Consider the following 144,179-nt stretch of genomic DNA (forward strand, 5'->3'; position numbering starts at 1 on the left):
CCCTTCTTCAGGATCACCCATTGGAATTGCTTTGCAGTGCATTGCTGGCAGCCAGGGGGGTAACTTGTTTTGTGGCATGAGGCACCTCTATTCCTGTATTACCTGCATCTTCTTATTTACAAATCTACTTTAATAATAATAATATATTTATATATAGACAAAACAGACAAATTGAGTTGCACCTCCCCCCACATCACCACAATTTCCTACAGAAAGGTTTAATGCTTTGCCTGTAAACTGAGAAATTCAACTTCCTGGTTAATGACACTCATGGCTGCAGCGTTCCACTTCACATGCATGCACATAGGACACAAGGCTTGCATTGGGGATGCCCTTCACTAATAATGGGACATTGAACTTGTAAAATCAAAGGTACAAACAAACAAGAGCCAGCACCACCTAGGCAGAAACACTCTACAGTGGCGGCTAAACTAACTCTCAGGCGGCCTGCACCGCGGGTAATTTAAAACCCTATGCAGACGCGGCAATTCTTTTTTCTGGCGCCGCAGGCGCTTCCCATTGTTCAGCGCATTAGCGATGAATGGGGAAATGGGCCGCGCGCGGCCAAGTATGGCAGCTGCCAAAAACCCCCCAGAAAAAGTGCGGGTAAATGGCAGAATAAAGCTGGCCGCAGCAGTATCAGACACTGAATTAGGTGAGGGTAACACCAAGGGTCCCTGTACACCCTAAATATAGTCACAGTATTTAAATAAAGGTGACCCGCACACAAACAAGAAGTTGACAAACAATTACACGGAAATACAAGGTGACAATAAATCACAAACACACATAAAAGAGAGATATACTGTATACATGAAAAAAAGCACCATAGATTAATGAGTGAATAGGATACACATCACCTAATACCTAATATCAGGGTAATTGCAAAAAGGAGCAATACTTATAAAAAGGGTGGCTTATAAGAAGGGGCAACGTTTCAGTACCTATTGTCCTTTCTTCTGGCCCATTCCCACGCATCTAAACATAGTACTTCCCTTGTGTGTCCCTCCTTTTTGCAATTACCCTTTTTTTCAATGAGGCTTTTTATTGGCACTTTTTGCACACCTTTTTGCATGATATTAAGTATTAGGTGATGTGTATCGCATTCACTCATTACTCCATGGTGCTTTTATTCATGTATATACTGTATCTCTCTTTTATGTGTGTTAGTGATTTATTGTCACCTTGTATTTCCATGTATTTGTTTGTTACCTTTCATGACTGTGACAGTAGTTTTTTTTTTTTAACCTTATATACAGTTTTGTACTGATACTAAATACTAAAAATGGATTTATAGACAGTGATTTGTCAGTAGTTTTCTTGTTTTTGTGCAGGTCACATTAATTTAAATACTGTGACTATTTAAATTTTGTAAAATAAAAGGGTTTTATTTATTTTTATTATTTTTTTGTATTATGGAGAGAATACATGGCGGGGCTTAGAGAAAACATAATATGATGAATATTTGTCATATTTAACCACATTTAAAATTGTAAAACGTTGTCGATAAAATTGCATACCTTTATTACTGTCTACTGTGTCTTTGCATTTGCAATTTATGCAGGACAATTTAATAATAACCCCCCATTTTTTTTAATACTTGATTTTTTGGTTTTCTATTCAATAGTAACTTTATTAACCTTAGGTATGTTTGGTTTACATACTGTATACAAAAATATTCAACACACACACGGTCTCAGGCAGTTATAACTTTATGAACTTTTCAGACAGATTTAACAGATGACAACAAGACTACATTTCTCGCTTATTAAATGCTTGTTAAATACTGTACACTTTTAATTCCATGGGACTTTGCTGAATTACAGTGTGCCAACGACCTTGTGTGCAGGTCACATTAATTTAATTATTGTGACTTTATTTATATATTGTAAAATAAAAGGGTCTTATTTATTTTTATTATTTTTTTGTAATATGGAGAGAATACATTCCGGGGCTTAGAGAAAACATAATGTGATGAATATTTGTCATATTTAACAACATTTAAAATTGTAAAACTTTATCAATAAAATTGCATACCTTTATTGCAGTCTACTACAATACAATATAATATAATAGCAATGCTAGATACAGAATAGTCACTCCGCGCTGGTGCTGCCAATTGGAAAAGACCCTCTTGCTGCCGTCTGACCAAGGGACTCCACACCCCCTACAAACGTGAACTCCTGAATGGGAGCTCGCAGACAAGAAAAGAAAATAGGCAGATAGGCGCACTGAGGGACACAAACTAGTTTATTAACAACCCCAATAATAGGATCAATGTAAAACACATGCACAATTAAAACACTCAAAGATACGTTAAAAACTAAATCAATGGGCTAGGAGGGGGACAGGACAGCAACGTATCAACACTGTGCAGCCAAAAGAAGGGGTCTGGACCCAATCTGTTAACGTACCAGGCAGCAGAGAGACATGAGTAATCCTGCACAGCCTCCGCTGGAAAAACTCCACGGGAACAGTCTCACGTGACCTCTACGCGTTTTGCACGTAGTGCTTCGTGAGGAGGTCACGTGATGACGCTGCCCCTGGAGTAAATATCATGTTTTTAAGTATCTGTTTTACAATAATAGCAATGCTGTTCAAGTGTACTGTCTTTTTCCTTTTAACAATTGAGCATGCATTGTGTCTTTATTCTAGTAGTGATCTTATATGTGATTCAATATTGGGCACTTTCTGTGACATCCTCCCATCATAATTTGAAACAATAACTTCTATCACGATTAGTGTTAGTGATTTGCCAGCCTACTAAAACCTGTTAGTTTTAAGAACATTGAATTATTTTAGTGTTAGTATTAATGTTAGTGTCACCATCCATTTACTTTAGAGATTTATTGTATTATGTATGCTTATTATTTATTAATAAATTAATAATAATTATTAATTATGCAGTGGATGACGTCGCCGTCGAGAGCTTCCTGATACGCCAGGATTCGGAGGGGGAAGACTTCTAAAGTTAAGATAAATATTGAATGTATGTAGATGCCTTTTTTCAGGGTTTTTTTAAATTGCATTTATTTATTTATTTTTTATGTTTATGATTGCCCATTAACTGCTAATGTATTAATCTGTGCCCCTGGAACAGATAAATACAGTGACAGGCAATGCATTTTTTGGCAAATGATTGTTTTGTATTGATTGTTATTTTTTCTATTTCTGTTTATTGTTTTGATTAAATTGTTTGGAATTTGGATGGCTTGTTTTTAGCACATTTGTGGATTGACTAGCGGTTATATTTCTTGATTTGTTTTGTTGGTTAGGTGTTTCTTTATTTGCATTCTAGTATTTTGGTAAAATATAATTTTTATTCTTTAGCGGTTTTGGTGTTAGAATAATTTTATTGATGTGTAGTTGAGGATTTCTAGTTCTATTATTTTTGTGGTGTTTAGGTGCTTGTTTATGTCTTTAATTATTGTGTATTGTTGTCCTTGATTGTTTTAAAAGGTTGGCCATTGACTGCTATAGTGGCTTATCATACCCATATTATATTCCCCTCCCTTCTCCACCAGCAGGTATTTTGCACCCAGCAGGTACCTTACAGAAAGTGCACCAACCATAACTACACTCAAATTAGTGGGCCGTGTGGTCACACACATTGGGTTTGGCTGTTGGACACTGTGGGACATTGTGGGATTAGGCCCCTGTGAGCCAACAGGTAAAGGGCAGCACCAGTAGCCATCTTGTTTAGGGCTACATTTGTAGATGTTGCTGAGATTGAGACCTGGGGTGCCTGAACTCAGAGTTATCATGTCACTCACTCTCTCATTACCCTCACACCAGGAGGTGTATGAGTGGGTGGTAAAAAGGCAAGCCTCGCCCCTATAAACGCTTGCTGTTGGACAAGTCCCAGCTAATACCTCCTCTTATGACATATGTTTGCTGTTGGGTCAGTACCCAGGCTTACGGGAGGCCAAAATCCTAGCCTGCCGCACAGACACAGATGGGGCATGGTGTTCAATGTTAGTGAGTGGGGGACAAGATTTAACATAGGAAGGTGGTCACTCCAATTTATGGCTCCCTGGAGCGCTCACTCAAAGGTGCCCCATTATCTACCCCGAAAGGCCGGTATAGTTGGAACCCCGTAGTCCTGGCACGGATTTGCAGGAGGTTGCTATGTGACTGTCCTCATCGCCCCCAGAGAGTCTTTGCGGAGACGACACTAGTGTCATATCCTGCTACAACTGCGGTTCAAGTATAGGCAGCCCTAGCCCCCACCGGATGGGTGACATACAAATGAGTCAAAGAGTGAGGCGTCCACCCACCAGAGGGGCTTGCGATCAATTAGGGGCACCCCACTATGAGTCTCAGCTGCCAGATAAAGCTAAGCTGGCCTCCGTCATTAATATGTTTACCGAACTGTATCAAATTGTTTAGAGTCAATAATGCTAAGTTGTATTATCATGCTTGCTTTTTTATTATATAACTTATGCAGTTTAATGCTGTCCTCCAAGCGGGGTTGTTGATGTTTTCACCAGGGGGAGGATGTAGCCAGGTCCCCTATGGCTCCCCGGTTCCTCCGCGCTCTCTTCCCTAACTCTGCTGCTGCCGAGTGGTTACGGGTGGCGGTGGGCTCACCAGCGGCCCTTGCAGGGCGCCGCCATGTTGAAGGGGCGTATAGTGTATGTGCTAGGGCTCGCGCAGGTACGGTGAGTGTGTGGCAGCCATTGAAGGGTTGCGCTTGCGCAGTGTTGTAAGCGAATGCGGCGGCCCATAGGAATAGGTTCCGCGGGGACTGCAATCCACTTAGTGCTCAGGGGCAAGAATACCATGTGAAGCCAGGGATCCAATCGCGCTGCCAGATTTCCTGAAACAGGAGATAGATCTTTGCACGCTGGAAGAGGAGGAGTCAGTCAGAGCTGGGAGAGGATAGGGGTAAGAGATGTATGTGCAGGGGTCTGTGACTCTCTGCACTAGGCCAGATTTCCCCCTAGGCCCCAGCTAGGCCCCGACTCACGCTAAAGATTGTGGTTGCTACAGGGAAAGACCCTTAGGTAGGGACCCTGCTCCTTTAGATATATATAGTACAGGGAAACAGCTGCTACGCTGCACGAACCTGATACCAGTGGTCTGGGACCAGGCTACTGTGGCAGAATCATAGACTATCATCAAGGTGGGACACTCCACTGGGATATAACCCCACGCTGAGGTGGAGCACCCGGAAGGTACCTTACAGAAAGTGCACCAACTATAACTACACTCAAATTAGAGGGTCGCGCAGTTGCACACATTGGGTGTAGGTGTGGGATACTGTGGGACATTGTGGGACTGGGATTTTCAGTACACGGTGTGGGGTACACTGTGGTGGGGATACAGCCGTGCAAGGTGTGTGGGTAATTGTACATTTAGTCTTATAGAGTATAGACGTTATAGAGCATACGATATATGTGTTCCAGTAAAGGCCTTTCTTTTTTACATTGTGTGTGTTCATTGTTTGGGTCCTGTGAGGGGCTCCTCCCACTATGTTGGGATCCCCCTCAGGTGGAGGCACTGCATCAAAGTTGTAAGTATATCGCCCCAGGCTCTCCGTTTCGGAGGCTTATGCCCCTGTGAGCCAACAGGTAAAGGGCAGCACCAATAGCCATCTTGTTTAGGGGGAAACAGGGCTATATACATTTGAAAAAGTGTACAGCACAAATCAGACAGTACAGTAAATGGTTTAATAAGTTTATTTTAATATGTGTAACCAGACATTTTAAAAGAGTTTGTAATTGCTGATTTGTTAGGAATTAATGTAAAGAGAGTTAACAGAATGTTTAAACCTTTCAGTCAACACACTTGAGATGATTCTGATGTTTTACTTCTTGCCTCCACCTCCACCTCCGTGACCTCCACTGCTTTGACAGCCGTGACCTCCACTGCTTTGATCTCCACCTCCGTGACCTCCACCTCCGTGACCTCCACTGCTTTGACCTCCACCACCACCTCCGTGACCTCCACTGCTTTGACCTCCACCTCCGTGACCTCCCCCTCCACCTCCGTGACCTCCACTGCTTTGACAGCCATGACCTCCACTGCTTTGACCTCCACCACCACCACCACCTCCGTGACCTCCACTGCTTTGACCTCCACCTCCGTGACCTCCACCTCCACCTCCGTGACCTCCACTACTTTGACCTCCACCTCCACCTCCACCTCCGTGACCTCCACTGCTTTGACAGCCGTGACCTCCACTGCTTTGACCTCCACCTCCGTGACCGCCACCTCCACCTCCATGACCTCCACCGCCGCTACCCCCATGACCTTGATGGCAAGGTTCTGATGAGAAATAGAAGTATAATTTGAAAGAATGGCTGAGATACATTGACTACTTCTAAATGATGGAAATGTCAGTAAAAAAATCAGATCATACAAAGACAGCTTATTTAAAACAGAAACACCCCACATTGAGGTACTTTTATTAATTTTACACTAAAAGGAGGGACTCAGAAGCGCACAGAAAATATTCAACTCCGATGTACTGGAATTTTGGGAATCCATAAATGAAGATACATGTGACCCTACAGATCTGTCAGGTCTCATTTATTCAAAGTCGGTCTCATTTGAAGTCGGTCTCATTGATTTTTAGTATCAGGGGACCCATAAACTTCCATTGAGTTTCACCGATGTAAATCTGTATTATTCTTTTAAAATTCCCTTCTGAACCTAAACCCATATTTTAAAGCCCTCAGTCTATGGAATTTTACATCAATTGAGCATATTTTCCATGTATCACCATCTTAACAGTATGATAATAATCTAAGCCAATCTTTCATAGATCTTACCAAGTGGCAAACCTATTTGTCATAGATAAAGCCTAGTGGCAAACAGTCCAGCAAATTGAAATCGTATTCAGGACTGTATTATGATCACACTACTGACCTGGAGATAGTTAGAAGGTATGATGGCAATCAATCACAAAAGCTTAATTAAAAATTGGTTTTCAATGTGGTTTTGGTTTAAATACATGTTGTGTTTTGGTTCTGGTTTTGCCTACAATCTATTTGTTTTTGGTTTTATATTTTCACCAAATTATGAACAGAACACAAAATAAGCAGGAACATGTTTGAAAGCACAACAAAAAAATAAAATATGCTTAAATAATTATACAATTATACAAATTATTGCAAAACTTTCCCCATCTCTTTCTAACAAAAACATGAAAAAGTTTTAGAACAAAAACTAAAACACCAGTGAGGGTGCCCACCCTTATTGTATATAAGTTATTGTGCAATCTATTGCTATTTCAATCTTTTGTTTTAAAAAGACCCATTTTGGGAAAAGGCAAAACCCTCTCATACAATTACAGACAAGGTGAAGGCAGTGACGTGAAGGAGATTGCTGGTTCAAATGAGCAGTGTTTTCCTTAATCAACTTTATACATAACAAACATCATCATGGTCTCTACAGTCATTCTTTCCTTTCCATTTTATGCTCCAGTTTTAAATGACTGTTGTCCCCCCCGATAGTAATAAGTGTATTGATGCATTGTTTTATAATTTATTGGGAGTACTGTAAAGAGGAAAACCACAAACAGTGTGACTGTGCATATTGCTGCACAATGAATTACAGGCCCTCCCGTAAACAATAGGATTAAGATCTGATTGACCATGCAGATTTTCTTACCTGGGCATTTTGGGGCAGGGCATGCGTCCTTGCATGATTTAGCTGGTGCACATGCTGAAATGAGAGAGAATGAATATCACTGAGACAGATAAGTGCAAATCCTGTATGTTTTTTATGGACCTCGTAAATACAACTTGAATTTGTGATAGCTAATGGCCAATCAAACAAAAGCTTTGAAAACATACAGTAGATGAATAGGGTTCAACAAGTGCATTTTTTGCCAATAGGTTAACAATAGAAAAAGTGATGCATCCATGTATCAGGGTGAGTGCATATCGGTGAGGGAGTTGAGGAGAGTGAAAAAAGAAGCTACTTTTCACAATTTAGTGTTTTTTCCCCTCATGTTTTCCCCTTTTCCTTACTTCCAAACACCCTGCAGTTCTGAGTTGCATTAACATTTCAATATTTTAACAATCTGCTTCAAATGTAGGTACAATGCCTTGGTTTACATGTTTCATATACTGTGATGCACTTACATTTTCCATTTCAGGAAACAATATCTCTTTATGATGATACATTTGGAACAGTTTACTTGACTTTCAAATGATCTTGAAGTATCTCCCTGCTAAATAGAACAGCAGCGCCATAAAGAACAATGCACAGATTAAAACTATCCTCTTTCCACTGTTGTTTAAGTTCCAATAGAATACATATATTTGCAATAACTATATACAGCTAACAACATCTCTTTGTCATTCAGTCCAGCCTTTTGCATGTATAATAGAGGCACCAGCTAGTAAATTCCATGTAACCCTATTCACTATCATAAAGAACTACTTACGGTCAGAATCTTTGCATCCACCACCCTTTGATCCAGGCATGATTGCTCTTCTAGTTATAATATGCTGTAGGGATGGAGATCTAGGATGGTACAGGTCTACCAGCAATGCCCGATGGTGCTGCTTTTATACACGAAGTGAAACCATTCAATTATTGACATGTACTTTCAGGAACCAATGGGATCCAAACATCTATAATTAAGTATTTATTATTCAATGCATTTTTTTGTTAAATTGTTTGCTTTAATCAAGGGCAGGGTGTTTCTCAATTTTGTATTTTTTCTTTTACACCAATAAAATAATGGGTTTGCTGGTGTTTTTCTTTGCTACTCACTGTTGTGAGTAATTTCCAGCATAATACAAGCATTATTAGCTGACTGGGATACTAAGGAAATGTTCCCATACATGAGCTTGAATGACAGCATAACTCCCTTCTTCAGGATCACCCATTGGAATTGCTTTGCAGTGCATTGCTGGCAGCCAGGGGGGTAACTTGTTTTGTGGCATGAGGCACCTCTATTCCTGTATTACCTGCATCTTCTTATTTACAAATCTACTTTAATAATAATAATATATTTATATATAGACAAAACAGACAAATTGAGTTGCACCTCCCCCCACATCACCACAATTTCCTACAGAAAGGTTTAATGCTTTGCCTGTAAACTGAGAAATTCAACTTCCTGGTTAATGACACTCATGGCTGCAGCGTTCCACTTCACATGCATGCACATAGGACACAAGGCTTGCATTGGGGATGCCCTTCACTAATAATGGGACATTGAACTTGTAAAATCAAAGGTACAAACAAACAAGAGCCAGCACCACCTAGGCAGAAACACTCTACAGTGGCGGCTAAACTAACTCTCAGGCGGCCTGCACCGCGGGTAATTTAAAACCCTATGCAGACGCGGCAATTCTTTTTTCTGGCGCCGCAGGCGCTTCCCATTGTTCAGCGCATTAGCGATGAATGGGGAAATGGGCCGCGCGCGGCCAAGTATGGCAGCTGCCAAAAACCCCCCAGAAAAAGTGCGGGTAAATGGCAGAATAAAGCTGGCCGCAGCAGTATCAGACACTGAATTAGGTGAGGGTAACACCAAGGGTCCCTGTACACCCTAAATATAGTCACAGTATTTAAATAAAGGTGACCCGCACACAAACAAGAAGTTGACAAACAATTACACGGAAATACAAGGTGACAATAAATCACAAACACACATAAAAGAGAGATATACTGTATACATGAAAAAAAGCACCATAGATTAATGAGTGAATAGGATACACATCACCTAATACCTAATATCAGGGTAATTGCAAAAAGGAGCAATACTTATAAAAAGGGGTGGCTTATAAGAAGGGGCAACGTTTCAGTACCTATTGTCCTTTCTTCTGGCCCATTCCCACGCATCTAAACATAGTACTTCCCTTGTGTGTCCCTCCTTTTTGCAATTACCCTTTTTTTCAATGAGGCTTTTTATTGGCACTTTTTGCACACCTTTTTGCATGATATTAAGTATTAGGTGATGTGTATCGCATTCACTCATTACTCCATGGTGCTTTTATTCATGTATATACTGTATCTCTCTTTTATGTGTGTTAGTGATTTATTGTCACCTTGTATTTCCATGTATTTGTTTGTTACCTTTCATGACTGTGACAGTAGTTTTTTTTTTTTAACCTTATATACAGTTTTGTACTGATACTAAATACTAAAAATGGATTTATAGACAGTGATTTGTCAGTAGTTTTCTTGTTTTTGTGCAGGTCACATTAATTTAAATACTGTGACTATTTAAATTTTGTAAAATAAAAGGGTTTTATTTATTTTTATTATTTTTTTGTATTATGGAGAGAATACATGGCGGGGCTTAGAGAAAACATAATATGATGAATATTTGTCATATTTAACCACATTTAAAATTGTAAAACGTTGTCGATAAAATTGCATACCTTTATTACTGTCTACTGTGTCTTTGCATTTGCAATTTATGCAGGACAATTTAATAATAACCCCCCATTTTTTTTAATACTTGATTTTTTGGTTTTCTATTCAATAGTAACTTTATTAACCTTAGGTATGTTTGGTTTACATACTGTATACAAAAATATTCAACACACACACGGTCTCAGGCAGTTATAACTTTATGAACTTTTCAGACAGATTTAACAGATGACAACAAGACTACATTTCTCGCTTATTAAATGCTTGTTAAATACTGTACACTTTTAATTCCATGGGACTTTGCTGAATTACAGTGTGCCAACGACCTTGTGTGCAGGTCACATTAATTTAATTATTGTGACTTTATTTATATATTGTAAAATAAAAGGGTCTTATTTATTTTTATTATTTTTTTGTAATATGGAGAGAATACATTCCGGGGCTTAGAGAAAACATAATGTGATGAATATTTGTCATATTTAACAACATTTAAAATTGTAAAACTTTATCAATAAAATTGCATACCTTTATTGCAGTCTACTACAATACAATACAATATAATATAATAGCAATGCTAGATACAGAATAGTCACTCCGCGCTGGTGCTGCCAATTGGAAAAGACCCTCTTGCTGCCGTCTGACCAAGGGACTCCACACCCCCTACAAACGTGAACTCCTGAATGGGAGCTCGCAGACAAGAAAAGAAAATAGGCAGATAGGCGCACTGAGGGACACAAACTAGTTTATTAACAACCCCAATAATAGGATCAATGTAAAACACATGCACAATTAAAACACTCAAAGATACGTTAAAAACTAAATCAATGGGCTAGGAGGGGGACAGGACAGCAACGTATCAACACTGTGCAGCCAAAAGAAGGGGTCTGGACCCAATCTGTTAACGTACCAGGCAGCAGAGAGACATGAGTAATCCTGCACAGCCTCCGCTGGAAAAACTCCACGGGAACAGTCTCACGTGACCTCTACGCGTTTTGCACGTAGTGCTTCGTGAGGAGGTCACGTGATGACGCTGCCCCTGGAGTAAATATCATGTTTTTAAGTATCTGTTTTACAATAATAGCAATGCTGTTCAAGTGTACTGTCTTTTTCCTTTTAACAATTGAGCATGCATTGTGTCTTTATTCTAGTAGTGATCTTATATGTGATTCAATATTGGGCACTTTCTGTGACATCCTCCCATCATAATTTGAAACAATAACTTCTATCACGATTAGTGTTAGTGATTTGCCAGCCTACTAAAACCTGTTAGTTTTAAGAACATTGAATTATTTTAGTGTTAGTATTAATGTTAGTGTCACCATCCATTTACTTTAGAGATTTATTGTATTATGTATGCTTATTATTTATTAATAAATTAATAATAATTATTAATTATGCAGTGGATGACGTCGCCGTCGAGAGCTTCCTGATACGCCAGGATTCGGAGGGGGAAGACTTCTAAAGTTAAGATAAATATTGAATGTATGTAGATGCCTTTTTTCAGGGTTTTTTTAAATTGCATTTATTTATTTATTTTTTATGTTTATGATTGCCCATTAACTGCTAATGTATTAATCTGTGCCCCTGGAACAGATAAATACAGTGACAGGCAATGCATTTTTTGGCAAATGATTGTTTTGTATTGATTGTTATTTTTTCTATTTCTGTTTATTGTTTTGATTAAATTGTTTGGAATTTGGATGGCTTGTTTTTAGCACATTTGTGGATTGACTAGCGGTTATATTTCTTGATTTGTTTTGTTGGTTAGGTGTTTCTTTATTTGCATTCTAGTATTTTGGTAAAATATAATTTTTATTCTTTAGCGGTTTTGGTGTTAGAATAATTTTATTGATGTGTAGTTGAGGATTTCTAGTTCTATTATTTTTGTGGTGTTTAGGTGCTTGTTTATGTCTTTAATTATTGTGTATTGTTGTCCTTGATTGTTTTAAAAGGTTGGCCATTGACTGCTATAGTGGCTTATCATACCCATATTATATTCCCCTCCCTTCTCCACCAGCAGGTATTTTGCACCCAGCAGGTACCTTACAGAAAGTGCACCAACCATAACTACACTCAAATTAGTGGGCCGTGTGGTCACACACATTGGGTTTGGCTGTTGGACACTGTGGGACATTGTGGGATTAGGCCCCTGTGAGCCAACAGGTAAAGGGCAGCACCAGTAGCCATCTTGTTTAGGGCTACATTTGTAGATGTTGCTGAGATTGAGACCTGGGGTGCCTGAACTCAGAGTTATCATGTCACTCACTCTCTCATTACCCTCACACCAGGAGGTGTATGAGTGGGTGGTAAAAAGGCAAGCCTCGCCCCTATAAACGCTTGCTGTTGGACAAGTCCCAGCTAATACCTCCTCTTATGACATATGTTTGCTGTTGGGTCAGTACCCAGGCTTACGGGAGGCCAAAATCCTAGCCTGCCGCACAGACACAGATGGGGCATGGTGTTCAATGTTAGTGAGTGGGGGACAAGATTTAACATAGGAAGGTGGTCACTCCAATTTATGGCTCCCTGGAGCGCTCACTCAAAGGTGCCCCATTATCTACCCCGAAAGGCCGGTTTAGTTGGAACCCCGTAGTCCTGGCACGGATTTGCAGGAGGTTGCTATGTGACTGTCCTCATCGCCCCCAGAGAGTCTTTGCGGAGACGACACTAGTGTCATATCCTGCTACAACTGCGGTTCAAGTATAGGCAGCCCTAGCCCCCACCGGATGGGTGACATACAAATGAGTCAAAGAGTGAGGCGTCCACCCACCAGAGGGGCTTGCGATCAATTAGGGGCACCCCACTATGAGTCTCAGCTGCCAGATAAAGCTAAGCTGGCCTCCGTCATTAATATGTTTACCGAACTGTATCAAATTGTTTAGAGTCAATAATGCTAAGTTGTATTATCATGCTTGCTTTTTTATTATATAACTTATGCAGTTTAATGCTGTCCTCCAAGCGGGGTTGTTGATGTTTTCACCAGGGGGAGGATGTAGCCAGGTCCCCTATGGCTCCCCGGTTCCTCCGCGCTCTCTTCCCTAACTCTGCTGCTGCCGAGTGGTTACGGGTGGCGGTGGGCTCACCAGCGGCCCTTGCAGGGCGCCGCCATGTTGAAGGGGCGTATAGTGTATGTGCTAGGGCTCGCGCAGGTACGGTGAGTGTGTGGCAGCCATTGAAGGGTTGCGCTTGCGCAGTGTTGTAAGCGAATGCGGCGGCCCATAGGAATAGGTTCCGCGGGGACTGCAATCCACTTAGTGCTCAGGGGCAAGAATACCATGTGAAGCCAGGGATCCAATCGCGCTGCCAGATTTCCTGAAACAGGAGATAGATCTTTGCACGCTGGAAGAGGAGGAGTCAGTCAGAGCTGGGAGAGGATAGGGGTAAGAGATGTATGTGCAGGGGTCTGTGACTCTCTGCACTAGGCCAGATTTCCCCCTAGGCCCCAGCTAGGCCCCGACTCACGCTAAAGATTGTGGTTGCTACAGGGAAAGACCCTTAGGTAGGGACCCTGCTCCTTTAGATATATATAGTACAGGGAAACAGCTGCTACGCTGCACGAACCTGATACCAGTGGTCTGGGACCAGGCTACTGTGGCAGAATCATAGACTATCATCAAGGTGGGACACTCCACTGGGATATAACCCCACGCTGAGGTGGAGCACCCGGAAGGTACCTTACAGAAAGTGCACCAACTATAACTACACTCAAATTAGAGGGTCGCGCAGTTGCACACATTGGGTGTAGGTGTGGGATACTGTGGGACATTGTGGGACTGGGATTTTCAGTACACGGTGTGGGGTACACTGTGGTGGGGATACAGCCGTGCAAGGTGTGTGGGTAATTGTACATTTAGTCTTATAGAGTATAGACGTTATAGAGCATACGATATATGTGTTCCAGTAAAGGCCTTTCTTTTTTACATTGTGTGTGTTCATTGTTTGGGTCCTGTGAGGGGCTCCTCCCACTATGTTGGGATCCCCCTCAGGTGGAGGCACTGCATCAAAGTTGTAAGTATATCGCCCCAGGCTCTCCGTTTCGGAGGCTTATGCCCCTGTGAGCCAACAGGTAAAGGGCAGCACCAATAGCCATCTTGTTTAGGGGGAAACAGGGCTATATACATTTGAAAAAGTGTACAGCACAAATCAGACAGTACAGTAAATGGTTTAATAAGTTTATTTTAATATGTGTAACCAGACATTTTAAAAGAGTTTGTAATTGCTGATTTGTTAGGAATTAATGTAAAGAGAGTTAACAGAATGTTTAAACCTTTCAGTCAACACACTTGAGATGATTCTGATGTTTTACTTCTTGCCTCCACCTCCACCTCCGTGACCTCCACTGCTTTGACAGCCGTGACCTCCACTGCTTTGATCTCCACCTCCGTGACCTCCACCTCCGTGACCTCCACTGCTTTGACCTCCACCACCACCTCCGTGACCTCCACTGCTTTGACCTCCACCTCCGTGACCTCCCCCTCCACCTCCGTGACCTCCACTGCTTTGACAGCCATGACCTCCACTGCTTTGACCTCCACCACCACCACCACCTCCGTGACCTCCACTGCTTTGACCTCCACCTCCGTGACCTCCACCTCCACCTCCGTGACCTCCACTACTTTGACCTCCACCTCCACCTCCACCTCCGTGACCTCCACTGCTTTGACAGCCGTGACCTCCACTGCTTTGACCTCCACCTCCGTGACCGCCACCTCCACCTCCATGACCTCCACCGCCGCTACCCCCATGACCTTGATGGCAAGGTTCTGATGAGAAATAGAAGTATAATTTGAAAGAATGGCTGAGATACATTGACTACTTCTAAATGATGGAAATGTCAGTAAAAAAATCAGATCATACAAAGACAGCTTATTTAAAACAGAAACACCCCACATTGAGGTACTTTTATTAATTTTACACTAAAAGGAGGGACTCAGAAGCGCACAGAAAATATTCAACTCCGATGTACTGGAATTTTGGGAATCCATAAATGAAGATACATGTGACCCTACAGATCTGTCAGGTCTCATTTATTCAAAGTCGGTCTCATTTGAAGTCGGTCTCATTGATTTTTAGTATCAGGGGACCCATAAACTTCCATTGAGTTTCACCGATGTAAATCTGTATTATTCTTTTAAAATTCCCTTCTGAACCTAAACCCATATTTTAAAGCCCTCAGTCTATGGAATTTTACATCAATTGAGCATATTTTCCATGTATCACCATCTTAACAGTATGATAATAATCTAAGCCAATCTTTCATAGATCTTACCAAGTGGCAAACCTATTTGTCATAGATAAAGCCTAGTGGCAAACAGTCCAGCAAATTGAAATCGTATTCAGGACTGTATTATGATCACACTACTGACCTGGAGATAGTTAGAAGGTATGATGGCAATCAATCACAAAAGCTTAATTAAAAATTGGTTTTCAATGTGGTTTTGGTTTAAATACATGTTGTGTTTTGGTTCTGGTTTTGCCTACAATCTATTTGTTTTTGGTTTTATATTTTCACCAAATTATGAACAGAACACAAAATAAGCAGGAACATGTTTGAAAGCACAACAAAAAAATAAAATATGCTTAAATAATTATACAATTATACAAATTATTGCAAAACTTTCCCCATCTCTTTCTAACAAAAACATGAAAAAGTTTTAGAACAAAAACTAAAACACCAGTGAGGGTGCCCACCCTTATTGTATATAAGTTATTGTGCAATCTATTGCTATTTCAATCTTTTGTTTTAAAAAGACCCATTTTGGGAAAAGGCAAAACCCTCTCATACAATTACAGACAAGGTGAAGGCAGTGACGTGAAGGAGATTGCTGGTTCAAATGAGCAGTGTTTTCCTTAATCAACTTTATACATAACAAACATCATCATGGTCTCTACAGTCATTCTTTCCTTTCCATTTTATGCTCCAGTTTTAAATGACTGTTGTCCCCCCCGATAGTAATAAGTGTATTGATGCATTGTTTTATAATTTATTGGGAGTACTGTAAAGAGGAAAACCACAAACAGTGTGACTGTGCATATTGCTGCACAATGAATTACAGGCCCTCCCGTAAACAATAGGATTAAGATCTGATTGACCATGCAGATTTTCTTACCTGGGCATTTTGGGGCAGGGCATGCGTCCTTGCATGATTTAGCTGGTGCACATGCTGAAATGAGAGAGAATGAATATCACTGAGACAGATAAGTGCAAATCCTGTATGTTTTTTATGGACCTCGTAAATACAACTTGAATTTGTGATAGCTAATGGCCAATCAAACAAAAGCTTTGAAAACATACAGTAGATGAATAGGGTTCAACAAGTGCATTTTTTGCCAATAGGTTAACAATAGAAAAAGTGATGCATCCATGTATCAGGGTGAGTGCATATCGGTGAGGGAGTTGAGGAGAGTGAAAAAAGAAGCTACTTTTCACAATTTAGTGTTTTTTCCCCTCATGTTTTCCCCTTTTCCTTACTTCCAAACACCCTGCAGTTCTGAGTTGCATTAACATTTCAATATTTTAACAATCTGCTTCAAATGTAGGTACAATGCCTTGGTTTACATGTTTCATATACTGTGATGCACTTACATTTTCCATTTCAGGAAACAATATCTCTTTATGATGATACATTTGGAACAGTTTACTTGACTTTCAAATGATCTTGAAGTATCTCCCTGCTAAATAGAACAGCAGCGCCATAAAGAACAATGCACAGATTAAAACTATCCTCTTTCCACTGTTGTTTAAGTTCCAATAGAATACATATATTTGCAATAACTATATACAGCTAACAACATCTCTTTGTCATTCAGTCCAGCCTTTTGCATGTATAATAGAGGCACCAGCTAGTAAATTCCATGTAACCCTATTCACTATCATAAAGAACTACTTACGGTCAGAATCTTTGCATCCACCACCCTTTGATCCAGGCATGATTGCTCTTCTAGTTATAATATGCTGTAGGGATGGAGATCTAGGATGGTACAGGTCTACCAGCAATGCCCGATGGTGCTGCTTTTATACACGAAGTGAAACCATTCAATTATTGACATGTACTTTCAGGAACCAATGGGATCCAAACATCTATAATTAAGTATTTATTATTCAATGCATTTTTTTGTTAAATTGTTTGCTTTAATCAAGGGCAGGGTGTTTCTCAATTTTGTATTTTTTCTTTTACACCAATAAAATAATGGGTTTGCTGGTGTTTTTCTTTGCTACTCACTGTTGTGAGTAATTTCCAGCATAATACAAGCATTATTAGCTGACTGGGATACTAAGGAAATGTTCCCATACATGAGCTTGAATGACAGCATAACTCCCTTCTTCAGGATCACCCATTGGAATTGCTTTGCAGTGCATTGCTGGCAGCCAGGGGGGTAACTTGTTTTGTGGCATGAGGCACCTCTATTCCTGTATTACCTGCATCTTCTTATTTACAAATCTACTTTAATAATAATAATATATTTATATATAGACAAAACAGACAAATTGAGTTGCACCTCCCCCCACATCACCACAATTTCCTACAGAAAGGTTTAATGCTTTGCCTGTAAACTGAGAAATTCAACTTCCTGGTTAATGACACTCATGGCTGCAGCGTTCCACTTCACATGCATGCACATAGGACACAAGGCTTGCATTGGGGATGCCCTTCACTAATAATGGGACATTGAACTTGTAAAATCAAAGGTACAAACAAACAAGAGCCAGCACCACCTAGGCAGAAACACTCTACAGTGGCGGCTAAACTAACTCTCAGGCGGCCTGCACCGCGGGTAATTTAAAACCCTATGCAGACGCGGCAATTCTTTTTTCTGGCGCCGCAGGCGCTTCCCATTGTTCAGCGCATTAGCGATGAATGGGGAAATGGGCCGCGCGCGGCCAAGTATGGCAGCTGCCAAAAACCCCCCAGAAAAAGTGCGGGTAAATGGCAGAATAAAGCTGGCCGCAGCAGTATCAGACACTGAATTAGGTGAGGGTAACACCAAGGGTCCCTGTACACCCTAAATATAGTCACAGTATTTAAATAAAGGTGACCCGCACACAAACAAGAAGTTGACAAACAATTACACGGAAATACAAGGTGACAATAAATCACAAACACACATAAAAGAGAGATATACTGTATACATGAAAAAAAGCACCATAGATTAATGAGTGAATAGGATACACATCACCTAATACCTAATATCAGGGTAATTGCAAAAAGGAGCAATACTTATAAAAAGGGGTGGCTTATAAGAAGGGGCAACGTTTCAGTACCTATTGTCCTTTCTTCTGGCCCATTCCCACGCATCTAAACATAGTACTTCCCTTGTGTGTCCCTCCTTTTTGCAATTACCCTTTTTTTCAATGAGGCTTTTTATTGGCACTTTTTGCACACCTTTTTGCATGATATTAAGTATTAGGTGATGTGTATCGCATTCACTCATTACTCCATGGTGCTTTTATTCATGTATATACTGTATCTCTCTTTTATGTGTGTTAGTGATTTATTGTCACCTTGTATTTCCATGTATTTGTTTGTTACCTTTCATGACTGTGACAGTAGTTTTTTTTTTTTAACCTTATATACAGTTTTGTACTGATACTAAATACTAAAAATGGATTTATAGACAGTGATTTGTCAGTAGTTTTCTTGTTTTTGTGCAGGTCACATTAATTTAAATACTGTGACTATTTAAATTTTGTAAAATAAAAGGGTTTTATTTATTTTTATTATTTTTTTGTATTATGGAGAGAATACATGGCGGGGCTTAGAGAAAACATAATATGATGAATATTTGTCATATTTAACCACATTTAAAATTGTAAAACGTTGTCGATAAAATTGCATACCTTTATTACTGTCTACTGTGTCTTTGCATTTGCAATTTATGCAGGACAATTTAATAATAACCCCCCATTTTTTTTAATACTTGATTTTTTGGTTTTCTATTCAATAGTAACTTTATTAACCTTAGGTATGTTTGGTTTACATACTGTATACAAAAATATTCAACACACACACGGTCTCAGGCAGTTATAACTTTATGAACTTTTCAGACAGATTTAACAGATGACAACAAGACTACATTTCTCGCTTATTAAATGCTTGTTAAATACTGTACACTTTTAATTCCATGGGACTTTGCTGAATTACAGTGTGCCAACGACCTTGTGTGCAGGTCACATTAATTTAATTATTGTGACTTTATTTATATATTGTAAAATAAAAGGGTCTTATTTATTTTTATTATTTTTTTGTAATATGGAGAGAATACATTCCGGGGCTTAGAGAAAACATAATGTGATGAATATTTGTCATATTTAACAACATTTAAAATTGTAAAACTTTATCAATAAAATTGCATACCTTTATTGCAGTCTACTACAATACAATACAATATAATATAATAGCAATGCTAGATACAGAATAGTCACTCCGCGCTGGTGCTGCCAATTGGAAAAGACCCTCTTGCTGCCGTCTGACCAAGGGACTCCACACCCCCTACAAACGTGAACTCCTGAATGGGAGCTCGCAGACAAGAAAAGAAAATAGGCAGATAGGCGCACTGAGGGACACAAACTAGTTTATTAACAACCCCAATAATAGGATCAATGTAAAACACATGCACAATTAAAACACTCAAAGATACGTTAAAAACTAAATCAATGGGCTAGGAGGGGGACAGGACAGCAACGTATCAACACTGTGCAGCCAAAAGAAGGGGTCTGGACCCAATCTGTTAACGTACCAGGCAGCAGAGAGACATGAGTAATCCTGCACAGCCTCCGCTGGAAAAACTCCACGGGAACAGTCTCACGTGACCTCTACGCGTTTTGCACGTAGTGCTTCGTGAGGAGGTCACGTGATGACGCTGCCCCTGGAGTAAATATCATGTTTTTAAGTATCTGTTTTACAATAATAGCAATGCTGTTCAAGTGTACTGTCTTTTTCCTTTTAACAATTGAGCATGCATTGTGTCTTTATTCTAGTAGTGATCTTATATGTGATTCAATATTGGGCACTTTCTGTGACATCCTCCCATCATAATTTGAAACAATAACTTCTATCACGATTAGTGTTAGTGATTTGCCAGCCTACTAAAACCTGTTAGTTTTAAGAACATTGAATTATTTTAGTGTTAGTATTAATGTTAGTGTCACCATCCATTTACTTTAGAGATTTATTGTATTATGTATGCTTATTATTTATTAATAAATTAATAATAATTATTAATTATGCAGTGGATGACGTCGCCGTCGAGAGCTTCCTGATACGCCAGGATTCGGAGGGGGAAGACTTCTAAAGTTAAGATAAATATTGAATGTATGTAGATGCCTTTTTTCAGGGTTTTTTTAAATTGCATTTATTTATTTATTTTTTATGTTTATGATTGCCCATTAACTGCTAATGTATTAATCTGTGCCCCTGGAACAGATAAATACAGTGACAGGCAATGCATTTTTTGGCAAATGATTGTTTTGTATTGATTGTTATTTTTTCTATTTCTGTTTATTGTTTTGATTAAATTGTTTGGAATTTGGATGGCTTGTTTTTAGCACATTTGTGGATTGACTAGCGGTTATATTTCTTGATTTGTTTTGTTGGTTAGGTGTTTCTTTATTTGCATTCTAGTATTTTGGTAAAATATAATTTTTATTCTTTAGCGGTTTTGGTGTTAGAATAATTTTATTGATGTGTAGTTGAGGATTTCTAGTTCTATTATTTTTGTGGTGTTTAGGTGCTTGTTTATGTCTTTAATTATTGTGTATTGTTGTCCTTGATTGTTTTAAAAGGTTGGCCATTGACTGCTATAGTGGCTTATCATACCCATATTATATTCCCCTCCCTTCTCCACCAGCAGGTATTTTGCACCCAGCAGGTACCTTACAGAAAGTGCACCAACCATAACTACACTCAAATTAGTGGGCCGTGTGGTCACACACATTGGGTTTGGCTGTTGGACACTGTGGGACATTGTGGGATTAGGCCCCTGTGAGCCAACAGGTAAAGGGCAGCACCAGTAGCCATCTTGTTTAGGGCTACATTTGTAGATGTTGCTGAGATTGAGACCTGGGGTGCCTGAACTCAGAGTTATCATGTCACTCACTCTCTCATTACCCTCACACCAGGAGGTGTATGAGTGGGTGGTAAAAAGGCAAGCCTCGCCCCTATAAACGCTTGCTGTTGGACAAGTCCCAGCTAATACCTCCTCTTATGACATATGTTTGCTGTTGGGTCAGTACCCAGGCTTACGGGAGGCCAAAATCCTAGCCTGCCGCACAGACACAGATGGGGCATGGTGTTCAATGTTAGTGAGTGGGGGACAAGATTTAACATAGGAAGGTGGTCACTCCAATTTATGGCTCCCTGGAGCGCTCACTCAAAGGTGCCCCATTATCTACCCCGAAAGGCCGGTTTAGTTGGAACCCCGTAGTCCTGGCACGGATTTGCAGGAGGTTGCTATGTGACTGTCCTCATCGCCCCCAGAGAGTCTTTGCGGAGACGACACTAGTGTCATATCCTGCTACAACTGCGGTTCAAGTATAGGCAGCCCTAGCCCCCACCGGATGGGTGACATACAAATGAGTCAAAGAGTGAGGCGTCCACCCACCAGAGGGGCTTGCGATCAATTAGGGGCACCCCACTATGAGTCTCAGCTGCCAGATAAAGCTAAGCTGGCCTCCGTCATTAATATGTTTACCGAACTGTATCAAATTGTTTAGAGTCAATAATGCTAAGTTGTATTATCATGCTTGCTTTTTTATTATATAACTTATGCAGTTTAATGCTGTCCTCCAAGCGGGGTTGTTGATGTTTTCACCAGGGGGAGGATGTAGCCAGGTCCCCTATGGCTCCCCGGTTCCTCCGCGCTCTCTTCCCTAACTCTGCTGCTGCCGAGTGGTTACGGGTGGCGGTGGGCTCACCAGCGGCCCTTGCAGGGCGCCGCCATGTTGAAGGGGCGTATAGTGTATGTGCTAGGGCTCGCGCAGGTACGGTGAGTGTGTGGCAGCCATTGAAGGGTTGCGCTTGCGCAGTGTTGTAAGCGAATGCGGCGGCCCATAGGAATAGGTTCCGCGGGGACTGCAATCCACTTAGTGCTCAGGGGCAAGAATACCATGTGAAGCCAGGGATCCAATCGCGCTGCCAGATTTCCTGAAACAGGAGATAGATCTTTGCACGCTGGAAGAGGAGGAGTCAGTCAGAGCTGGGAGAGGATAGGGGTAAGAGATGTATGTGCAGGGGTCTGTGACTCTCTGCACTAGGCCAGATTTCCCCCTAGGCCCCAGCTAGGCCCCGACTCACGCTAAAGATTGTGGTTGCTACAGGGAAAGACCCTTAGGTAGGGACCCTGCTCCTTTAGATATATATAGTACAGGGAAACAGCTGCTACGCTGCACGAACCTGATACCAGTGGTCTGGGACCAGGCTACTGTGGCAGAATCATAGACTATCATCAAGGTGGGACACTCCACTGGGATATAACCCCACGCTGAGGTGGAGCACCCGGAAGGTACCTTACAGAAAGTGCACCAACTATAACTACACTCAAATTAGAGGGTCGCGCAGTTGCACACATTGGGTGTAGGTGTGGGATACTGTGGGACATTGTGGGACTGGGATTTTCAGTACACGGTGTGGGGTACACTGTGGTGGGGATACAGCCGTGCAAGGTGTGTGGGTAATTGTACATTTAGTCTTATAGAGTATAGACGTTATAGAGCATACGATATATGTGTTCCAGTAAAGGCCTTTCTTTTTTACATTGTGTGTGTTCATTGTTTGGGTCCTGTGAGGGGCTCCTCCCACTATGTTGGGATCCCCCTCAGGTGGAGGCACTGCATCAAAGTTGTAAGTATATCGCCCCAGGCTCTCCGTTTCGGAGGCTTATGCCCCTGTGAGCCAACAGGTAAAGGGCAGCACCAATAGCCATCTTGTTTAGGGGGAAACAGGGCTATATACATTTGAAAAAGTGTACAGCACAAATCAGACAGTACAGTAAATGGTTTAATAAGTTTATTTTAATATGTGTAACCAGACATTTTAAAAGAGTTTGTAATTGCTGATTTGTTAGGAATTAATGTAAAGAGAGTTAACAGAATGTTTAAACCTTTCAGTCAACACACTTGAGATGATTCTGATGTTTTACTTCTTGCCTCCACCTCCACCTCCGTGACCTCCACTGCTTTGACAGCCGTGACCTCCACTGCTTTGATCTCCACCTCCGTGACCTCCACCTCCGTGACCTCCACTGCTTTGACCTCCACCACCACCTCCGTGACCTCCACTGCTTTGACCTCCACCTCCGTGACCTCCCCCTCCACCTCCGTGACCTCCACTGCTTTGACAGCCATGACCTCCACTGCTTTGACCTCCACCACCACCACCACCTCCGTGACCTCCACTGCTTTGACCTCCACCTCCGTGACCTCCACCTCCACCTCCGTGACCTCCACTACTTTGACCTCCACCTCCACCTCCACCTCCGTGACCTCCACTGCTTTGACAGCCGTGACCTCCACTGCTTTGACCTCCACCTCCGTGACCGCCACCTCCACCTCCATGACCTCCACCGCCGCTACCCCCATGACCTTGATGGCAAGGTTCTGATGAGAAATAGAAGTATAATTTGAAAGAATGGCTGAGATACATTGACTACTTCTAAATGATGGAAATGTCAGTAAAAAAATCAGATCATACAAAGACAGCTTATTTAAAACAGAAACACCCCACATTGAGGTACTTTTATTAATTTTACACTAAAAGGAGGGACTCAGAAGCGCACAGAAAATATTCAACTCCGATGTACTGGAATTTTGGGAATCCATAAATGAAGATACATGTGACCCTACAGATCTGTCAGGTCTCATTTATTCAAAGTCGGTCTCATTTGAAGTCGGTCTCATTGATTTTTAGTATCAGGGGACCCATAAACTTCCATTGAGTTTCACCGATGTAAATCTGTATTATTCTTTTAAAATTCCCTTCTGAACCTAAACCCATATTTTAAAGCCCTCAGTCTATGGAATTTTACATCAATTGAGCATATTTTCCATGTATCACCATCTTAACAGTATGATAATAATCTAAGCCAATCTTTCATAGATCTTACCAAGTGGCAAACCTATTTGTCATAGATAAAGCCTAGTGGCAAACAGTCCAGCAAATTGAAATCGTATTCAGGACTGTATTATGATCACACTACTGACCTGGAGATAGTTAGAAGGTATGATGGCAATCAATCACAAAAGCTTAATTAAAAATTGGTTTTCAATGTGGTTTTGGTTTAAATACATGTTGTGTTTTGGTTCTGGTTTTGCCTACAATCTATTTGTTTTTGGTTTTATATTTTCACCAAATTATGAACAGAACACAAAATAAGCAGGAACATGTTTGAAAGCACAACAAAAAAATAAAATATGCTTAAATAATTATACAATTATACAAATTATTGCAAAACTTTCCCCATCTCTTTCTAACAAAAACATGAAAAAGTTTTAGAACAAAAACTAAAACACCAGTGAGGGTGCCCACCCTTATTGTATATAAGTTATTGTGCAATCTATTGCTATTTCAATCTTTTGTTTTAAAAAGACCCATTTTGGGAAAAGGCAAAACCCTCTCATACAATTACAGACAAGGTGAAGGCAGTGACGTGAAGGAGATTGCTGGTTCAAATGAGCAGTGTTTTCCTTAATCAACTTTATACATAACAAACATCATCATGGTCTCTACAGTCATTCTTTCCTTTCCATTTTATGCTCCAGTTTTAAATGACTGTTGTCCCCCCCGATAGTAATAAGTGTATTGATGCATTGTTTTATAATTTATTGGGAGTACTGTAAAGAGGAAAACCACAAACAGTGTGACTGTGCATATTGCTGCACAATGAATTACAGGCCCTCCCGTAAACAATAGGATTAAGATCTGATTGACCATGCAGATTTTCTTACCTGGGCATTTTGGGGCAGGGCATGCGTCCTTGCATGATTTAGCTGGTGCACATGCTGAAATGAGAGAGAATGAATATCACTGAGACAGATAAGTGCAAATCCTGTATGTTTTTTATGGACCTCGTAAATACAACTTGAATTTGTGATAGCTAATGGCCAATCAAACAAAAGCTTTGAAAACATACAGTAGATGAATAGGGTTCAACAAGTGCATTTTTTGCCAATAGGTTAACAATAGAAAAAGTGATGCATCCATGTATCAGGGTGAGTGCATATCGGTGAGGGAGTTGAGGAGAGTGAAAAAAGAAGCTACTTTTCACAATTTAGTGTTTTTCCCCTCATGTTTTCCCCTTTTCCTTACTTCCAAACACCCTGCAGTTCTGAGTTGCATTAACATTTCAATATTTTAACAATCTGCTTCAAATGTAGGTACAATGCCTTGGTTTACATGTTTCATATACTGTGATGCACTTACATTTTCCATTTCAGGAAACAATATCTCTTTATGATGATACATTTGGAACAGTTTACTTGACTTTCAAATGATCTTGAAGTATCTCCCTGCTAAATAGAACAGCAGCGCCATAAAGAACAATGCACAGATTAAAACTATCCTCTTTCCACTGTTGTTTAAGTTCCAATAGAATACATATATTTGCAATAACTATATACAGCTAACAACATCTCTTTGTCATTCAGTCCAGCCTTTTGCATGTATAATAGAGGCACCAGCTAGTAAATTCCATGTAACCCTATTCACTATCATAAAGAACTACTTACGGTCAGAATCTTTGCATCCACCACCCTTTGATCCAGGCATGATTGCTCTTCTAGTTATAATATGCTGTAGGGATGGAGATCTAGGATGGTACAGGTCTACCAGCAATGCCCGATGGTGCTGCTTTTATACACGAAGTGAAACCATTCAATTATTGACAAGTACTTTCAGGAACCAATGGGATCCAAACATCTATAATTAAGTATTTATTATTCAATGCATTTTTTTGTTAAATTGTTTGCTTTAATCAAGGGCAGGGTGTTTCTCAATTTTGTATTTTTTCTTTTACACCAATAAAATAATGGGTTTGCTGGTGTTTTTCTTTGCTACTCACTGTTGTGAGTAATTTCCAGCATAATACAAGCATTATTAGCTGACTGGGATACTAAGGAAATGTTCCCATACATGAGCTTGAATGACAGCATAACTCCCTTCTTCAGGATCACCCATTGGAATTGCTTTGCAGTGCATTGCTGGCAGCCAGGGGGGTAACTTGTTTTGTGGCATGAGGCACCTCTATTCCTGTATTACCTGCATCTTCTTATTTACAAATCTACTTTAATAATAATAATATATTTATATACAGTATAGACAAAACAGACAAATTGAGTTGCACCTCCCCCCACATCACCACAATTTCCTACAGAAAGGTTTAATGCTTTGCCTGTAAACTGAGAAATTCAACTTCCTGGTTAATGACACTCATGGCTGCAGCGTTCCACTTCACATGCATGCACATAGGACACAAGGCTTGCATTGGGGATGCCCTTCACTAATAATGGGACATTGAACTTGTAAAATCAAAGGTACAAACAAACAAGAGCCAGCACCACCTAGGCAAAAACACTCTACAGTGGCGGCTAAACTAACTCTCAGGCGGCCTGCACCGTGGGTAATTTAAAACCCTATGCAGACGCGGCAATTCTTTTTTCTGGCGCCGCAGGCGCTTCCCATTGTTCAGCGCATTAGCGATGAATGGGGAAATGGGCCGCGCGCGGCCAAGTATGGCAGCTGCCAAAAAACCCCCAGAAAAAGTGCGGGTAAATGGCAGAATAAAGCTGGCCGCAGCAGTATCAGACACTGAATTAGGTGAGGGTAACACCAAGGGTCCCTGTACACCCTAAATATAGTCACAGTATTTAAATAAAGGTGACCCGCACACAAACAAGAAGTTGACAAACAATTACACGGAAATACAAGGTGACAATAAATCACAAACACACATAAAAGAGAGATATACTGTATACATGAAAAAAAGCACCATAGATTAATGAGTGAATAGGATACACATCACCTAATACCTAATATCAGGGTAATTGCAAAAAGGAGCAATACTTATAAAAAGGGGTGGCTTATAAGAAGGGGCAACGTTTCAGGACCTATTGTCCTTTCTTCTGGCCCATTCCCACGCATCTAAACATAGTACTTCCCTTGTGTGTCCCTCCTTTTTGCAATTACCCTTTTTTTCAATGAGGCTTTTTATTGGCACTTTTTGCACACCTTTTTGCATGATATTAAGTATTAGGTGATGTGTATCGCATTCACTCATTACTCCATGGTGCTTTTATTCATGTATATACTGTATCTCTCTTTTATGTGTGTTAGTGATTTATTGTCACCTTGTATTTCCATGTATTTGTTTGTTACCTTTCATGACTGTGACAGTAGTTTTTTTTTTTTAACCTTATATATAGTTTTGTACTGATACTAAATACTAAAAATGGATTTATAGACAGTGATTTGTCAGTAGTTTTCTTGTTTTTGTGCAGGTCACATTAATTTAAATACTGTGACTATTTAAATTTTGTAAAATAAAAGGGTTTTATTTATTTTTATTATTTTTTTGTATTATGGAGAGAATACATGGCGGGGCTTAGAGAAAACATAATATGATGAATATTTGTCATATTTAACCACATTTAAAATTGTAAAACGTTGTCGATAAAATTGCATACCTTTATTACTGTCTACTGTGTCTTTGCATTTGCAATTTATGCAGGACAATTTAATAATAACCCCCCATTTTTTTTAATACTTGATTTTTTGGTTTTCTATTCAATAGTAACTTTATTAACCTTAGGTATGTTTGGTTTACATACTGTATACAAAAATATTCAACACACACACGGTCTCAGGCAGTTATAACTTTATGAACTTTTCAGACAGATTTAACAGATGACAACAAGACTACATTTCTCGCTTATTAAATGCTTGTTAAATACTGTACACTTTTAATTCCATGGGACTTTGCTGAATTACAGTGTGCCAACGACCTTGTGTGCAGGTCACATTAATTTAATTACTGTGACTTTATTTATATATTGTAAAATAAAAGGGTCTTATTTATTTTTATTATTTTTTTGTAATATGGAGAGAATACATTCCGGGGCTTAGAGAAAACATAATGTGATGAATATTTGTCATATTTAACAACATTTAAAATTGTAAAACTTTATCAATAAAATTGCATACCTTTATTGCAGTCTACTACAATACAATATAATATAATAGCAATGCTAGATACAGAATAGTCACTCCGCGCTGGTGCTGCCAATTGGAAAAGACCCTCTTGCTGCCGTCTGACCAAGGGACTCCACACCCCCTACAAACGTGAACTCCTGAATGGGAGCTCGCAGACAAGAAAAGAAAATAGGCAGATAGGCGCACTGAGGGACACAAACTAGTTTATTAACAACCCCAATAATAGGATCAATGTAAAACACATGCACAATTAAAACACTCAAAGATACGTTAAAAACTAAATCAATGGGCTAGGAGGGGGACAGGACAGCAACGTATCAACACTGTGCAGCCAAAAGAAGGGGTCTGGACCCAATCTGTTAACGTACCAGGCAGCAGAGAGACATGAGTAATCCTGCACAGCCTCCGCTGGAAAAACTCCACGGGAACAGTCTCACGTGACCTCTACGCGTTTTGCACGTAGTGCTTCGTGAGGAGGTCACGTGATGACGCTGCCCCTGGAGTAAATATCATGTTTTTAAGTATCTGTTTTACAATAATAGCAATGCTGTTCAAGTGTACTGTCTTTTTCCTTTTAACAATTGAGCATGCATTGTGTCTTTATTCTAGTAGTGATCTTATATGTGATTCAATATTGGGCACTTTCTGTGACATCCTCCCATCATAATTTGAAACAATAACTTATATCACGATTAGTGTTAGTGATTTGCCAGCCTACTAAAACCTGTTAGTTTTAAGAACATTGAATTATTTTAGTGTTAGTATTAATGTTAGTGTCACCATCCATTTACTTTAGAGATTTATTGTATTATGTATGCTTATTATTTATTAATAAATTAATAATAATTATTAATTATGCAGTGGATGACGTCGCCGTCGAGAGCTTCCTGATACGCCAGGATTCGGAGGGGGAAGACTTCTAAAGTTAAGATAAATATTGAATGTATGTAGATGCCTTTTTTCAGGGTTTTTTTAAATTGCATTTATTTATTTATTTTTTATGTTTATGATTGCCCATTAACTGCTAATGTATTAATCTGTGCCCCTGGAACAGATAAATACAGTGACAGGCAATGCATTTTTTGGCAAATGATTGTTTTGTATTGATTGTTATTTTTTCTATTTCTGTTTATTGTTTTGATTAAATTGTTTGGAATTTGGATGGCTTGTTTTTAGCACATTTGTGGATTGACTAGCGGTTATATTTCTTGATTTGTTTTGTTGGTTAGGTGTTTCTTTATTTGCATTCTAGTATTTTGGTAAAATATAATTTTTATTCTTTAGCGGTTTTGGTGTTAGAATAATTTTATTGATGTGTAGTTGAGGATTTCTAGTTCTATTATTTTTGTGGTGTTTAGGTGCTTGTTTATGTCTTTAATTATTGTGTATTGTTGTCCTTGATTGTTTTAAAAGGTTGGCCATTGACTGCTATAGTGGCTTATCATACCCATATTATATTCCCCTCCCTTCTCCACCAGCAGGTATTTTGCACCCAGCAGGTACCTTACAGAAAGTGCACCAACCATAACTACACTCAAATTAGTGGGCCGTGTGGTCACACACATTGGGTTTGGGTGTTGGACACTGTGGGACATTGTGGGATTAGGCCCCTGTGAGCCAACAGGTAAAGGGCAGCACCAGTAGCCATCTTGTTTAGGGCTACATTTGTAGATGTTGCTGAGATTGAGACCTGGGGTGCCTGAACTCAGAGTTATCATGTCACTCACTCTCTCATTACCCTCACACCAGGAGGTGTATGAGTGGGTGGTAAAAAGGCAAGCCTCGCCCCTATAAACGCTTGCTGTTGGACAAGTTCCAGCTAATACCTCCTCTTATGACATATGTTTGCTGTTGGGTCAGTACCCAGGCTTACGGGAGGCCAAAATCCTAGCCTGCCGCACAGACACAGATGGGGCATGGTGTTCAATGTTAGTGAGTGGGGGACAAGATTTAATATAGGAAGGTGGTCACTCCAATTTATGGCTCCCTGGAGCGCTCACTCAAAGGTGCCCCATTATCTACCCCGAAAGGCCGGTATAGTTGGAACCCCGTAGTCCTGGCATGGATTTGCAGGAGGTTGCTATGTGACTGTCCTCATCGCCCCCAGAGAGTCTTTGCGGAGACGACACTAGTGTCATATCCTGCTACAACTGCGGTTCAAGTATAGGCAGCCCTAGCCCCCACCGGATGGGTGACATACAAATGAGTCAAAGAGTGAGGCGTCCACCCACCAGAGGGGCTTGCGATCAATTAGGGGCACCCCACTATGAGTCTCAGCTGCCAGATAAAGCTAAGCTGGCCTCCGTCATTAATATGTTTACCGAACTGTATCAAATTGTTTAGAGTCAATAATGCTAAGTTGTATTATCATGCTTGCTTTTTTATTATATAACTTATGCAGTTTAATGCTGTCCTCCAAGCGGGGTTGTTGATGTTTTCACCAGGGGGAGGATGTAGCCAGGTCCCCTATGGCTCCCCGGTTCCTCCGTGCTCTCTTCCCTAACTCTGCTGCTGCCGAGTGGTTACGGGTGGCAGCAGGCTCACCAGCGGCCCTTGCAGGGCGCCGCCATGTTGAAGGGGTGTATAGTGTACGTGCTAGGGCTCGCGCAGGTACGGTGAGTTTGTGGCAGCCATTGAAGGTTTGCGCTTGCGCAGTGTTGTAAGCGAATGCGGCGGCCCATAGGAATAGGTTCCGCGGGGACTGCAATCCACTTAGTGCTCAGGGGCAAGAATACCATGTGAAGCCAGGGATCCAATCGCGCTGCCAGATTTCCTGAAACAGGAGATAGATCTTTGCACGCTGGAAGAGGAGGAGTCAGTCAGAGCTGGGAGAGGATAGGGGTAAGAGATGTATGTGCAGGGGTCTGTGACTCTCTGCACTAGGCCAGATTTCCCCCTAGGCCCCAGCTAGGCCCCGACTCACGCTAAAGATTGTGGTTGCTACAGGGAAAGACCCTTAGGTAGGGACCCTGCTCCTTTAGATATATATAGTACAGGGAAACAGCTGCTACGCTGCACGAACCTGATACCAGTGGTCTGGGACCAGGCTACTGTGGCAGAATCATAAACTATCATCAAGGTGGGACACTCCACTGGGATATAACCCCACGCTGAGGTGGACGCACCATGGAGGAGACCGCTGGAACAGTGGATCCCTATCCGGGTTATTGTCGGCGCGCCCGGGTTCTGGAGCACCCGGAAGGTACCTTACAGAAAGTGCACCAACTATAACTACACTCAAATTAGAGGGCCGTGCAGTTGCACACATTGGGTGTAGGTGTGGGATACTGTGGGACATTGTGGGACTGGGATTTTCAGTACACGGTGTGGGGTACACTATGGTGGGGATACAGCCGTGCAAGGTGTGTGGGTAATTGTACATTTAGTCTTATAGAGTATAGACGTTATAGAGCATACGATATATGTGTTCCAGTAAAGGCCTTTCTTTTTTACATTGTGTGTGTTCATTGTTTGGGTCCTGTGAGGGGCTCCTCCCACTATGTTGGGATCCCCCTCAGGTGGAGGCACTGCATCAAAGTTGTAAGTATATCGCCCCAGGCTCTCCGTTTCGGAGGCTTATGCCCTTGTGAGCCAACAGGTAAAGGGCAGCACCAATAGCCATCTTGTTTAGGGGGAAACAGGGCTATATACATTTGAAAAAGTGTACAGCACAAATCAGACAGTACAGTAAATGGTTTAATAAGTTTATTTTAATATGTGTAACCGGACATTTTAAAAGAGTTTGTAATTGCTGATCTGTTAAGAATTAATGTAAAGAGAAACAAGAAAAAACACAAAAGCGCACCAAGATGAGAGATAGATATTGTATTAGCAACAAATAATAAAATTAGTAACTTACATATAAAATTTCTTTAATAATCCCCGATCTGGTGTCTATCACAGGAGTAGGGCATCACATAGGATGTATGAAGGGTAATCTCAGTTCTGAGAGATCAGACCCGCGCGCTGGGGCTGTCTCTGTTCACTCTCCTGTCCTCCACGTGTGGTAGCGTGGTGCAGAGTGTAGCACACATGTGCAGGAACCGGGGCCTTCAATAGGTGTCCTTAGGATGCCTGTCCATTTTTGATAGCATAGAAACGATCGGAAATAAGCAGGAACGGTACACTTGAGTGTGTACTGGTGGTGGGTAGTAAAACCGCCAGCCACAACAGTCGCGATCAACAATCCAAGCTTAAAGAGCCAGAGCGCGGACTGAACTTTTCATTAATGTAAAGAGAGTTAACAGAATGTTTAAACCTTTCAGTCAACACACTTGAGATGATTCTGATGTTTTACTTCTTGCCTCCACCTCCACCTCCGTGACCTCCACTGCTTTGACAGCCGTGACCTCCACTGCTTTGACCTCCACCTCCGTGACCTCCACCTCCGTGACCTCCACTGCTTTGACCTCCACCACCACCTCCGTGACCTCCACTGCTTTGACCTCCACCTCCGTGACCTCCCCCTCCACCTCCGTGACCTCCACTGCTTTGACAGCCATGACCTCCACTGCTTTGACCTCCACCACCACCACCACCTCCGTGACCTCCACTGCTTTGACCTCCACCTCCGTGACCTCCACCTCCACCTCCGTGACCTCCACTACTTTGACCTCCACCTCCGTGACCTCCACTGCTTTGACAGCCGTGACCTCCACTGCTTTGACCTCCACCTCCGTGACCGCCACCTCCACCTCCATGACCTCCACCGCCGCTACCCCCATGACCTTGATGGCAAGGTTCTGATGAGAAATAGAAGTATAATTTGAAAGAATGGCTGAGATACATTGACTACTTCTAAATGATGGAAATGTCAGTAAAAAAATCAGATCATACAAAGACAGCTTATTTAAAACAGAAACACCCCACATTGAGGTACTTTTATTAATTTTACACTAAAAGGAGGGACTCAGAAGCGCACAGAAAATATTCAACTCCGATGTACTGGAATTTTGGGAATCCATAAATGAAGATACATGTGACCCTACAGATCTGTCAGGTCTCATTTAGTCAAAGTCGGTCTCATTTGAAGTCGGTCTCATTGATTTTTAGTATCAGGGGACCCATAAACTTCCATTGAGTTTCACCGATGTAAATCTGTATTATTCTTTTAAAATTCCCTTCTGAACCTAAACCCATATTTTAAAGCCCTCAGTCTATGGAATTTTACATCAAGTGAGCATATTTTCCATGTATCACCATCTTAACAGTATGATAATAATCTAAGCCAATCTTTCATAGATCTTACCAAGTGGCAAACCTATTTGTCATAGATAAAGCCTAGTGGCAAACAGTCCAGCAAATTGAAATCGTATTCAGGACTGTATTATGATCACACTACTGACCTGGAGATAGTTAGAAGGTATGATGGCAATCAATCACAAAAGCTTAATTAAAAATTTGTTTTCAATGTGGTTTTGGTTTAAATACATGTTGTGTTTTGGTTCTGGTTTTGCCTACACTCTATTTGTTTTTGGTTTTATATTTTCACCAAATTATGAACAGAACACAAAATAAGCAGGAACATGTTTGAAAGCACAACAAAAAAATAAAATATGCTTAAATAATTATACAATTATACAAATTATTGCAAAACTTTCCCCATCTCTTTCTAACAAAAACATGAAAAAGTTTTAGAACAAAAACTAAAACACCAGTGAGGGTGCCCACCCTTATTGTATACTGTATAAGTTATTGTGCAATCTATTGCTATTTCAATCTTTTGTTTTAAAAAGACCCATTTTGGGAAAAGGCAAAACCCTCTCATACAATTACAGACAAGGTGAAGGCAGTGATGTGAAGGAGATTGCTGGTTCAAATGAGCAGTGTTTTCCTTAATCAACTTTATACATAACAAACATCATCATGGTCTCTACAGTCATTCTTTCCTTTCCATTTTATGCTCCAGTTTTAAATGACTGTTGTCCCCCCCGATAGTAATAAGTGTATTGATGCATTGTTTTATAATTTATTGGGAGTACTGTAAAGAGGAAAAATGCAAACAGTGTGACTGTGCATATTGCTGCACAATGAATTACAGGCCCTCCCGTAAACAACAGGATTAAGATCTGATTGACCATGCAGATTTTCTTACCTGGGCATTTTGGGGCAGGGCATGCGTCCTTGCATGATTTAGCTGGTGCACATGCTGAAATGAGAGAGAATGAATATCACTGAGACAGATAAGTGCAAATCCTGTATGTTTTTTATGGACCTCGTAAATACAACTTGAATTTGTGATAGCTAATGGCCAATCAAACAAAAGCTTTGAAAACATACAGTAGATGAATAGGGTTCAACAAGTGCATTTTTTGCCAATAGGTTAACAATAGAAAAAGTGATGCATCCATGTACTAGGTTGAGTGCATATCGGTGAGGGAGTTGAGGAGAGTGAAAAAAGAAGCTACTTTTCATAATTTAGTGTTTTTTCCCCTCATGTTTTCCCCTTTTCCTTACTTCCAAACACCCTGCAGTTCTGAGTTGCATTAACATTTCAATATTTTAACAATCTGCTTCAAATGTAGGTACAATGCCTTGGTTTACATGTTTCATATACTGTGTTGCACTTACATTTTCCATTTCAGAAAACAATATCTCTTTATGATGATACATTTGGAACAGTTTACTTGACTTTCAAATGATCTTGAAGTATCTCCCTGCTAAATAGAACAGCAGCGCCATAAAGAACTATGCACAGATTAAAACTATCCTCTTTCCACTGTTGTTTAAGTTCCAATAGAATACATATATTTGCAATAACTATATACAGCTAACAACATCTCTTTGTCATTCAGTCCAGCCTTTTGCATGTATAATAGAGGCACCAGCTAGTAAATTCCATGTAACCCTATTCACTATCATAAAGAACTACTTACGGTCAGAATCTTTGCATCCACCACCCTTTGATCCAGGCATGATTGCTCTTCTAGTTATAATATGCTGTAGGGATGGAGATCTAGGATGGTACAGGTCTACCAGCAATGCCCGATGGTGCTGCTTTTATACACGAAGTGAAACCATTCAATTATTGACAAGTACTTTCAGGAACCAATGGGATCCAAACATCTATAATTAAGTATTTATTATTCAATGCATTTTTTGTTACATTGTTTGCTTTAATCAAGGGCAGGGTGTTTCTCAATTTTGTATTTTTTCTTTTACACCAATAAAATAATGGGTTTGCTGGTGTTTTTCTTTGCTACTCACTGTTGTGAGTAATTTCCAGCATAATACAAGCATTATTAGCTGACTGGGATACTAAGGAAATGTTCCCATACATGAGCTTGAATGACAGCATAACTCCCTTCTTCAGGATGACCCATTGGAATTGCTTTGCAGTGCATTGCTGGCAGCCAGGGGGGTAACTTGTTTTGTGGCATGAGGCACCTCTATTCCTGTATTACCTGCATCTTCTTATTTACAAATCTACTTTAATAATAATAATATATTTATATATAGACAAATTGAGTTGCACCTCCCCCCACATCACCACAAATTCCTACAGAAAGGTTTAATGCTTTGCCTGTAAACTGAGAAATTCAACTTCCTGGTTAATGACACTCATGGCTGCAGCGTTCCACTTCACACGCATGCACATAGGACACAAGGCTTGCATTGGGGATGCCCTTCACTAATAATGGGACATTGAACTTGTAAAATCAAAGGTACAAACAAACAAGAGCCAGCACCACCTAGGCAAAAACACTCTACAGTGGCGGCTAAACTAACTCTCAGGCGGCCTGCACCGCGGGTAATTTAAAACCCTGTGCAGACGCGGCCATTCTTTTTTCTGGCGTCGCAGGCGCTTCCCATTGTTCAGCGCATTAGCGATGAATGGGGAAATGGGCCGCGCGCGGCCTCAAGATGCGGCTGGCGCGCGGCCAAGTTTGGCGGCTGCCGAAAAAAGCCCAGAAAAATTGCGGGTAAATGGCAGAATAAAGCTGGCCGCAGCAGTATCAGACACTGAATTACTGTAGGTGAGGGTAACACCAAGGGTCCCTGTACACCCTAAATATAGTCACAGTATTTAAATAAAGGTGACCCGCACAAAAAAAGAAGTTGACAAACAATTACACGGAAATACAAGGTGACAATAAATCACAAACACACATAAAAGAGAGATATACTGTATACATGAAAAAAAAGCACCATAGATTAATGAGTGAATAGGATACACATCACCTAATACCTAATATCAGGGTAATTGCAAAAAGGAGCAATACTTATGTAGCCCTCTTACCCCCACCCTAAGTGAGATTGAGGTGGGTAGGTGTATCTGACTACTTATCAGTGTGGTGCGGTACCTGTTTGGCAACCAGGAGAGCTGAGCTTCCGCCACGGGGAACCTGGGGTATGTACTTACACTCGGTGCAGCGCCTCCACTGATGAGGGATCCCAACGGGGTGAGAGTGTGCCCTCACCAGAACCCACATACAGTAAATACACACTGTGTGAATAAACAGTATTTACTGAGCATAAACTGTAACTCCAATAACACCTCTTTGCATAACATCAAAACAATATATCAATAACAGTGCATCACTCTGAATGCATACCATCCCCCCACCCACATGTCCATCATCACATTCCCCGCAGTCTCTTGAGTGTCCCCAACAATAAAGACCAGTGTGAGTGTGAGGGATAGCGCTTCCCTGTGTTGGGGCCCGGTGGTGCACTTAATATATACTACCTCCCTGACCAGTCCTGGTCAGGAAAATCCTTGGAACTCAGCAGCACCGCACAGTGATCCCACGGCGTGCTGCGCTGCTCTCTGCAGGAGTGGGTGCACACTCTGCATCCACAGGAAAAGGATCTCCAGCCGGAGTGCTTCTTTAACACAGTCTCTGAACACGCTGTCAGACAGCAACCCTCTTGCTGCTCTGAATAGGGTGAAGGAGTCCCTGTCCTAAGGCCAACCCTATACCATACAGCTTCCTCTGGTGTCATAGGGGACTAACTGGGCCCTGGGGTATACCTCTACCCTAGTCACTGCACGCAGAAGAACTCTCCCTGTAACTTCTGTCTGATCCCAGACTCTGGCAGCTCACCACGTGCAACTGGCACTGGTGATATTACACACACTGAGCAACTAGAAAGCAACCCCCCTTCTTCCTATGAGGGGCCTCTCACTGACACAGCCAAAGCTAACTGCTGTGGCTGCACTTAAGGCCACACTGTGTCTTCTAGTCAGAGCACACAGCAAGGCAGCTGTGCCACTGACAAGATTACACACACCTCAGGGCAGGGTCCTATCTAAGGGGCCTTCCCTAAGAACTTACCCACTAACCTAGTGGGGAGTGGGGCCTACCTGGGCCTGGGGTTTCTCTGGCCTAGTACAGCAGAGCCCTGCTCTGTGTACACTACCTTCCCCAATCTCTTCCTGGATCCAACTGCCAAACGTGGTCCCCGCAACATTGTAGCCTTCCTCCACAGGAGAAGCTGCAAAACCCTATTTGCTGGCTGGCTGCACATGATGTGGGTGAAAGGGCAATCCCCAGAGGCTGCTGGGAATTGTAGTCCACTCAGGACCTCTGTAGCATTGGGACCGCGTGCGCTATCCTTACTACGCCTGTGCAAAGCTGTAATGGTCGCCGCTATGCTTAACTGCGCCTGTGCGACCTCTAGAGAGCTTTCCTGCCTCTCTGCCTTATCACAGGTGAACCGGGGAGCCAAAGGGGACCTGGCTACACATAAAAAGGGGTGGCTTATAAGAAGGGGCAACGTTTCAGGACCTATTGTCCTTTCTTCTGGCCCATTCCCACGCATCTAAACATAATACTTCCCTTGTGTGTCCCTCCTTTTTGCAATTACCCTTTTTTTCAATGAGGCTTTTTATTGGCACTTTTTGCACACCTTTTTGCATGATATTAAGTATTAGGTGATGTGTATCGCATTCACTCATTACTCCATGGTGCTTTTATTCATGTTGTGACAAACGCCCCACTTTTGTAGTGCTGACGTCTGTCTGGGTTCTTCCCGACACAGTCTTCTAGGGTTAATTATACAACAAACAGGATCATGCAAAGTATTATGCTGCTTAACTCAGGCTTCTGCCTGCTTTATTTTCATCCAAGTAAGGTACTGCAGCTTTAACATGTGAAGGTTAGAGGTACTCAGATACTTTCATTCAGCAGTTCACATATTTCAGTGTTACCATATTTCCCACACTGTTATTTCAAGAAATAAAACCAAAATCATATAAGCAAAATCCTATCCCTTTCAGGGATCTAACTACACATCAGAATCAGTCTCTCTAACAGCTGCTGGCCAACTAAACTGGTTCCCCAGCTTAAAACAATGCTCTCTCATTTAGGGTCACAAGATACAGTACAGTCTTTTAGCAACAGCAGTAACCATTTGTTTTGTCTTATCTGTTCGTGGAGTCCAGGCAAATCCTCTGGTACTGTGATACGTGGAGGGGCCATCAACCCCGATACTGGATGCAGGGGAGCAGCGACACCCCCAGCCCCCAGGCTCCAAGGAGAGAGAGAGAAATGCAAAACCTCTCTGCTCTAAATACCTGTGCATGTGATTAGAAGAGCAGGTGAGGGAGAACTAGAGCCATGGTAATCTGTGGTCTGGATTTTCCATCCAGCTGCCTGAGTTAATGGGAAGCTGTGGAACGGATCATTTGTAACTATTCCTGCACTTTCTGCTCTAAAATGGGGCAGAAAGCTGCCTAACATCTTTGGACTATGTCACATATCCCCCTCCCCAGCTCACACCATATGGGTGAGCGGCCATGGACCTCACTGGGGTGAGCGTCCTACCTGAAATACTTGAGCTAACTCCTCAGTACAACATTAAGTATTCACATGACACGAATATGAACTTTTTCCACGGCAATTATGGACAATAGGTTTCGTCATAAGAGACTATACTTGGCAAACATATTTTTTTTTTTGTTGCTTTCTATTAGGGAACTATTTTGAAAAATAAATGTCTAGCACACATTCTTACAACCCAGGATCTGCTAAATATATTCACAAAACCAGACAATTTCTATTACCTCCCTGGGTTTTTCTACTCTAGAATATGAACCTCATTATAAATTTATCAACCGCAAAAAACAATTTTTTTTTTTTTTCCATATTGTAAGCAACCAATATTTTTTTTTTTCTTATACTACAGCCTTGTAATCTTAAGGGCCATCAACCCTGTATATTAATTTGTAGTTTAGCTACATTTTCAACACAGAGAACCAATATAACATTGTAATATTGACAAAATGCTTATTTGCATAGTTAAGTGTCCGTGACATAGTCCACACGTGTAATAAAAAAATAAATCGGTCAGTTCCCCCAAACATATTTTTTTTTTTTTTTGACTTCCAGTCTATTGCATCCTTTGACTTTATTTCATAGCCCGCTGCAACCTGCAAATGACTGGACTGTTTCTTTAGCTTCTGATGAGACCCTTGGACCGGATTCTCCTTGGCTCCACAGTGTGGTCCAGATTGGTGAGATATGGAACTATTCAGGCGCCGTGTTAACCTTAGTTGTTTTTTCTTTTCAATCTTTGATTTCCCTTTTGTGGCCATTACCAGGCCTTTGGGTTTTGGAGACCTAGTTGCCTCTGTACAAACGTAGTCCATATTAACCACGTCATCAGGATCTGTCAACAAGTTTGTGTTTTCAGGAACTGCCACCCACTTGGCTAAAACATCTTCTTTGGTGTCCTGGGTGTGTCCACTAGTTTGATAATCTTCTGGACAACGTAAATGAAATTGAGGATCTGGATTTTTGAATCCCAGATCAGGGAGAATATTCTCAGGAGGGTGCCTATCTGTTTCTGGAATAACAGCAGCACAATCAAAGTCAATTCTTTCTCCTTCCTCTTTGTCATCAGTGAGGGCATTGAGTTTACGTTCCCTGGTCTCCTTTTGTGACCGTGTCTCTTTTAGCCTTGGAATCTCTTTCTCCAACTTCATCTTTATAGCAAATCGTAATATTGCAACAGCATTGAAGATACACGTATAGGAACGTACAGCTTGCTTGGTTAGGAGGTAGGATTGATAGCCCGACTGAACCACTTTAGCCGCTTCTCCCATGTCCGTCATCTGTTTCAGAGCGAGGTTTAACTCTGTTTCATTTTCTCTATTCTTGACATGCAGCTGCAGGTGCTCCTTCTGGGTCTTGTCCAGCTCCAGCTGCAGCCGGGCCCCCTCATTTGCCGTGTGGTCCAGCTGCTTGTAGATATCGGCCATCTCGCTTTCATAGCGCAATGTCAGGCAGACCACCTGACGGACGGAGATCTCCTCTCTCTTGGCGCACTGTATCTCGCGCTCAGCCATCTGCTTCTGCAGCTCTTCAACCTGATCGTGCCAGACCTCCCTCAGGGTCTTCACCTCTATCTGGTGCTTGCTCTGGGTTTGCATCAGCGCCTCCATTTTTTGGAGCTCTGCAGTTTGTGTCGCCTGGATCGCCGCTGATTCTGTATTCTGCAGTGCTTCCTGCATTTCTAACTTTTCCTGGATCAATTGCTTCTCCACTTTTTCTGCTTGGTGAAGCTTCTCATCACCTTCACTGATCTGGTCAGTCAAGGCTGAATTTTTCTGTGTCAGACTTACATTCTCTCTTTTTACAGTCTCTAAATTACTCAGGGTATTCTCATAGGTTTCCTTCAATGTACACAGCTCTGTGCTGCGAGCGTAGACCTCATGGCGTGAGAGTTCCAGCTCTGCTTTAAGCGCGCTAGCCTCTTGCCGAGAAACCCCTAACTCTGTGATGAAGTTTTGCACATCTTTCTGGGACATCTCATAGCATAGTTTCCAGTCAGTTCTTGTTTTCTTTGATTTGCTTGGCTCTCTGCCTATGATGGTAGCAGTAGCCTTTGTCATCTCTAGGCGTGTCGTCATTCCTGGGACGATTGCGCCAGGCCCTATGGGCTGTTGCTCATCTCGGCGCCTTTCTGACGCATGTCCTGACAGTGCAGGTTCAAGTGGCTCGTTCACTTCCCCTGTGACTTGAGGAACAGTTTTCTTTCTTTTTGCTTTATTAGCTCCAGAGATATCAGTGGTACTGGGAACACACTCACTGTTATCAGCTTCCACATCTTGCTTGCACTCACAGGGCGTTGCTTGCTTTTGCAGCTGTTTGTCTTTGAAAATTTTGGGGCACACATCTTCCATGTGACCTACTTCACGACAGGCCCCGCATACTAAATTCATCTGTGGGTACGGCTCTCCTCCAGGGTCGTGATCATAGTATGGCCTGAAGGGACACTGTTTTGTATGGTTACGTACATTACACAACAAACATTTCACGTCGGCCATTTTAGAAACCCGGCAGGGACAATTTGCTAGCTGCAATTTCACTCACTTCAGCAACTTGCATACAGCACTTGCTAGCTGCAAATTCACTCACTTCAGCAAAAGGCATTAGCTTTACAAACAGCATTTGCTAGATGCAAAATTTTTTTTTTTCAGCAAAACATTTTGGTTTTCTGTTTGGGTTCAGGGTGCTATTGCATCCACACTTCGCACATTCTCTGTGTATGCTAGAAGCACAACTGATATACACAGTGGGACAGACTTCACTCATAGCATCTGTACTTTAGTTCAGCTCGGCGGCCATTTTAAATCCCCGCATTTATTTGCAAACCCACAGACTTTTTAGTGTCTGCCCGCATTCTCCACCATATGTGACAAACGCCCCTCTTTTGTAGTGCTGACGTCTGTCTGGGTTCTTCCCGACACAGTCTTCTAGGGTTAATTATACAACAAACAGGATCATGCAAAGTATTATGCTGCTTAACTCAGGCTTCTGCCTGCTTTATTTTCATCCAAGTAAGGTACTGCAGCTTTAACATGTGAAGGTTAGAGGTACTCAGATACTTTCCTTCAGCAGTTCACATATTTCAGTGTTACCATATTTCCCACACTGTTATTTCAAGAAATAAAACCAAAATCATATAAGCAAAATCCTATCCCTTTCAGGGATCTAACTACACATCAGAATCAGTCTCTCTAACAGCTGCTGGCCAACTAAACTGGTTCCCCAGCTTAAAACAATGCTCTCTCATTTAGGGTCACAAGATACAGTACAGTCTTTTAGCAACAGCAGTAACCATTTGTTTTGTCTTATCTGTTCGTGGAGTCCAGGCAAATCCTCTGGTACTGTGATACGTGGAGGGGCCGTCAACCCCGATACTGGATGCAGGGGAGCAGAGACACCCCCAGCCCCCAGGCTCCAAGGAGAGAGAGAGAAATGCAAAACCTCTCTGCTCTAAATACCTGTGCATGTGATTAGAAGAGCAGGTGAGGGAGAACTAGAGCCATGGTAATCTGTGGTCTGGATTTTCCATCCAGCTGCCTGAGTTAATGGGAAGCTGTGGAACGGATCATTTGTAACTATTCCTGCACTTTCTGCTCTAAAATGGGGCAGAAAGCTGCCTAACATCTTTGGACTATGTCACAATGTATATACTGTATCTCTCTTTTATGTGTGTTAGTGATTTATTGTCACCTTGTATTTCCATGTATTTGTTTGTTACCTTTCATGACTGTGACAGTAGTTTTTTTTTTTAACCTTATATACAGTTTTCTACTGATACTAAATACTAAAAATGGATTTTGTAGACAGTGATTTGTCAGTAGTTTTCTTGTTTGTGTGCAGGTCACATTAATTTAAATACTGTGACTATTTAAATATTGTAAAATAAAAGGGTTTTATTTATTTTTATTATTTTTTTGTATTATGGAGAGAATACATGGCGGGGCTTAGAGAAAACATAATATGATGAATATTTGTCATATTTAACCACATTTAAAATTGTAAAACGTTGTCGATAAAATTGCATACCTTTATTACTGTCTACTGTGTCTTTGCATTTGCAATTTATGCAGGACAATTTAATAATAACCCCCCATTTTTTTTAATACTTGATTTTTTGGTTTTCTATTCAATAGTAACTTTATTAACCTTAGGTATGTTTGGTTTACATACTGTATACAAAAATATTCAACACACACACGGTCTCAGGCAGTTATAACTTTATGAACTTTTCAGACAGATTTAACAGATGACAACAAGACTACATTTCTCGCTTATTAAATGCTTGTTAAATACTGTACACTTTTAATTCCATGGGACTTTGCTGAATTACAGTGTGCCAACGACCTTGTGTGCAGGTCACATTAATTTAATTACTGTGACTTTATTTATATATTGTAAAATAAAAGGGTCTTATTTATTTTTATTATTTTTTTGTAATATGGAGAGAATACATTCCGGGGCTTAGAGAAAACATAATGTGATGAATATTTGTCATATTTAACAACATTTAAAATTGTAAAACTTTATCAATAAAATTGCATACCTTTATTGCAGTCTACTACAATACAATACAATATAATATAATAGCAATGCTAGATACAGAATAGTCACTCCGCGCTGGTGCTGCCAATTGGAAAAGACCCTCTTGCTGCCGTCTGACCAAGGGACTCCACACCCCCTACAAACGTGAACTCCTGAATGGGAGCTCGCAGACAAGAAAAGAAAATAGGCAGATAGGCGCACTGAGGGACACAAACTAGTTTATTAACAACCCCAATAATAGGATCAATGTAAAACACATGCACAATTAAAACACTCAAAGATACGTTAAAAACTAAATCAATGGGCTAGGAGGGGGACAGGACAGCAACGTATCAACACTGTGCAGCCAAAAGAAGGGGTCTGGACCCAATCTGTTAACGTACCAGGCAGCAGAGAGACATGAGTAATCCTGCACAGCCTCCGCTGGAAAAACTCCACGGGAACAGTCTCACGTGACCTCTACGCGTTTTGCACGTAGTGCTTCGTGAGGAGGTCACGTGATGACGCTGCCCCTGGAGTAAATATCATGTTTTTAAGTATCTGTTTTACAATAATAGCAATGCTGTTCAAGTGTACTGTCTTTTTCCTTTTAACAATTGAGCATGCATTGTGTCTTTATTCTAGTAGTGATCTTATATGTGATTCAATATTGGGCACTTTCTGTGACATCCTCCCATCATAATTTGAAACAATAACTTATATCACGATTAGTGTTAGTGATTTTCCAGCCTACTAAAACCTGTTAGTTTTAAGAACATTGAATTATTTTAGTGTTAGTATTAATGTTAGTGTCACCATCCATTTACTTTAGAGATTTATTGTATTATGTATGCTTATTATTTATTAATAAATTAATAATAATTATTAATTATGCAGTGGATGACGTCGCCGTCGAGAGCTTCCTGATACGCCAGGATTCGGAGGGGGAAGACTTCTAAAGTTAAGATAAATATTGAATGTATGTAGATGCCTTTTTTCAGGTTTTTTTTAAATTGCATTTATTTATTTATTTTTTATGTTTATGATTGCCCATTAACTGCTAATGTATTAATCTGTGCCCCTGGAACAGATAAATACAGTGACAGGCAATGCATTTTTTGGCAAATGATTGTGTTGTATTGATTGTTATTTTTTCTATTTCTGTTTATTGTTTTGATTAAATTGTTTGGAATTTGGATGGCCTGTTTTTAGCACATTTGTGGATTGACTAGCGGTTATATTTCTTGATTTGTTTTGTTGGTTAGGTGTTTCTTTATTTGCATTCTAGTATTTTGGTAAAACATAATTTTTATTCTTTAGCGGTTTTGGTGTTAGAATAATTTTATTGATGTGTAGTTGAGGATTTCTAGTTCTATTATTTTTGTGGTGTTTAGGTGCTTGTTTATGTCTTTAATTATTGTGTATTGTTGTCCTTGATTGTTTTAAAAGGTTGGCCATTGACTGCTATAGTGGCTTATCATACCCATATTATATTCCCCTCCCTTCTCCACCAGCAGGTATTTTGCACCCAGCAGGTACCTTACAGAAAGTGCACCAACCATAACTACACTCAAATTAGTGGTGCCGTGTGGTCACACACATTGGGTTTGGGTGTTGGACACTGTGGGACATTGTGGGATTAGGCCCCTGTGAGCCAACAGGTAAAGGGCAGCACCAGTAGCCATCTTGTTTAGGGCTACATTTGTAGATGTTGCTGAGATTGAGACCTGGGGTGCCTGAACTCAGAGTTATCATGTCACTCACTCTCTCATTACCCTCACACCAGGAGGTGTATGAGTGGGCGGTAAAAAGGCAAGCCTCGCCCCTATAAACGCTTGCTGTTGGACAAGTCCCAGCTAACACCTCCTCTTATGACATATGTTTGCTGCTGGGTCAGTACCCAGGCTTACGGGAGGCCAAAATCCTAGCCTGCCGCACAGACACAGATGGGGCATGGTGTTCAATGTTAGTGAGTGGGGGACAAGATTTAACATAGGAAGGTGGTCACTCCAATTTATGGCTCCCTGGAGCGCTCACTCAAAGTTGCCCCATTATCTACCCCGAAAGGCCGGTATAGTTAGAACCCCATAGTCCTGGCACGGATTTGCAGGAGGTTGCTATGTGACTGTCCTCATCGCCCCCAGAGAGTCTTTGCGGAGACGACACTAGTGTCATATCCTGCTACAACTGCGGTTCAAGTATAGGCAGCCCTAGCCCCCACCGGATGGGTGACATACAAATGAGTCAAAGAGTGAGGCGTCCACCCACCAGAGGGGCTTGCGATTAATTAGGGGCAACCCACTATGAGTCTCAGCCGCCAGATAAAGCTAAGCTGGCCTCTGTCATTAATATGTTTACCGAACTGTATCAAATTGTTTAGAGTCAATAATGCTAAGTTGTATTATCATGCTTGCTTTTTTATTATATAACTTATGCAGTTTAATGCTGTCCTCCAAGCGGGGTTGTTGATGTTTTCACCAGGGGGAGGATGTAGCCAGGTCCCCTATGGCTCCCCGGTTCCTCCGCACTCTCTTCCCTAACTCTGCTGCTGCCGAGTGGTTACGGGTGGCGGCGGGCTCACCAGCGGCCCTTGCAGGGCGCCGCCATGTTGAAGGGGTGTATAGTGTACGTGCTAGGGCTCGCGCAGGTACGGTGAGTGTGTGGCAGCCATTGAAGGGTTGCGCTTGCGCAGTGTTGTAAGCGAATGCGGCGGCCCATAGGAATAGGTTCCGCGGGGACTGCAATCCACTTAGTGCTCAGGGGCAAGAATACCATGTGAAGCCAGGGATCCAATCGCGCTGCCAGATTTCCTGAACCAGGAGATAGATCTTTGCACGCTGGAAGAGGAGGAGTCAGTCAGAGCTGGGAGAGGAAAGGGGTAAGAGATGTATGTGCAGGGGTCTGTGACTCTCTGCACTAGGCCAGATTTCCCCATAGGCCCCAGCTAGGCCCGACTCACACTAAAGATTGTGGTTGCTACAGGGAAAGACCCTTAGGTAGGGACCCTGCTCCTTTAGATATATATAGTACAGGGAAACAGCTGCTACGCTGCACAAACCTGATACCAGTGGTCTGGGACCAGGCTACTGTGGCAGAATCATAGACTATCATCAAGGTGGGACACTCCACTGGGATATAACCCCACGCTGAGGTGGACGCACCATGGAGGAGACCGCTGGAACAGTGGATCCCTATCTGGGTTATTGTCTGCGCGCCCGGGTTCTGGAGCACCCGGAAGGTACCTTACAGAAAGTGCACCAACTATAACTACACTCAAATTAGAGGGCCGCGCAGTTGCACACATTGGGTGTAGGTGTGGGATACTGTGGGACATTGTGGGACTGGGATTTTCAGTACACGGTGTGGGGTACAATGTGGTGGGGATACAGCCGTGCAAGGTGTGTGGGTAATTGTACATTTAGTCTTATAGAGTATAGACGTTATAGAGCATACAATATATATGTTCCAGTAAAGGCCTTTCTTTTATACATTGTGTGTGTTCATTTTTTGGGTCCTGTGAGGGGCTCCTCCCACTATGTTGGGATCCCCCTCAGGTGGAGGCACTGCATCAAAGTTGTAAGTATATCGCCCCAGGCTCTCCGTTTCGGAGGCTTATGCCCCTGTGAGCCAACAGGTAAAGGGCAGCACCAATAGCCATCTTGTTTAGGGGGAAACAGGGCTATATACATTTGAAAAAGTGTACAGCACAAATCAGACAGTACAGTAAATGGTTTAATAAGTTTATTTTAATATGTGTAACCAGACATTTTAAAAGAGTTTGTAATTGCTGATCTGTTAAGAATTAATGTAAAGAGAGTTAACAGAATGTTTAAACCTTTCAGTCAACACACTTGAGATGATTCTGATGTTTTACTTCTTGCCTCCACCTCCACCTCCGTGACCTCCACTGCTTTGACAGCCGTGACCTCCACTGCTTTGACCTCCACCTCCGTGACCGCCACCTCCACCTCCATGACCTCCACCGCCGCTACCCCCATGACCTTGATGGCAAGGTTCTGATGAGAAATAGAAGTATAATTTGAAAGAATGGCTGAGATACATTGACTACTTCTAAATGATGGAAATGTCAGTAAAAAAATCAGATCATACAAAGACAGCTTATTTAAAACAGAAACACCCCACATTGAGGTACTTTTATTAATTTTACACTAAAAGGAGGGACTCAGAAGCGCACAGAAAATATTCAACTCCGATGTACTGGAATTTTGGGAATCCATAAATGAAGATACATGTGACCCTACAGATCTGTCAGGTCTCATTTATTCAAAGTCGGTCTCATTTGAAGTCGGTCTCATTGATTTTTAGTATCAGGGGACCCATAAACTTCCATTGAGTTTCACCGATGTAAATCTGTATTATTCTTTTAAAATTCCCTTCTGAACCTAAACCCATATTTTAAAGCCCTCAGTCTATGGAATTTTACATCAATTGAGCATATTTTCCATGTATCACCATCTTAACAGTATGATAATAATCTAAGCCAATCTTTCATAGATCTTACCAAGTGGCAAACCTATTTGTCATAGATAAAGCCTAGTGGCAAACAGTCCAGCAAATTGAAATCGTATTCAGGACTGTATTATGATCACACTACTGACCTGGAGATAGTTAGAAGGTATGATGGCAATCAATCACAAAAGCTTAATTAAAAATTGGTTTTCAATGTGGTTTTGGTTTAAATACATGTTGTGTTTTGGTTCTGGTTTTGCCTACAATCTATTTGTTTTTGGTTTTATATTTTCACCAAATTATGAACAGAACACAAAATAAGCAGGAACATGTTTGAAAGCACAACAAAAAAATAAAATATGCTTAAATAATTATACAATTATACAAATTATTGCAAAACTTTCCCCATCTCTTTCTAACAAAAACATGAAAAAGTTTTAGAACAAAAACTAAAACACCAGTGAGGGTGCCCACCCTTATTGTATATAAGTTATTGTGCAATCTATTGCTATTTCAATCTTTTGTTTTAAAAAGACCCATTTTGGGAAAAGGCAAAACCCTCTCATACAATGACAGACAAGGTGAAGGCAGTGATGTGAAGGAGATTGCTGGTTCAAATGAGCAGTGTTTTCCTTAATCAACTTTATACATAACAAACATCATCATGGTCTCTACAGTCATTCTTTCCTTTCCTTTTATGCTCCAGTTTTAAATGACTGTTGTCCCCCCCGATAGTAATAAGTGTATTGATGCATTGTTTTATAATTTATTGGGAGTACTGTAAAGAGTAAAACCACAAACAGTGTGACTGTGCATATTGCTGCACAATGAATTACAAGCCCTCCCGTAAACAACAGGATTAAGATCTGATTGACCATGCAGATTTTCTTACCTGGGCATTTTGGGGCAGGGCATGCGTCCTTGCATGATTTAGCTGGTGCACATGCTGAAATGAGAGAGAAAGAATATCACTGAGACAGATAAGTGCAAATCCTGTATGTTTTTTATGGACCTCGTAAATACAACTTGAATTTGTGATAGCTAATGGCCAATCAAACAAAAGCTTTGAAAACATACAGTAGATGAATAGGGTTCAACAAGTGCATTTTTTGCCAATAGGTTAACAATAGAAAAAGTGATGCATCCATGTACTAGGTTGAGTGCATATCGGTGAGGGAGTTGAGGAGAGTGAAAAAAGAAGCTACTTTTCACAATTTAGTGTTTTTTCCCCTCATGTTTTCCCCTTTTCCTTACTTCCAAACACCCTGCAGTTCTGAGTTGCATTAACATTTCAATATTTTAACAATCTGCTTCAAATGTAGGTACAATGCCTTGGTTTACATGTTTCATATACTGTGATGCACTTACATTTTCCATTTCAGGAAACAATATCTCTTTATGATGATACATTTGGAACAGTTTACTTGACTTTCAAATGATCTTGAAGTATCTCCCTGCTAAATAGAACAGCAGCGCCATAAAGAACTATGCACAGATTAAAACTATCCTCTTTCCACTGTTGTTTAAGTTCCAAAAGAATACATATATTTGCAATAACTATATACAGCTAACAACATCTCTTTGTCATTCAGTCCAGCCTTTTGCATGTATAATAGAGGCACCAGTTAGTAAATTCCATGTAACCCTATTCACTATCATAAAGAACTACTTACGGTCAGAATCTTTGCATCCACCACCCTTTCATCCAGGCATGATTGCTCTTCTAGTTATAATATGCTGTAGGGGTGGAGATCTAGGATGGTACAGGTCTACCAGCAATGCCCGATGGTGCTGCTTTTATACACGAAGTGAAACCATTCAATTATTGACAAGTACTTTCAGGAACCAATGGGATCCAAACATCTATAATTAAGTATTTATTATTCAATGCATTTTTTGTTACATTGTTTGCTTTAATCAAGGGCAGGGTGTTTCTCAATTTTGTATTTTTTCTTTTACACCAATAAAATAATGGGTTTGCTGGTGTTTTTCTTTGCTACTCACTGTTGTTAGTAATTTCCAGCATAATACAAGCATTATTAGCTGACTGGGATACTAAGGAAATGTTCCCATACATGAGCTTGAATGACAGCATAACTCCCTTCTTCAGGATGACCCATTGGAATTGCTTTGCAGTGCATTGCTGGCACCCAGGGGGGTAACTTGATTTGTGGCATGAGGCACCTCTATTCCTGTATTACCTGCATCTTCTTATTTACAAATCTACTTTAATAATAATAATATATTTATATATAGACAAAACAGACAAATTGAGTTGCACCTCCCCCCACATCACCACAATTTCCTACAGAAAGGTTTAATGCTTTGCCTGTAAACTGAGAAATTCAACTTCCTGGTTAATGACACTCATGGCTGCAGCGTTACACTTCACACGCATGCACATAGGACACAAGGCTTGCATTGGGGATGCCCTTCACTAATAATGGGACATTGAACTTGTAAAATCAAAGGTACAAACAAACAAGAGCCAGCACCACCTAGGCAAAAACACTCTACAGTGGCGGCTAAACTAACTCTCAGGCGGCCTGCACCGCGGGTAATTTAAAACCCTGTGCAGACGCGGCCATTCTTTTTTCTGGCGCCGCAGGCGCTTCCCATTGTTCAGCGCATTAGCGATGAATGGGGAAATGGGCCGCGCGCGGCCGCAAGATGCGGCTGGCACGCGGCCAAGTTTTGCGGCTGCCGAAAAAAGCCCAGAAAAATTGCGGGTAAATGGCAGAATAAAGCTGGCCGCAGCAGTATCAGACACTGAATTAGGTGAGGGTAACACCAAGGGTCCCTGTACACCCTAAATATAGTCACAGTATTTAAATAAAGGTGACCCGCACACAAACAAGAAGTTGACAAACAATTACACGGAAATACAAGGTGACAATAAATCACAAACACACATAAAAGAGAGATATACTGTATACTGTACATGAAAAAAAAGCACCATAGATTAATGAGTGAATAGGATACACATCACCTAATACCTAATATCAGGGTAATTGCAAAAAGGAGCAATACTAATAAAAAGGGGTGGCTTATAAGAAGGGGCAACGTTTCAGGACCTATTGTCCTTTCTTCTGGCCCATTCCCACGCATCTAAACATAATACTTCCCTTGTGTGTCCCTCCTTTTTGCAATTACCCTTTTTTTCAATGAGGCTTTTTATTGGCACTTTTTGCACACCTTTTTGCATGATATTAAGTATTAGGTGATGTGTATCGCATTCACTCATTACTCCATGGTGCTTTTATTCATGTATATACTGTATCTCTCTTTTATGTGTGTTAGTGATTTATTGTCACCTTGTATTTCCATGTATTTGTTTGTTACCTTTCATGACTGTGACAGTAGTTTTTTTTTTTTAACCTTACAGTATATACAGTTTTCTACTGATACTAAATACTAAAAATGGATTTATAGACAGTGATTTGTCAGTAGTTTTCTTGTTTGTGTGCAGGTCACATTAATTTAAATACTGTGACTATTTAAATATTGTAAAATAAAAGGGTTTTATTTATTTTTATTATTTTTTTGTATTATGGAGAGAATACATGGCGGGGCTTAGAGAAAACATAATATGATGAATATTTGTCATATTTAACCACATTTAAAATTGTAAAACGTTGTCGATAAAATTGCATACCTTTATTACTGTCTACTGTGTCTTTGCATTTGCAATTTATGCAGGACAATTTAATAATAACCCCCCATTTTTTTTAATACTTGATTTTTTGGTTTTCTATTCAATAGTAACTTTATTAACCTTAGGTATGTTTGGTTTACATACTGTATACACAAATATTCAACACACACACGGTCTCAGGCAGTTATAACTTTATGAACTTTTCAGACAGATTTAACAGATGACAACAAGACTACATTTCTCGCTTATTAAATGCTTGTTAAATACTGTACACTTTTAATTCCATGGGACTTTGCTGAATTACAGTGTGCCAACGACCTTGTGTGCAGGTCACATTAATTTAATTACTGTGACTTTATTTATATATTGTAAAATAAAAGGGTCTTATTTATTTTTATTATTTTTTTGTAATATGGAGAGAATACATTCCGGGGCTTAGAGAAAACATAATGTGATGAATATTTGTCATATTTAACAACATTTAAAATTGTAAAACTTTATCAATAAAATTGCATACCTTTATTGCAGTCTACTACAATACAATACAATATAATATAATAGCAATGCTAGATACAGAATAGTCACTCCGCGCTGGTGCTGCCAATTGGAAAAGACCCTCTTGCTGCCGTCTGACCAAGGGACTCCACACCCCCTACAAACGTGAACTCCTGAATGGGAGCTCGCAGACAAGAAAAGAAAATAGGCAGATAGGCGCACTGAGGGACACAAACTAGTTTATTAACAACCCCAATAATAGGATCAATGTAAAACACATGCACAATTAAAACACTCAAAGATACGTTAAAAACTAAATCAATGGGCTAGGAGGGGGACAGGACAGCAACGTATCAACACTGTGCAGCCAAAAGAAGGGGTCTGGACCCAATCTGTTAACGTACCAGGCAGCAGAGAGACATGAGTAATCCTGCACAGCCTCCGCTGGAAAAACTCCACGGGAACAGTCTCACGTGACCTCTACACATTTTGCACGTAGTGCTTCGTGAGGAGGTCACGTGATGACGCTGCCCCTGGAGTAAATATCATGTTTTTAAGTATCTGTTTTACAATAATAGCAATGCTGTTCAAGTGTACTGTCTTTTTCCTTTTAACAATTGAGCATGCATTGTGTCTTTATTCTAGTAGTGATCTTATATGTGATTCAATATTGGGCACTTTCTATGACATCCTCCCATCATAATTTGAAACAATAACTTATATCACGATTAGTGTTAGTGATTTGCCAGCCTACTAAAACCTGTTAGTTTTAAGAACATTGAATTATTTTAGTGTTAGTATTAATGTTAGTGTCACCATCCATTTACTTTAGAGATTTATTGTATTATGTATGCTTATTATTTATTAATAAATTAATAATAATTATTAATTATGCAGTGGATGACGTCGCCGTCGAGAGCTTCCTGATACGCCAGGATTCGGAGGGGGAAGACTTCTAAAGTTAAGATAAATATTGAATGTATGTAGATGCCTTTTTTCAGGGTTTTTTTTAATTGCATTTATTTTTATTTTTTTTATGTTTATGATTGCCCATTAACTGCTAATGTATTAATCTGTGCCCCTGGAACAGATAAATACAGTGACAGGCAATGCATTTTTTGGCAAATGATTGTTTTGTATTGATTGTTATTTTTTCTATTTCTGTTTATTGTTTTGATTAAATTGTTTGGAATTTGGATGGCTTGTTTTTAGCACATTTGTGGATTGACTAGCGGTTATATTTCTTGATTTGTTTTGTTGGTTAGGTGTTTCTTTATTTGCATTCTAGTATTTTGGTAAAACATAATTTTTATTCTTTAGCGGTTTTGGTGTTAGAATAATTTTATTGATGTGTAGTTGAGGATTTCTAGTTCTATTATTTTTGTGGTGTTTAGGTGCTTGTTTATGTCTTTAATTATTGTGTATTGTTGTCCTTGATTGTTTTAAAAGGTTGGCCATTGACTGCTATAGTGGCTTATCATACCCATATTATATTCCCCTCCCTTCTCCACCAGCAGGTATTTTGCACCCAGCAGGTACCTTACAGAAAGTGCACTAACCATAACTACACTCAAATTAGTGGGCCGTGTAGTCACACACATTGGGTTTGGCTGTTGGACACTGTGGGACATTGTGGGATTAGGCCCCTGTGAGCCAACAGGTAAAGGGCAGCACCAGTAGCCATCTTGTTTAGGGCTACATTTGTAGATGTTGCTGAGATTGAGACCTGGGGTGCCTGAACTCAGAGTTATCATGTCACTCACTCTCTCATTACCCTCACACCAGGAGGTGTATGAGTGGGCGGTAAAAAGGCAAGCCTCGCCCCTATAAACGCTTGCTGTTGGACAAGTCCCAGCTAACACCTCCTCTTATGACATATGTTTGCTGCTGGGTCAGTACCCAGGCTTACGGGAGGCCAAAATCCTAGCCTGCCGCACAGACACAGATGGGGCATGGTGTTCAATGTTAGTGAGTGGGGGACAAGATTTAACATAGGAAGGTGGTCACTCCAATTTATGGCTCCCTGGAGCGCTCACTCAAAGGTGCCCCATTATCTACCCCGAAAGGCCGGTATAGTTGGAACCACGTAGTCCTGGCACGGATTTGCAGGAGGTTGCTATGTGACTGTCCTCATCGCCCCCAGAGAGTCTTTGCGGAGACGACACTAGTGTCATATCCTGCTACAACTGCGGTTCAAGTATTGGCAGCCCTAGCCCCCACCGGATGGGTGACATACAAATGAGTCAAAGAGTGAGGCGTCCACCCACCAGAGGGGCTTGCGATCAATTAGGGGCACCCCACTATGAGTCTCAGCCGCCAGATAAAGCTAAGCTGGCCTCCGTCATTAATATGTTTACCGAACTGTATCAAATTGTTTAGAGTCAATAATGCTAAGTTGTATTATCATGCTTGCTTTTTTATTATATAACTTATGCAGTTTAATGCTGTCCTCCAAGCGGGGTTGTTGATGTTTTCACCAGGGGGAGGATGTAGCCATGTCCCCTATGGCTCCCCGGTTAATCCGCGCTCTCTTCCCTAACTCTGCTGCTGCCGAGTGGTTACGGGTGGCGGCGGGCTCTCCAGCGGCCCTTGCAGGGCGCCGCCATGTTGAAGGGGTGTATAGTGTACGTGCTAGGGCTCGCGCAGGTACGGTGAGTGTGTGGCAGCCATTGAAGGGTTGCGCTTGCGCAGTGTTGTAAGCGAATGCGGCGGCCCATAGGAATAGGTTCCGCGGGGACTGCAATCCACTTAGTGCTCAGGGGCAAGAATACCATGTGAAGCCAGGGATCCAATCGCGCTGCCAGATTTCCTGAAACAGGAGATAGATCTTTGCACGTTGGAAGAGGAGGAGTCAGTCAGAGCTGGGAGAGGATAGGGGTAAGAGATGTATGTGCAGGGGTCTGTGACTCTCTGCACTAGGCCAGATTTCCCCATAGGCCCCAGCTAGGCCCCGACTCACGCTAAAGATTGTGGTTGCTACAGGGAAAGACCCTTAGGTAGGGACCCTGCTCCTTTAGATATATATAGTACAGGGAAACAGCTGCTACGCTGCACGAACCTGATACCAGTGGTCTGGGACCAGGCTACTGTGGCAGAATCATAGACTATCATCAAGGTGGGACACTCCACTGGGATATAACCCCACGCTGAGGTGGACGCACCATGGAGGATACCGCTGGCACAGTGGATCCCTCTCCGGGTTATTGTCGGCGCGCCCGGGTTCTGGAGCACCCGGAAGGTACCTTACAGAAAGTGCACCAACTATAACTACACTCAAATTAGAGGGCCGCGCAGTTGCACACATTGGGTGTAGGTGTGGGATACTGTGGGACATTGTGGGACTGGGATTTTCAGTACACGGTGTGGGGTACACTGTGGTGGGGATACAGCCGTGCAAGGTGTGTGGGTAATTGTACATTTAGTCTTATAGAGTATAGACGTTATAGAGCATACGATATATGTGTTCCAGTAAAGGCCTTTCTTTTTTACATTGTGTGTGTTCATTGTTTGGGTCCTGTGAGGGGCTCCTCCCACTATGTTGGGATCCCCCTCAGGTGGAGGCACTGCATCAAAGTTGTAAGTATATCGCCCCAGGCTCTCCGTTTTGGAGGCTTATGTCCCTGTGAGCCAACAGGTAAAGGGCAGCACCAATAGCCATCTTGTTTAGGGGGAAACAGGGCTATATACATTTGAAAAAGTGTACAGCACAAATCAGACAGTACAGTAAATGGTTTAATAAGTTTATTTTAATATGTGTAACCAGACATTTTAAAAGAGTTTGTAATTGCTGATCTGTTAAGAATTAATGTAAAGAGAGTTAACAGAATGTTTAAACCTTTCAGTCAACACACTTGAGATGATTCTGATGTTTTACTTCTTGCCTCCACCTCCACCTCCGTGACCTCCACTGCTTTGACAGCCGTGACCTCCACTGCTTTGACCTCCACCTCCGTGACCTCCACCTCCACCTCCGTGACCTCCACTGCTTTGACCTCCACCACCACCTCCGTGACCTCCACTGCTTTGACCTCCACCTCCGTGACCTCCCCCTCCACCTCCGTGACCTCCACTGCTTTGACAGCCATGACCTCCACTGCTTTGACCTCCACCACCACCACCACCTCCGTGACCTCCACTGCTTTGACCTCCACCTCCGTGACCTCCACCTCCACCTCCGTGACCTCCACTACTTTGACCTCCACCTCCACCTCCACCTCCGTGACCTCCACTGCTTTGACAGCCGTGACCTCCACTGCTTTGACCTCCACCTCCGTGACCGCCACCTCCACCTCCATGACCTCCACCGCCGCTACCCCCATGACCTTGATGGCAAGGTTCTGATGAGAAATAGAAGTATAATTTGAAAGAATGGCTGAGATACATTGACTACTTCTAAATGATGGAAATGTCAGTAAAAAAATCAGATCATACAAAGACAGCTTATTTAAAACAGAAACACCCCACATTGAGGTACTTTTATTAATTTTACACTAAAAGGAGGGACTCAGAAGCGCACAGAAAATATTCAACTCCGATGTACTGGAATTTTGGGAATCCATAAATGAAGATACATGTGACCCTACAGATCTGTCAGGTCTCATTTATTCAAAGTCGGTCTCATTTGAAGTCGGTCTCATTGATTTTTAGTATCAGGGGACCCATAAACTTCCATTGAGTTTCACCGATGTAAATCTGTATTATTCTTTTAAAATTCCCTTCTGAACCTAAACCCATATTTTAAAGCCCTCAGTCTATGGAATTTTACATCAATTGAGCATATTTTCCATGTATCACCATCTTAACAGTATGATAATAATCTAAGCCAATCTTTCATAGATCTTACCAAGTGGCAAACCTATTTGTCATAGATAAAGCCTAGTGGCAAACAGTCCAGCAAATTGAAATCGTATTCAGGACTGTATTATGATCACACTACAGACCTGGAGATAGTTAGAAGGTATGATGGCAATCAATCACAAAAGCTTAATTAAAAATTGGTTTTCAATGTGGTTTTGGTTTAAATACATGTTGTGTTTTGGTTCTGGTTTTGCCTACAATCTATTTGTTTTTGGTTTTATATTTTCACCAAATTATGAACAGAACACAAAATAAGCAGGAACATGTTTGAAAGCACAACAAAAAAATAAAATATGCTTAAATAATTATACAATTATACAAATGATTGCAAAACTTTCCCCATCTCTTTCTAACAAAAACATGAAAAAGTTTTAGAACAAAAACTAAAACACCAGTGAGGGTGCCCACCCTTATTGTATATAAGTTATTGTGCAATCTATTGCTATTTCAATCTTTTGTTTTAAAAAGACCCATTTTGGGAAAAGGCAAAACCCTCTCATACAATTACAGACAAGGTGAAGGCAGTGATGTGAAGGAGATTGCTGGTTCAAATGAGCAGTGTTTTCCTTAATCAACTTTATACATAACAAACATCATCAAAGTCTCTACAGTCATTCTTTCCTTTCCATTTTATGCTCCAGTTTTAAATGACTGTTGTCCCCCCCGATAGTAATAAGTGTATTGATGCATTGTTTTATAATTTATTGGGAGTACTGTAAAGAGGAAAACCACAAACAGTGTGACTGTGCATATTGCTGCACAATGAATTACAGGCCCTCCCGTAAACAACAGATTAAGATCTGATTGACCATGCAGATTTTCTTACCTGGGCATTTTGGGGCAGGGCATGCGTCCTTGCATGATTTAGCTGGTGCACATGCTGAAATGAGAGAGAATGAATATCACTGAGACAGATAAGTGCAAATCCTGTATGTTTTTTATGGACCTCGTAAATACAACTTGAATTTGTGATAGCTAATGGCCAATCAAACAAAAGCTTTGAAAACATACAGTAGATGAATAGGGTTCAACAAGTGCATTTTTTGCCAATAGGTTAACAATAGAAAAAGTGATGTATCCATGTATCAGGGTGAGTGCATATCGGTGAGGGAGTTGAGGAGAGTGAAAAAAGAAGCTACTTTTCACAATTTAGTGTTTTTTCCCCTCATGTTTTCCCCTTTTCCTTACTTCCAAACACCCTGCAGTTCTGAGTTGCATTAACATTTCAATATTTTAACAATCTGCTTCAAATGTAGGTACAATGCCTTGGTTTACATGTTTCATATACTGTGATGCACTTACATTTTCCATTTCAGGAAACAATATCTCTTTATGATGATACATTTGGAACAGTTTACTTGACTTTCAAATGATCTTTAAGTATCTCCCTGCTAAATAGAACAGCAGCGCCATAAAGAACTATGCACAGATTAAAACTATCCTCTTTCCACTGTTGTTTAAGTTCCAATAGAATACATATATTTGCAATAACTATATACAGCTAACAACAACTCTTTGTCATTCAGTCCAGCCTTTTGCATGTATAATAGAGGCACCAGCTAGTAAATTCCATGTAACCCTATTCACTATCATAAAGAACTACTTACGGTCAGAATCTTTGCATCCACCACCCTTTGATCCAGGCATGATTGCTCTTCTAGTTATAATATGCTGTAGGGATGGAGATCTAGGATGGTACAGGTCTACCAGCAATGCCCGATGGTGCTGCTTTTATACACGAAGTGAAACCATTCAATTATTGACAAGTACTTTCAGGAACCAATGGGATCCAAACATCTATAATGAAGTATTTATTATTCAATGCATTTTTTGTTAAATTGTTTGCTTTAATCAAGGGCAGGGTGTTTCTCAATTTTGTATTTTTTCTTTTACACCAATAAAATAATGGGTTTGCTGGTGTTTTTCTTTGCTACTCACTGTTGTGAGTAATTTCCAGCATAATACAAGCATTATTAGCTGACTGGGATACTAAGGAAATGTTCCCATACATGAGCTTGAATGACAGCATAACTCCCTTCTTCAGGATGACCCATTGGAATTGCTTTGCAGTGCATTGCTGGCAGCCAGGGGGGTAACTTGTTTTGTGGCATGAGGCACCTCTATTCCTGTATTACCTGCATCTTCTTATTTACAAATCTACTTTAATAATAATAATATATTTATATATAGACAAAACAGACAAATTGAGTTGCACCTCCCCCCACATCACCACAATTTCCTACAGAAAGGTTTAATGCTTTGCCTGTAAACTGAGAAATTCAACTTCCTGGTTAATGACACTCATGGCTGCAGCGTTCCACTTCACACGCATGCACATAGGACACAAGGCTTGCATTGGGGATGCCCTTCACTAATAATGGGACATTGAACTTGTAAAATCAAAGGTACAAACAAACAAGAGCCAGCACCACCTAGGCAAAAACACTCTACAGTGGCGGCTAAACTAACTCTCAGGCGGCCTGCACCGCGGGTAATTTAAAACCCTGTGCAGACGCGGCCATTCTTTTTTCTGGCGCCGCAGGCGCTTCCCATTGTTCAGCGCATTAGCGATGAATGGGGAAATGGGCCGCGCGCGGCCGCAAGATGCGGCTGGCGCGCGGCCAAGTTTGGTGGCTGCCGAAAAAAGCCCAGAAAAATTGCGGGTAAATGGCAGAATAAAGCTGGCCGCAGCAGTATCAGACACTGAATTAGGTGAGGATAACACCAAGGGTCCCTGTACACCCTAAATATAGTCACAGTATTTAAATAAAGGTGACCCGCACACAAACAAGAAGTTGACAAACAATTACACGGAAATACAAGGTGACAATAAATCACAAACACACATAAAAGAGAGATATACTGTATACATGAAAAAAAAGCACCATAGATTAATGAGTGAATAGGATACACATCACCTAATACCTAATATCAGGGTAATTGCAAAAAGGAGCAATACTTATAAAAAGGGGTGGCTTATAAGAAGGGGCAACGTTTCAGGACCTATTGTCCTTTCTTCTGGCCCATCCCCACGCATCTAAACATAGTACTTCCCTTGTGTGTCCCTCCTTTTTGCAATTACCCTTTTTTTCAATGAGGCTTTTTATTGGCACTTTTTGCACACCTTTTTGCATGATATTAAGTATTAGGTGATGTGTATCGCATTCACTCATTACTCCATGGTGCTTTTATTCATGTATATACTGTATCTCTCTTTTATGTGTGTTAGTGATTTATTGACACCTTGTATTTCCATGTATTTGTTTGTTACCTTTCATGACTGTGACAGTAGTTTTTTTTTTTAACCTTATATACAGTTTTCTACTGATACTAAATACTAAAAATGGATTATAGTCAGTGATTTGTCAGTAGTTTTCTTGTTTGTGTGCAGGTCACATTAAATTAAATACTGTGACTATTTAAATTTTGTAAAATAAAAGGATTTTATTTATTTTTATTATTTTTTTGTATTATGGAGAGAATACATGGCGGGGCTTAGAGAAAACATAATATGATGAATATTTGTCATATTTAACCACATTTAAAATTGTAAAACGTTGTCGATAAAATTGCATACCTTTATTACTGTCTACTGTGTCTTTGCATTTGCAATTTATGCAGGACAATTTAATAATAACCCCCCATTTTTTTTAATACTTGATTTTTTGGTTTTCTATTCAATAGTAACTTTATTAACCTTAGGTATGTTTGGTTTACATACTGTATACAAAAATATTCAACACACACACGGTCTCAGGCAGTTATAACTTTATGAACTTTTCAGACAGATTTAACAGATGACAACAAGACTACATTTCTCGCTTATTAAATGCTTGTTAAATACTGTACACTTTTAATTCCATGGGACTTTGCTGAATTACAGTGTGCCAACGACCTTGTGTGCAGGTCACATTAATTTAATTACTGTGACTTTATTTATATATTGTAAAATAAAAGGGTCTTATTTATTTTTATTATTTTTTTATAATATGGAGAGAATACATTCCGGGGCTTAGAGAAAACATAATGTGATGAATATTTATCATATTTAACAACATTTAAAATGGTAAAACTTTATCAATAAAATTGCATACCTTTATTGCAGTCTACTACAATACAATACAATATAATATAATAGCAATGCTAGATACAGAATAGTCACTCCGCGCTGGTGCTGCCAATTGGAAAAGACCCTCTTGCTGCCGTCTGACCAAGGGACTCCACACCCCCTACAAACGTGAACTCCTGAATGGGAGCTCGCAGACAAGAAAAGAAAATAGGCAGATAGGCGCACTGAGGGACACAAACTAGTTTATTAACAACCCCAATAATAGGATCAATGTAAAACACATGCACAATTAAAACACTCAAAGATACGTTAAAAACTAAATCAATGGGCTAGGAGGGGGACAGGACAGCAACGTATCAACACTGTGCAGCCAAAAGAAGGGGTCTGGACCCAATCTGTTAACGTACCAGGCAGCAGAGAGACATGCGTAATCCTGCACAGCCTCCGCTGGAAAAACTCCACGGGAACAGTCTCACGTGACCTCTACGCATTTTGCACGTAGTGCTTCATGAGGAGGTCACGTGATGACGCTGCCCCTGGAGTAAATATCATGTTTTTAAGTATCTGTTTTACAATAATAGCAATGCTGTTCAAGTGTACTGTCTTTTTCCTTTTAACAATTGAGCATGCATTGTGTCTTTATTCTAGTAGTGATCTTATATGTGATTCAATATTGGGCACTTTCTGTGACATCCTCCCATCATAATTTGAAACAATAACTTATATCACGATTAGTGTTAGTGATTTGCCAGCCTACTAAAACCTGTTAGTTTTAAGAACATTGAATTATTTTAGTGTTAGTATTAATGTTAGTGTCACCATCCATTTACTTTAGAGATTTATTGTATTATGTATGCTTATTATTTATTAATAAATTAATAATAATTATTATTTATGCAGTGGATGACGTCGCCGTCGAGAGCTTCCTGATACGCCAGGATTCAGGGTTTTTTTAAATTGCATTTATTTATTTATTTTTTATGTTTATGATTGCCCATTAACTGCTAATGTATTAATCTGTGCCCCTGGAACAGATAAATACAGTGACAGGCAATGCATTTTTTGGCAAATGATTGTTTTGTATTGATTGTTATTTTTTCTATTTCTGTTTATTGTTTTGATTAAATTGTTTGGAATTTGGATGGCTTGTTTTTAGCACATTTGTGGATTGACTAGCGGTTATATTTCTTGATTTGTTTTGTTGGTTAGGTGTTTCTTTATTTGCATTCTAGTATTTTGGTAAAACATAATTTTTATTCTTTAGCGGTTTTGGTGTTAGAATAATTTTATTGATGTGTAGTTGAGGATTTCTAGTTCTATTATTTTTGTGGTGTTTAGGTGCTTGTTTATGTCTTTAATTATTGTGTATTGTTGTCCTTGATTGTTTTAAAAGGTTGGCCATTGACTGCTATAGTGGCTTATCATACCCATATTATATTCCCCTCCCTTCTCCACCAGCAGGTATTTTGCACCCAGCAGGTACCTTACAGAAAGTGCACCAACCATAACTACACTCAAATTAGTGGGCCGTGTGGTCACACACATTGGGTTTGGGTGTTGGACACTGTGGGACATTGTGGGATTAGGCCCCTGTGAGCCAACAGGTAAAGGGCAGCAACAGTAGCCATCTTGTTTAGGGCTACATTTGTAGATGTTGCTGAGATTGAGACCTGGGGTGCCTGAACTCAGAGTTATCATGTCACTCACTCTCTCATTACCCTCACACCAGGAGGTGTATGAGTGGGCGGTAAAAAGGCAAGCCTCGCCCCTATAAACGCTTGCTGTTGGACAAGTCCCAGCTAACACCTCCTCTTATGACATATGTTTGCTGCTGGGTCAGTACCCAGGCTTACGGGAGGCCAAAATCCTAGCCTGCCGCACAGACACAGATGGGGCATGGTGTTCAATGTTAGTGAGTGGGGGACAAGATTTAACATAGGAAGGTGGTCACTCCAATTTATGGCTCCCTGGAGCGCTCACTCAAAGGTGCCCCATTATCTACCCCGAAAGGCCGGTATAGTTGGAACCCCGTAGTCCTGGCACGGATTTGCAGGAGGTTGCTATGTGACTGTCCTCATCGCCCCCAGAGAGTCTTTGCGGAGACGACACTAGTGTCATATCCTGCTACAACTGCGGTTCAAGTATAGGCAGCCCTAGCCCCCACCGGATGGGTGACATACAAATGAGTCAAAGAGTGAGGCGTCCACCCACCAGAGGGGCTTGCGATAAATTAGGGGCACCCCACTATGAGTCTCAGCCGCCAGATAAAGCTAAGCTGGCCTCCGTCATTAATATGTTTACCGAACTGTATCAAATTGTTTAGAGTCAATAATGCTAAGTTGTATTATCATGCTTGCTTTTTTATTATATAACTTATGCAGTTTAATGCTGTCCTCCAAGCGGGGTTGTTGATGTTTTCACCAGGGGGAGGATGTAGCCAGGTCCCCTATGGCTCCCCGGTTCCTCCGCGCTCTCTTCCCTAACTCTGCTGCTGCCGAGTGGTTACGGGTGGCGGCGGGCTCACCAGCGGCCCTTGCAGGGCGCCGCCATGTTGAAGGGGTGTATAGTGTACATGCTAGGGCTCGCGCAGGTACGGTGAGTGTGTGGCAGCCATTGAAGGGTTGCGCTTGCGCAGTGTTGTAAGCGAATGCGACGGCCCATAGGAATAGGTTCCGCGGGGACTGCAATCCACTTAGTGCTCAGAGGCAAGAATACCATGTGAAGCCAGGGATCCAATCGCGCTGCCAGATTTCCTGAAACAGGAGATAGATCTTTGCACGCTGGAAGAGGAGGAGTCAGTCAGAGCTGGGAGAGGATAGGGGTAAGAGATGTATGTGCAGGGGTCTGTGACTCTCTGCACTAGGCCAGATTTCCCCATAGGCCCCAGCTAGGCCCCGACTCACGCTAAAGATTGTGGTTGCTACAGGGAAAGACCCTTAGGTAGGGACCCTGCTCCTTTAGATATATATAGTACAGGGAAACAGCTGCTACGCTGCACGAACCTGATACCAGTGGTCTGGGACCAGGCTACTGTGGCAGAATCATAGACTATCATCAAGGTGGGACACTCCACTGGGATATAACCCCACGCTGAGGTGGACGCACCATGGAGGAGACCGCTGGAACAGTGGATCCCTATCCGGGTTATTGTCGGCGCGCCCGGGTTCTGGAGCACCCGGAAGGTACCTTACAGAAAGTGCACCAACTATAACTACACTCAAATTAGAGGGCCGCGCAGTTGCACACATTGGGTGTAGGTGTGGGATACTGTGGGACATTGTGGGACTGGGATTTTCAGTACACGGTGTGGGGTACACTGTGGTGGGGATACAGCCGTGCAAGGTGTGTGGGTAATTGTACATTTAGTCTTATAGAGTATAGACGTTATAGAGCATACGATATATGTGTTCCAGTAAAGGCCTTTCTTTTTTACATTGTGTGTGTTCATTGTTTGGGTCCTGTGAGGGGCTCCTCCCACTATGTTGGGATCCCCCTCAGGTGGAGGCACTGCATCAAAGTTGTAAGTATATCGCCCCAGGCTCTCCGTTTCGGAGGCTTATGCCCCTGTGAGCCAACAGGTAAAGGGCAGCACCAATAGCCATCTTGTTTAGGGGGAAACAGGGCTATATACATTTGAAAAAGTGTACAGCACAAATCAGACAGTACAGTAAATGGTTTAATAAGTTTATTTTAATATGTGTAACCAGACATTTTAAAAGAGTTTGTAATTGCTGATCTGTTAAGAATTAATGTAAAGAGAGTTAACAGAATGATTAAACCTTTCAGTCAATACACTTGAGATGATTCTGATGTTTTACTTCTTGCCTCCACCTCCACCTCCGTGACCTCCACTGCTTTGACAGCCGTGACCTCCACTGCTTTGACCTCCACCTCCGTGACCTCCACCTCCACCTCCGTGACCTCCATTGCTTTGACCTCCACCACCACCTCCGTGACCTCCACTGCTTTGACCTCCACCTCCGTGACCTCCCCCTCCACCTCCGTGACCTCCACTGCTTTGACAGCCATGACCTCCACTGCTTTGACCTCCACCACCATCACCACCTCCGTGACCTCCACTGCTTTGACCTCCACCTCCGTGACCTCCACCTCCACCTCCGTGACCTCCACTACTTTGACCTCCACCTCCACCTCCGTGACCTCCACTGCTTTGACAGCCGTGACCTCCACTGCTTTGACCTCCACCTCCGTGACCGCCACCTCCACCTCCATGACCTCCACCGCCGCTACCCCCATGACCTTGATGGCAAGGTTCTGATGAGAAATAGAAGTATAATTTGAAAGAATGGCTGAGATACATTGACTACTTCTAAATGATGGAAATGTCAGTAAAAAAATCAGATCATACAAAGACAGCTTATTTAAAACAGAAACACCCCACATTGAGGTACTTTTATTAATTTTACACTAAAAGGAGGGACTCAGAAGCGCACAGAAAATATTCAACTCCGATGTACTGGAATTTTGGGAATCCATAAATGAAGATACATGTGACCCTACAGATCTGTCAGGTCTCATTTATTCAAAGTCGGTCTCATTTGAAGTCGGTCTCATTGATTTTTAGTATCAGGGGACCCATAAACTTCCATTGAGTTTCACCGATGTAAATCTGTATTATTCTTTTAAAATTCCCTTCTGAACCTAAACCCATATTTTAAAGCCCTCAGTCTATGGAATTTTACATCAATTGAGCATATTTTCCATGTATCACCATCTTAACAGTATGATAATAATCTAAGCCAATCTTTCATAGATCTTTCCAAGTGGCAAACCTATTTGTCATAGATAAAGCCTTGTGGCAAACAGTCCAGCAAATTAAAATCGTATTCAGGACTGTATTATGATCACACTACTGACCTGGAGATAGTTAGAAGGTATGATGGCAATCAATCACAAAAGCTTAATTAAAAATTGGTTTTCAATGTGGTTTTGGTTTAAATACATGTTGTGTTTTGGTTCTGGTTTTGCCTACAATCTATTTGTTTTTGGTTTTATATTTTCACCAAATTATGAACAGAACACAAAATAAGCAGGAGCATGTTTGAAAGCACAACAAAAAAATAAAATATGCTTAAATAATTATACAATTATACAAATTATTGCAAAACTTTCCCCATCTCTTTCTAACAAAAACATGAAAAAGTTTTAGAACAAAAACTAAAACAGCAGTGAGGGTGCCCACCCTTATTGTATATAAGTTATTGTGCAATCTATTGCTATTTCAATCTTTTGTTTTAAAAAGACCCATTTTGGGAAAAGGCAAAGCCCTCTCATACAATTACAGACAAGGTGAAGGCAGTGATGTGAAGGAGATTGCTGGTTCAAATGAGCAGTGTTGTCCTTAATCAACTTTATACATAACAAACATCATCATGGTCTCTACAGTCATTCTTTCCTTTCCATTTTATGCTCCAGTTTTAAATGACTGTTGTCCCCCCCGATAGTAATAAGTGTATTGATGCATTGTTTTATAATTTATTGGGAGTACTGTAAAGAGGAAAACCACAAACAGTGTGACTGTGCATATTGCTGCACAATCAATTACAGGCCCTCCCGTAAACAACAGGATTAAGATCTGATTGACCATGCAGATTTTCTTACCTGGGCATTTTGGGGCAGGGCATGCGTCCTTGCATGATTTAGCTGGTGCACATGCTGAAATGAGAGAGAATGAATATCACTGAGACAGATAAGTGCAAATCCTGTATGTTTTTTATGGACCTCGTAAATACAACTTGAATTTGTGATACAGTAGCTAATGGCCAATCAAACAAAAGCTTTGAAAACATACAGTAGATGAATAGGGTTCAACAAGTGCATTTTTTGCCAATAGGTTAACAATAGAAAAAGTGATGCATCCATGTATCAGGGTGAGTGCATATCGGTGAGGGAGTTGAGGAGAGTGAAAAAAGAAGCTACTTTTCACAATTTAGTGTTTTTTCCCCTCATGTTTTCCCCTTTTTCTTACTTCCAAACACCCTGAAGTTCTGAGTTGCATTAACATTTCAATATTTTAACAATCTGCTTCAAATGTAGGTACAATGCCTTGGTTTACATGTTTCATATACTGTGTTGCACTTACATTTTCCATTTCAGGAAACAATATCTCTTTATGATGATACATTTGGAACAGTTTACTTGACTTTCAAATGATCTTGAAGTATCTCCCTGCTAAATAGAATAGCAGCGCCATAAAGAACTATGCACAGATTAAAACTATCTTTCCACTGTTGTTTAAGTTCCAATAGAATACATATATTTGCAATAACTATATACAGCTAACAACATCTCTTTGTCATTCAGTCCAGCCTTTTGCATGTATAATAGAGGCACCAGCTAGTAAATTCCATGTAACCCTATTCACTATCATAAAGAACTACTTACGGTCAGAATCTTTGCATCCACCACCCTTTGATCCAGGCATGATTGCTCTTCTAGTTATAATATGCTGTAGGGATGGAGATCTAGGATGGTACAGGTCTACCAGCAATGCCCGATGGTGCTGCTTTTATACACGAAGTGAAACCATTCAATTATTGACAAGTACTTTCAGGAACCAATGGGATCCAAACATCTATAATTAAGAATTTATTATTCAATGCATTTTTTGTTAAATTGTTTGCTTTAATCAAGGGCAGGGTGTTTCTCAATTTTGTATTTTTTCTTTTACACCAATAAAATAATGGGTTTGCTGGTGTTTTTCTTTGCTACTCACTGTTGTGAGTAATTTCCAGCATAATACAAGCATTATTAGCTGACTGGGATACTAAGGAAATGTTCCCATACATGAGCTTGAATGACAGCATAACTCCCTTCTTCAGGATTACCCATTGGAATTGCTTTGCAGTGCATTGCTGGCAGCCAGGGGGGTAACTTGTTTTGTGGCATGAGGCACCTCTATTCCTGTATTACCTGCATCTTCTTATTTACAAATCTACTTTAATAATAATAATATATTTATATATAGACAAAACAGACAAATTGAGTTGCACCTCCCCCCACATCACCACAATTTCCTACAGAAAGGTTTAATGCTTTGCCTGTAAACTGAGAAATTCAACTTCCTGGTTAATGACACTCATGGCTGCAGCGTTCCACTTCACACGCATGCACATAGGACACAAGGCTTGCATTGGGGATGCCCTTCACTAATAATGGGACATTGAACTTGTAAAATCAAAGGTACAAACAAACAAGAGCCAGCACCACCTAGGCAAAAACACTCTACAGTGGCGGCTAAACTAACTCTCAGGCGGCCTGCACCGCGGGTAATTTAAAACCCTGTGCAGACGCGGCCATTCTTTTTTCTGGCGCCGCAGGCGCTTCCCATTGTTCAGCGCATTAGCGATGAATGGGGAAATGGGCCGCGCGCGGCCGCAAGATGCGGCTGGCGCGCGGCCAAGTTTGGCGGCTGCCGAAAAAAGCCCAGAAAAATTGCGGGTAAATGGCAGAATAAAGCTGGCCGCAGCAGTATCAGACACTGAATTAGGTGAGGATAACACCAAGGGTCCCTGTACACCCTAAATAAAGTCACAGTATTTAAATAAAGGTGACCCGCACACAAACAAGAAGTTGACAAACAATTACACGGAAATACAAGGTGACAATAAATCACAAACACACATAAAAGAGAGATATACTGTATACATGAAAAAAAGCACCATAGATTAATGAGTGAATAGGATACACATCACCTAATACCTAATATCAGGGTAATTGCAAAAAGGAGCAATACTTATAAAAAGGGGTGGCTTATAAGAAGGGGCAACGTTTCAGGACCTATTGTCCTTTCTTCTGGCCCATTCCCACGCATCTAAACATAGTACTTCCCTTGTGTGTCCCTCCTTTTTGCAATTACCCTTTTTTTCAATGAGGCTTTTTATTGGCACTTTTTGCACACCTTTTTGCATGATATTAAGTATTAGGTGATGTGTATCGCATTCACTCATTACTCCATGGTGCTTTTATTCATGTATATACTGTATCTCTCTTTTATGTGTGTTAGTGATTTATTGTCACCTTGTATTTCCATGTATTTGTTTGTTACCTTTCATGACTGTGACAGTAGTTTTTTTTTTTTAACCTTATATACAGTTTTCTACTGATACTAAATACTAAAAATGGATTTATAGACAGTGATTTGTCAGTAGTTTTCTTGTTTGTGTGCAGGTCACATTAATTTAACTACTGTGACTATTTAAATATTGTAAAATAAAAGGGTTTTATTTATTTTTATTATTTTTTTGTATTATGGAGAGAATACATGGCGGGGCTTAGAGAAAACATAATATGATGAATATTTGTCATATTTAACCACATTTAAAATTGTAAAACGTTGTCGATAAAATTGCATACCTTTATTACTGTCTACTGTGTCTTTGCATTTGCAATTTATGCAGGACAATTTAATAATAACCCCCCTTTTTTTTTAATACTTGATTTTTTGGTTTTCTATTCAATAGTAACTTTATTAACCTTAGGTATGTTTGGTTTACATACTGTATACAAAAATATTCAACACACACACGGTCTCAGGCAGTTATAACTTTATGAACTTTTCAGACAGATTTAACAGATGACAACAAGACTACATTTTTCGCTTATTAAATGCTTGTTAAATACTGTACACTTTTAATTCCATGGGACTTTGCTGAATTACAGTGTGCCAACAACCTTGTGTGCAGGTCACATTAATTTAATTACTGTGACTTTATTTATATATTGTAAAATAAAAGGGTCTTATTTATTTTTATTATTTTTTTGTAATATGGAGAGAATACATTCCGGGGCTTAGAGAAAACATAATGTGATGAATATTTGTCATATTTAACAACATTTAAAATTGTAAAACTTTATCAATAAAATTGCATAACTTTATTGCAGTCTACTACAATACAATACAATATAATATAATAGCAATGCTAGATACAGAATAGTCACTCCGCGCTGGTGCTGCCAATTGGAAAAGACCCTCTTGCTGCCGTCTGACCAAGGGACTCCACACCCCCTACAAACGTGAACTCCTGAATGGGAGCTCGCAGACAAGAAAAGAAAATAGGCAGATAGGCGCACTGAGGGACACAAACTAGTTTATTAACAACCCCAATAATAGGATCAATGTAAAACACATGCACAATTAAAACACTCAAAGATACATTAAAAACTAAATCAATGGGCTAGGAGGGGGACAGGACAGCAACGTATCAACACTGTGCAGCCAAAAGAAGGGGTCTGGACCCAATCTGTTAACGTACCAGGCAGCAGAGAGACATGAGTAATCCTGCACAGCCTCCGCTGGAAAAACTCCACGGGAACAGTCTCACGTGACCTCTAAGCGTTTTGCACGTAGTGCTTCATGAGGAGGTCACGTGATGACGCTGCCCCTGGAGTAAATATCATGTTTTTAAGTATCTGTTTTACAATAATAGCAATGCTGTTCAAGTGTACTGTCTTTTTCCTTTTAACAATTGAGCATGCATTGTGTCTTTATTCTAGTAGTGATCTTATATGTGATTCAATATTGGGCACTTTCTGTGACATCCTCCCATCATAATTTGAAACAATAACTTATATCACGATTAGTGTTAGTGATTTGCCAGCCTACTAAAACCTGTTAGTTTTAAGAACATTGAATTATTTTAGTGTTAGTATTAATGTTAGTGTCACCATCCATTTACTTTAGAGATTTATTGTATTATGTATGCTTATTATTTATTAATAAATTAATAATAATTATTAATTATGCAGTGGATGACGTCGCCGTCGAGAGCTTCCTGATACGCCAGGATTCGGAGGGGGAAGACTTCTAAAGTTAAGATAAATATTGAATGTATGTAGATGCCTTTTTTCAGGGTTTTTTTAAATTGCATTTATTTATTTATTTTTTATGTTTATGATTGCCCATTAACTGCTAATGTATTAATCTGTGCCCCTGGAACAGATAAATACAGTGACAGGCAATGCATTTTTTGGCAAATGATTGTTTTGTATTGATTGTTATTTTTTCTATTTCTGTTTATTGTTTTGATTAAATTGTTTGGAATTTGGATGGCTTGTTTTTAGCACATTTGTGGATTGACTAGCGGTTATATTTCTTGATTTGTTTTGTTGGTTAGGTGTTTCTTTATTTGCATTCTAGTATTTTGGTAAAACATAATTTTTATTCTTTAGCGGTTTTGGTGTTAGAATAATTTTATTGATGTGTAGTTGAGGATTTCTAGTTCTATTATTTTTGTGGTGTTTAGGTGCTTGTTTATGTCTTTAATTATTGTGTATTGTTGTCCTTGATTGTTTTAAAAGGTTGGCCATTGACTGCTATAGTGGCTTATCATACCCATATTATATTCCCCTCCCTTCTCCACCAGCAGGTATTTTGCACCCAGCAGGTACCTTACAGAAAGTGCACCAACCATAACTACACTCAAATTAGTGGGCCGTGTGGTCACACACATTGGGTTTGGGTGTTGGACACTGTGGGACATTGTGGGATTAGGCCCCTGTGAGCCAACAGGTAAAGGGCAGCAACAGTAGCCATCTTGTTTAGGGCTACGTTTGTAGATGTTGCTGAGATTGAGACCTGGGGTGCCTGAACTCAGAGTTATCATGTGTGACAAACGGCTTACTCCGGGGCTCCGTCGTTTGTCCGGGACTGTTTAGAACACGGTCTTTTAGGGTAGGTTAAATGATGAGGCGTCACGTACTGTTCCTTTAAACAGGCTATGCCTGGTTTATTCAGTCCCAGGCACTGAGACTGCCACAGTGCATACAACAGAAAACAGATCAAAACAAAAGCTGCTCACCTGAGCGATAACTTAACTTAGATATCCCTGACTCAGGGTTGGAAGTGGCTTTTCCACTTCCAACATCAAAACATGGTACTTTTGCAGTCTTACACAAATGAACAGAAAGATTGAACCTGTTTGGGGAAGAGGCTTCTCCCCTCTGTAGTTCAGCAGCCTTCCAGCCTCCTGGCTCTTGTGGGGAGACCAGAGCAAACAGGAAATCAGTCTTTCATACCTGATTCCTAATTAGCATGACAGGAGACAGAAATCAGGCAGCAGACAAACTCTGGTCTGGATCTCTCATCCCTCAGTTCCAGCGCTTGCCAAACTGTGGGATGGAGTGTATGTATTATAAGGCTGCACTCCCAGGCCAAACAGGATAGAAACTGTCTAGTATCCTGGGAGCCCTATATACGGAATTTATTACCATCCCCTGGTTTCTGTCACATATCCTCCCCCCCAGCTCAGACCTCGAGGGATGAGCGACCATGGATATTAGGGAGTGCATCCTTGACAACCCGTCAGCATTGCCATGTTTGTGCCCTGACCTGTGTTCCACAGAAAATTTAAAGGGTTGTAGGCTTAGGAACCACCTGGTCACTCTAGCATTCTTTTCCCTGTTTTGACACATCCAGGTAAGGGGTGCATGATCTGTGACCAACCGGAATTTTCTCCCCAACAGGTAGTATTTGAGCGTCTCTACAGCCCACTTTATTGCGAGACACTCTTTCTCTACTATGGAGTAATTTTTCTCCTGGGGATTTAGTTTCCTACTTAAATAAAGGATGGGGTGCTCCTCACCTTGAGACTCCTGGGAGAGTACCGCCCCCAGCCCTACCTCAGATGCGTCGGTTTGGACTACGAACTCTTTGGAGAAGTCAGGTGTGACCAACACTGGTTGGGCACAGAGAGCTTCTTTCAGGCTTCTAAAGGCCTGTTCGGTTTCGGGGGACCACTTTACCATTAGCGGTCCTCTTGCTTTTGTGAGGTCAGTTAGTGGGGTTGCCTTAGTTGCAAAATTGGGAATAAACCTTCTATAGTACCCAATTAAGCCCAAAAAGGTCCTTACTTGTTTTTTTGTAACTGGCCTTGGCCAATTTTGTATCGCCTCCACTTTGAGTGTTTGGGGTTTGAGTAAACCTCTGCCAATAGAATATCCCAGATACTTGGCCTCCTCCAGACCAATAGTGCATTTAGCGGGGTTAGCAGTTAGTCCAGCAGACCGGACTGCGTCAAGCACAGCTTGGACCTTTGGAAGGTGGGATTGCCAATCTTCACTATGGATTACCACATCATCCAGGTAGGCGGCAGCATACCGAGCATGTGGTTTTAAAATTTTATCCATCATTCTTTGGAATGTGGCGGGAGCTCCATGTAAGCCAAAAGGCAACACCTTATACTGAAAGAGGCCGTCTGGGGTTGAGAAGGCTGTCTTTTCTTTTGCCCTTTCTGTGAGGGGAACCTGCCAGTACCCTTTTGTTAGGTCTAGGGTTGTGAGATATCGGGCTTTGCCCAGTCTCTCTACAAGTTCATCTACCCTGGGCATAGGATAAGTATCAAATTTTGACACCGCGTTTAGTTTCCGGTAGTCATTACAAAACCTTGTTGTACCATCTGGCTTTGGGACTAAGACTATAGGGCTGTTCCACCCACTTTGGGATTCCTCAATTACACCTAGTTTTAGCATTTTTTAACCTCTAAACTTATAGCCTTTCTTTTGGCCTCTGGGATTCGGTACGGTTTAAGGTTAACTCGGACCCCCGGTTCAGAGACTAGGTCATGTTCAATTACGCTAGTTCTACCTGGCCGTATAGAGAAGATTTCTTTGTTTCTTTTCACTAAATTCTGAACCTCTCGTTTCTGATGAACAGACAGTGTTTCAGCTATGCTAACCTCTGGGTCAGTTTCTTGATTCTCTGACGGACCTGGGGGTACTAGGGTTAACAAGACTTCTCTATCTTTCCAGGGCTTGAGTAGGTTTATATGGTAAATTTGCTCAGGTTTCCTCCTACCTGGCTGTCTTACCTTATAATTTACTTCTCCCACTCTTTCCAAGACCTCATATGGCCCATGCCATTTAGCAAGGAATTTACTCTCCACGGTGGGAACCAGAACTAGTACCCTATCACCTGGAGAAAAAATTCTGACCCTAGCACCCTTATTATATGTATTCCTCTGTGCTTCTTGAGCTTTCTCCATGTGTTCCCTCACTATGGGTAGGACTGCAGCAATGCGGTCCTGCATCTGGGCAACATGCTCTATTACACTTCTGTAAGGGGTAACCTCGTGTTCCCAAGTCTCTTTGGCTATATCCAGTAAGCCCCTTGGGTGTCGGCCATACAATAGTTCAAACGGGGAGAAGCCTGTGGATGATTGGGGAACTTCCCTAATGGCAAATAACAGGTACGGTAACAAACAATCCCAGTTTTTCCCATCTTTATCAACCGCCCGCCGTAACATGCTCTTTAAGGTTTTATTGAACCTTTCCACTAAACCATCTGTTTGTGGATGATAGACTGAGGTTCTGAGATGCTTGATTTTTAGGAGTTTACATAGCTCTTTCGTTACTTGGGACATAAATGGTGTTCCCTGGTCAGATAGAATCTCTTTAGGAATCCCGACCCGGGAAAACAGAACTACTAACTCTTTTGCTATGTTTTTAGCTGAGGTGCTACGTAGGGGAACTGCCTCCGGATATCGGGTGGCATAATCTAATATTACCAATATATGCTGATGTCCCCTAGCAGACTTTATTAGGGGTCCTACTAGATCCATAGCAATCCGGTCAAATGGTACCTCTATTATGGGAAGGGGTACCAATGGGCTGCGGTACGCCTTGAACGGGGCGGTGATCTGACATTCTGGGCATGAGGAACAATAATTCGTAATTTCTGCCAGAACCCCAGGCCAATAGAAGCTTCGGAGAACCTTTTCTTTGGTCTTTTCCACCCCTAGGTGTCCCCCCAATGGATGACTATGTGCGAGGTGTAATACTACGTTACGGAATGTCCGTGGTACCAACAATTGTTTAGTTGTAACTGATTTCCTTTCATCAACCCGATATACTAGGTCGTTCTCTACCTCGAAGTAGGGGTAAGCAAGTGACCTATCTGGTTGGCCAGGAGTACTATTCTGGTCCCGTATATTTCCCCTTGCTACCGCTAATGTGGGGTCCTCCCACTGGGCCTTCTTAAAACTCCCAGGACTGACCTCTAGGTCAGCGAGGGTCTTATCCGGTTCTGGGGTGGTAAGTGTCTGCTCAACATCTTGATTTGGGGTATTCCCTACCAAAGTAGTGATGGGGAAGGGAATTTTACAGCACTCCTCCTTTTCCCCCTTCTTATTTGGGCCCTCGTCAACCTCCATTTCTGAAAAAGGGAAAGGATTTGTTTCTTCTAATACTTCGTTATGGTCCGCTATTGAACTCTGGGCGCTATTCTGAGCGGGGGACCACATTTTTAGAAAATGGGGAAAGTCGGTCCCTATTAACACATCATGTGCCAGTTTGGGTACAATACCCACCTTGAAATCTAAAGAACCAAACTCTGTTTCAAAAAAAACATCAACAGTGGAATATTCATGATTATCCCCATGTATACAACAAATTGCCACTCTTTGTGAACTGTTTCCCTGTTTCTTCTTAATGGGCAAGAGGTATTCGGACACTAGTGTGACCATGCTCCCAGAGTCAAGAAGTGCCCGAACCCTCCTACCATTAACCTTTACAAATGCCCACAGATGGTTATTCAAGGGGTCCTCTGGGCTAGGGCCCATACATTGGGACAACAGCGAATAAGGTTCCACGCTGTTGCATTGCATGGGCTCATAATTTAGTGGGCAGATTTTTGCTGTGTGGCCCCTCTCATGACAATTTACACATTTAGGTACATAGTCTGTGTCCCACTTAGAGCCTTTTCCCGGCTCCCCATGTTGGCTATTGCCCTTAGTGTGCGAACCACTGTTGCTGGTGCTGCGTGAAGGTGGTCGCCGCTCTTCAGCGCCCCTTAACCCCGGTACCCTTTTACCGTCTCTGGAAGAGTCCTGGAACCTCGGGTAGTGGGGTTGCTCCACGACTGTGGGTTGCGGGTGCTCTTCTGCTGCATTGTACCTTTCTACGAGGGCCACAAGCTCATCCGCATTGTGGGGGTCACTCCGACTGACCCAACGGCGTAAGGCAGAGGGAAGTTTCCTCAAGAACTGGTCCATGACCAACCGTTCCACGATGTGGCTGGCTGAGTTGATCTCGGGTTGTAGCCACTTCCGGGCGAGGTGGATGAGGTCATACATCTGGCTTCGGGTGGCTTTATCCATCGTGAAGGACCATGCGTGAAACCTTTGGGCGCGAACAGCCGTGGTTACGCCGAGGCGGGCGAGGATCTCGAACTTCAATTTTGCATAGACGTTAGCTTCGGCTGGCTCTAGATCAAAGTAAGCCTTCTGGGGTTCGCCGCTTAGGAAGGGTGCGATTAGACCAGCCCACTCAGCTTCTGGCCATCCCTCTCTCTGTGCCGTGCGTTCAAACGTGAGAAGATAGGCTTCCACATCATCCGAGGGTCCCATCTTCTGAAGGTAGTGGCTTGCCCTGGTCATTTTCGGAACTGGGGCTGCCGCTGCCAGTGGAAGGTTACTGATAGTCCCCCTCAGGATCTCGAGTTCCTGCTGTAAGCCCTGAGCGAACCGCTGTTGCTCCTCTCTCAGCAAGCGGTTTGTCTCTTGCTGGTTTGCATTCGCGTTTTGCAGGGCTTCATTCGTCTGTTGCTGGTTTGCATTCGCCTGTTGCTGGTTGGCATTCGCCTGTTGCTGGTTGGCATTAATCTCTTGCTGGGCTATTAGCAGCTGTTGATGGGCTGCATTCGTCTGCTGCTGGTTTGCATTAGTTTCTTGCTGGGCTATTAACAGCTGTTGCTGGGTTTCATTCGCGTCTTTCTGGGCAGCGACATTGCGTACCAGCGCACCCACCACGTCTTCCATCTTGTTTGCAGAGGATGAAAAAAACTTTTTTTTTTTTCAAAGTTCTTCAACCCGCAGACCCCCTAGTGCTCTGCCCGCATTCTCCACCATATGTGACAAACGGCTTACTCCGGGGCTCCGTCGTTTGTCCGGGACTGTTTAGAACACGGTCTTTTAGGGTAGGTTAAATGATGAGGCGTCACGTACTGTTCCTTTAAACAGGCTATGCCTGGTTTATTCAGTCCCAGGCACTGAGACTGCCACAGTGCATACAACAGAAAACAGATCAAAACAAAAGCTGCTCACCTGAGCGATAACTTAACTTAGATATCCCTGACTCAGGGTTGGAAGTGGCTTTTCCACTTCCAACATCAAAACATGGTACTTTTGCAGTCTTACACAAATGAACAGAAAGATTGAACCTGTTTGGGGAAGAGGCTTCTCCCCTCTGTAGTTCAGCAGCCTTCCAGCCTCCTGGCTCTTGTGGGGAGACCAGAGCAAACAGGAAATCAGTCTTTCATACCTGATTCCTAATTAGCATGACAGGAGACAGAAATCAGGCAGCAGACAAACTCTGGTCTGGATCTCTCATCCCTCAGTTCCAGCGCTTGCCAAACTGTGGGATGGAGTGTATGTATTATAAGGCTGCACTCCCAGGCCAAACAGGATAGAAACTGTCTAGTATCCTGGGAGCCCTATATACGGAATTTATTACCATCCCCTGGTTTCTGTCACACATGTCACTCACTCTCTCATTACCCTCACACCAGGAGGTGTATGAGTGGGCGGTAAAAAGGCAAGCCTCGCCCCTATAAACGCTTGCTGTTGGACAAGTCCCAGCTAACACCTCCTCTTATGACATATGTTTGCTGCTGGGTCAGTACCCAGGCTTACGGGAGGCCAAAATCCTAGCCTGCCGCACAGACACAGATGGGGCATGGTGTTCAATGTTAGTGAGTGGGGGACAAGATTTAACATAGGAAGGTGGTCACTCCAATTTATGGCTCCCTGGAGCGCTCACTCAAAGGTGCCCCATTATCTACCCCGAAAGGCCGGTATAGTTGGAACCCCGTAGTCCTGGCACGGATTTGCAGGAGGTTGCTATGTGACTGTCCTCATCGCCCCCAGAGAGTCTTTGCGGAGACGACACTAGTGTCATATCCTGCTACAACTGCGGTTCAAGTATAGGCAGCCCTAGCCCCCACCGGATGGGTGACATACAAATGAGTCAAAGAGTGAGGCGTCCACCCACCAGAGGGGCTTGCGATAAATTAGGGGCACCCCACTATGAGTCTCAGCCGCCAGATAAAGCTAAGCTGGCCTCCGTCATTAATATGTTTATCGAACTGTATCAAATTGTTTAGAGTCAATAATGCTAAGTTGTATTATCATGCTTGCTTTTTTATTATATAACTTATGCAGTTTAATGCTGTCCTCCAAGCGGGGTTGTTGATGTTTTCACCAGGGGGAGGATGTAGCCAGGTCCCCTATGGCTCCCCGGTTCCTCCGTGCTCTCTTCCCTAACTCTGCTGCTGCCGAGTGGTTACGGGTGGCGGCGGGCTCACCAGCGGCCCTTGCAGGGCGCCGCCATGTTGAAGGGGTGTATAGTGTACATGCTAGGGCTCGCGCAGGTACGGTGAGTGTGTGGCAGCCATTGAAGGGTTGCGCTTGCGCAGTGTTGTAAGCGAATGCGACGGCCCATAGGAATAGGTTCCGCGGGGACTGCAATCCACTTAGTGCTCAGAGGCAAGAATACCATGTGAAGCCAGGGATCCAATCGCGCTGCCAGATTTCCTGAAACAGGAGATAGATCTTTGCACGCTGGAAGAGGAGGAGTCAGTCAGAGCTGGGAGAGGATAGGGGTAAGAGATGTATGTGCAGGGGTCTGTGACTCTCTGCACTAGGCCAGATTTCCCCATAGGCCCCAGCTAGGCCCCGACTCACGCTAAAGATTGTGGTTGCTACAGGGAAAGACCCTTAGGTAGGGACCCTGCTCCTTTAGATATATATAGTACAGGGAAACAGCTGCTACGCTGCACGAACCTGATACCAGTGGTCTGGGACCAGGCTACTGTGGCAGAATCATAGACTATCATCAAGGTGGGACACTCCACTGGGATATAACCCCACGCTGAGGTGGACGCACCATGGAGGAGACCGCTGGAACAGTGGATCCCTATCCGGGTTATTGTCGGCGCGCCCGGGTTCTGGAGCACCCGGAAGGTACCTTACAGAAAGTGCACCAACTATAACTACACTCAAATTAGAGGGCCGCGCAGTTGCACACATTGGGTGTAGGTGTGGGATACTGTGGGACATTGTGGGACTGGGATTTTCAGTACACGGTGTGGGGTACACTGTGGTGGGGATACAGCCGTGCAAGGTGTGTGGGTAATTGTACATTTAGTCTTATAGAGTATAGACGTTATAGAGCATACGATATATGTGTTCCAGTAAAGGCCTTTCTTTTTTACATTGTGTGTGTTCATTGTTTGGGTCCTGTGAGGGGCTCCTCCCACTATGTTGGGATCCCCCTCAGGTGGAGGCACTGCATCAAAGTTGTAAGTATATCGCCCCAGGCTCTCCGTTTCGGAGGCTTATGCCTCTGTGAGCCAACAGGTAAAGGGCAGCACCAATAGCCATCTTGTTTAGGGGGAAACAGGGCTATATACATTTGAAAAAGTGTACAGCACAAATCAGACAGTACAGTAAATGGTTTAATAAGTTTATTTTAATATGTGTAACCAGACATTTTAAAAGAGTTTGTAATTGCTGATCTGTTAAGAATTAATGTAGAGAGTTAACAGAATGTTTAAACCTTTCAGTCAACACACTTGAGATGATTCTGATGTTTTACTTCTTGCCTCCACCTCCACCTCCGTGACCTCCACTGCTTTGACAGCCGTGACCTCCACTGCTTTGACCTCCACCTCCGTGACCTCCACCTCCACCTCCGTGACCTCCACTGCTTTGACCTCCACCACCACCTCCGTGACCTCCACTGCTTTGACCTCCACCTCCGTGACCTCCCCCTCCACCTCCGTGACCTCCACTGCTTTGACAGCCATGACCTCCACTGCTTTGACCTCCACCACCACCACCACCTCCGTGACCTCCACTGCTTTGACCTCCACCTCCGTGACCTCCACCTCCACCTCCGTGACCTCCACTACTTTGACCTCCACCTCCACCTCCGTGACCTCCACTGCTTTGACAGCCGTGACCTCCACTGCTTTGACCTCCACCTCCGTGACCGCCACCTCCACCTCCATGACCTCCACCGCCGCTACCCCCATGACCTTGATGGCAAGGTTCTGATGAGAAATAGAAGTATAATTTGAAAGAATGGCTGAGATACATTGACTACTTCTAAATGATGGAAATGTCAGTAAAAAAATCAGATCATACAAAGACAGCTTATTTAAAACAGAAACACCCCACATTGAGGTACTTTTATTAATTTTACACTAAAAGGAGGGACTCAGAAGCGCACAGAAAATATTCAACTCCGATGTACTGGAATTTTGGGAATCCATAAATGAAGATACATGTGACCCTACAGATCTGTCAGGTCTCATTTATTCAAAGTCGGTCTCATTTGAAGTCGGTCTCATTGATATTTAGTATCAGGGGACCCATAAACTTCCATTGAGTTTCACCGATGTAAATCTGTATTATTCTTTTAAAATTCCCTTCTGAACCTAAACCCATATTTTAAAGCCCTCAGTCTATGGAATTTTACATCAATTGAGCATATTTTCCATGTATCACCATCTTAACAGTATGATAATAATCTAAGCCAATCTTTCATAGATCTTACCAAGTGGCAAACCTATTTGTCATAGATAAAGCCTAGTGGCAAACAGTCCAGCAAATTGAAATCGTATTCAGGACTGTATTATGATCACACTACTGACCTGGAGATAGTTAGAAGGTATGATGGCAATCAATCACAAAAGCTTAATTAAAAATTGGTTTTCAATGTGGTTTTGGTTTAAATACATGTTGTGTTTTGGTTCTGGTTTTGCCTACAATCTATTTGTTTTTGGTTTTATATTTTCACCAAATTATGAACAGAACACAAAATAAGCAGGAACATGTTTGAAAGCACAACAAAAAAATAAAATATGCTTAAATAATTATACAATTATACAAATGATTGCAAAACTTTCCCCATCTCTTTCTAACAAAAACATGAAAAAGTTTTAGAACAAAAACTAAAACACCAGTGAGGGTGCCCACCCTTATTGTATATAAGTTATTGTGCAATCTATTGCTATTTCAATCTTTTGTTTTAAAAAGACCCATTTTGGGAAAAGGCAAAACCCTCTCATACAATTACAGACAAGGTGAAGGCAGTGATGTGAAGGAGATTGCTGGTTCAAATGAGCAGTGTTTTCCTTAATCAACTTTATACATAACAAACATCATCATGGTCTCTACAGTCATTCTTTCCTTTCCATTTTATGCTCCAGTTTTAAATGACTGTTGTCCCCCCCGATAGTAATAAGTGTATTGATGCATTGTTTTATAATTTATTGGGAGTACTGTAAAGAGGAAAACCACAAACAGTGTGACTGTGCATATTGCTGCACAATGAATTACAGGCCCTCCCGTAAACAACAGGATTAAGATCTGATTGACCATGCAGATTTTCTTACCTGGGCATTTTGGGGCAGGGCATGCGTCTTTGCATGATTTAGCTGGTGCACATGCTGAAATGAGAGAGAATGAATATCACTGAGACAGATAAGTGCAAACCCTGTATGTTTTTTATGGACCTCGTAAATACAACTTGAATTTGTGATAACTACAATGGCCAATCAAACAAAAGCTTTGAAAACATACAGTAGATGAATAGGGTTCAACAAGTGCATTTTTTGCCAATAGGTTAACAATAGAAAAAGTGATGCATCCATGTATCAGGGTGAGTGCATATCGGTGAGGGAGTTGAGGAGAGTGAAAAAAGAAGCTACTTTTCACAATTTAGTGTTTTTTCCCCTCATGTTTTCCCCTTTTCCTTACTTCCAAACACCCTGCAGTTCTGAGTTGCATTAACATTTCAATATTTTAACAATCTGCTTCAAATGTAGGTACAATGCCTTGGTTTACATGTTTCATATACTGTGATGCACTTACATTTTCCATTTCAGGAAACAATATCTCTTTATGATGATACATTTGGAACAGTTTACTTGACTTTCAAATGATCTTGAAGTATCTCCCTGCTAAATAGAACAGCAGCGCCATAAAGAACTATGCACAGATTAAAACTATCCTCTTTCCACTGTTGTTTAAGTTCCAATAGAATACATATATTTGCAATAACTATATACAGCTAACAACATCTCTTTGTCATTCAGTCCAGCCTTTTGCATGTATAATAGAGGCACCAGCTAGTAAATTCCATGTAACCCTATTCACTATCATAAAGAACTACTTACGGTCAGAATCTTTGCATCCACCACCCTTTGATCCAGGCATGATTGCTCTTCTAGTTATAATATGCTGTAGGGATGGAGATCTAGGATGGTACAGGTCTACCAGCAATGCCCGATGGTGCTGCTTTTATACACGAAGTGAAACCATTCAATTATTGACAAGTACTTTCAGGAACCAATGGGATCCAAACATCTATAATTAAGTATTTATTATTCAATGCATTTTTTGTTAAATTGTTTGCTTTAATCAAGGGCAGGGTGTTTCTCAATTTTGTATTTTTTCTTTTACACCAATAAAATAATGGGGTTGCTGGTGTTTTTCTTTGCTACTCACTGTTGTGAGTAATTTCCAGCATAATACAAGCATTATTAGCTGACTGGGATACTAAGGAAATGTTCCCATACATGAGCTTGAATGACAGCATAACTCCCTTCTTCAGGATGACCCATTGGAATTGCTTTGCAGTGCATTGCTGGCAGCCAGGGGGGTAACTTGTTTTGTGGCATGAGGCACCTCTATTCCTGTATTACCTGCATCTTCTTATTTACAAATCTACTTTAATAATAATAATATATTTATATATAGACAAAACAGACAAATTGAGTTGCACCTCCCCCCACATCACCACAATTTCCTACAGAAAGGTTTAATGCTTTGCCTGTAAACTGAGAAATTCAACTTCCTGGTTAATGACACTCATGGCTGCAGCGTTCCACTTCACACGCATGCACATAGGACACAAGGCTTGCATTGGGGATGCCCTTCACTAATAATGGGACATTGAACTTGTAAAATCAAAGGTACAAACAAACAAGAGCCAGCACCACCTAGGCAAAAACACTCTACAGTGGCGGCTAAACTAACTCTCAGGCGGCCTGCACCGCGGGTAATTTAAAACCCTGTGCAGACGCGGCCATTCTTTTTTCTGGCGCCGCAGGCGCTTCCCATTGTTCAGCGCATTAGCGATGAATGGGGAAATGGGCCGCGTGCGGCCGCAAGATGCGGCTGGCGCGCGGCCAAGTTTGGCGGCTGCCGAAAAAAGCCCAGAAAAATTGCGGGTAAATGGCAGAATAAAGCTGGCCGCAGCAGTATCAGACACTGAATTAGGTGAGGGTAACACCAAGGGTCCCTGAACACCCTAAATATAGTCACAGTATTTAAATAAAGGTGACCCGCACACAAACAAGAAGTTGACAAACAATTACACGGAAATACAAGGTGACAATAAATCACAAACACACATAAAAGAGAGATATACTGTATACATGAAAAAAAAGCACCATAGATTAATGAGTGAATAGGATACACATCACCTAATACCTAATATCAGGGTAATTGCAAAAAGGAGCAATACTTATAAAAAGGGGTGGCTTATAAGAAGGGGCAACGTTTCAGGACCTATTGTCCTTTCTTCTGGCCCATTCCCACGCATCTAAACATAGTACTTCCCTTGTGTGTCCCTCCTTTTTGCAATTACCCTTTTTTTCAATGAGGCTTTTTATTGGCACTTTTTGCACACCTTTTTGCATGATATTAAGTATTAGGTGATGTGTATCGCATTCACTCATTACTCCATGGTGCTTTTATTCATGTATATACTGTATCTCTCTTTTATGTGTGTTAGTGATTTATTGTCACCTTGTATTTCCATGTATTTGTTTGTTACCTTTCATGACTGTGACAGTAGTTTTTTTTTTTAACCTTATATACAGTTTTCTACTGATACTAAATACTAAAAATGGATTTATAGACAGTGATTTGTCAGTAGTTTTCTTGTTTGTGTGCAGGTCATATTAATTTAAATACTGTGACTATTTATATATTGTAAAATAAAAGGGTTTTATTTATTTTTATTATTTTTTTGTATTATGGAGAGAAAACATGGCGGGGCTTAGAGAAAACATAATATGATGAATATTTGTCATATTTAACCACATTTAAAATTGTAAAACGTTGTCGATAAAATTGCATACCTTTATTACTGTCTACTGTGTCTTTGCATTTGCAATTTATGCAGGACAATTTAATAATAACCCCCCATTTTTTTTAATACTTGATTTTTTGGTTTTCTATTCAATAGTAACTTTATTAACCTTAGGTATGTTTGGTTTACATACTGTATACAAAAATATTCAACACACACACGGTCTCAGGCAGTTATAACTTTATGAACTTTTCAGACAGATTTAACAGATGACAACAAGACTACATTTCTCGCTTATTAAATGCTTGTTAAATACTGTACACTTTTAATTCCATGGGACTTTGCTGAATTACAGTGTGCCAACGACCTTGTGTGCAGGTCACATTAATTTAATTACTGTGACTTTATTTATATATTGTAAAATAAAAGGGTCTTATTTATTTTTATTATTTTTTTTATAATATGGAGAGAATACATTCCGGGGCTTAGAGAAAACATAATGTGATGAATATTTGTCATATTTAACAACATTTAAAATTGTAAAACTTTATCAATAAAATTGCATACCTTTATTGCAGTCTGCTCCAATACAATACAATATAATATAATAGCAATGCTAGATACAGAATAGTCACTCCGCGCTGGTGCTGCCAATTGGAAAAGACCCTCTTGCTGCCGTCTGACCAAGGGACTCCACACCCCCTACAAACGTGAACTCCTGAATGGGAGCTCGCAGACAAGAAAAGAAAATAGGCAGATAGGCGCACTGAGGGACACAAACTAGTTTATTAACAACCCCAATAATAGGATCAATGTAAAACACATGCACAATTAAAACACTCAAAGATACGTTAAAAACTAAATCAATGGGCTAGGAGGGGGACAGGACAGCAACGTATCAACACTGTGCAGCCAAAAGAAGGGGTCTGGACCCAATCTGTTAACGTACCAGGCAGCAGAGAGACATGAGTAATCCTGCACAGCCTCCGCTGGAAAATCTCCACGGGAGCAGTCTCACGTGACCTCTACGCGTTTTGCACGTAGTGCTTCGTGAGGAGGTCACGTGATGACGCTGCCCCTGGAGTAAATATCATGTTTTTAAGTATCTGTTTTACAATAATAGCAATGCTGTTCAAGTGTACTGTCTTTTTCCTTTTAACAATTGAGCATGCATTGTGTCTTTATTCTAGTAGTGATCTTATATGTGATTCAATATTGGGCACTTTCTGTGACATCCTCCCATCATAATTTGAAACAATAACTTATATCACGATTAGTGTTAGTGATTTGCCAGCCTACTAAAACCTGTTAGTTTTAAGAACATTGAATTATTTTAGTGTTAGTATTAATGTTAGTGTCACCATCCATTTACTTTAGAGATTTATTGTATTATGTATGCTTGTTATTTATTAATAAATTAATAATAATTATTAATTATGCAGTGGATGACGTCGCCGTCGAGAGCTTCCTGATACGCCAGGATTCGGAGGGGGAAGACTTCTAAAGTTAAGATAAATATTGAATGTATGTAGATGCCTTTTTTCAGGGTTTTTTTAAATTGCATTTATTTATTTATTTTTTATGTTTATGATTGCCCATTAACTGCTAATGTATTAATCTGTGCGCCTGGAACAGATAAATACAGTGACAGGCAATGCATTTTTTGGCAAATGATTGTTTTGTATTGATTGTTATTTTTTCTATTTCTGTTTATTGTTTTGATTAAATTGTTTGGAATTTGGATGGCTTGTTTTTAGCACATTTGTGGATTGACTAGCGGTTATATTTCTTGATTTGTTTTGTTGGTTAGGTATTTCTTTATTTGCATTCTAGTATTTAGGTAAAACATAATTTTTATTCTTTAGCGGTTTTGGTGTTAGAATAATTTTATTGATGTGTAGTTGAGGATTTCTAGTTCTATTATTTTTGTGGTGTTTAGGTGCTTGTTTATGTCTTTAATTATTGTGTATTGTTGTCATTGATTGTTTTAAAAGGTTGGCCATTGACTGCTATAGTGGCTTATCATACCCATATTATATTCCCCTCCCTTCTCCACCAGCAGGTATTTTGCACCCAGCAGGTACCTTACAGAAAGTGCACCAACCATAACTACACTCAAATTAGTGGGCCGTGTGGTCACACACATTGGGTTTGGGTGTTGGACACTGTGGGACATTGTGGGATTAGGCCCCTGTGAGCCAACAGGTAAAGGGCAGCACCAGTAGCCATCTTGTTTAGGGCTACATTTGTAGATGTTGCTGAGATTGAGACCTGGGGTGCCTGAACTCAGAGTTATCATGTCACTCACTCTCTCATTACCCTCACACCAGGAGGTGTATGAGTGGGCGGTAAAAAGGCAAGCCTCGCCCCTATAAACGCATGCTGTTGGACAAGTCCCAGCTAACACCTCCTCTTATGACATATGTTTGCTGCTGGGTCAGTACCCAGGCTTACGGGAGGCCAAAATCCTAGCCTGCCGCACAGACACAGATGGGGCATGGTGTTCAATGTTAGTGAGTGGGGGACAAGATTTAACATAGGAAGGTGGTCACTCCAATTTATGGCTCCCTGGAGCGCTCACTCAAAGGTGCCCCATTATCTACCCCGAAAGGCCGGTATAGTTGGAACCCCGTAGTCCTGGCACGGATTTGCAGGAGGTTGCTATGTGACTGTCCTCATCGCCCCCAGAGAGTCTTTGCGGAGACGACACTAGTGTCATATCCTGCTACAACTGCGGTTCAAGTATAGGCAGCCCTAGCCCCCACCTGATGGGTGACATACAAATGAGTCAAAGAGTGAGGCATCCACCCACCAGAGGGGCTTGCGATCAATTAGGGGCACCCCACTATGAGTCTCAGCCGCCAGATAAAGCTAAGCTGGCCTCTGTTATTAATATGTTTACCGAACTGTATCAAATTGTTTAGAGTCAATAATGCTAAGTTGTTATTATCATGCTTGCTTTTTTATTATATAACTTATGCAGTTTAATGCTGTCCTCCAAGCGGGGTTGTTGATGTTTTCACCAGGGGGAGGATGTAGCCAGGTCCCATATGGCTCCCCGGTTCCTCCGCGCTCTCTTCCCTAACTCTGCTGCTGCCGAGTGGTTACGGGTGGCGGCGGGCTCACCAGCGGCCCTTGCAGGGCGCCACCATGTTGAAGGGGTGTATAGTGTACGTGCTAGGGCTCGCGCAGGTACGGTGAGTGTGTGGCAGCCATTGAAGGGTTGCGCTTGCGCAGTGTTGTAAGCGAATGCGGCGGCCCATAGGAATAGGTTCCGCGGGGACTGCAATCCACTTAGTGCTCAGGGGCAAGAATACCATGTGAAGCCAGGGATCCAATCGCGCTGCCAGATTTCCTGAAACAGGAGATAGATCTTTGCACGCTGGAAGAGGAGGAGTCAGTCAGAGCTGGGAGAGGATAGGGGTAAGAGATGTATGTGCAGGGGTCTGTGACTCTCTGCACTAGGCCAGATTTCCCCCTAGGCCCCAGCTAGGCCCCGACTCACGCTAAAGATTGTGGTTGCTACAGGGAAAGACCCTTAGGTAGGGACCCTGCTCCTTTAGATATATATAGTACAGGGAAACAGCTGCTACGCTGCACAAACCTGATACCAGTGGTCTGGGACCAGGCTACTGTGGCAGAATCATAGACTATCATCAAGGTGGGACACTCCACTGGGATATAACCCCACGCTGAGGTGGACGCACCATGGAGGAGACCGCTGGAACAGTGGATCCCTATCCGGGTTATTGTCGGCGCGCCCGGGTTCTGGAGCACCCGGAAGGTACCTTACAGAAAGTGCACCAACTATAACTACACTCAAATTAGAGGGCCGCGCAGTTGCACACATTGGGTGTAGGTGTGGGATACTGTGGGACATTGTGGGACTGGGATTTTCAGTACACGGTGTGGGGTACACTGTGGTGGGGATACAGCCGTGCAAGGTGTGTGGGTAATTGTACATTTAGTCTTATAGAGTATAGACGTTATAGAGCATACGATATATGTGTTCCAGTAAAGGCCTTTCTTTTTTACATTGTGTGTGTTCATTGTTTGGGTCCTGTGAGGGGCTCCTCCCACTATGTTGGGATCCCCCTCAGGTGGAGGCACTGCATCAAAGTTGTAAGTATATCGCCCCAGGCTCTCCGTTTCGGAGGCTTATGCCCCTGTGAGCCAACAGGTAAAGGGCAGCACCAATAGCCATCTTGTTTAGGGGGAAACAGGGCTATATACATTTGAAAAAGTGTACAGCACAAATCAGACAGTACAGTAAATGGTTTAATAAGTTTATTTTAATATGTGTAACCAGACATTTTAAAAGAGTTTGTAATTGCTGATCTGTTAAGAATTAATGTAAAGAGAGTTAACAGAATGTTTAAACCTTTCAGTCAACACACTTGAGATGATTCTGATGTTTTACTTCTTGCCTCCACCTCCACCTCCGTGACCTCCACTGCTTTGACAGCCGTGACCTCCACTGCTTTGACCTCCACCACCACCTCCGTGACCTCCACTGCTTTGACCTCCACCTCCGTGACCTCCCCCTCCACCTCCGTGACCTCCACTGCTTTGACAGCCATGACCTCCACTGCTTTGACCTCCACCACCACCACCACCTCCGTGACCTCCACTGCTTTGACCTCCACCTCCACCTCCACCTCCGTGACCTCCACTGCTTTGACAGCCGTGACCTCCACTGCTTTGACCTCCACCTCCGTGACCGCCACCTCCACCTCCATGACCTCCACCGCCGCTACCCCCATGACCTTGATGGCAAGGTTCTGATGAGAAATAGAAGTATAATTTGAAAGAATGGCTGAGATACATTGACTATTTCTAAATGATGGAAATGTCAGTAAAAAAAATCAGATCATACAAAGACAGCTTATTTAAAACAGAAACACCCCACATTGAGGTACTTTTATTAATTTTACACTAAAAGGAGGGACTCAGAAGCGCACAGAAAATATTCAACTCCGATGTACTGGAATTTTGGGAATCCATAAATGAAGATACATGTGACCCTACAGATCTGTCAGGTCTCATTTATTCAAAGTCGGTCTCATTTGAAGTCGGTCTCATTGATTTTTAGTATCAGGGGACCCATAAACTTCCATTGAGTTTCACCGATGTAAATCTGTATTATTCTTTTAAAATTCCCTTCTGAACCTAAACCCATATTTTAAAGCCCTCAGTCTATGGAATTTTACATCAATTGAGCATATTTTCCATGTATCACCATCTTAACAGTATGATAATAATCTAAGCCAATCTTTCATAGATCTTACCAAGTGGCAAACCTATTTGTCATACAGTAGATAAAGCCTAGTGGCAAACAGTCCAGCAAATTGAAATCGTATTCAGGACTGTATTATGATCACACTACTGACCTGGAGATAGTTAGAAGGTATGATGGCAATCAATCACAAAAGCTTAATTAAAAATTGGTTTTCAATGTGGTTTTGGTTTAAATACATGTTGTGTTTTGGTTCTGGTTTTGCCTACAATCTATTTGTTTTTGGTTTTATATTTTCACCAAATTATGAACAGAACACAAAATAAGCAGGAACATGTTTGAAAGCACAACAAAAAAATAAAATATGCTTAAATAATTATACAATTATACAAATGATTGCAAAACTTTCCCCATCTCTTTCTAACAAAAACATGAAAAAGTTTTAGAACAAAAACTAAAACACCAGTGAGGGTGCCCACCCTTATTGTATATAAGTTATTGTGCAATCTATTGCTATTTCAATCTTTTGTTTTAAAAAGACCCATTTTGGGAAAAGGCAAAACCCTCTCATACAATTACAGACAAGGTGAAGGCAGTGATGTGAAGGAGATTGCTGGTTCAAATGAGCAGTGTTTTCCTTAATCAACTTTATACATAACAAACATCATCATGGTCTCTACAGTCATTCTTTCCTTTCCATTTTATGCTCCAGTTTTAAATGACTGTTGTCCCCCCCGATAGTAATAAGTGTATTGATGCATTGTTTTATAATTTATTGGGAGTACTGTAAAGAGGAAAACCACAAACAGTGTGACTGTGCATATTGCTGCACAATGAATTACAGGCCCTCCCGTAAACAACAGGATTAAGATCTGATTGACCATGCAGATTTTCTTACCTGGGCATTTTGGGGCAGGGCATGCGTCCTTGCATGATTTAGCTGGTGCACATGCTGAAATGAGAGAGAATGAATATCACTGAGACAGATAAGTGCAAATCCTGTATGTTTTTTATGGACCTCGTAAATACAACTTGAATTTGTGATAGCTAATGGCCAATCAAACAAAAGCTTTGAAAACATACAGTAGATGAATAGGGTTCAACAAGTGCATTTTTTGCCAATAGGTTAACAATAGAAAAAGTGATGCATCCATGTATCAGGGTGAGTGCATATCGGTGAGGGAGTTGAGGAGAGTGAAAAAATAAGCTACTTTTCACAATTTAGTGTTTTTTCCCCTCATGTTTTCCCCTTTTTCTTACTTCCAAACACCCTGCAGTTCTGAGTTGCATTAACATTTCAATATTTTAACAATCTGCTTCAAATGTAGGTACAATGCCTTGGTTTACATGTTTCATATACTGTGTTGCACTTACATTTTCCATTTCAGGAAACAATATCTCTTTATGATGATACATTTGGAACAGTTTACTTGACTTTCAAATGATCTTGAAGTATCTCCCTGCTAAATAGAACAGCAGCGCCATAAAGAACTATGCACAGATTAAAACTATCCTCTTTCCACTGTTGTTTAAGTTCCAATAGAATACATATATTTGCAATAACTATATACAGCTAACAACATCTCTTTGTCATTCAGTCCAGCCTTTTGCATGTATAATAGAGGCACCAGCTAGTAAATTCCATGTAACCCTATTCACTATCATAAAGAACTACTTACGGTCAGAATCTTTGCATCCACCACCCTTTGATCCAGGCATGATTGCTCTTCTAGTTATAATATGCTGTAGGGATGGAGATCTAGGATGGTACAGGTCTACCAGCAATGCCCGATGGTGCTGCTTTTATACACGAAGTGAAACCATTCAATTATTGACAAGTACTTTCAGGAACCAATGGGATCCAAACATCTATAATTAAGTATTTATTATTCAATGCATTTTTTGTTAAATTGTTTGCTTTAATCAAGGGCAGGGTGTTTCTCAATTTTGTATTTTTTCTTTTACACCAATAAAATAATGGGTTTGCTGGTGTTTTTCTTTGCTACTCACTGTTGTGAGTAATTTCCAGCATAATACAAGCATTATTAGCTGACTGGGATACTAAGGAAATGTTCCCATACATGAGCTTGAATGACAGCATAACTCCCTTCTTCAGGATGACCCATTGGAATTGCTTTGCAGTGCATTGCTGGCAGCCAGGGGGGTAACTTGTTTTGTGGCATGAGGCACCTCTATTCCTGTATTACCTGCATCTTCTTATTTACAAATCTACTTTAATAATAATAATATATTTATATATAGACAAAACAGACAAATTGAGTTGCACCTCCCCCCACATCACCACAATTTCCTACAGAAAGGTTTAATGCTTTGCCTGTAAACTGAGAAATTCAACTTCCTGGTTAATGACACTCATGGCTGCAGCGTTCCACTTCACACGCATGCACATAGGACACAAGGCTTGCATTGGGGATGCCCTTCACTAATAATGGGATATTGAACTTGTAAAATCAAAGGTACAAACAAACAAGAGCCAGCACCACCTAGGCAAAAACACTCTACAGTGGCGGCTAAACTAACTCTCAGGCGGCCTGCACCGCGGGTAATTTAAAACCCTGTGCAGACGCGGCCATTCTTTTTTCTGGCGCCGCAGGCGCTTCCCATTGTTCAGCGCATTAGCGATGAATGGGGAAATGGGCCGTGCGCGGCCGCAAGATGCGGCTGGCGCGCGGCCAAGTTTGGCGGCTGCCGAAAAAAGCCCAGAAAAATTGCGGGTAAATGGCAGAATAAAGCTGGCCGCAGCAGTATCAGACACTGAATTAGGTGAGGGTAACACCAAGGGTCCCTGTACACCCTAAATATAGTCACAGTATTTAAATAAAGGTGACCCGCACACAAACAAGAAGTTGACAAACAATTACACGGAAATACAAGGTGACAATAAATCACAAACACACATAAAAGAGAGATATACTGTATACATGAAAAAAAAACACCATAGATTAATGAGTGAATAGGATACACATCACCTAATACCTAATATCAGGGTAATTGCAAAAAGGAGCAATACTTATAAAAAGGGGTGGCTTATAAGAAGGGGCAACGTTTCAGGACCTATTGTCCTTTCTTCTGGCCCATTCCCACGCATCTAAACATAATACTTCCCTTGTGTGTCCCTCCTTTTTGCAATTACCCTTTTTTTCAATGAGGCTTTTTATTGGCACTTTTTGCACACCTTTTTGCATGATATTAAGTATTAGGTGATGTGTATCGCATTCACTCATTACTCCATGGTGCTTTTATTCATGTATATACTGTATCTCTCTTTTATGTGTGTTAGTGATTTATTGTCACCTTGTATTTCCATGTATTTGTTTGTTACCTTTCATGACTGTGACAGTAGTTTTTTTTTTTAACCTTATATACAGTTTTCTACTGATACAAAATACTAAAAATGGATTTATAGACAGTGATTTGTCAGTAGTTTTCTTGTTTGTGTGCAGGTCACATTAATTTAAATACTGTGACTATTTAAATATTGTAAAATAAAAGGGTTTTATTTATTTTTATTATTTTTTTGTATTATGGAGAGAATACATGGCGGGGCTTAGAGAAAACATAATATGATGAATATTTGTCATATTTAACCACATTTAAAATTGTAAAACCTTGTCGATAAAATTGCATACCTTTATTACTGTCTACTGTGTCTTTGCATTTGCAATTTATGCAGGACAATTTAATAATAACCCCCCATTTTTTTTAATACTTGATTTTTTGGTTTTCTATTCAATAGTAACTTTATTAACCTTAGGTATGTTTGGTTTACATACTGTATACAAAAATATTCAACACACACACGGTCTCAGGCAGTTATAACTTTATGAACTTTTCAGACAGATTTAACAGATGACAACAAGACTACATTTCTCGCTTATTAAATGCTTGTTAAATACTGTACACTTTTAATTCCATGGGACTTTGCTGAATTACAGTGTGCCAACGACCTTGGGTCAGGTCACATTAATTTAATTACTGTGACTTTATTTATATATTGTAAAATAAAAGGGTCTTATTTATTTTTATTATTTTTTTTATAATATGGAGAGAATACATTCCGGGGCTTAGAGAAAACATAATGTGATGAATATTTGTCATATTTAACAACATTTAAAATTGTAAAACTTTATCAATAAAATTGCATACCTTTATTGCAGTCTACTACAATACAATACAATATAATATAATAGCAATGCTAGATACAGAATAGTCACTCCGCGCTGGTGCTGCCAATTGGAAAAGACCCTCTTGCTGCCGTCTGACCAAGGGACTCCACACCCCCTACAAACGTGAACTCCTGAATGGGAGCTCGCAGACAAGAAAAGAAAATAGGCAGATAGGCGCACTGAGGGACACAAACTAGTTTATTAACAACCCCAATAATAGGATCAATGTAAAACACATGCACAATTAAAACACTCAAAGATACGTTAAAAACTAAATCAATGGGCTAGGAGGGGGACAGGACAGCAACGTATCAACACTGTGCAGCCAAAAGAAGGGGTCTGGACCCAATCTGTTAACGTACCAGGCAGCAGAGAGACATGAGTAATCCTGCACAGCCTCCGCTGGAAAAACTCCACGGGAACAGTCTCACGTGACCACTAAGCGTTTTGCACGTAGTGCTTCGTGAGGAGGTCACGTGATGACGCTGCCCCTGGAGTAAATATCATGTTTTTAAGTATCTGTTTTACAATAATAGCAATGCTGTTCAAGTGTACTGTCTTTTTCCTTTTAACAATTGAGCATGCATTGTGTCTTTATTCTAGTAGTGATCTTATATGTGATTCAATATTGGGCACTTTCTGTGACATCCTCCCATCATAATTTGAAACAATAACTTATATCACGATTAGTGTTAGTGATTTGCCAGCCTACTAAAACCTGTTAGTTTTAAGAACATTGAATTATTTTAGTGTTAGTATTAATGTTAGTGTCACCATCCATTTACTTTAGAGATTTATTGTATTATGTATGCTTATTATTTATTAATAAATTAATAATAATTATTAATTATGCAGTGGATGACGTCGCCGTCGAGAGCTTCCTGATACGCCAGGATTCGGAGGGGGAAGACTTCTAAAGTTAAGATAAATATTGAATGTATGTAGATGCCTTTTTTCAGGGTTTTATTAAATTGCATTTATTTATTTATTTTTTATGTTTATGATTGCCCATTAACTGCTAATGTATTAATCTGTGCCCCTGGAACAGATAAATACAGTGACAGGCAATGCATTTTTTGGCAAATGATTGTTTTGTATTGATTGTTATTTTTTCTATTTCTGTTTATTGTTTTGATTAAATTGTTTGGAATTTGGATGGCTTGTTTTTAGCACATTTGTGGATTGACTAGCGGTTATATTTCTTGATTTGTTTTGTTGGTTAGGTGTTTCTTTATTTGCATTCTAGTATTTTGGTAAAACATAATTTTTATTCTTTAGCGGTTTTGGTGTTAGAATAATTTTATTGATGTGTAGTTGAGGATTTCTAGTTCTATTATTTTTGTGGTGTTTAGGTGCTTGTTTATGTCTTTAATTATTGTGTATTGTTGTCCTTGATTGTTTTAAAAGGTTGGCCATTGACTGCTACTGTATAGTGGCTTATCATACCCATATTATATTCCCCTCCCTTCTCCACCAGCAGGTATTTTGCACCCAGCAGGTACCTTACAGAAAGTGCACCAACCATAACTACACTCAAATTAGTGGGCCGTGTGGTCACACACATTGGGTTTGGGTGTTGGACACTGTGGGACATTGTGGGATTAGGCCCCTGTGAGCCAACAGGTAAAGGGCAGCACCAGTAGCCATCTTGTTTAGGGCTACATTTGTAGATGTTGCTGAGATTGAGACCTGGGGTGCCTGAACTCAGAGTTATCATGTCACTCACTCTCTCATTACCCTCACACCAGGAGGTGTATGAGTGGGCGGTAAAAAGGCAAGCCTCGCCCCTATAAACGCTTGCTGTTGGACAAGTCCCAGCTAACACCTCCTCTTATGACATATGTTTGCTGCGGGGTCAGTACGCAGGCTTACGGGAGGCCAAAATCCTAGCCTGCCGCACAGACACAGATGGGGCATGGTGTTCAATGTTAGTGAGTGGGGGACAAGATTTAACATAGGAAGGTGGTCACTCCAATTTATGGCTCCCTGGAGTGCTCACTCAAAGGTGCCCCATTATCTACCCCGAAAGGCCAGTATAGTTGGAACCCCGTAGTCCTGGCACGGATTTGCAGGAGGTTGCTATGTGACTGTCCTCATCGCCCCCAGAGAGTCTTTGCGGAGACGACACTAGTGTCATATCCTGCTACAACTGCGGTTCAAGTATAGGCAGCCCTAGCCCCCACCGGATGGGTGACATACAAATGAGTCAAAGAGTGAGGCGTCCACCCACCAGAGGGGCTTGCGATCAATTAGGGGCACCCCACTATGAGTCTCAGCCGCCAGATAAAGCTAAGCTGGCCTCCGTCATTAATATGTTTACCGAACTGTATCAAATTGTTTAGAGTCAATAATGCTAAGTTGTATTATCATGCTTGCTTTTTTATTATATAACTTATGCAGTTTAATGCTGTCCTCCAAGCGGGGTTGTTGATGTTTTCACCAGGGGGAGGATGTAGCCAGGTCCCCTATGGCTCCCCGGTTCCTCTGCGCTCTCTTCCCTAACTCTGCTGCTGCCGAGTGGTTACGGGTGGCGGCAGGCTCACCAGCGGCCCTTGCAGGGCGCCGCCATGTTGAAGGGGTGTATAGTGTACGTGCTAGGGCTCGCGCAGGTACGGTGAGTGTGTGGCAGCCATTGAAGGGTTGCACTTGCGCAGTGTTGTAAGCGAATGTGACGGCCCATAGGAATAGGTTCCGCGGGGACTGCAATCCACTTAGTGCTCAGGGGCAAGAATACCATGTGAAGCCAGGGATCCAATCGCGCTGCCAGATTTCTTGAAACAGGAGATAGATCTATGCACGCTGGAAGAGGAGGAGTCAGTCAGAGCTGGGAGAGGATAGGGGTAAGAGATGTATGTGCAGGGGTCTGTGACTCTCTGCACTAGGCCAGATTTCCCCATAGGCCCCAGCTAGGCCCCGACTCACGCTAAAGATTGTGGTTGCTACAGGGAAAGACCCTTAGGTAGGGACCCTGCTCCTTTAGATATATATAGTACAGGGAAACAGCTGCTACGCTGCACGAACCTGATACCAGTGGTCTGGGACCAGGCTACTGTGGCAGAATCATAGACTATCATCAAGGTGGGACACTCCACTGGGATATAACCCCACGCTGAGGTGGACGCACCATGGAGGAGACCGCTGGAACAGTGGATCCCTATCCGGGTTATTGTCGGCGCGCCCGGGTTCTGGAGCACCCGGAAGGTACCTTACAGAAAGTGCACCAACTATAACTACACTCAAATTAGAGGGCCGCGCAGTTGCACACATTGGGTGTAGGTGTGGGATACTGTGGGACATTGTGGGACTGGGATTTTCAGTACACGGTGTGGGGTACACTGTGGTGGGGATACAGCCGTGCAAGGTGTGTGGGTAATTGTACATTTAGTCTTATAGAGTATAGACGTTATAGAGCATACGATATATGTGTTCCAGTAAAGGCCTTTCTTTTTTACATTGTGTGTGTTCATTGTTTGGGTCCTGTGAGGGGCTCCTCCCACTATGTTGGGATCCCCCTCAGGTGGAGGCACTGCATCAAAGTTGTAAGTATATCGCCCCAAACTCTCCGTTTCGGAGGCTTATGCCCCTGTGAGCCAACAGGTAAAGGGCAGCACCAATAGCCATCTTGTTTAGGGGGAAACAGGGCTATATACATTTGAAAAAGTGTACAGCACAAATCAGACAGTACAGTAAATGGTTTAATAAGTTTATTTTAATATGTGTAACCAGACATTTTAAAAGAGTTTGTAATTGCTGATCTGTTAAGAATTAATGTAAAGAGAGTTAACAGAATGTTTAAACCTTTCAGTCAACACACTTGAGATGATTCTGATGTTTTACTTCTTGCCTCCACCTCCGTGACCTCCACTGCTTTGACAGCCGTGACCTCCACTGCTTTGACCTCCACCTCCGTGACCTCCACCTCCACCTCCGTGACCTCCACTGCTTTGACCTCCACCACCACCTCCGTGACCTCCACTGCTTTGACCTCCACCTCCGTGACCTCCCCCTCCACCTCCGTGACCTCCACTGCTTTGACAGCCATGACCTCCACTGCTTTGACCTCCACCACCACCACCACCTCCGTGACCTCCACTGCTTTGACCTCCACCTCCGTGACCTCCACCTCCGTGACCTCCACTACTTTGACCTCCACCTCCACCTCCACCTCCGTGACCTCCACTGCTTTGACAGCCATGACCTCCACTGCTTTGACCTCCACCTCCGTGACCGCCACCTCCACCTCCATGACCTCCACCGCCGCTACCCCCATGACCTTGATGGCAAGGTTCTGATGAGAAATAGAAGTATAATTTGAAAGAATGGCTGAGATACATTGACTACTTCTAAATGATGGAAATGTCATTAAAAAAATTAGATCATACAAAGACAGCTTATTTAAAACAGAAACACCCGACATTGAGGTACTTTTATTAATTTTACACTAAAAGGAGGGACTCAGAAGCGCACAGAAAATATTCAACTCCGATGTACTGGAATTTTGGGAATCCATAAATGAAGATACATGTGACCCTACAGATCTGTCAGGTCTCATTTATTCAAAGTCGGTCTCATTTGAAGTCGGTCTCATTGATTTTTAGTATCAGGGGACCCATAAACTTCCATTGAGTTTCACCGATGTAAATCTGTATTATTCTTTTAAAATTCCCTTCTGAACCTAAACCCATATTTTAAAGCCCTCAGTCTATGGAATTTTACATCAATTGAGCATATTTTCCATGTATCACCATCTTAACAGTATGATAATAATCTAAGCCAATCTTTCATAGATCTTACCAAGTGGCAAACCTATTTGTCATAGATAAAGCCTAGTGGCAAACAGTCCAGCAAATTGAAATCGTATTCAGGACTGTATTATGATCACACTACTGACCTGGAGATAGTTAGAAGGTATGATGGCAATCAATCACAAAAGCTTAATTAAAAATTGGTTTTCAATGTGGTTTTGGTTTAAATACATGTTGTGTTTTGGTTCTGGTTTTGCCTACAATCTATTTGTTTTTGGTTTTATATTTTCACCAAATTATGAACAGAACACAAAATAAGCAGGAACATGTTTGAAAGCACAACAAAAAAATAAAATATGCTTAAATAATTATACAATTATACAAATGATTGCAAAACTTTCCCCATCTCTTTCTAACAAAAACATGAAAAAGTTTTAGAACAAAAACTAAAACACCAGTGAGGGTGCCCACCCTTATTGTATATAAGTTATTGTGCAATCTATTGCTATTTCAATCTTTTGTTTTAAAAAGACCCATTTTGGGAAAAGGCAAAACCCTCTCATACAATTACAGACAAGGTGAAGGCAGTGATGTGAACGAGATTGCTGGTTCAAATGAGCAGTGTTTTCCTTAATCAACTTTATACATAACAAACATCATCATGGTCTCTACAGTCATTCTTTCCTTTCCATTTTATGCTCCAGTTTTAAATGACTGTTGTCCCCCCCGATAGTAATAAGTGTATTGATGCATTGTTTTATAATTTATTGGGAGTACTGTAAAGAGGAAAACCACAAACAGTGTGACTGTGCATATTGCTGCACAATGAATTACAGGCCCTCCCGTAAACAACAGGATTAAGATCTGATTGACCATGCAGATTTTCTTACCTGGGCATTTTGGGGCAGGGCATGCGTCCTTGCATGATTTAGCTGGTGCACATGCTGAAATGAGAGAGAATGAATATCACTGAGACAGATAAGTGCAAATCCTGTATGTTTTTTATGGACCTCGTAAATACAACTTGAATTTGTGATAGCTAATGGCCAATCAAACAAAAGCTTTGTAAACATACAGTAGATGAATAGGGTTCAACAAGTGCATTTTTTGCCAATAGGTTAACAATAGAAAAAGTGATGCATCCATGTATCAGGGTGAGTGCATATCGGTGAGAGAGTTGAGGAGAGTGAAAAAAGAAGCTACTTTTCACAATTTAGTGTTTTTTCCCCTCATGTTTTCCCCTTTTCCTTACTTCCAAACACCCTGCAGTTCTGAGTTGCATTAACATTTCAATATTTTAACAATCTGCTTCAAATGTAGGTACAATGCCTTGGTTTACATGTTTCATATACTGTGATGCACTTACATTTTCCATTTCAGGAAACAATATCTCTTTATGATGATACATTTGGAACAGTTTACTTGACTTTCAAATGATCTTGAAGTATCTCCCTGCTAAATAGAACAGCAGCGCCATAAAGAACTATGCACAGATTAAAACTATCCTCTTTCCACTGTTGTTTAAGTTCCAATAGAATACATATATTTGCAATAACTATATACAGCTAACAACATCTCTTTGTCATTCAGTCCAGCCTTTTGCATGTATAGTAGTGGCACCAGCTAGTAAATTCCATGTAACCCTATTCACTATCATAAAGAACTACTTACGGTCAGAATCTTTGCATCCACCACCCTTTGATCCAGGCATGATTGCTCTTCTAGTTATAATATGCTGTAGGGATGGAGATCTAGGATGGTACAGGTCTACCAGCAATGCCCGATGGTGCTGCTTTTATACACGAAGTGAAACCATTCAATTATTGACAAGTACTTTCAGGAACCAATGGGATCCAAACATCTATAATTAAGTATTTATTATTCAATGCATTTTTTGTTAAATTGTTTGCTTTAATCAAGGGCAGGGTGTTTCTCAATTTTGTATTTTTTCTTTTACACCAATAAAATAATGGGTTTGCTGGTGTTTTTCTTTGCTACTCACTGTTGTTAGTAATTTCCAGCATAATACAAGCATTATTAGCTGACTGGGATACTAAGGAAATGTTCCCATACATGAGCTTGAATGACAGCATAACTCCCTTCTTCAGGATGACCCATTGGAATTGCTTTGCAGTGCATTGCTGGCAGCCAGGGGGGTAACTTGTTTTGTGGCATGAGGCACCTCTATTCCTGTATTACCTGCATCTTCTTATTTACAAATCTACTTTAATAATAATAATATATTTATATATAGACAAAACAGACAAATTGAGTTGCACCTCCCCCCACATCACCACAATTTCCTACAGAAAGGTTTAATGCTTTGCCTGTAAACTGAGAAATTCAACTTCCTGGTTAATGACACTCATGGCTGCAGCGTTCCACTTCACACGCATGCACATAGGACACAAGGCTTGCATTGGGGATGCCCTTCACTAATAATGGGACATTGAACTTGTAAAATCAAAGGTACAAACAAACAAGAGCCAGCACCACCTAGGCAAAAACACTCTACAGTGGCAGCTAAACTAACTCTCAGGCGGCCTGCACCGCGGGTAATTTAAAACCCTGTGCAGACGCGGCCATTCTTTTTTCTGGCGCCGCAGGCGCTTCCCATTGTTCAGCGCATTAGCGATGAATGGGGAAATGGGCCGCGCGCGGCCGCAAGATGCGGCTGGCGCGCGGCCAAGTTTGGCGGCTGCCGAAAAAAGCCCAGAAAAATTGCGGGTAAATGGCAGAATAAAGCTGGCCGCAGCAGTATCAGACACTGAATTAGGTGAGGGTAACACCAAGGGTCCCTGTACACCCTAAATATAGTCACAGTATTTAAATAAAGGTGACCCGCACACAAACAAGAAGTTGACAAACAATTACACGGAAATACAAGGTGACAATAAATCACAAACACACATAAAAGAGAGATATACTGTATACATGAAAAAAAAGCACCATAGATTAATGAGTGGATAGGATACACATCACCTAATACCTAATATCAGGGTAATTGCAAAAAGGAGCAATACTTATAAAAAGGGGTGGCTTATAAGAAGGGGCAACGTTTCAGGACCTATTGTCCTTTCTTCTGGCCCATTCCCACGCATCTAAACATAATACTTCCCTTGTGTGTCCCTCCTTTTTGCAATTACCCTTTTTTTCAATGAGGCTTTTTATTGGCACTTTTTGCACACCTTTTTGCATGATATTAAGTATTAGGTGATGTGTATCACATTCACTCATTACTCCATGGTGCTTTTATTCATGTATATACTGTATCTCTCTTTTATGTGTGTTAGTGATTTATTGTCACCTTGTATTTCCATGTATTTGTTTGTTACCTTTCATGACTGTGACAGTAGTTTTTTTTTTTAACCTTATATACAGTTTTCTACTGATACTAAATACTAAAAATGGATTTATAGACAGTGATTTGTCAGTAGTTTTCTTGTTTGTGTGCAGGTCACATTAATTTAAATACTGTGACTATTTAAATATTGTAAAATAAAAGGGTTTTATTTATTTTTATTATTTTTTTGTATTATGGAGAGAATACATGGCGGGGCTTAGAGAAAACATAATATGATGAATATTTGTCATATTTAACCACATTTAAAATTGTAAAACGTTGTCGATAAAATTGCATACCTTTATTACTGTCTACTGTGTCTTTGCATTTGCAATTTATGCAGGACAATTTAATAATAACCCCCCATTTTTTTTAATACTTGATTTTTTGGTTTTCTATTCAATAGTAACTTTATTAACCTTAGGTATCTTTGGTTTACATACTGTATACAAAAATATTCAACACACACACGGTCTCAGGCAGTTATAACTTTATGAACTTTTCAGACAGATTTAACAGATGACAACAAGACTACATTTCTCGCTTATTAAATGCTTGTTAAATACTGTACACTTTTAATTCCATGGGACTTTGCTGAATTACAGTGTGCCAACAACATTGTGTGCAGGTCACATTAATTTAATTACTGTGACTTTATTTATATATTGTAAAATAAAAGGGTCTTATTTATTTTTATTATTTTTTTGTAATATGGAGAGAATACATTCCGGGGCTTAGAGAAAACATAATGTGATGAATATTTGTCATATTTAACAACATTTAAAATTGTAAAACTTTATCAATAAAATTGCATACCTTTATTGCAGTCTACTACAATACAATACAATATAATATAATAGCAATGCTAGATACAGAATAGTCACTCCGCGCTGGTGCTGCCAATTGGAAAAGACCCTCTTGCTGCCGTCTGACCCAGGGACTCCACACCCCCTACAAACGTGAACTCCTGAATGGGAGCTCGCAGACAAGAAAAGAAAATAGGCAGATAGGCGCACTGAGGGACACAAACTAGTTTATTAACAACCCCAATAATAGGATCAATGTAAAACACATGCACAATTAAAACACTCAAAGATACGTTAAAAACTAAATCAATGGGCTAGGAGGGGGACAGGACAGCAACGTATCAACACTGTGCAGCCAAAAGAAGGGGTCTGGACCCAATCTGTTAACGTACCAGGCAGCAGAGAGACATGAGTAATCCTGCACAGCCTCCGCTGGAAAAACTCCACGGGAACAGTCTCACGTGACCACTAAGCGTTTTGCACGTAGTGCTTCGTGAGGAGGTCACGTGATGACGCTGCCCCTGGAGTAAATATCATGTTTTTAAGTATCTGTTTTACAATAATAGCAATGCTGTTCAAGTGTACTGTCTTTTTCCTTTTAACAATTGAGCATGCATTGTGTCTTTATTCTAGTAGTGATCTTATATGTGATTCAATATTGGGCACTTTCTGTGACATCCTCCCATCATAATTTGAAACAATAACTTATATCACGATTAGTGTTAGTGATTTGCCAGCCTACTAAAACCTGTTAGTTTTAAGAACATTGAATTATTTTAGTGTTAGTATTAATGTTAGTGTCACCATCCATTTACTTTAGAGATTTATTGTATTATGTATGCTTATTATTTATTAATAAATTAATAATAATTATTAATTATGCAGTGGATGACGTCGCCGTCGAGAGCTTCCTGATACGCCAGGATTCGGAGGGGGAAGACTTCTAAAGTTAAGATAAATATTGAATGTATGTAGATGCCTTTTTTCAGGGTTTTATTAAATTGCATTTATTTATTTATTTTTTATGTTTATGATTGCCCATTAACTGCTAATGTATTAATCTGTGCCCCTGGAACAGATAAATACAGTGACAGGCAATGCATTTTTTGGCAAATGATTGTTTTGTATTGATTGTTATTTTTTCTATTTCTGTTTATTGTTTTGATTAAATTGTTTGGAATTTGGATGGCTTGTTTTTAGCACATTTGTGGATTGACTAGCGGTTATATTTCTTGATTTGTTTTGTTGGTTAGGTATTTCTTTATTTGCATTCTAGTATTTTGGTAAAACATAATTTTTATTCTTTAGCTTTTTTGGTGTTAGAATAATTTTATTGATGTGTAGTTGAGGATTTCTAGTTCTATTATTTTTGTGGTGTTTAGGTGCTTGTTTATGTCTTTAATTATTGTGTATTGTTGTCCTTGATTGTTTTAAAAGGTTGGCCATTGACTGCTACTGTATAGTGGCTTATCATACCCATATTATATTCCCCTCCCTTCTCCACCAGCAGGTATTTTGCACCCAGCAGGTACCTTACAGAAAGTGCACCAACCATAACTACACTCAAATTAGTGGGCCGTGTGGTCACACACATTGGGTTTGGGTGTTGGACACTGTGGGACATTGTGGGATTAGGCCCCTGTGAGCCAACAGGTAAAGGGCAGCACCAGTAGCCATCTTGTTTAGGGCTACATTTGTAGATGTTGCTGAGATTGAGACCTGGGGTGCCTGAACTCAGAGTTATCATGTCACTCACTCTCTCATTACCCTCACACCAGGAGGTGTATGAGTGGGCGGTAAAAAGGCAAGCCTCGCCCCTATAAACGCTTGCTGTTGGACAAGTCCCAGCTAACACCTCCTCTTATGACATATGTTTGCTGCGGGGTCAGTACGCAGGCTTACGGGAGGCCAAAATCCTAGCCTGCCGCACCGACACAGATGGGGCATGGTGTTCAATGTTAGTGAGTGGGGGACAAGATTTAACATAGGAAGGTGGTCACTCCAATTTATGGCTCCCTGGAGTGCTCACTCAAAGGTGCCCCATTATCTACCCCGAAAGGCCAGTATAGTTGGAACCCCGTAGTCCTGGCACGGATTTGCAGGAGGTTGCTATGTGACTGTCCTCATCGCCCCCAGAGAGTCTTTGCGGAGACGACACTAGTGTCATATCCTGCTACAACTGCGGTTCAAGTATAGGCAGCCCTAGCCCCCACCGGATGGGTGACATACAAATGAGTCAAAGAGTGAGGCGTCCACCCACCAGAGGGGCTTGCGATCAATTAGGGGCACCCCACTATGAGTCTCAGCCGCCAGATAAAGCTAAGCTGGCCTCCGTCATTAATATGTTTACCGAACTGTATCAAATTGTTTAGAGTCAATAATGCTAAGTTGTATTATCATGCTTGCTTTTTTATTATATAACTTATGCAGTTTAATGCTGTCCTCCAAGCGGGGTTGTTGATGTTTTCACCAGGGGGAGGATGTAGCCAGGTCCCCTATGGCTCCCCGGTTCCTCTGCGCTCTCTTCCCTAACTCTGCTGCTGCCGAGTGGTTACGGGTGGCGGCAGGCTCACCAGCGGCCCTTGCAGGGCGCCGCCATGTTGAAGGGGTGTATAGTGTACGTGCTAGGGCTCGCGCAGGTACGGTGAGTGTGTGGCAGCCATTGAAGGGTTGCACTTGCGCAGTGTTGTAAGCGAATGCGACGGCCCATAGGAATAGGTTCCGCGGGGACTGCAATCCACTTAGTGCTCAGGGGCAAGAATACCATGTGAAGCCAGGGATCCAATCGCGCTGCCAGATTTCTTGAAACAGGAGATAGATCTATGCACGCTGGAAGAGGAGGAGTCAGTCAGAGCTGGGAGAGGATAGGGGTAAGAGATGTATGTGCAGGGGTCTGTGACTCTCTGCACTAGGCCAGATTTCCCCATAGGCCCCAGCTAGGCCCCGACTCACGCTAAAGATTGTGGTTGCTACAGGGAAAGACCCTTAGGTAGGGACCCTGCTCCTTTAGATATATATAGTACAGGGAAACAGCTGCTACGCTGCACGAACCTGATACCAGTGGTCTGGGACCAGGCTACTGTGGCAGAATCATAGACTATCATCAAGGTGGGACACTCCACTGGGATATAACCCCACGCTGAGGTGGACGCACCATGGAGGAGACCGCTGGAACAGTGGATCCCTATCCGGGTTATTGTCGGCGCGCCCGGGTTCTGGAGCACCCGGAAGGTACCTTACAGAAAGTGCACCAACTATAACTACACTCAAATTAGAGGGCCGCGCAGTTGCACACATTGGGTGTAGGTGTGGGATACTGTGGGACATTGTGGGACTGGGATTTTCAGTACACGGTGTGGGGTACACTGTGGTGGGGATACAGCCGTGCAAGGTGTGTGGGTAATTGTACATTTAGTCTTATAGAGTATAGACGTTATAGAGCATACGATATATGTGTTCCAGTAAAGGCCTTTCTTTTTTACATTGTGTGTGTTCATTGTTTGGGTCCTGTGAGGGGCTCCTCCCACTATGTTGGGATCCCCCTCAGGTGGAGGCACTGCATCAAAGTTGTAAGTATATCGCCCCAAACTCTCCGTTTCGGAGGCTTATGCCCCTGTGAGCCAACAGGTAAAGGGCAGCACCAATAGCCATCTTGTTTAGGGGGAAACAGGGCTATATACATTTGAAAAAGTGTACAGCACAAATCAGACAGTACAGTAAATGGTTTAATAAGTTTATTTTAATATGTGTAACCAGACATTTTAAAAGAGTTTGTAATTGCTGATCTGTTAAGAATTAATGTAAAGAGAGTTAACAGAATGTTTAAACCTTTCAGTCAACACACTTGAGATGATTCTGATGTTTTACTTCTTGCCTCCACCTCCGTGACCTCCACTGCTTTGACAGCCGTGACCTCCACTGCTTTGACCTCCACCTCCGTGACCTCCACCTCCACCTCCGTGACCTCCACTGCTTTGACCTCCACCACCACCTCCGTGACCTCCACTGCTTTGACCTCCACCTCCGTGACCTCCCCCTCCACCTCCGTGACCTCCACTGCTTTGACAGCCATGACCTCCACTGCTTTGACCTCCACCACCACCACCACCTCCGTGACCTCCACTGCTTTGACCTCCACCTCCGTGACCTCCACCTCCGTGACCTCCACTACTTTGACCTCCACCTCCACCTCCACCTCCGTGACCTCCACTGCTTTGACAGCCATGACCTCCACTGCTTTGACCTCCACCTCCGTGACCGCCACCTCCACCTCCATGACCTCCACCGCCGCTACCCCCATGACCTTGATGGCAAGGTTCTGATGAGAAATAGAAGTATAATTTGAAAGAATGGCTGAGATACATTGACTACTTCTAAATGATGGAAATGTCATTAAAAAAATTAGATCATACAAAGACAGCTTATTTAAAACAGAAACACCCGACATTGAGGTACTTTTATTAATTTTACACTAAAAGGAGGGACTCAGAAGCGCACAGAAAATATTCAACTCCGATGTACTGGAATTTTGGGAATCCATAAATGAAGATACATGTGACCCTACAGATCTGTCAGGTCTCATTTATTCAAAGTCGGTCTCATTTGAAGTCGGTCTCATTGATTTTTAGTATCAGGGGACCCATAAACTTCCATTGAGTTTCACCGATGTAAATCTGTATTATTCTTTTAAAATTCCCTTCTGAACCTAAACCCATATTTTAAAGCCCTCAGTCTATGGAATTTTACATCAATTGAGCATATTTTCCATGTATCACCATCTTAACAGTATGATAATAATCTAAGCCAATCTTTCATAGATCTTACCAAGTGGCAAACCTATTTGTCATAGATAAAGCCTAGTGGCAAACAGTCCAGCAAATTGAAATCGTATTCAGGACTGTATTATGATCACACTACTGACCTGGAGATAGTTAGAAGGTATGATGGCAATCAATCACAAAAGCTTAATTAAAAATTGGTTTTCAATGTGGTTTTGGTTTAAATACATGTTGTGTTTTGGTTCTGGTTTTGCCTACAATCTATTTGTTTTTGGTTTTATATTTTCACCAAATTATGAACAGAACACAAAATAAGCAGGAACATGTTTGAAAGCACAACAAAAAAATAAAATATGCTTAAATAATTATACAATTATACAAATGATTGCAAAACTTTCCCCATCTCTTTCTAACAAAAACATGAAAAAGTTTTAGAACAAAAACTAAAACACCAGTGAGGGTGCCCACCCTTATTGTATATAAGTTATTGTGCAATCTATTGCTATTTCAATCTTTTGTTTTAAAAAGACCCATTTTGGGAAAAGGCAAAACCCTCTCATACAATTACAGACAAGGTGAAGGCAGTGATGTGAACGAGATTGCTGGTTCAAATGAGCAGTGTTTTCCTTAATCAACTTTATACATAACAAACATCATCATGGTCTCTACAGTCATTCTTTCCTTTCCATTTTATGCTCCAGTTTTAAATGACTGTTGTCCCCCCCGATAGTAATAAGTGTATTGATGCATTGTTTTATAATTTATTGGGAGTACTGTAAAGAGGAAAACCACAAACAGTGTGACTGTGCATATTGCTGCACAATGAATTACAGGCCCTCCCGTAAACAACAGGATTAAGATCTGATTGACCATGCACATTTTCTTACCTGGGCATTTTGGGGCAGGGCATGCGTCCTTGCATGATTTAGCTGGTGCACATGCTGAAATGAGAGAGAATGAATATCACTGAGACAGATAAGTGCAAATCCTGTATGTTTTTTATGGACCTCGTAAATACAACTTGAATTTGTGATAGCTAATGGCCAATCAAACAAAAGCTTTGAAAACATACAGTAGATGAATAGGGTTCAACAAGTGCATTTTTTGCCAATAGGTTAACAATAGAAAAAGTGATGCATCCATGTATCAGGGTGAGTGCATATCGGTGAGAGAGTTGAGGAGAGTGAAAAAAGAAGCTACTTTTCACAATTTAGTGTTTTTTCCCCTCATGTTTTCCCCTTTTCCTTACTTCCAAACACCCTGCAGTTCTGAGTTGCATTAACATTTCAATATTTTAACAATCTGCTTCAAATGTAGGTACAATGCCTTGGTTTACATGTTTCATATACTGTGATGCACTTACATTTTCCATTTCAGGAAACAATATCTCTTTATGATGATACAATTGGAACAGTTTACTTGACTTTCAAATGATCTTGAAGTATCTCCCTGCTAAATAGAACAGCAGCGCCATAAAGAACTATGCACAGATTAAAACTATCCTCTTTCCACTGTTGTTTAAGTTCCAATAGAATACATATATTTGCAATAACTATATACAGCTAACAACATCTCTTTGTCATTCAGTCCAGCCTTTTGCATGTATAGTAGTGGCACCAGCTAGTAAATTCCATGTAACCCTATTCACTATCATAAAGAACTACTTACGGTCAGAATCTTTGCATCCACCACCCTTTGATCCAGGCATGATTGCTCTTCTAGTTATAATATGCTGTAGGGATGGAGATCTAGGATGGTACAGGTCTACCAGCAATGCCCGATGGTGCTGCTTTTATACACGAAGTGAAACCATTCAATTATTGACAAGTACTTTCAGGAACCAATGGGATCCAAACATCTATAATTAAGTATTTATTATTCAATGCATTTTTTGTTAAATTGTTTGCTTTAATCAAGGGCAGGGTGTTTCTCAATTTTGTATTTTTTCTTTTACACCAATAAAATAATGGGTTTGCTGGTGTTTTTCTTTGCTACTCACTGTTGTTAGTAATTTCCAGCATAATACAAGCATTATTAGCTGACTGGGATACTAAGGAAATGTTCCCATACATGAGCTTGAATGACAGCATAACTCCCTTCTTCAGGATGACCCATTGGAATTGCTTTGCAGTGCATTGCTGGCAGCCAGGGGGGTAACTTGTTTTGTGGCATGAGGCACCTCTATTCCTGTATTACCTGCATCTTCTTATTTACAAATCTACTTTAATAATAATAATATATTTATATATAGACAAAACAGACAAATTGAGTTGCACCTCCCCCCACATCACCACAATTTCCTACAGAAAGGTTTAATGCTTTGCCTGTAAACTGAGAAATTCAACTTCCTGGTTAATGACACTCATGGCTGCAGCGTTCCACTTCACACGCATGCACATAGGACACAAGGCTTGCATTGGGGATGCCCTTCACTAATAATGGGACATTGAACTTGTAAAATCAAAGGTACAAACAAACAAGAGCCAGCACCACCTAGGCAAAAACACTCTACAGTGGCGGCTAAACTAACTCTCAGGCGGCCTGCACCGCGGGTAATTTAAAACCCTGTGCAGACGCGGCCATTCTTTTTTCTGGCGCCGCAGGCGCTTCCCATTGTTCAGCGCATTAGCGATGAATGGGGAAATGGGCCGCGCGCGGCCGCAAGATGCGGCTGGCGCGCGGCCAAGTTTGGCGGCTGCCGAAAAAAGCCCAGAAAAATTGCGGGTAAATGGCAGAATAAAGCTGGCCGCAGCAGTATCAGACACTGAATTAGGTGAGGGTAACACCAAGGGTCCCTGTACACCCTAAATATAGTCACAGTATTTTAAATAAAGGTGACCCGCACACAAACAAGAAGTTGACAAACAATTACACGGAAATACAAGGTGACAATAAATCACAAACACACATAAAAGAGAGATATACTGTATACATGAAAAAAAAGCACCATAGATTAATGAGTGAATAGGATACACATCACCTAATACCTAATATCAGTGTAATTGCAAAAAGGAGCAATACTTATAAAAAGGGGTGGCTTATAAGAAGGGGCAACGTTTCAGGACCTATTGTCCTTTCTTCTGGCCCATTCCCACGCATCTAAACATAGTACTTCCCTTGTGTGTCCCTCCTTTTTGCAATTACCCTTTTTTTCAATGAGGCTTTTTATTGGCACTTTTTGCACACCTTTTTGCATGATATTAAGTATTAGGTGATGTGTATCGCATTCACTCATTACTCCATGGTGCTTTTATTCATGTATATACTGTATCTCTCTTTTATGTGTGTTAGTGATTTATTGTCACCTTGTATTTCCATGTATTTGTTTGTTACCTTTCATGACTGTGACAGTAGTTTTTTTTTTTTAACCTTATATATAGTTTTCTACTGATACTAAATACTAAAAATGGATTTATAGACAGTGATTTGTCAGTAGTTTTCTTGTTTGTGTGCAGGTCACATTAATTTAAATACTGTGACTATTTAAATTTTGTAAAATAAAAGGGTTTTATTTATTTTTATTATTTTTTTGTATTATGGAGAGAATACATGGCGGGGCTTAGAGAAAACATAATATGATGAATATTTGTCATATTTAACCACATTTAAAATTGTAAAACGTTGTCGATAAAATTGCATACCTTTATTGCTGTCTACTGTGTCTTTGCATTTGCAATTTATGCAGGACAATTTAATAATAACCCCCCATTTTTTTTAATACTTGATTTTTTGGTTTTCTATTCAATAGTAACTTTATTAACCTTAGATATATTTGGTTTACATACTGTATACAAAAATATTCAACACACACACGGTCTCAGGCAGTTATAACTTTATGAACTTTTCAGACAGATTTAACAGATGACAACAAGACTACATTTCTCGCTTATTAAATGCTTGTTAAATACTGTACACTTTTAATTCCATGGGACTTTGCTGAATTACAGTGTGCCAACGACCTTGTGTGCAGGTCACATTAATTTAATTACTGTGACTTTATTTATATATTGTAAAATAAAAGGGTCTTATTTATTTTTATTATTTTTTTGTAATATGGAGAGAATACATTCCGGGGCTTAGAGAAAACATAATGTGATGAATATTTGTCATATTTAACAACATTTAAAATTGTAAAACTTTATCAATAAAATTGCATACCTTTATTGCAGTCTACTACAATACAATACAATATAATATAATAGCAATGCTAGATACAGAATAGTCACTCCGCGCTGGTGCTGCCAATTGGAAAAGACCCTCTTGCTGCCGTCTGACCCAGGGACTCCACACCCCCTACAAACGTGAACTCCTGAATGGGAGCTCGCAGACAAGAAAAGAAAATAGGCAGATAGGCGCACTGAGGGACACAAACTAGTTTATTAACAACCCCAATAATAGGATCAATGTAAAACACATGCACAATTAAAACACTCAAAGATACGTTAAAAACTAAATCAATGGGCTAGGAGGGGGACAGGACAGCAACGTATCAACACTGTGCAGCCAAAAGAAGGGGTCTGGACCCAATCTGTTAACGTACCAGGCAGCAGAGAGACATGAGTAATCCTGCACAGCCTCCGCTGGAAAAACTCCACGGGAACAGTCTCACGTGACCACTAAGCGTTTTGCACGTAGTGCTTCGTGAGGAGGTCACGTGATGACGCTGCCCCTGGAGTAAATATCATGTTTTTAAGTATCTGTTTTACAATAATAGCAATGCTGTTCAAGTGTACTGTCTTTTTCCTTTTAACAATTGAGCATGCATTGTGTCTTTATTCTAGTAGTGATCTTATATGTGATTCAATATTGGGCACTTTCTGTGACATCCTCCCATCATAATTTGAAACAATAACTTATATCACGATTAGTGTTAGTGATTTGCCAGCCTACTAAAACCTGTTAGTTTTAAGAACATTGAATTATTTTAGTGTTAGTATTAATGTTAGTGTCACCATCCATTTACTTTAGAGATTTATTGTATTATGTATGCTTATTATTTATTAATAAATTAATAATAATTATTAATTATGCAGTGGATGACGTCGCCGTCGAGAGCTTCCTGATACGCCAGGATTCGGAGGGGGAAGACTTCTAAAGTTAAGATAAATATTGAATGTATGTAGATGCCTTTTTTCAGGGTTTTATTAAATTGCATTTATTTATTTATTTTTTATGTTTATGATTGCCCATTAACTGCTAATGTATTAATCTGTGCCCCTGGAACAGATAAATACAGTGACAGGCAATGCATTTTTTGGCAAATGATTGTTTTGTATTGATTGTTATTTTTTCTATTTCTGTTTATTGTTTTGATTAAATTGTTTGGAATTTGGATGGCTTGTTTTTAGCACATTTGTGGATTGACTAGCGGTTATATTTCTTGATTTGTTTTGTTGGTTAGGTATTTCTTTATTTGCATTCTAGTATTTTGGTAAAACATAATTTTTATTCTTTAGCTTTTTTGGTGTTAGAATAATTTTATTGATGTGTAGTTGAGGATTTCTAGTTCTATTATTTTTGTGGTGTTTAGGTGCTTGTTTATGTCTTTAATTATTGTGTATTGTTGTCCTTGATTGTTTTAAAAGGTTGGCCATTGACTGCTACTGTATAGTGGCTTATCATACCCATATTATATTCCCCTCCCTTCTCCACCAGCAGGTATTTTGCACCCAGCAGGTACCTTACAGAAAGTGCACCAACCATAACTACACTCAAATTAGTGGGCCGTGTGGTCACACACATTGGGTTTGGGTGTTGGACACTGTGGGACATTGTGGGATTAGGCCCCTGTGAGCCAACAGGTAAAGGGCAGCACCAGTAGCCATCTTGTTTAGGGCTACATTTGTAGATGTTGCTGAGATTGAGACCTGGGGTGCCTGAACTCAGAGTTATCATGTCACTCACTCTCTCATTACCCTCACACCAGGAGGTGTATGAGTGGGCGGTAAAAAGGCAAGCCTCGCCCCTATAAACGCTTGCTGTTGGACAAGTCCCAGCTAACACCTCCTCTTATGACATATGTTTGCTGCGGGGTCAGTACGCAGGCTTACGGGAGGCCAAAATCCTAGCCTGCCGCACAGACACAGATGGGGCATGGTGTTCAATGTTAGTGAGTGGGGGACAAGATTTAACATAGGAAGGTGGTCACTCCAATTTATGGCTCCCTGGAGTGCTCACTCAAAGGTGCCCCATTATCTACCCCGAAAGGCCAGTATAGTTGGAACCCCGTAGTCCTGGCACGGATTTGCAGGAGGTTGCTATGTGACTGTCCTCATCGCCCCCAGAGAGTCTTTGCGGAGACGACACTAGTGTCATATCCTGCTACAACTGCGGTTCAAGTATAGGCAGCCCTAGCCCCCACCGGATGGGTGACATACAAATGAGTCAAAGAGTGAGGCGTCCACCCACCAGAGGGGCTTGCGATCAATTAGGGGCACCCCACTATGAGTCTCAGCCGCCAGATAAAGCTAAGCTGGCCTCCGTCATTAATATGTTTACCGAACTGTATCAAATTGTTTAGAGTCAATAATGCTAAGTTGTATTATCATGCTTGCTTTTTTATTATATAACTTATGCAGTTTAATGCTGTCCTCCAAGCGGGGTTGTTGATGTTTTCACCAGGGGGAGGATGTAGCCAGGTCCCCTATGGCTCCCCGGTTCCTCTGCGCTCTCTTCCCTAACTCTGCTGCTGCCGAGTGGTTACGGGTGGCGGCAGGCTCACCAGCGGCCCTTGCAGGGCGCCGCCATGTTGAAGGGGTGTATAGTGTACGTGCTAGGGCTCGCGCAGGTACGGTGAGTGTGTGGCAGCCATTGAAGGGTTGCACTTGCGCAGTGTTGTAAGCGAATGCGACGGCCCATAGGAATAGGTTCCGCGGGGACTGCAATCCACTTAGTGCTCAGGGGCAAGAATACCATGTGAAGCCAGGGATCCAATCGCGCTGCCAGATTTCTTGAAACAGGAGATAGATCTATGCACGCTGGAAGAGGAGGAGTCAGTCAGAGCTGGGAGAGGATAGGGGTAAGAGATGTATGTGCAGGGGTCTGTGACTCTCTGCACTAGGCCAGATTTCCCCATAGGCCCCAGCTAGGCCCCGACTCACGCTAAAGATTGTGGTTGCTACAGGGAAAGACCCTTAGGTAGGGACCCTGCTCCTTTAGATATATATAGTACAGGGAAACAGCTGCTACGCTGCACGAACCTGATACCAGTGGTCTGGGACCAGGCTACTGTGGCAGAATCATAGACTATCATCAAGGTGGGACACTCCACTGGGATATAACCCCACGCTGAGGTGGACGCACCATGGAGGAGACCGCTGGAACAGTGGATCCCTATCCGGGTTATTGTCGGCGCGCCCGGGTTCTGGAGCACCCGGAAGGTACCTTACAGAAAGTGCACCAACTATAACTACACTCAAATTAGAGGGCCGCGCAGTTGCACACATTGGGTGTAGGTGTGGGATACTGTGGGACATTGTGGGACTGGGATTTTCAGTACACGGTGTGGGGTACACTGTGGTGGGGATACAGCCGTGCAAGGTGTGTGGGTAATTGTACATTTAGTCTTATAGAGTATAGACGTTATAGAGCATACGATATATGTGTTCCAGTAAAGGCCTTTCTTTTTTACATTGTGTGTGTTCATTGTTTGGGTCCTGTGAGGGGCTCCTCCCACTATGTTGGGATCCCCCTCAGGTGGAGGCACTGCATCAAAGTTGTAAGTATATCGCCCCAAACTCTCCGTTTCGGAGGCTTATGCCCCTGTGAGCCAACAGGTAAAGGGCAGCACCAATAGCCATCTTGTTTAGGGGGAAACAGGGCTATATACATTTGAAAAAGTGTACAGCACAAATCAGACAGTACAGTAAATGGTTTAATAAGTTTATTTTAATATGTGTAACCAGACATTTTAAAAGAGTTTGTAATTGCTGATCTGTTAAGAATTAATGTAAAGAGAGTTAACAGAATGTTTAAACCTTTCAGTCAACACACTTGAGATGATTCTGATGTTTTACTTCTTGCCTCCACCTCCGTGACCTCCACTGCTTTGACAGCCGTGACCTCCACTGCTTTGACCTCCACCTCCGTGACCTCCACCTCCACCTCCGTGACCTCCACTGCTTTGACCTCCACCACCACCTCCGTGACCTCCACTGCTTTGACCTCCACCTCCGTGACCTCCCCCTCCACCTCCGTGACCTCCACTGCTTTGACAGCCATGACCTCCACTGCTTTGACCTCCACCACCACCACCACCTCCGTGACCTCCACTGCTTTGACCTCCACCTCCGTGACCTCCACCTCCGTGACCTCCACTACTTTGACCTCCACCTCCACCTCCACCTCCGTGACCTCCACTGCTTTGACAGCCATGACCTCCACTGCTTTGACCTCCACCTCCGTGACCGCCACCTCCACCTCCATGACCTCCACCGCCGCTACCCCCATGACCTTGATGGCAAGGTTCTGATGAGAAATAGAAGTATAATTTGAAAGAATGGCTGAGATACATTGACTACTTCTAAATGATGGAAATGTCATTAAAAAAATTAGATCATACAAAGACAGCTTATTTAAAACAGAAACACCCGACATTGAGGTACTTTTATTAATTTTACACTAAAAGGAGGGACTCAGAAGCGCACAGAAAATATTCAACTCCGATGTACTGGAATTTTGGGAATCCATAAATGAAGATACATGTGACCCTACAGATCTGTCAGGTCTCATTTATTCAAAGTCGGTCTCATTTGAAGTCGGTCTCATTGATTTTTAGTATCAGGGGACCCATAAACTTCCATTGAGTTTCACCGATGTAAATCTGTATTATTCTTTTAAAATTCCCTTCTGAACCTAAACCCATATTTTAAAGCCCTCAGTCTATGGAATTTTACATCAATTGAGCATATTTTCCATGTATCACCATCTTAACAGTATGATAATAATCTAAGCCAATCTTTCATAGATCTTACCAAGTGGCAAACCTATTTGTCATAGATAAAGCCTAGTGGCAAACAGTCCAGCAAATTGAAATCGTATTCAGGACTGTATTATGATCACACTACTGACCTGGAGATAGTTAGAAGGTATGATGGCAATCAATCACAAAAGCTTAATTAAAAATTGGTTTTCAATGTGGTTTTGGTTTAAATACATGTTGTGTTTTGGTTCTGGTTTTGCCTACAATCTATTTGTTTTTGGTTTTATATTTTCACCAAATTATGAACAGAACACAAAATAAGCAGGAACATGTTTGAAAGCACAACAAAAAAATAAAATATGCTTAAATAATTATACAATTATACAAATGATTGCAAAACTTTCCCCATCTCTTTCTAACAAAAACATGAAAAAGTTTTAGAACAAAAACTAAAACACCAGTGAGGGTGCCCACCCTTATTGTATATAAGTTATTGTGCAATCTATTGCTATTTCAATCTTTTGTTTTAAAAAGACCCATTTTGGGAAAAGGCAAAACCCTCTCATACAATTACAGACAAGGTGAAGGCAGTGATGTGAACGAGATTGCTGGTTCAAATGAGCAGTGTTTTCCTTAATCAACTTTATACATAACAAACATCATCATGGTCTCTACAGTCATTCTTTCCTTTCCATTTTATGCTCCAGTTTTAAATGACTGTTGTCCCCCCCGATAGTAATAAGTGTATTGATGCATTGTTTTATAATTTATTGGGAGTACTGTAAAGAGGAAAACCACAAACAGTGTGACTGTGCATATTGCTGCACAATGAATTACAGGCCCTCCCGTAAACAACAGGATTAAGATCTGATTGACCATGCACATTTTCTTACCTGGGCATTTTGGGGCAGGGCATGCGTCCTTGCATGATTTAGCTGGTGCACATGCTGAAATGAGAGAGAATGAATATCACTGAGACAGATAAGTGCAAATCCTGTATGTTTTTTATGGACCTCGTAAATACAACTTGAATTTGTGATAGCTAATGGCCAATCAAACAAAAGCTTTGAAAACATACAGTAGATGAATAGGGTTCAACAAGTGCATTTTTTGCCAATAGGTTAACAATAGAAAAAGTGATGCATCCATGTATCAGGGTGAGTGCATATCGGTGAGAGAGTTGAGGAGAGTGAAAAAAGAAGCTACTTTTCACAATTTAGTGTTTTTTCCCCTCATGTTTTCCCCTTTTCCTTACTTCCAAACACCCTGCAGTTCTGAGTTGCATTAACATTTCAATATTTTAACAATCTGCTTCAAATGTAGGTACAATGCCATGGTTTACATGTTTCATATACTGTGATGCACTTACATTTTCCATTTCAGGAAACAATATCTCTTTATGATGATACATTTGGAACAGTTTACTTGACTTTCAAATGATCTTGAAGTATCTCCCTGCTAAATAGAACAGCAGCGCCATAAAGAACTATGCACAGATTAAAACTATCCTCTTTCCACTGTTGTTTAAGTTCCAATAGAATACATATATTTGCAATAACTATATACAGCTAACAACATCTCTTTGTCATTCAGTCCAGCCTTTTGCATGTATAGTAGTGGCACCAGCTAGTAAATTCCATGTAACCCTATTCACTATCATAAAGAACTACTTACGGTCAGAATCTTTGCATCCACCACCCTTTCATCCAGGCATGATTGCTCTTCTAGTTATAATATGCTGTAGGGATGGAGATCTAGGATGGTACAGGTCTACCAGCAATGCCCGATGGTGCTGCTTTTATACACGAAGTGAAACCATTCAATTATTGACAAGTACTTTCAGGAACCAATGGGATCCAAACATCTATAATTAAGTATTTATTATTCAATGCATTTTTTGTTAAATTGTTTGCTTTAATCAAGGGCAGGGTGTTTCTCAATTTTGTATTTTTTCTTTTACACCAATAAAATAATGGGTTTGCTGGTGTTTTTCTTTGCTACTCACTGTTGTGAGTAATTTCCAGCATAATACAAGCATTATTAGCTGACTGGGATACTAAGGAAATGTTCCCATACATGAGCTTGAATGACAGCATAACTCCCTTCTTCAGGATGACCCATTGGAATTGCTTTGCAGTGCATTGCTGGCAGCCAGGGGGGTAACTTGTTTTGTGGCATGAGGCACCTCTATTCCTGTATTACCTGCATCTTCTTATTTACAAATCTACTTTAATAATAATAATATATTTATATATAGACAAAACAGACAAATTGAGTTGCACCTCCCCCCACATCACCACAATTTCCTACAGAAAGGTTTAATGCTTTGCCTGTAAACTGAGAAATTCAACTTCCTGGTTAATGACACTCATGGCTGCAGCGTTCCACTTCACACGCATGCACATAGGACACAAGGCTTGCATTGGGGATGCCCTTCACTAATAATGGGACATTGAACTTGTAAAATCAAAGGTACAAACAAACAAGAGCCAGCACCACCTAGGCAAAAACACTCTACAGTGGCGGCTAAACTAACTCTCAGGCGGCCTGCACCGCGGGTAATTTAAAACCCTGTGCAGACGCGGCCATTCTTTTTTCTGGCGCCGCAGGCGCTTCCCATTGTTCAGCGCATTAGCGATGAATGGGGAAATGGGCCGCGCGCGGCCGCAAGATGCGGCTGGCGCGCGGCCAAGTTTGGCGGCTGCCGAAAAAAGCCCAGAAAAATTGCGGGTAAATGGCAGAATAAAGCTGGCCGCAGCAGTATCAGACACTGAATTAGGTGAGGGTAACACCAAGGGTCCCTGTACACCCTAAATATAGTCACAGTATTTTAAATAAAGGTGACCCGCACACAAACAAGAAGTTGACAAACAATTACACGGAAATACAAGGTGACAATAAATCACAAACACACATAAAAGAGAGATATACTGTATACATGAAAAAAAAGCACCATAGATTAATGAGTGAATAGGATACACATCACCTAATACCTAATATCAGTGTAATTGCAAAAAGGAGCAATACTTATAAAAAGGGGTGGCTTATAAGAAGGGGCAACGTTTCAGGACCTATTGTCCTTTCTTCTGGCCCATTCCCACGCATCTAAACATAGTACTTCCCTTGTGTGTCCCTCCTTTTTGCAATTACCCTTTTTTTCAATGAGGCTTTTTATTGGCACTTTTTGCACACCTTTTTGCATGATATTAAGTATTAGGTGATGTGTATCGCATTCACTCATTACTCCATGGTGCTTTTATTCATGTATATACTGTATCTCTCTTTTATGTGTGTTAGTGATTTATTGTCACCTTGTATTTCCATGTATTTGTTTGTTACCTTTCATGACTGTGACAGTAGTTTTTTTTTTTTAACCTTATATATAGTTTTCTACTGATACTAAATACTAAAAATGGATTTATAGACAGTGATTTGTCAGTAGTTTTCTTGTTTGTGTGCAGGTCACATTAATTTAAATACTGTGACTATTTAAATTTTGTAAAATAAAAGGGTTTTATTTATTTTTATTATTTTTTTGTATTATGGAGAGAATACATGGCGGGGCTTAGAGAAAACATAATATGATGAATATTTGTCATATTTAACCACATTTAAAATTGTAAAACGTTGTCGATAAAATTGCATACCTTTATTGCTGTCTACTGTGTCTTTGCATTTGCAATTTATGCAGGACAATTTAATAATAACCCCCCATTTTTTTTAATACTTGATTTTTTGGTTTTCTATTCAATAGTAACTTTATTAACCTTAGATATATTTGGTTTACATACTGTATACAAAAATATTCAACACACACACGGTCTCAGGCAGTTATAACTTTATGAACTTTTCAGACAGATTTAACAGATGACAACAAGACTACATTTCTCGCTTATTAAATGCTTGTTAAATACTGTACACTTTTAATTCCATGGGACTTTGCTGAATTACAGTGTGCCAACGACCTTGTGTGCAGGTCACATTAATTTAATTACTGTGACTTTATTTATATATTGTAAAATAAAAGGGTCTTATTTATTTTTATTATTTTTTTGTAATATGGAGAGAATACATTCCGGGGCTTAGAGAAAACATAATGTGATGAATATTTGTCATATTTAACAACATTTAAAATTGTAAAACTTTATCAATAAAATTGCATACCTTTATTGCAGTCTACTACAATACAATACAATATAATATAATAGCAATGCTAGATACAGAATAGTCACTCCGCGCTGGTGCTGCCAATTGGAAAAGACCCTCTTGCTGCCGTCTGACCAAGGGACTCCACACCCCCTACAAACGTGAACTCCTGAATGGGAGCTCGCAGACAAGAAAAGAAAATAGGCAGATAGGCGCACTGAGGGACACAAACTAGTTTATTAACAACCCCAATAATAGGATCAATGTAAAACACATGCACAATTAAAACACTCAAAGATACGTTAAAAACTAAATCAATGGGCTAGGAGGGGGACAGGACAGCAACGTATCAACACTGTGCAGCCAAAAGAAGGGGTCTGGACCCAATCTGTTAACGTACCAGGCAGCAGAGAGACATGAGTAATCCTGCACAGCCTCCGCTGGAAAAACTCCACGGGAACAGTCTCACGTGACCTCTACGCGTTTTGCACGTAGTGCTTCGTGAGGAGGTCACGCGATGACACTGCCCCTGGAGTAAATATCATGTTTTTAAGTATCTGTTTTACAATAATAGCAATGCTGTTCAAGTGTACTGTCTTTTTCCTTATAACAATTGAGCATGCATTGTGTCTTTATTCTAGTAGTGATCTTATATGTGATTCAATATTGGGCACTTTCTGTGACATCCTCCCATCATAATTTGAAACAATAACTTATATCACGATTAGTGTTAGTGATTTGCCAGCCTACTAAAACCTGTTAGTTTTAAGAACATTGAATTATTTTAGTGTTAGTATTAATGTTAGTGTCACCATCCATTTACTTTAGAGATTTATTGTATTATGTATGCTTATTATTTATTAATAAATTAATAATAATTATTAATTATGCAGTGGATGACGTCGCTGTCGAGAGCTTCCTGATACGTCAGGATTCGGAGGGGGAAGACTTCTAAAGTTAAGATAAATATTGAATGTATGTAGATGCCTTTTTTCAGGGGTTTTTTAAATTGCATTTATTTATTTATTTTTTATGTTTATGATTGCCCATTAACTGCTAATGTATTAATCTGTGCCCCTGGAACAGATAAATACAGTGACAGGCAATGCATTTTTTGGCAAATGATTGTTTTGTATTGATTGTTATTTTTTCTATTTCTGTTTATTGTTTTGATTAAATTGTTTGGAATTTGGATGGCTTGTTTTTAGCACATTTGTGGATTGACTAGCGGTTATATTTCTTGATTTGTTTTGCTGGTTAGGTGTTTCTTTATTTGCATTCTAGTATTTTGGTAAAACATAATTTTTATTCTTTAGCGGTTTTGGAGTTAGAATAATTTTATTGATGTGTAGTTGAGGATTTCTAGTTCTATTATTTTTGTGGTGTTTAGGTGCTTGTTTATGTCTTTAATTATTGTGTATTGTTGTCCTTGATTGTTTTAAAAGGTTGGCCATTGACTGCTATAGTGGCTTATCATACCCATATTATATTCCCCTCCCTTCTCCACCAGCAGGTATTTTGCACCCAGCAGGTACCTTACAGAAAGTGCACCAACCATAACTACACTCAAATTAGTGGGCCGTGTGGTCACACACATTGGGTTTGGGTGTTGGACACTGTGGGACATTGTGGGATTAGGCCCCTGTGAGCCAACAGGTAAAGGGCAGCACCAGTAGCCATCTTGTTTAGGGCTACATTTGTAGATGTTGCTGAGATTGAGACCTGGGGTGCCTGAACTCAGAGTTATCATGTCACTCACTCTCTCATTACCCTCACACCAGGAGGTGTATGAGTGGGCGGTAAAAAGGCAAGCCTCGCCCCTATAAACGCTTGCTGTTGGACAAGTCCCAGCTAACACCTCCTCTTATGACATATGTTTGCTGCTGGGTCAGTACCCAGGCTTACGGGAGGCCAAAATCCTAGCCTGCCGCACAGACACAGATGGGGCATGGTGTTCAATGTTAGTGAGTGGGGGACAAGATTTAACATAGGAAGGTGGTCACTCCAATTTATGGCTCCCTGGAGCGCTCACTCAAAGGTGCCCCATTATCTACCCCGAAAGGCCGGTATAGTTGGAACCCCGTAGTCCTGGCACGGATTTGCAGGAGGTTGCTATGTGACTGTCCTCATCGCCCCCAGAGAGTCTTTGCGGAGACGACACTAGTGTCATATCCTGCTACAACTGCGGTTCAAGTATAGGCAGCCCTAGCCCCCACCGGATGGGTGACATACAAATGAGTCAAAGAGTGAGGCGTCCACCCACCAGAGGGGCTTGCGATCAATTAGGGGCACCCCACTATGAGTCTCAGCCGCCAGATAAAGCTAAGCTGGCCTCCGTCATTAATATGTTTACCGAACTGTATCAAATTGTTTAGAGTCAATAATGCTAAGTTGTATTATCATGCTTGCTTTTTTATTATATAACTTATGCAGTTTAATGCTGTCCTCCAAGCGGGGTTGTTGATGTTTTCACCAGGGGGAGGATGTAGCCAGGTCCCCTATGGCTCCCCGGTTCCTCCGCGCTCTCTTCCCTAACTCTGCTGCTGCCGAGTGGTTACGGGTGGCGGCGGGCACACCAGCGGCCCTTGCAGGGCGCCGCCATGTTGAAGGGGTGTATAGTGTACGTGCTAGGGCTCGCGCAGGTACGGTGAGTGTGTGGCAGCCATTGAAGGGTTGCGCTTGCGCAGTGTTGTAAGCAAATGCGGCGGCCCATAGGAATAGGTTCCGCGGGGACTGCAATCCACTTAGTGCTCAGGGGCAAGAATACCATGTGAAGCCAGGGATCCAATCGCGCTGCCAGATTTCCTGAAACAGGAGATAGATCTTTGCACGCTGGAAGAGGAGGAGTCAGTCAGAGCTGGGAGAGGATAGGGGTAAGAGATGTATGTGCAGGGGTCTGTGACTCTCTGCACTAGGCCAGATTTCACCCTGGGCCCCAGCTAGGCCCCGACTCAAGCTAAAGATTGTGGTTGCTACAGGGAAAGACCCTTAGGTAGGGACCCTGCTCCTTTAGATATATATAGTACAAGGAAACAGCTGCTACGCTGCACGAACCTGATACCAGTGGTCTGGGACCAGGCTACTGTGGCAGAATCATAGACTATCATCAAGGTGGGACACTCCACTGGGATATAACCCCACGCTGAGGTGGACGCACCATGGAGGAGACCGCTGCAACAGTGGATCCCTATCCGGGTTATTGTCGGCGCGCCCGGGTTCTGGAGCACCCGGAAGGTACCTTACAGAAAGTGCACCAACTATAACTACACTCAAATTAGAGGGCCGCGCAGTTGCACACATTGGGTGTAGGTGTGGGATACTGTGGGACATTGTGGGACTGGGATTTTCAGTACACGGTGTGGGGTACACTGTGGTGGGGATACAGCCGTGCAAGGTGTGTGGGTAATTGTACATTTAGTCTTATAGAGTATAGACGTTATAGAGCATACGATATATGTGTTCCAGTAAAGGCCTTTCTTTTTTACATTGTGTGTGTTCATTGTTTGGGTCCTGTGAGGGGCTCCTCCCACTATGTTGGGATCCCCCTCAGGTGGAGGCACTGCATTAAAGTTGTAAGTATATTGCCCCAGGCTCTCCGTTTCGGAGGCTTATGCCCCTGTGAGCCAACAGGTAAAGGGCAGCACCAATAGCCATCTTGTTTAGGGGGAAACAGGGCTATATACATTTGAAAAAGTGTACAGCACAAATCAGACAGTACAGTAAATGGTTTAATAAGTTTATTTTAATATGTGTAACCAGACATTTTAAAAGAGTTTGTAATTGCTGATCTGTTAAGAATTAATGTAAAGAGAGTTAACAGAATGTTTAAACCTTTCAGTCAACACACTTGAGATGATTCTGATGTTTTACTTCTTGCCTCCACCTCCACCTCCGTGACCTCCACTGCTTTGACAGCCGTGACCTCCACTGCTTTGACCTCCACCTCCGTGACCTCCACCTCCACCTCCGTGACCTCCACTGCTTTGACCTCCACCACCACCTCCGTGACCACCACTGCTTTGACCTCCACCTCCGTGACCTCCCCCTCCACCTCCGTGACCTCCACTGCTTTGACAGCCATGACCTCCACTGCTTTGACCTCCACCACCACCACCACCTCCGTGACCTCCACTGCTTTGACCTCCACCTCCGTGACCTCCACCTCCACCTCCGTGACCTCCACTACTTTGACCTCCACCTCCACCTCCACCTCCGTGACCTCCACTGCTTTGACAGCCATGACCTCCACTGCTTTGACCTCCACCTCCGTGACCGCCACCTCCACCTCCATGACCTCCACCGCCGCTACCCCCATGACCTTGATGGCAAGGTTCTGATGAGAAATAGAAGTATAATTTGAAAGAATGGCTGAGATACATTGACTACTTCTAAATGATGGAAATGTCAGTAAAAAAATCAGATCATACAAAGACAGCTTATTTAAAACAGAAACACTCCACATTGAGGTACTTTTATTAATTTTACACTAAAAGGAGGGACTCAGAAACGCACAGAAAATATTCAACTCCGATGTACTGGAATTTTGGGAATCCATAAATGAAGATACATGTTACCCTACAGATTTGTCAGGTCTCATTTATTCAAAGTCGGTCTCATTTGAAGTCGGTCTCATTGATTTTTAGTATCAGGGGACCCATAAACTTCCATTGAGTTTCACCGATGTAAATCTGTATTATTCTTTTAAAATTCCCTTCTGAACCTAAACCCATATTTTAAAGCTCTCAGTCTATGGAATTTTACATCAATTGAGCATATTTTCCATGTATCACCATCTTAACAGTATGATAATAATCTAAGCCAATCTTTCATAGATCTTACCAAGTGGCAAACCTATTTGTCATAGATAAAGCCTAATGGCAAACAGTCCAGCAAATTGAAATCGTATTCAGGACTGTATTATGATCACACTACTGACCTGGAGATAGTTAGAAGGTATGATGGCAATCAATCACAAAAGCTTAATTAAAAATTGGTTTTCAATGTGGTTTTGGTTTAAATACATGTTGTGTTTTGGTTCTGGTTTTGCCTACAATCTATTTGTTTTTGGTTTTATATTTTCACCAAATTATGAACAGAACACAAAATAAGCAGGAACATGTTTGAAAGCACAACAAAAAAATAAAATATGCTTAAATAATTATACAATTATACAAATTATTGCAAAACTTTCCCCATCTCTTTCTAACAAAAACATGAAAAAGTTTTAGAACAAAAACTAAAACACCAGTGAGGGTGCCCACCCTTATTGTATATAAGTTATTGTGCAATCTATTGCTATTTCAATCTTTTGTTTTAAAAAGACCCATTTTGGGAAAAGGCAAAACCCTCTCATACAATTACAGACAAGGTGAAGGCAGTGATGTGAAGGAGATTGCTGGTTCAAATGAGCAGTGTTTTCCTTAATCAACTTTATACATAACAAACATCATCATGGTCTCTACAGTCATTCTTTCCTTTCCATTTTATGCTCCAGTTTTAAATGACTGTTGTCCCCCCCGATAGTAATAAGTGTATTGATGCATTGTTTTATAATTTATTGGGAGTACTGTAAAGAGGAAAACCACAAACAGTGTGACTGTGCATATTGCTGCACAATGAATTACAGGCCCTCCCGTAAACAACAGGATTAAGATCTGATTGACCATGCAGATTTTCTTACCTGGGCATTTTGGGGCAGGGCATGCGTCCTTGCATGATTTAGCTGGTGCACATGCTGAAATGAGAGAGAATGAATATCACTGAGACAGATAAGTGCAAATCCTGTATGTTTTTTATGGACCTCGTAAATACAACTTGAATTTGTGATAGCTAATGGCCAATCAAACAAAAGCTTTGAAAACATACAGTAGATGAATAGGGTTCAACAAGTGCATTTTTTGCCAATAGGTTAACAATAGAAAAAGTGATGCATCCATGTATCAGGGTGAGTGCATATCGGTGAGGGAGTTGAGGAGAGTGAAAAAAGAAGCTACTTTTCACAATTTAGTGTTTTTTCCCCTCATGTTTTCCCCTTTTCCTTATGTAGCCCTTTTTGTGAACGCCTGCACTAAGGAACTACTGTGGTGCATGTACCTGTGTTCTCAGGAGCTCTGAGCCTCCGCTATTTGGGAGCCTGGGGTCATACCTTTATTAATCGCGGTGCAGCGCCTCCACTTGCCCAGGATCCCCATGATAGAGATTATACCCTGAGCAAGAACATCACAACAGCATTATGCAACAGCAACCTTTTATATATCATGCATAAAGAACAAATGATCTGCAGAATAAACATATAACATTACACACACACACCGTGGCTCGGCCACACCTTATTAGGGTTAATGTCCTGTACATAGGTCACTCTGCCACTCTCCTTAGGAGTATGTCTTATAACCAGTATAGGTATGGTACCATAGGATTTGCACAGTGGGCCCAATTAGTTAGTGGGAGGCGGGATCAGCGCCTGGTGACCGGTGTAGGTGCACTTATAACCAATGATACCTTCCGGTCACTGCGATGACCATCACACTCCACGCAGGGTCCTAGCGTTGCTCCAGCCTTTCGCCGTCACTCATTGCTGCAGCGCCGTCTGTATCCAATCCAAGATGGCGGCCGCAGCTCCGCAGCCAAATCACACTAATGGGAAATGTCCCTATCAACTAAGGCCGTCCTTATAAAACAGCACCCTACGATGACAGGGGAATACTCCTCGGGCCGGGGGGATACCTTTCACCTAAGCGGACGGGTCACTGACCCTCCGCTCGCGCACACGAGGTTCCGCCAACCTCCTCCTTCACCTCCCTCTCTGATCTCCCCCACCGCCCACACGCATCCGGTTCCTCTATCCAGAGTCTCGCACCCGATTGGTTCTCAGCCTCAGCTGACTCTCTCGCAGTTCGGAGTTCAGAGTTCAAACCCCCAAAGTCTCCACAGATTGGTTACCCTTCGCGCGCTTCTCTCGCGCATGCGCAGCCCAACTTGTACACAGTGACCTTACTGACAGAATGACTAATATGGCGCTGCCTTTGTGATTGACAGCGCGGAACCTTTAGATATATATATGCACATCCTTACATTCTCCCCTCTCCAGAATCCAACGTCCCCGCTGGACTACATAAACCACATATATATATAACTATTTACACAACCCTCTCATTCCTAGATCAGGTTACACATTCCGTTAAGCAGTACCATCATAGCTTGCATCCTATGCCGAGCCCACTGCTGAGCCTCATAATGGGGTGCCCCAAATTGATCATATGCCATTCGCATGGGAGGCTGACAGGCTCTTTGACTTCGCCGGGGTTGACTCTCCTCTGCTTCTTCTGCAGAGTATCCAGTCTCAATTTGTGCTTCCATCTCTACCCTTGAGGGGTCTCCAACATTAGTACTGTCTCTTTGAGGTGTGAAACATGGACTTTGAGGGTCTAGGCCAATTCACCACCGCCTCTATCTTCCCTGGGTCGGTGGATACCCCATCAGCCGATACAATATGGCCCACATACGTCACAGAGGACCGACAGAATTTGCATTTGTCCAGCGACAGTTTGAGACCCTCCCCCTGGAGTCTATCCAGCACCTTCATCAGTCTCTCGGAGTGCTCCTCTAGAGTCCGCCCGAACACGATAATGTCGTCCAGGTACACTAAGCACTCTCGCGGGTTAAGATCTCCGAGGGTTTTTTCCATTAGTCTCTGGAACGTGGCCGGGGCACCGCAGATCCCTTGCGGCATGCGGGTAAATTGGTAAAACCCTAATGGACAGATGAAGGCCGTTTTTTCTTGGTCTTCCTGGCCCATGGGCACTTGATAATATCCGGACCTGAGGTCGAGCACACTGAACCATTTGCTTCCCGTCAGAGCGTTCAGGAGGTCCTCGATTCGGGGCAGTGTGTACTGATCGGGAATAGTACAGGTATTCAGAGTTCTGTAATCCACACATAAACGGACCGTCCCGTTCTTCTTGCGGACTACCACAATGGGTGAGGCGTAAGGGCTCCGAGATTCCTGCACGATGCCAGCAGTTTTCATCTCGTCGATTAATCCCCTCACTTCGTCAACATCCCTGGGGGCAAGCCGGCGGGAGCGCTCCCGGAAGGGGGTAGCGTCGCTCATTCAGATGGTATGGTGGGGGCTGCGACTGCAACCCACGTCCATATCACCAGTGGAGAACACACTCCTTCGGTCGTGTAGCTCGTTCTGCAACCTCTTCCTCCACACATCCGGGAGTGGCGAGTCGCCGAAGTCAAACTCCAACACTGACTCGACGGTAGTAGGTGGGCACCTAGAGGGTCCCGTCGAAACCTTCTCCTCAGGAGTTACAGGGTATATCCTTCCCAGTGTCTGCCGCCTGTCGATAGTCATGGGGTACGGGGATATATTCTGCACGTACACCCAGGTGCGCCTCGGAATCTTCCCGGGCCATTTCTTGACAGAGGCTAGTACTTTGTATCCCAAGCGTTGTTCGTCCTGGGCCATACTTTCCACAGTGAAGAGTTGATCCTCCAACCGTCGTCGGGGGTAGTGACAAGCGGCGACCATCATTCGTCCTTCCCCCGGGGGAATTTGAGTCAGTCCCCATTCTTGACTGTAAAGGACGCCATACTCTTCTTCAGCCGCAATTCTACCGCAGACCTCTTGGAGGGCGGGACAGGCCGCTAAGGCCAGCAGTGGGGCTTCTCCCGCTTCTTGCAAAAACTGGCGAAACACCGCGCGCACAATGTCAGCGTTGGTCCCCAAGATGATTGGGGCGCTGGGGTGGTCCTGAGGTTCGGGGCACACTAAGGCCTCCACTTCCATGGGGTGATGTTTACCAGTATTCAGCTGGAGAATATTTAACTGCACCTTTACTACTCCGTCTATGGGGTAATCTTCATGACTCAATCCCCGTAGTCGCAGGGCATCCGCAGATAACAACGGCAGTCGGTGGAGATGTTGGTCGTAGAAGGGCCGGTACACGATGGTTACTTGAGAACCCGTATCCAACAATGCGGCGGCGTAGATGCCTTCGATAACTACGCGAACAATGGAAGTGGGGCCAATTCGGGAGCTCTGAGAGGGCGGCAACACCTTTTCATCCTGCAGGGGTTGGCACGGCATCGATTGCGCCGGTCGGGACGACGTCCTCCGCGAGGTGGGGCAGTGTGCCCGTAAATGTCCCATCTTTCCACATGCGTAACACTGCATTTGACTGAGGTAAGCTTCGTCTCTCCTGGTTGGGGGACTTCGTCCAGTCGGGGGACGAGGTCTGGGTGTCACTGGGGTAGGGACATCCTCGGAATCGGGATCCCCAGGTTCGGGCACGTCGGGCTTTGGGTCCACTTTCTTGGCTTCTTTACCCCCGGGCGGTGGCTTCTTTCCAGTGGCTAAGTCACGCCCTAACAACACCATCTCGTGCGCTTGGACCCGATCCATTAAGTCGTGAAACGACAGGGCTTGTCCGGGCGTTATGCAGCTACTGACCCGCACCGACACGGGGTGTAGGGGTAGGAGGCCCCTCAGCAACTGAGTGGTACGTAGTCCGTTGGCTTCTTTCCTTGGTAACACGCCTTTCCTCACCATATTCCAAAGAACCAGGTGTAGTCGCCTGAGAAAATCGGATACCATTTCCCCTTCCTTCTGGGCTAACGCATGAAATTTTGACATCAAAGTGTACATATCCACCGGAGCTCCATACGCCTTGGTTAGGCAGTAGATGAGATCCGCTGCATCAGCTTCCGGGTTGTCATCACGGTAGTAGTGTACCATGTGGGACGCAGGGGGTCGTAGGCACTCGACGATGCGCTGTCGGCGGACCGCGTCCGTGCAGGTCCATTCAGGCAGTACCTGTTCGGTATGATCCAACCAGTCCTCTATCCCTACTTCCCCTTGGGGCGTGGGTTTCTCACCGGAGAAGGCCTTTAACTTCCTGTACTGGAGCGACTGGGTGGTATTGTGGATAGCGGCGGCTAGTGCGGGAAAAGAGGTGTCTCCCGGTAAGCTATCCCCAACGGCAGGTTGAGCGTCCAATCTTGATAGGCTAAGTCGGTTGAGGCCAGCCCGCAGGCCGGACGGGGTAGATGAGGAACCTAGGCTCAGGGCTGCGGGCCAGCGAGGGTGCAGGCCACGGTCAGGGGAGTGGTCTGGGCCTCCCGTCGCGGCGCCAACGGTGGGGGTATACTCTCTCCGGGGGGTGGAAGTGGCCAGGGGCACAGGGGTGTCCGCCTGGACTATGGGACAGCGCACCCCCGGGGCCTCGGGCAGCAGCAGTATACGGGGCAAAGCCTCGGGGCATATATCTTGTTCAGTGGCATACAAGATCCGGCGCCAGGTCTGGTCGCGGTCATAAAAATGGTCTTGTACTTGGGCATTGTCCAGGAGAGGAAGCTTTCGGACCTGCTCGGTCACTGTGCCTAACGAGATCATGGCGGGGACATGGCCCAGCGCGAAAACACGGTTCAAGGGAATCCCGCGCCGTTGGGCCCACTTGCGCACCTCGAGCGCCGAGGGCACCGACATGATGTGGGTTGGTGGCACAATAGAGACAAAAAAATGTGGGGGCACCCCAGGTCTAAGATCTCAGCAGCGCCTCCAAATGTAGCCCTTTTTGTGAACGCCTGCACTAAGGAACTACTGTGGTGCATGTACCTGTGTTCTCAGGAGCTCTGAGCCTCCGCTATTTGGGAGCCTGGGGTCATACCTTTATTAATCGCGGTGTAGCGCCTCCACTTGCCCAGGATCCCCATGATAGAGATTATACCCTGAGCAAGAACATCACAACAGCATTATGCAACAGCAACCTTTTATATATCATGCATAAAGAACAAATGATCTGCAGAATAAACATATAACATTACACACACACACCGTGGCTCGGCCACACCTTATTAGGGTTAATGTCCTGTACATAGGTGACTCTGCCACTCTCCTTAGGAGTATGTCTTATAACCAGTATAGGTATGGTACCATAGGATTTGCACAGTGGGCCCAATTAGTTAGTGGGAGGCGGGATCAGCGCCTGGTGACCGGTGTAGGTGCACTTATAACCAATGATACCTTCCGGTCACTGCGATGACCATCACACTCCACGCAGGGTCCTAGCGTTGCTCCAGCCTTTCGCCGTCACTCATTGCTGCAGCGCCGTCTGTATCCAATCCAAGATGGCGGCCGCAGCTCCGCAGCCAAATCACACTAATGGGAAATGTCCCTATCAACTAAGGCCGTCCTTATAAAACAGCACCCTACGATGACAGGGGAATACTCCTCGGGCCGGGGGGATACCTTTCACCTAAGCGGACGGGTCACTGACCCTCCGCTCGCGCACACGAGGTTTCGCCAACCTCCTCCTTCACCTCCCTCTCTGCTCTCCCCCACCGCCCACACACATCCGGTTCCTCTATCCAGAGTCTCGCACCCGATTGGTTCTCAGCCTCAGCTGACTCTCTCGCAGTTCAGAGTTCAGAGTTCAAACCCCCAAAGTCTCCACAGATTGGTTACCCTTCGCGCGCTTCTCTCGCGCATGCGCAGCCCAACTTGTACACAGTGACCTTACTGACAGAATGACTAATATGGCGCTGCCTTTGTGATTGACAGCGCGGAACCTTTAGATATATATATGCACATCCTTACACTTACTTCCAAACACCCTGCAGTTCTGAGTTGCATTAACATTTCAATATTTTAACAATCTGCTTCAAATGTAGGTACAATGCCTTGGTTTACATGTTTCATATACTGTGATGCACTTACATTTTCCATTTCAGGAAACAATATCTCTTTATGATGATACATTTGGAACAGTTTACTTGACTTTCAAATGATCTTGAAGTATCTCCCTGCTAAATAGAACAGCAGCGCCATAAAGAACTATGCACAGATTAAAACTATCCTCTTTCCACTGTTGTTTAAATTCCAATAGAATACATATATTTGCAATAACTATATACAGCTAACAACATCTCTTTGTCATTCAGTCCAGCCTTTTGCATGTATAATAGAGGCACCAGCTAGTAAATTCCATGTAACCCTATTCACTATCATAAAGAACTACTTACGGTCAGAATCTTTGCATCCACCACCCTTTGATCCAGGCATGATTGCTCTTCTAGTTATAATATGCTGTAGGGATGGAGATCTAGGATGGTACAGGTCTACCAGCAATGCCCGATGGTGCTGTTTTTATACACGAAGTGAAACCATTCAATTATTGACAAGTACTTTCAGGAACCAATGGGATCCAAACATCTATAATTAAGTATTTATTATTCAATGCATTTTTTGTTAAATTGTTTGCTTTAATCAAGGGCAGGGTGTTTCTCAATTTTGTATTTTTTCTTTTACACCAATAAAATAATGGGTTTGCTGGTGTTTTTCTTTGCTACTCACTGTTGTGAGTAATTTCCAGCATAATACAAGCATTATTAGGTGACTGGGATACTAAGGAAATGTTCCCATACATGAGCTTGAATGACAGCATAACTCCCTTCTTCAGGATGACCCATTGGAATTGATTTGCAGTGCATTGCTGGCAGCCAGGGGGGTAATTTGTTTTGTGGCATGAGGCACCTCTATTCCTGTATTACCTGTATCTTCTTATTTACAAATCTACTTTAATAATAATAATATATTTATATATAGACAAAACAGACAAATTGAGTTGCACCTCCCCCCACATCACCACAATTTCCTACAGAAAGGTTTAATGCTTTGCCTGTAAACTGAGAAATTCAACTTCCTGGTTAATGACACTCATGGCTGCAGTGTTCCACTTCACACGCATGCACATAGGACACAACGCTTGCATTGGGGATGCCCTTCACTAATAATGGGACATTGAACTTATAAAATCAAAGGTACAAACAAACAAGAGCCAGCACCACCTAGGCAGAAACACTCTACAGTGGCGGCTAAACTAACTCTCAGGCGGCCTGCACCGCGGGTAATTTAAAACCCTGTGCAGACGCGGCCATTCTTTTTTCTGGCGCCGCAGGCGCTTCCCATTGTTCAGCGCATTAGCGATGAATGGGGAAATGGGCCGCGCGCGGCCGCAAGATGCGGCTGGCGCGCGGCCAAGTTTGGCGGCTGCCGAAAAAAGCCCAGAAAAATTGCGGGTAAATGGCAGAATAAAGCTGGCCGCAGCAGTATCAGACACTGAATTAGGTGAGGGTAACACCAAGGGTCCCTGTACACCCTAAATATAGTCACAGTATTTAAATAAAGGTGACCCGCACACAAACAAGAAGTTGACAAACAATTACACGGAAATACAAGGTGACAATAAATCACAAACACACATAAAAGAGAGATATACTGTATACATGAAAAAAAAGCACCATAGATTAATGAGTGAATAGGATACACATCACCTAATACCTAATATCAGGGTAATTGCAAAAAGGAGCAATACTTATAAAAAGGGGTGGCTTATAAGAAGGGGCAACGTTTCAGGACCTATTGTCCTTTCTTCTGGCCCATCCCCACGCATCTAAACATAGTACTTCCCTTGTGTGTCCCTCCTTTTTGCAATTACCCTTTTTTTCAATGAGGCTTTTTATTGGCACTTTTTGCACACCTTTTTGCATGATATTAAGTATTAGGTGATGTGTATCGCATTCACTCATTACTCCATGGTGCTTTTATTCATGTATATACTGTATCTCTCTTTTATGTGTGTTAGTGATTTATTGTCACCTTGTATTTCCATGTATTTGTTTGTTACCTTTCATGACTGTGACAGTAGTTTTTTTTTTTAACCTTATATACAGGTTTCTACTGATACTAAATACTAAAAATGGATTTATAGACAGTGATTTGTCAGTAGTTTTCTTGTTTGTGTGCAGGTCACATTAATTTAAATACTGTGACTATTTAAATATTGTAAAATAAAAGGGTTTTATTTATTTTTATTATTTTTTTGTATTATGGAGAGAATACATGGCGGGGCTTAGAGAAAACATAATATGATGAATATTTGTCATATTTAACCACATTTAAAATTGTAAAACGTTGTCGATAAAATTGCATACCTTTATTACTGTCTACTGTGTCTTTGCATTGGCAATTTATGCAGGACAATTTAATAATAACCCCCCATTTTTTTTAAAACTTGATTTTTTGGTTTTCTATTCAATAGTAACTTTATTAACCTTAGGTATGTTTGGTTTACATACTGTATACAAAAATATTCAACACACACACGGTCTCAGGCAGTTATAACTTTATGAACTTTTCAGACAGATTTAACAGATGACAACAAGACTACATTTCTCGCTTATTAAATGCTTGTTAAATACTGTACACTTTTAATTCCATGGGACTTTGCTGAATTACAGTGTGCCAACGACCTTGTGTGCAGGTCACATTAATTTAATTACTGTGACTTTATTTATATATTGTAAAATAAAAGGGTCTTATTTATTTTTATTATTTTTTTGTAATATGGAGAGAATACATTCCGGGGCTTAGAGAAAACATAATGTGATGAATATTTGTCATATTTAACAACATTTAAAATTGTAAAACTTTATCAATAAAATTGCATACCTTTATTGCAGTCTACTACAATACAATACAATATAATATAATAGCAATGCTAGATACAGAATAGTCACTCCGCGCTGGTGCTGCCAATTGGAAAAGACCCTCTTGCTGCCGTCTGACCAAGGGATTCCACACCCCCTACAAACGTGAACTCCTGAATGGGAGCTCGCAGACAAGAAAAGAATATAGGCAGATAGGCGCACTGAGGGACACAAACTAGTTTATTAACAACCCCAATAATAGGATCAATGTAAAACACATGCACAATTAAAACACTCAAAGATACGTTAAAAACTAAATCAATGGGCTAGGAGGGGGACAGGACAGCAACGTATCAACACTGTGCAGCCAAAAGAAGGGGTCTGGACCCAATCTGTTAACGTACCAGGCAGCAGAGAGACATGAGTAATCCTGCACAGCCTCCGCTGGAAAAACTCCACGGGAACAGTCTCACGTGACCTCTACGCGTTTTGCACGTAGTGCTTCGTGAGGAGGTCACGTGATGACGCTGCCCCTGGAGTAAATATCATGTTTTTAAGTATCTGTTTTACAATAATAGCAATGCTGTTCAAGTGTACTGTCTTTTTCCTTTTAACAATTGAGCATGCATTGTGTCTTTATTCTAGTAGTGATCTTATATGTGATTCAATATTGGGCACTTTCTGTGACATCCTCCCATCATAATTTGAAACAATAACTTATATCACGATTAGTGTTAGTGATTTGCCAGCCTACTAAAACCTGTTAGTTTTAAGAACATTGAATTATTTTAGTGTTAGTATTAATGTTAGTGTCACCATCCATTTACTTTAGAGATTTATTGTATTATGTATGCTTATTATTTATTAATAAATTAATAATAATTATTAATTATGCAGTGGATGACGTCGCCGTCGAGAGCTTCCTGATACGCCAGGATTCGGAGGGGGAAGACTTCTAAAGTTAAGATAAATATTGAATGTATGTAGATGCCTTTTTTCAGGGTTTTTTTTAAATTGCATTTATTTATTTATTTTTTATGTTTATGATTGCCCATTAACTGCTAATGTATTAATCTGTGCCCCTGGAACAGATAAATACAGTGACAGGCAATGCATTTTTTGGCAAATGATTGTTTTGTATTGATTGTTATTTTTTCTATTTCTGTTTATTGTTTTGATTAAATTGTTTGGAATTTGGATGGCTTGTTTTTAGCACATTTGTGGATTGACTAGCGGTTATATTTCTTGATTTGTTTTGTTGGTTAGGTGTTTCTTTATTTGCATTCTAATATTTTGGTAAAACATAATTTTTATTCTTTAGCGGTTTTGGTGTTAGAATAATTTTATTGATGTGTAGTTGAGGATTTCTAGTTCTATTATTTTTGTGGTGTTTAGGTGCTTGTTTATGTCTTTAATTATTGTGTATTGTTGTCCTTGATTGTTTTAAAAGGTTGGCCATTGACTGCTATAGTGGCTTATCATACCCATATTATATTCCCCTCCCTTCTCCACCAGCAGGTATTTTGCACCCAGCAGGTACCTTACAGAAAGTGCACCAACCATAACTACACTCAAATTAGTGGGCCGTGTGGTCACACACATTGGGCTTGGGTGTTGGACACTGTGGGACATTGTGGGATTAGGCCCCTGTGAGCCAACAGGTAAAGGGCAGCACCAGTAGCCATCTTGTTTAGGGCTACATTTGTAGATGTTGCTGAGATTGAGACCTGGGGTGCCTGAACTCAGAGTTATCATGTCACTCACTCTCTCATTACCCTCACACCAGGAGGTGTATGAGTGGGCGGTAAAAAGGCAAGCCTCGCCCCTATAAACGCTTGCTGTTGGACAAGTCCCAGTCCCCTCCTCTTATGACATATGTTTGCTGCTGGGTCAGTACCCAGGCTTACGGGAGGCCAAAATCCTAGCCTGCCGCACAGACACAGATGGGGCATGGTGTTCAATGTTAGTGAGTGGGGGACAAGATTTAACATAGGAAGGTGGTCACTCCAATTTATGGCTCCCTGGAGCGCTCACTCAAAGGTGCCCCATTATCTACCCCGAAAGGCCGGTATAGTTGGAACCCCGTAGTCCTGGCACGGATTTGCAGGAGGTTGCTATGTGACTGTCCTCATCGCCCCCAGAGAGTCTTTGCGGAGACGACACTAGTGTCATATCCTGCTACAACTGCGGTTCAAGTATAGGCAGCCCTAGCCCCCACCGGATGGGTGACATACAAATGAGTCAAAGAGTGAGGCGTCCACCCACCAGAGGGGCTTGCGATCAATTAGGGGCACCCCACTATGAGTCTCAGCCGCCAGATAAAGCTAAGCTGGCCTCCGTCATTAATATGTTTACCGAACTGTATCAAATTGTTTAGAGTCAATAATGCTAAGTTGTATTATCATGCTTGCTTTTTTATTATATAACTTATGCAGTTTAATGCTGTCCTCCAAGCGGGGTTGTTGATGTTTTCACCAGGGGGAGGATGTAGCCAGGTCCCCTATGGCTCCCCGGTTCCTCCGCGCTCTCTTCCCTAACTCTGCTGCTGCCGAGTGGTTACGGGTGGCGGCGGGCTCACCAGCGGCCCTTGCAGGGCGCCGCCATGTTGAAGGGGTGTATAGTGTACGTGCTAGGGCTCGCACAGGTACGGTGAGTGTGTGGCAGCCATTGAAGGGTTGCGCTTGCGCAGTGTTGTAAGCGAATGCGACGGCCCATAGGAATAGGTTTCGCGGGGACTGCAATCCACTTAGTGCTCAGGGGCAAGAATACCATGTGAAGCCAGGGATCCAATCGCGCTGCCAGATTTCCTGAAACAGGAGATAGATCTTTGCACGCTGGAAGAGGAGGAGTCAGTCAGAGCTGGGAGAGGATAGGGGTAAGAGATGTATGTGCAGGGGTCTGTGACTCTCTGCACTAGGCCAGATTTCCCCCTAGGCCCCAGCTAGGCCCCGACTCACGCTAAAGATTGTGGTTGCTACAGGGAAAGACCCTTAGGTAGGGACCCTGCTCCTTTAGATATATATAGTACAGGGAAACATCTGCTACGCTGCACGAACCTGATACCAGTGGTCTGGGACCAGGCTACTGTGGCAGAATCATAGACTATCATCAAGGTGGGACACTCCACTGGGATATAACCCCACGCTGAGGTGGACGCACCATGGAGGAGACCGCTGGAACAGTGGATCCCTATCCGGGTTATTGTCGGCGCGCCTGGGTTCTGGAGCACCCGGAAGGTACCTTACAGAAAGTGCACCAACTATAACTACACTCAAATTAGAGGGCCGCGCAGTTGCACACATTGGGTGTAGGTGTGGGATACTGTGGGACATTGTGGGACTGGGATTTTCAGTACACGGTGTGGGGTACACTGTAGTGGCGATACAGCCATGCAAGGTGTGTGGGTAATTGTACATTTAGCCTTATAGAGTATAGACGTTATAGAGCATACGATATATGTGTTCCAGTAAAGGCCTTTCTTTTTTACATTGTGTGTGTTCATTGTTTGGGTCCTGTGAGGGGCTCCTCCCACTATGTTGGGATCCCCCTCAGGTGGAGGCACTGCATCAAAGTTGTAAGTATATCGCCCCAGGCTCTCCGTTTCGGAGGCTTATGCCCCTGTGAGCCAACAGGTAAAGGGCAGCACCAATAGCCATCTTGTTTAGGGGGAAACAGGGCTATATACATTTGAAAAAGTGTACAGCACAAATCAGACAGTACAGTCAATGGTTTAATAAGTTTATTTTAATATGTGTAACCAGACATTTTAAAAGAGTTTGTAATTGCTGATCTGTTAAGAATTAATGTAAAGAGAGTTAACAGAATGTTTAAACCTTTCAGTCAACACACTTGAGATGATTCTGATGTTTTACTTCTTGCCTCCACCTCCACCTCCGTGACCTCCACTGCTTTGACAGCCGTGACCTCCACTGCTTTGACCTCCACCTCCGTGACCTCCACCTCCGTGACCTCCACTGCTTTGACCTCCACCACCACCTCCGTGACCTCCACTGCTTTGACCTCCACCTCCGTGACCTCCCCCTCCACCTCCGTGACCTCCACTGCTTTGACAGCCATGACCTCCACTGCTTTGACCTCCACCACCACCACCACCTCCGTGACCTCCACTGCTTTGACCTCCACCTCCGTGACCTCCACCTCCACCTCCGTGTCCTCCACTACTTTGACCTCCACCTCCGTGACCTCCACTGCTTTGACAGCCGTGACCTCCACTGCTTTGACCTCCACCTCCGTGACCGCCACCTCCACCTCCATGACCTCCACCGCCGCTACCCCCATGACCTTGATGGCAAGGTTCTGATGAGAAATAGAAGTATAATTTGAAAGAATGGCTGAGATACATTGACTACTTCTAAATGATGGAAATGTCAGTAAAAAAATCAGATCATACAAAGACAGCTTATTTAAAACAGAAACACCCCACATTGAGGTACTTTTATTAATTTTACACTAAAAGGAGGGACTCAGAAGCGCACAGAAAATATTCAACTCCGATGTACTGGAATTTTGGGAATCCATAAATGAAGATACATGTGACCCTACAGATCTGTCAGGTCTCATTTATTCAAAGTCGGTCTCATTTGAAGTCGGTCTCATTGATTTTTAGTATCAGGGGACCCATAAACTTCCATTGAGTTTCACCGATGTAAATCTGTATTATTCTTTTAAAATTCCCTTCTGAACCTAAACCCATATTTTAAAGCCCTCAGTCTATGGAATTTTACATCAATTGAGCATATTTTCCATGTATCACCATCTTAACAGTATGATAATAATCTAAGCCAATCTTTCATAGATCTTACCAAGTGGCAAACCTATTTGTCATAGATAAAGCCTAGTGGCAAACAGTCCAGCAAATTGAAATCGTATTCAGGACTGTATTATGATCACACTACTGACCTGGAGATAGTTAGAAGGTATGATGGCAATCAATCACAAAAGCTTAATTAGAAATTGGTTTTCAATGTGGTTTTGGTTTAAATACATGTTGTGTTTTGGTTCTGGTTTTGCCTACAATCTATTTGTTTTTGGTTTTATATTTTCACCAAATTATGAACAGAACACAAAATAAGCAGGAACATGTTTGAAAGCACAACAAAAAAATAAAATATGCTTAAATAATTATACAATTATACAAATTATTGCAAAACTTTCCCCATCTCTTTCTAACAAAAACATGAAAAAGTTTTAGAACAAAAACTAAAACACCAGTGAGGGTGCCCACCCTTATTGTATATAAGTTATTGTGCAATCTATTGCTATTTCAATCTTTTGTTTTAAAAAGACCCATTTTGGGAAAAGGCAAAACCCTCTCATACAATTACAGACAAGGTGAAGGCAGTGATGTGAAGGAGATTGCTGGTTCAAATGAGCAGTGTTTTCCTTAATCAACTTTATACATAACAAACATCATCATGGTCTCTACAGTCATTCTTTCCTTTCCATTTTATGCTCCAGTTTTAAATGACTGTTGTCCCCCCCGATAGTAATAAGTGTATTGATGCATTGTTTTATAATTTATTGGGAGTACTGTAAAGAGGAAAACCACAAACAGTGTGACTGTGCATATTGCTGCACAATGAATTACAGGCCCTCCCGTAAACAACAGGATTAAGATCTGATTGACCATGCAGATTTTCTTACCTGGGCATTTTGGGGCAGGGCATGCGTCCTTGCATGATTTAGCTGGTGCACATGCTGAAATGAGAGAGAATGAATATCACTGAGACAGATAAGTGCAAATCCTGTATGTTTTTTATGGACCTCGTAAATACAACTTCAATTTGTGATAGCTACAATGGCCAATCAAACAAAAGCTTTGAAAACATACAGTAGATGAATAGGGTTCAACAAGTGCATTTTTTGCCAATAGGTTAACAATAGAAAAAGTGATGCATCCATGTATCAGGGTGAGTGCATATCGGTGAGGGAGTTGAGGAGAGTGAAAAAAGAAGCTACTTTTCACAATTTAGTGTTTTTTCCCCTCATGTTTTCCCCTTTTCCTTACTTCCAAACACCTTGCAGTTCTGAGTTGCATTAACATTTCAATATTTTAACAATCTGCTTCAAATGTAGGTACAATGCCTTGGTTTACATGTTTCATATACTGTGATGCACTTACATTTTCCATTTCAGGAAACAATATCTCTTTATGATGATACATTTGGAACAGTTTACTTGACTTTCAAATGATCTTGAAGTATCTCCCTGCTAAATAGAACAGCAGCGCCATAAAGAACTATGCACAGATTAAAACTATCCTCTTTCCACTGTTGTTTAAGTTCCAATAGAATACATATATTTGCAATAACTATATACAGCTAACAACATCTCTTTGTCATTCAGTCCAGCCTTTTGCATGTATAATAGAGGCACCAGCTAGTAAATTCCATGTAACCCTATTCACTATCATAAAGAACTACTTACGGTCAGAATCTTTGCATCCACCACCCTTTGATCCAGGCATGATTGCTCTTCTAGTTATAATATGCTGTAGGGATGGAGATCTAGGATGGTACAGGTCTACCAGCAATGCCCGATGGTGCTGCTTTTATACACGAAGTGAAACCATTCAATTATTGACAAGTACTTTCAGGAACCAATGGGATCCAAACATCTATAATTAAGTATTTATTATTCAATGCATTTTTTGTTAAATTGTTTGCTTTAATCAAGGGCAGGGTGTTTCTCAATTTTGTATTTTTTCTTTTACACCAATAAAATAATGGGTTTGCTGGTGTTTTTCTTTGCTACTCACTGTTGTGAGTAATTTCCAGCATAATACAAGCATTATTAGCTGACTGGGATACTAAGGAAATGTTCCCATACATGAGCTTGAATGACAGCATAACTCCCTTCTTCAGGATGACCCATTGGAATTGCTTTGCAGTGCATTGCTGGCAGCCAGGGGGGTAACTTGTTTTGTGGCATGAGGCACCTCTATTCCTGTATTACCTGCATCTTCTTATTTACAAATCTACTTTAATAATAATAATATATTTATATATAGACAAAACAGACAAATTGAGTTGCACCTCCCCCCACATCACCACAATTTCCTACAGAAAGGTTTAATGCTTTGCCTGTAAACTGAGAAATTCAACTTCCTGGTTAATGACACTCATGGCTGCAGCGTTCCACTTCACACGCATGCACATAGGACACAAGGCTTGCATTGGGGATGCCCTTCACTAATAATGGGACATTGAACTTGTAAAATCAAAGGTACAAACAAACAAGAGCCAGCACCACCTGGGCAGAAACACTCTACAGTGGCGGCTAAACTATCTCTCAGGCGGCCTGAACCGCGGGTAATTTAAAACCCTGTGCAGACGCGGCCATTCTTTTTTCTGGCGCCGCAGGCGCTTCCCATTGTTCAGCGCATTAGCGATGAATGGGGAAATGGGCCACGTGCGGCCGCAAGATGCGGCTGGCGCGCGGCCAAGTTTGGCGGCTGCCGAAAAAAGCCCAGAAAAATTGCGGGTAAATGGCAGAATAAAGCTGGCCGCAGCAGTATCAGACACTGAATTAGGTGAGGGTAACACCAAGGGTCCCTGTACACCCTAAATATAGTCACAGTATTTAAATAAAGGTGACCCGCACACAAACAAGAAGTTGACAAACAATTACACGGAAATACAAGGTGACAATAAATCACAAACACACATAAAAGAGAGATATACTGTATACATGAAAAAAAAGCACCATAGATTAATGAGTGAATAGGATACACATCACCTAATACCTAATATCAGGCTAATTGCAAAAAGGAGCAATACTTATAAAAAGGGGTGGCTTATAAGAAGGGGCAACGTTTCAGGACCTATTGTCCTTTCTTCTGGCCCATTCCCACGCATCTAAACATAATACTTCTCTTGTGTGTCCCTCCTTTTTGCAATTACCCTTTTTTTCAATGAGGCTTTTTATTGGCACTTTTTGCACACCTTTTTGCATGATATTAAGTATTAGGTGATGTGTATCGCATTCACTCATTACTCCATGGTGCTTTTATTCATGTATATACTGTATCTCTCTTTTATGTGTATTAGTGATTTATTGTCACCTTGTATTTCCATGTATTTGTTTGTTACCTTTCATGACTGTGACAGTAGTTTTTTTTTTTAACCTTATATACAGTTTTCTACTGATACTAAATACTAAAAATGGATTTATAGACAGTGATTTGTCAGTAGTTTTCTTGTTTGTGTGCAGGTCACATTAATTTAAATACTGTGACTATTTAAATATTGTAAAATAAAAGGGTTTTATTTATTTTTATTATTTTTTTGTATTATGGAGAGAATACATGGCGGGGCTTAGAGAAAACATAATATGATGAATATTTGTCATATTTAACCACATTTAAAATTGTAAAACGTTGTCGATAAAATTGCATACCTTTATTACTGTCTACTGTGTCTTTGCATTTGCAATTTATGCAGGACAATTTAATAATAACCCCCCATTTTTTTTAATACTTGATTTTTTGGTTTTCTATTCAATAGTAACTTTATTAACCTTAGGTATGTTTGGTTTACATACTGTATACAAAAATATTCAACACACACACGGTCTCAGGCAGTTATAACTTTATGAACTTTTCAGACAGATTTAACAGATGACAACAAGACTACATTTCTCGCTTATTAAATGCTTGTTAAATACTGTACACTTTTAATTCCATGGGACTTTGCTGAATTACAGAAATGTCCCGGATTTTCCTCAATGTGTCCCCATTTATTTATTTTTTGTCGCCGGCGGTGCGCGAGTAAGCTGCGGTGCGCTGTGCGCTGTGCGCGAGTCTGCGGCGGCGCGGAGGAGGAGACTGCAGCAGCCCCCGTTGGTAAGTATTTTTTTTTTTTTAATGCCAACCCCCCCTCGGCAGTTTCCTACCTTGTTGGCCAATCCCCAGCGTCCCGGCATTAAGCCCCGCCCCCCGGCATCATCCTTCACCAAGGACCGGCATGTGGAATGGATGGAAGGAAGTGTGCCTGGGGGCGGGGC

This window comes from Ascaphus truei, chromosome 3, assembly GCF_040206685.1.
Source record: "Ascaphus truei isolate aAscTru1 chromosome 3, aAscTru1.hap1, whole genome shotgun sequence".
In the NCBI taxonomy this organism is placed as follows: domain Eukaryota; kingdom Metazoa; phylum Chordata; class Amphibia; order Anura; family Ascaphidae; genus Ascaphus; species Ascaphus truei.